The sequence below is a fragment of the Trichomycterus rosablanca genome, chromosome 12 (genome assembly GCF_030014385.1).
Source record: "Trichomycterus rosablanca isolate fTriRos1 chromosome 12, fTriRos1.hap1, whole genome shotgun sequence".
Taxonomy (NCBI): Eukaryota; Metazoa; Chordata; class Actinopteri; order Siluriformes; family Trichomycteridae; genus Trichomycterus; species Trichomycterus rosablanca.
Genome location: NC_085999.1, coordinates 3406616 through 3549946, shown reverse-complemented (window position 1 = coordinate 3549946; position 143331 = coordinate 3406616). Strand labels below are relative to the sequence as shown.

Genomic DNA, 143331 nt, shown 5'->3' with positions numbered 1-143331 from the left:
ACAACATTCTAATCACAAGTCCAGCACCTTAACCACTGAGCTACTGCTCTAGAGCAGGGTTTTTCAAACAAGTGCCCGACACAAACAATGCATCTTACTTTATCTGCTCTCACTGTGATTTACAAGATGTAACATAAAGCTTTCACAAGGGGGCGTTCATGTTCAATTTTATTTAATTATTATTATTTTTCTCTGCGACCCCTAGAGGACCATCTCTATCTAGGCTCGACCTCTGACTATAGTGCACTATAATGACTATTTTAGTTTTTACCTTAATGACGTGTAAACAAAATACACTACTTTACCCCCCCCCCCCCCCCACACACAGTTTTAAATAATAAGACTTATTAAGATTTTTTTACTTAAAGAAAACAAAGCATCACATACGTCCATGAGTCTGTAAAGTTGCTTTGAGACAATGTTCATTGTAAAAAGTGCTATATAAATAAATTTGACTTGACTTGACATACATACATGATGGACTCTGACACACACACAACTTAAATACATACAACTACTGTATTGTACTACTGTGACTGTATTACTTGCATCTTTGCACAAGATTGCAATTTGCACATTTTTTTTTGCATTTTTGCACTTTACTCTCTTATGTGCTGCTGCATATCAGAATATGCTTTTCTACCTCATGTACCATTTACTCAGTACCAGGTACTGACCAACACTCGTCTCTAGTCTTGTCTCCTTTAATTACTTTTTAGATTAGAAATGTCCTTTTGTATTAATATATGTCTTTTTGTAATATTAATATAAATAAATAAAGTATCTATCTATCTATCTTTTGTATTTATTGTACTGTTGTCTATCTTCACTGTGTACTGTACTGTCTTGCACTTTTTGTTCTGTGTTGTACCCTGGTCCTGGAGGAACGTTGTTTCGTTTCAATATGAACTTGTATATAGCTGAAATGACAATAAAGCCCCTCTTGACTTCTCTTGACTCACTTATCAAAGTCACTTATTGTCACTTGTCAGTAATGCACATATTTTAAAGGGATTTAGGTATAAGGAAGTGATTTTGTTGCAATAACTGATCCAGCAGTTCATTGATTTATGTGTGGTGCAGAATCCATAGCTGCCTAAAGTACCTGTGACCACCAGCGCCAGTTAATTCATCTTGATTTACACTACAATAAGGATACATAGTTAAAGCTATTTTTATGTTTTCCAGAAGAATGCACAGCAATCCCAACCACCATGCAATGTTGTGTTTACATTTACAAAGGACCTTGCTCTGGGACCTGACAGTGGCAACTTGGAAGTGGTGGGGCTTGAAACAGCAACCCTCTGATTATTAGACCAGTACTTTAATTTATTTCCTTTACAGTTTGCATGTCATTTAGGTGAAAAACTAAAAGGGTATTAGAGTGCACTATAGTAAAAGATAAAGCCTAGGTAGAGATGGTCCTCTAGGGCCCATACTAAAACAATTAATATTTTAAGAAATTAAAACACTTAAAACACTGTTTTACACATGTCCCTAAATTTTTTAAAACAGTTGCCATACCTCTCTATTATAAAACAGTTTAACTAATTGCTTTATCCTGCCCAGGGTCATGTTGGGTCCAGTGCTATTTGGAAACACTAGACACAAGGCATAAACACACCCTTGAAAGGGAACCATAGTACCTGTGAGAAATGAGAAGCCATAGCCTAGTGGTTAGGGTACTGGACTAGTAATCAGAAGGTCGCTGGTTCAAGCCCTACTGCCAGGTTGCTGCTGTTGGGCCCTTGAGCAAGGCCCTTAACCCTCAATTGCTCAGATTGTATACTGTAACTGTACTGTAAGTCACTTTGGATAAAGGCGTCTGCTAATTGCTGAAAATGTAAATGGACTAAGTTATGCTAAGAAAAGTTATGATCTGAATGCCCATGCTCCTGCCCCCTGACCATGTTCACCTTGCCCAATGTGGTGGTGTCAAAAGCTTAGCGAGACACTAAATAGAAGTTGGATGCTTTTCTCTTGATCTCAGATGAACAACAATTAACAATGAACACAGTGTAATAACCATCACGCAAATCAACACCCGAGCTGCAGCTGTATCAGCCTCCACTGTGGCAATCGCACTCATATAGTCATTGATGTTAAACAAGAAGACCTGCCATGCAACTGACATTCTAATTCATCCCAAAGCTTGTGTTGAGGTCAGGGATCTGTTTAGGTCACTTGTGTTCCTACACACCAAATCATATCTTTCTGGACTCGGGCAGCTGTAGCCTAGCGGTTAAGGTACTGGACTAGTAATCCATAGGTCACCGGTTCAAGCCCCACCACTGCCAAGTTGCCACTGTTGGGCCCTTAAGCAAGGCCCTTAACCCTCAACTGCTCAGACTGTATACTTTCATAGTACTGTAAGTCGCTTTGGATAAATGTAAATGTGCTGAAACAGGAATGCCAATCCCCCACATTGTTTACACAATGTTGGAAACATATATTTATTAGTTGGTTTTAAACCCCTGTAAGCAATAGATGTATAATGTAATATTAATTTATACAAATGTAAACATGTCCTAGTAGTTAGTACTCTTGATTTGAAATATTATTCGTGTCCTTAGATAGAAATAGAAGTCTTGAAGATAGAAAGGGTGGTCCAATCTAGTCACTTCAAACGGTTAATATTCGAGTTACAGTGCCACCCACCGTCCACATGTTGTAAGTGCATAATCTGTAAATAGGGCTACTACGTGCTAAACTAATAAAACGTTACAAAAAAATAAAAATAGACAAACAAGACATTGTCCCATACAGTACATCATGTTCCACACACTCTCCTTATTAAACAAAAGAGTTAAGACACTACCAACTACTGTGAGAAACACCACACCCATTTACAGGGGTTGGACAAAATAACTGAAACACCTGTCATTTTAGTGTGGGAGGTTTCATGGCTAAATTGGACCAGTCTGGTGGCCAATCTTCATTAATTGCACATTGCACCAGTAAGAGCAGAGTGTGAGGGTTCAATTAGCAGGGTAAGAGCACAGTTTTGCTCAAAATATTGCAATGCACACAACATTATGGGTGACATACCAGAGTTCAAAAGAGGACAAATTGTTGGTGCACGTCTTGCTGGCGCATCTGTGACCAAGACAGCAAGTCTTTGTGATGTATCAAGAGCCACGGTATCCAGGGTAATGTCAGCATACCACCAAGAAGGACAAACCACATCCAACAGGATTAACTGTGGACGCAAGAGGAAGCTGTCTGAAAGGGATGTTCGGGTGCTAACCCGGATTGTATCCAAAAAACATAAAACCACGGCTGCCCAAATCACGGCAGAATTAAATGTGCACCTCAACTCTCCTGTTTCCACCAGAACTGTCCGTCGGGAGCTCCACAGGGTCGATATACACGGCCGGGCTGCTATAGCCAAACCTTTGGTCACTCGTGCCAATGCCAAACATCGGTTTCAATGGTGCAAGGAGCGCAAATCTTGGGCTGTGGACAATGTGAAACATGTATTGTTCTCTGATGAGTCCACCTTTACTGTTTTCCCCACATCCGGGAGAGTTACGGTGTGGAGAAGCCCCAAAGAAGCGTACCACCCAGACTGTTGCATGCCCAGAGTGAAGCATGGGGGTGGATCAGTGATGGTTTGGGCTGCCATATCATGGCATTCCCTTGGCCCAATACTTGTGCTAGATGGGCGCGTCACTGCCAAGGACTACCGAACCATTCTGGAGGACCATGTGCATCCAATGGCGGTGCCGTGTATCAGGATGACAATGCACACAGCAAGACTGGTGAAAGATTGGTTTGATGAACATGAAAGTGAAGTTGAACATCTCCCATGGCCTGCACAGTCACCAGATCTAAATATTATTGAGCCACTTTGGGGTGTTTTGGAGAAGCGAGTCAGGAAACGTTTTCCTCCACCAGCATCACGTAGTGACCTGACCACTATCCTGCAAGAAGAATGGCTTAAAATCCCTCTGACCACTGTGCAGGACTTGTATATGTCATTTCCAAGACGAATTGACGCTGTATTGGCCGCAAGAGGAGGCCCTACACCATACTAATAAATTATTGTGGTCTAAAACCAGGTGTTTCAGTTATTTTGTCCAACCCCTGTATATAGATTTGTTTAGCATAAGTGAAATTAATTTTGATTTCCCTTAATCCTACAACACCTAGCAATTTAATAAAATACTATATATACAGTATATCAGTTTAATCCCTGCCTTCTGCCCATCTCCCCATTTTCAGATGTCTTCTTCCCCCTTGTGGAAGTCTGTATCAGCATGTTTGTGGGGTTGCCTGGGCAGCTGCTGGTTGTTTGTTGAAAGCCGACCTGCTGCAGTGCCACCCACGCCTTCCCCTAAACCCCTACCTATCTTAGGAGTCATATATCATAGCATTTCAATCCCACCGCCTTCCAGCAGTCACTTTCTCACATCCCCCACACTGGCACATGCTGGGCAGACCATGCCCTGATGACAGACCCATCTTGAGATAATGCTGCATTAGATGTTAAGCATTTCAAGAAAAATCTAAAAATAACAAATCAAAGTGCAGTAAAAATATTAACCCTACCTCTGTGATCTTGGTTTGTAACTGTTGGTCAGGGTACTGCATGGAATCTAGATTGGTTATGTAAAAAATGGATCTCACACTCTTCTCAAAACTCTTGGATCACATGTTAACATGCACCAAACTTTGGTCTAAAGCCAAACAAGATGTTCATCAACCCTCTATATAATACAGTATCTATTTTAGCTAATATTGCTTTCCTGACATATTTCCTTTGTTTCCATTTGTCTCCCACCTGTTCCCTGTAGTTCCACCCTGACAGTCAGCAGTCAGCAGCAGCTGAGCTTCATCCTGAGGGCCAAATGTTGGACTGCACGTCTCCGGGTCACTGCAGCACAAAATTAAAACCCAAATTACACTGAATAGGAAAAATAAGTCATTGTATACTAATGTAAAACCCTATTTTTCATTAAAAATATGTATGAAATATAAATAAATAAAAACTTTAACATTAAACTATCTTATTTTAAATGCAAAGAAAACTTTGAGCAGTAAAAAGTATTGGCTCCCCTGCAGAATATTCTATTTTTTGCCTGTAAGGCACATAATTGTTTACATTTAACCCAATTTAATGTAAGATAATAGAAGTGGGTGCATGAGTGGCACTGCGATAAATTACACTAGCCCACTACCGCTTGAATCCAGGGTTTGATTCCCCAGTGGTGCTACATGCAGACATGATTCAAAAAGAAATGACATAATTGAACTGTTGGTGATTTTATTACTTCCTTTTTATTAAGGAAACAGCAACTGGCCCAGTTACTTAACCAAACTGAATTGAATACTGCTAAATTATGCACTGAAGTAGGCTCAAGGTTCTCATTCTGAATCACTCTATGCACTTAACAAAGCAATTTTAGAAAACATAAAAATGAATTTCTTAGGTTATGGAACTCAGTAAACCACCCATAGCAAAGCTACATGTGGAAAACCATTGCTAAGCAGGAAGAACAAAAATAGGTTGTCTTGTTTGTTTATAAGGATTTTAACTTTATGTTTTACACTTTGGTTACATTCATGGCAGAAACAGTAGTTACTCATTACACACAAGGTTATATCGAACACAGTCATGTACAATTTTGTATCTCCAGTTGTATCACCTGCACGTCTTTGGACTGTGGGAGGAAACCGGAGCACCCAGAGGAAACCCACGCAGACACGGGGAGAACATGCAAACTCCATACAGAAAGGACCCGGACCGCCCCACCTAGGAATCAAACCCAGGACCTTCTTGCTGTGAGGCGACAGTGCTACCCACTTAGCCACCGTGCCACCCATAAGGTTGTCTTACATTTGCCAAAACACCCTGATGACCTCCAAGTCATTGGCACTAATGTTGTGTTGACTGAGTGGAAGGTGGAACATTTTGGAAAACATGGTTTTGTTCACATCTTCCCTCTGATCTCTACTTATCAAAACTTATCTAAATATGGCATTAATAATTATTAGTTTTAGAAGACTAATTACCTTTCACATTGCAAAACCTTTTTTCTATAGTAAAATAAATTATAATGTAAAAGTGTGTTTTATTATGTGACATTTTGTATGAGGAGCTGAAACGAGTGTATGTACAAATATGCCAAAACAGAGAAAATGATCAGCAGGGCAAATACTTTACTTACACTGGGATATCTGATACTTGATTTTAAATATGCAAATGAAAAATGCCATCATATCTTATTGCCATACTTTATATTTTAAGGACTAGATTGCTTATTGCTAATAAACTAGATTCACTTTCAAAGGAGACAAGCGTAAAATTGATGTATCAAAGTATCAGTTTGAATCTTATTAAAAGTGATTTATTGGGCCGCTCAGGTGGCGCAGCGGTAAAAACACACGCTGGAACAAGAGCTGGATCTCGAATACATCGTATCGAATCTCAGCTCTGCCTACCGGCTAAGGCTGAGCGGCCACATGAACAACGATTGGCCTGTTGTTCAGATATGGGCGGGACTAACCCGGATGGGGTCTCTCTCCTATGACTGGTGCAATTACGACCTCTGCTGGCTGATTGATGGCGCCTGCACAGAGATGAGAAAAGAGTGCTCTCAGGGTGTGTCTCTCCGTACACAACGCTGAGCTGCACTGCACTCATCAAAGTGCGGGTGATAAAATGCATACGGCTGCTGCCCACGTGTCGGAGGAGGCGTCATAACTGAAATTTTATGTGGGTAACATTAGCACACTGCTAACAGGCGATAGCTAGCAAACCTCCTAGCTAATTGCTCAACACCGACTAGCATTGCTCATGGTAAGAAACAAGTGTGATTTCAGTAACAGCATCTTTACATGTATTATTTATTTTCAGTGAATAATTTAACCTGGCACAGCTGGTAGAGTGGGCTCTCAGCAACATGAGTCCAGAGGACCTGGGTTTGATGTTTGCCATGTTCTCCCTATTTCCGTGTGGGACATTCAAACAGTCCATCCTGAGTATAAAGGCCTATTTATTGAGTACAGGTCTAAGCTGAGCTGTTTTTGTGGATACCAGGCAACAGTCATCTTGTGTGATCTGACCTTACATCGAAATATTTAACATACTAGTCAGTTCACCAGCAGGTACTTTCCCCTGGTGGTTCCCCAAACTGCTTAAATCTGATAAGATCATTAAATAATTACACATAATTTATATCGTCAATCATTTCATTTAAATACACTTATAGAATATTATTTAGTATAAGCAATCTTTTTGTGGCGCAATTCATCCTGCCATAGTCTACGTGGCTGATAAATAAATAACATTTAATTTAGAAATAGGACGTCCCTGTTACATGCCTGTTTCTAGAACACAGTTGCTATAAACATGAAGGCACACACGCCAACTCATTTACGACTGTGGAACAGAGCCCAGGTTTTCTGTGTCACAAGTGTGCCTGGATAAACGCTTACACTAGGGGGTGACCTGAATACGGTACATCACACCAGCTTTAACACAATGGCACATCAAGCAGTGTCACTCATAAAGGCTAATTTTATACGACTTTTATTCGAGACTAAACCCTGAAATCCGAGTGGTTGCTGTTCGGTCACTTTGCTTCTGCAACATTTTCTTGCTCATTAATATTTTATGGAACAGCTGCCTGTAGAAAGAGTCAAGGCCAAAACTCTGGAACACAACAGCAAACAACCACAACAATCTATTAGAGGATCAATCCCGAATCTGTAACGTACTGTAATTATGACTACTGATTCATACTACAGCAACAAAGAGGACCGCACAAAATCAATAGATAGTATGATTAATAATTGTTGTCTTTAACAATGTGGATGATCCAATTGCAACAAGGAAAAACACCCCTAAATATATCAAGTAAAATGTATGAGAGAGAGAGTTTGCTACCTAAGATGTGTTTTTTTTTTTTTTTTTACTAAATGAGCTAAAAACATGTAATTAGCTGTTGAATGAGGCATGTTAAATAAAGTAAGAATGCTAAACCATTCTACATTGGACCCCAACACTATTGACTTATTATTATGCATCTTATATCAGGTTTTCATTTTTTTTTTTATCACCATAAAGCTTATAAAAATGGCCTACAAGCCTTTCTATGTCTAACAGTAATCTATAAATATACAGATTTGTGAAAGGTAATTATACATATGCATTCTGTAAATACAATACATCATAAAGAACTAAAATGCTAGCTTCATTCAACAGAGAATTTCTAGCAGGCTGGCTTACTATTGTAACGCTTTATGGGCTATGACAAGACAAGAGAGGGCAGACACACACGCAGAGATGTTCCAGATAAAAATATTTGATAGTAACAAAAGACAAGACAAAGGTACACAAAACCAAACACAAACACACAACATATGCTAAATGCTAACTGCCAAACATGAATTCTGAACTAAACAAGCACTAGACTAAGACAAACAGAACATGAGGTGACGGGGCCTAACAGGAGCAAACAGGACTAAACAGGACTAAACAGGACTAAACAGGACTAAACAGGACTAAACAGGACTAAACAGGACTATCAGACAAAGGCAAAAGCAAGGCAAACCGACAGGACAAAGTCTAATCAAACAAATTCAAATAGACAGAAGAGTCACATCAAATAGTCTCCAAACACTGTTTCCCAGCTGCCTTCTTAAACTCCTTTAGCTCAGACGAGCTTCAGCTGTGGCTAATTAGCTATAGACCAATCACAAAAGGGGTGTTGGCTGAGAGAGGGGCGTGGCACATAGGCACTCTCCAGGAGTGAGCCAAGAAACAGAGGGGTTGAATTTGTGACAATTATTCTATAAAAATAATCCTGATATGAACTGTGATGTCTCATATTGGGGAGCTACAAGCGTCATAGTCAAATATCAAGTAGATAAAAATTCAAATACTCTTTATATTAATAGACAGTCATTCAGAAGGGTTAAATCATTTAAAAGGTACGTTTTCGAGTTAATTGGTACTTTAATTAAACGAATTGTCATGATTTGGAGTGAAACTACAACTATACGTGCTCTGTGACTTATATCACATGAGCAGTTTATCCCAGACACAAATGCGCTGTTACTCTGGTTAATAAAGTCTCTGCTGAAAATACACCACCAATCCACTTTCTAAAACTGACACATCGAGCTGTTTTAATTCTGCTGACTCACTAAGGTTGGCAGAATCATCAGGACCACAGTCATGTGCCACAACAACTGCACAACAGTCTAAAACATTTATGTTATTTGAGCAAAATTAGCACTCAGTGTAGATGTCAGAGCTCCCTTGTTCTGTCTTCTCTCATCGTTCTAGCCTGCTAACAGCTCTCAGATTAAATTTATGAGAAAAGCGTGTTGCATTAAGAAGGCGTTGTTTGAGTTTTCTGGGCACTTGTGACACCAGAGGAACAAACATGGAACCAATGAAGGGAAAGTAAAACGACATCTCTCCTTAAAAGGTGAAAATAAGACAGAGATAGGCTGTTCTGTAAAAGGCCACCTGAACTAAAGGCTTTGGTTTATATTAAATAAAATATGGACAGCTTTTATAAAAGGAAACATTCGCCGCTCAGGTGGCGCAGCGGTAAAATACGCTAGCACACCAGAGCTGGAATTTCGAATACATCGTATCGAATCTCTGGGCAGCTATATGAACAACGATTGGCTTGTTGTTAATACAGGGTGGGTAAGCCAGAGCTGGGAGCTAAAAGTCTCATGACTGATGCGGTTGCGACCTCTGCTGGCTGATTGATGGCGTCTGCGCAGAGTTTAGGAATGATGCGGTCAGGGTGTGGCTCTTCGTACACAAAGCTGATCCGCATATGAACGCGCCTTGTGCAAGTGAAAAGATGCAGTCGGCTGCTGCACACGTGTCGGAGGGGCGTGTGTCAGTTCGCTCTCCTCGGTCGGGACGGGGGTCGGCACCAGGGGAGAGGAGGCATGGCGCAGTTGGGTAAAAATTGGACGAGCTAAAAAATTGGGAGAAGAGAGAAATTGCATTAAAAAAAGATTAATTAATTAATTAATGAAAACATTCACATGTGGCTATTTTGCAAGAAGTGTCTGTATACTAGCAAAGAAAAACATCACTGTTTTACACTATCAAGCAAAATATAAACTCAACTCAACTACCTTTACACTGACAAATCTGCCTCCTTATTTATCACTACACTTGGAATTTGGGTGAAGGAGCATTTTTTCAGTGATGTGATTGGTTCAGTCCTGTTTTCCCAGGCTCTTCGTCCAAAAAGGTTTTTTCAAAGCTATTTTTAAAGAGCCAAAAATAAGTGTTCTCTTTAAAAAATGACATTACATGAGGTGGCAGGATTTGTCTGGCTGGGTGTGCCCCCCAAGCACTACTGAACAAACATGGTAAAATCCCAAGCTTGTTTTCCTGTTGTAATTCTTCTACATGGCAATTAGTCTATGGGACATATACATTAATACTGGTTTATTTAAGTTGTATGTATCTATATAATATACCATCATAGTTCTATGTGGTGGTGAGTTAGTGTGTGTTGTGCTGGTATGAATGGATCAGACACAGCAGCGCTGATGGAGATTTTAAATACCGTGTCCACTCACTGTCCACTCTATTAGACACTCCTACCTAGTTGGTCCACCTTGTAGATGTAAAGTCAGAGACGATCACCCATCTATTGCTGCTGTTTGAGTCGATCATCTTCTGGACCTTCATCAGTGGTCACAGGACGCTGCCCATGGGGCGCTGTTGGCTGGATATTTTTGGTTGGTGGACTCTTCTCAGTCCAGCAGTGACAGTGAGGTGTTTAAAAACTCCATCAGCGCTGCTGTGTCTGATCCACTCATACCAGCACAACACACACTAACACACCGCCACCATGTCAGTGTCACTGCAGTGCTGAGAATAATCCACCACCTAAATAATACCTGCTCTGTGGGGGTCCTGTGGGGGTCCTAACCATTGAAGAACAGCATAAAAGGGGGCTAACAAAGCATGCAGAGAAACAGATGGACTACAGTCAGTAATTGTAGAACTACAAAGTGCTTCTATATGGTAAGTGGAGCTGATAAAATGGACAGTGAGGGTAGATACAAGGAGGTGGTTTTAATGTTATGGCTGATCTGTGTATGTATGTGCATGTATGTGTAGTATATCTTAACCTGGTATCCACATAATCTTTTAATAAATTTCGATCGTTTACCCTGTTCTGATTCTTATGATGTTGCTTCAGCTGAATTGCTTTATTTAAGGTTTGTTTAATAATTGGCCCTTGTCAGGTCCAGATCCTCGTGCTTTTTGACAGGCCCTCCGGAGAGCATAAAGCGACAGGGTTCAAACCTAAAACCTTTTAACAGCAGTGACAGCAGCAGCTGTGGCGTAACACAGAGCATTCAACCAGACCAACAGTACTGCCGGCAAATGGGGAGTGGGTGGAGGGGTAAAGGGGGGTAGGAGGACATGCCAGCTCAGTTATTAGGTTTCAAATCTGTTTCATACAGAGAGGCAACATCTTCATTTCCCGAGTGTTACATACATTTTATAATTAGAAAACTGATCAGAACTACAAGACGTAATGAGGTGGTAGATGTTCTGAATGAGAAAAAACTGTGTTATGGTATAATATGACTCAGAAATATATATATATTTTAATTATTATACCTATTATCTGGCTAAAAGTATACAGAATTAATTATATGCAATAAATTATTCCCCTCCAACCTTGTAGAAAACATTTAGTGAGAGTCATTTTGCTTCAGAATGACTGTGCCTTGGTTAATTGAGAATGATTTATTTTGATTTTGGCACGAGGGAACTTAAGTTACCTTGACAGAGCCCTGACCTTAATCCTATTAAACACTTTCAAAATAAATTAGTCTGTTGATTGCTCACCAGATTTTCAAGTACAACATCAGTGCCTGAACTTTCAAATCTTGCTTTGATTGAATGGGCACACATTCCCATAGTTACACTCCAAAATCTTGTGGAAAATCTATTCAGAGTGGAGGTCATTACAGATGCAAAGAGACGGTAACAACTCCATATTAATGATAATGGTTTGAAATGTCCAACAAGCTTTAGAGCTACGCTGATCAGCCATAACATTAAAACCACCTCCTTGTTTCTACACTCTCTGTCCATTTTATCAGTTCCACTTTGTAGTTCTACAATTACTGACTGTAGTTTATCTATTTCTCTACATACCTTTTTAGCCTGCTTTCACCCTGTTCTTCAATGGTCAGGACCACCACAGGACCACCACAGAGCAGGTATTATTTAGGTGGTGAATGATTCTCAGCACTGCAGTGACACTGACATGGTGGTGGTGTGTTAGTGTGTGTTGTGCTGGTATGAGTGGATCAGACACAGCAGCGCTGCTGGAGTTTTTAAATACCGTGTCCACTCACTGTCCACTCTATAAGACACTCCTACCTAGTTGGTTCACCTTGTAGATGTAAAGTCAGAGGCGATCGCTCATCTATTGCTGCTGTTTGAGTCGGTCATCTTCTAGACCTTCATCAGTGGTCACAGGACGCCGCCCACGGGGCGCTGTTGGCTGGATATTTTTGGTTGGTGGACTATTCTCAGCCCAGCAGTGACAGTGAGGTGTTTAAAAACTCCATCAGCGCTGCTGTGTCTGATCCACTCATACCAGCACAACACCCACTAACACACCACCACCATGTCAGTGTCACTGCAGTGCTGAGAATGATCCACCACCCAAATAATATACAAAGTGCTTCTATATGGTAAGTGGAGCTGATAAAATGGACAGTGAGTGTAGAAACAAGGAGGGGGTTTAATGTTATGGCTGTTTGGTGTAGTGTCCACATACAAATAGCCATATATTTTACATTTTAAGATTATTTGGGGAATGTTAATTCTAAGCCTTCTTCCTAAAATTATCTACAACTTTAAGCCCATCCCATCTGATATTAGTAGAGGATGATGAGGCTTACAGACAAACATGAACGTGACACTGAATCACACGCAGCAGTATAAATATCTGGCGTCCCACCACACACAGAAAGTCTGAGCCGTGTATGATCTGGCACAACACATGCGTCATCACTGTGGTGATGCCACGCTCAAGCAGAACCAAAGTAAAAATGACCTTTTACATGCTGGCCTTTTGGGATTTGTCATACACTAAATAAAGAAAATGTTTAAGACATCAAATCTAAATAATAAAATAATATCAATGATAAAAGAATGCAGTGGTAAATTACGCTTGTCCAACGCTGGTCAGGCATCTAAATCCCAAGCTGTGCTTCTATGTCCAGACATGATTGGCTATGTCAAGGGTAGGTAGAAAGGAGAAGAAGGTTGAGGGCAGTTGTAACTTGACTGTAACCAGAAGCCTGTTGGTTCAAGCCCCACCACTGCCAGGTTGCCATTTTATTAGCTCCACTTACCATATAGAAGCACTTTGTAGTTCTACAATTACTGACTGTCCATCTGTATCTCTACATACTTTGTTAGCCCCCTTTCATGCTGTTCTTCAATGGTCAGGACCATCACAGGGCCACCACAGAGCAGGCATTATTTGGGTGGTGGATCATTCTCAGCACTGCAGTGACACTGACATGGTGGTGGTGTGTTAGTGTGTGTTGTGCTGGTATGAGTTTGTTGGTTGTGCTGGAGTTTTTAAATACCGTGTCCACTCACTGTCCACTCTATCAGTCACTCCTACCTAGTCGGTCCACCTTGTAGATGTAAAGTCAGAGACGATCGCTCATCTATTGCTGCTGTTTGAGTTGGTCATCTTCTAGACCTTCATCAGTGATCACAGGATGCTGCTTATGTGGCGCTGTTGTCTGGATATTTTTGGTTGGTGGACTATTCTCAGTCCAGCAGTGACAGTGAGGTGTTTAAAAACTTCATCAGCATTTCTGTGTCTGCAAAGAGAGTGAATCCTACAGACCTTGGTTCGAACCTTCCCAATAATTACATTAACAAGTGTAGCATGTTCTTTCTGTTTCTCTATTCTTTCTTCATGGGTGTCAAGTCAAGTCAAAATGGACATTGTCTCAAAGCAGCTTTACAGAATCCAGGACCAACAGACCAAAAACCCCTGTTGAGCAAGCCGAGGGCGACAGTGGAAAGGAAAAAAACCCTAAAAATACAGGAAGAAACCTTTAGAGGAACCAGACTCAGCAGGGACCCCCGTCCTCCTTGGGTGGCCTGGAGGATAATTTGAACATCCTCCAGCCCATTGGGGTACTAATGTTTCTTCCCATCTTTTGAAATTATTGATAGTCCTAAATTTCCTTAGATGTAAGCATTTGTGTAACTGTGTATTGCCCTGCAAGGCGTGTTTCTACCTTATGCCCAGTGTTTTCCATTGGTAACACTTGAACGATGACCCTGACAGTGTGAAGGAACCATTAAAAATAAATGAACCTGAGCTCATGTGTAAGGAATGGAAAGGTTAACATTCGCCTGCAATCAATTCCTTGAGTTTCCTGTAAAATATGAATAATTGATCATCTCATTCCCAGGAAACTGGCTGGCACGTAACCCATTCTAGGCCACTGTCAGCCCTAGCCAGGGTGTCCATGCTATCTGACATATTTTCTGGCATCTACTCCACCCAGCTACTGGAAAGCCCATGACAGCTGAGGCAAAAGTGAGGGCTGAAGTGGGGAGGGGGTAAAATGTGAGCAGGGCTACATATAGCAGCTTTTCCTGCAGCTGCCCCTCATTCTACTTAAGCCTTTCAACTCATACCAGCAAACACCCCACAGCTTTCCAACCATGAGCAAGTCCTACTCCTCCTCAGCTGAGACAGCCTCTTCCTACCGCCGAACCTTCGGCTCAGGCCTGAGCTCCACCATGCCCAGCTCCCTTTTCAGCAAGGGCTCCTCTGGTTCCTCGCGTGTTTCCTCCAGAGTTTATGAGATGACCAAGTCCTCGTCTTCCAACCCTATGCACTCCGGCCACCGCTCTGCATCCTCTTATGCCTACGGTGGACCAGCGGCCCGCTCCTACGCGGTCGAGAAGTTGGACTTCAGCCTGGCCGACGCCATGAACCAGGATTTCCTGCACACTCGCACCAACGAGAAGGCCGAGCTGCAGCACCTGAACGACCGCTTCGCCAGCTACATCGAGAAGGTGCGCTTCCTGGAACAGCAGAACCAAGCCCTGTCCGTCGAGATCGAGCGCATGAGGGGCCGTGAACCCACTCGCATTGCTGAGATATACGAGGAGGAGATGAGGGAGCTCCGTAGACAGGTGGATGCTTTGACCAATCAGAGAGCTCGTACCGAGGTGGAGCGCGACAACCTTGCCGACGACCTGCAGAAGCTTAAGCTCAGGTGAGAGAAACTTACACATGCATAGCAAAAATCCAGTTCAGTTCTCACTGTCTCTGTTGGTACTAGGTACTCTGGTATCTTCCCACCTGCTAGAACACATGCCAGTACGCATACTCTCTGCTTTAACATGCCACTAGTTGTAAGTGAATGTGAATGGATGAGTAAGTGACCTTGCACATTGTCAGCTTGTTCGTTTAGGGAAGAGAACATTGTCATGAAATAAATGCTTTCTGCACAGTTAAAACCAAGGTTTAATACAGCTTAAGGTACCGTTAAGAGTGTAAAAATGTCATGGTCTAATTAGGTACGTCTAGAGAGTTATTAATATACATTACATTTACTGGCTACGGGTATTTATAATACAAAAGACTTGAACCGTGACTTACCATTTTGTACCCTTAATAGTTTAGTGTACTATCTTTGTTGAGTGTGGATGAGAAGATGCACAGCTACTTAAAGTACAAACACAACAGGTTATGGTATCCTTATGCTATTTCTGATTTCATTCCAGTGTTAGTTATTTAACCAGCCTGTCCTATACTTGAAGGCGTCAGGCTGTCCCCATAACTCCTGCATGTGTGTTATTGAATTGACTGGAGGACACGGCGGTAAAAATGTCCAATTTGTTTGTTTATATTACAGTAATGGTTTATATTTAGTCATTTTCTGAAGTTACGTCATAAATGATTTACTATAGCAGCAGGAATGAAGTGATTTAGAGTTTAGGTTATATATATTTGGCAGTAACATTGCCTGCATATTAGCAAAGACCATGTTTAGATTTCTAGACCGCAGAAGTGAGTGGGTGCTAACAAGTGTATTATATTTCATAAAGCACCTCCAAAAAGTTTAAATATGTCGGTTATGAACAGATATTGTAGTAAAGCTCATTTTTAGCTCATTCATTTTGCCCTGCAGGTATTTTTCACAGTGAGTTCAATTAAGAGTGATTGATTTTGCAAAGGCCAAAGTTCTAGATGTATACAAGGGAATACAAAATCAAGACCCTACAAGATGTTAAGATATTAAAACAAGGCGATATCAGGAACCACAGAGACAGGCAACAGGTGGACACAGTGATTAAAATATAGAGGTCATTTAGGCTTTAAAAGGGGTAAAGTTTCACCAAAAGAACTGGAATAAAAGGCAGTATGTTAAATAGGTGAAAATCAACTCACTGCTTTTATATCTCTGGTTTACAATATACTGTCTAATGTTTCACTTATTACACAATTTTACAAAAGAAAGGCAATTATCTAGGGTTACAGGTGACAAGCTTATCATTTAATAAACACCTGAGATATAAGGTATAACCTTCAAACTCTACTGGGTAAAATACACCTCTGCTAAGTGAAGTTTTCTTTAATTATTATTACAATATGGGCAAAATACACCTACCTAATTATATTTAGGGCAAGCTGTAGCCTAGTGGTTAAGGTACTGGACAAAATTTCCTAAGGTTGCTGGTTCTTCCAGGTTGCTGCTGTTGGACTCTTGAGCAAGGCCCTTAACACTCAATTGCTCGGACTGCTAACTGTAATGTAAGTCGCTTTGGAAACAAAGTAAATGAATTTCTGATGGAAATTGTTAATCAAAAAGTGATTTTAATGGTGAACTGTTTAAATATTGTTCCCATATAAATTAGGGATGCCTTAGCAACAATAAAACAGTTACTGAAGCAAAGCCAGTCTATTAACTGCTAAAGAAAACAATTATGGAAGAAACTGCAGACTCAGGCTTGCTTGTTTAGATCTCCCAGTCATAATACTTCACAAGAAAAAACATAAACATGGCAGACTCCTATTATAAAATGTCTAGGTGGAAAAACATGATCTACTGTGTAGATGTGTAGGGATGCCAGCAAGAGTAGGGTAAAAGTCACCAAGGCAGCTGCTTTTCCAAGATTGTTCCAAGAAACGTACTGTGCCCAAAGGGGCTTGATTAGGCTGCCCAATTAGGTAACAACACACCTTTCATTATTCTATGTTAATTCCATGTGCTAGGAAGATTCTACCTGTAATATATATTTTATGAATTGAAAATGTTAAAAATCAAGACAAATTATAATTGATTGGAATGTAATCTCATGCTGTACAGTAACCCATGTAGTGATTAATCCTGCGGTTAACATTGGAAGTGCGTGTGTTATTGGAAGTGAGGTTAGACAGTTCTAGACTCGCGTTCCCAGCTGCAAGAGGATCTAGTCATGAAGCATGGCGCCCATATTAGAAAGCTATTATTATCTCCCCCAATATACTCACCCCCAGCACTGTGAAGAATTCTCATCTCCTAAAATACTCTTATCTCTCAGGCAGGCTCTCTCAGCACGGGGGGTGTCTGAGTGGGTATACGTGAGGGAGTGAGCGAATAGCACTCAAGGGACTGTAGGCATTAAAGTAGAACTGCTCCACATTAACAATAATGATTCACTATAACCATTTGTACGCTATTAGAAGGGCTATTTCTAGACGTTGCTCCTAACGCTCTGTGTTAAGACTTCCAAAAATGGAAGAACTAGGTCTAGCTTAAATAAACATACTATAGAGAGAGATTCAGGGCGGTGGTGCCATCTGATAAGATTTAACATGCCTCAGTGTGTATAGGGTTTGCAGTGCAGTGCAGTTTCCTATAGTGTGGCAAATAATTGACTGATCAGCAATAGCTCGGAGATACCGAAGATGTTATACACATGGTGTGACTCCTGCATCTGTCATCAAACATGATCGCACTGCCAACAATTGCACGCATGAAACTAGATCCGTACCACGTATACTAGACATGGCTACATCAAAGCATTAATGAGCAGAACATCCAAATGCTGATTCCAAATGTGCACAATCATGCTTGGCCTCTTTGCATTGGTGACTTACGGTAAGGTGACACCAGAACATTGTTCCTTCATCTTTTCTGCCTTTTCTATAAATGGAAAATTACTGCTTATGGAGAGGTTATTTCTCTGTATGTGGCCAAAAGTATTCGGACTAAGTAGTTTCAGACTCCACCATTGGGCTCCACCAGTTCCTATGTCAGCTACACTCATTACTTACATGTGCTAAAATGTAAGCTATACATACAGCTATTAAATATCTGTCATCAAACATTGTGAGTAGAATATCATAATGCAGAAGCTTTAATGCAGCCCCTTTCCAACAAGTGGGTTTGTTAATGTCTGCCCTGTATGTGCAGCAGCTCAGGCCAACTTCAAGTGCTGTTATTATTAAATGAAAACATCAATCAGCCAGACAAGCTTACAGAATGAGATAGATAAGAGCTAAAACATAAAAACAATCTGTTTTCAGCTGCAGCGCTTACTAATAAGTGTTTGTCTAGAGCTTTATGTAGATAGATAGATAGATAGATAGATAGATAGATAGATAGATGGATAGATGGATAGATGGATAGATGGATAGATGGATAGATAGATAGATAGATAGATAGATAGATAGATAGATAGATAGATAGATAGATAGATACTTTATTGATCCCGAAGTAAATTAAGTACTGAGTTTTCGTGTCTCAGGAGGTACACACACATGTCGTTTGGTCTGAAGAAACAGGAATACTGTTACTAACTGGCCGGCAAATAACCTTCACTTTAACCCTGTCTGACACCTTTAGGATTAAGTGGAGCACTGACTGTGAGCAGGTCTTATCAGTGACTGACCTTGCTAAAGCTCTTATAGCTGAATGGAAGTGAAGTCATATTCCAAAATTAAAAGTGAAATGTGTACAACAGTACACTTGGAGGCTTCTGGGGGCCAACTCTAAATTAACTCTCTTGGTTTTAAAGTGATGTTCTGGTTTCCACATACTGGTGTAGTATATGTGTTTGTTTGTTTATTAGGATTTTAATGTCATGTTTTACACTTTGGTTACATTCATGACAAAAATGGTAGTTATTCATTACACAAGATTCATCAGTTTCACAATCACAAGTTTGGTATCTCCAATTCACCTCACTTGCATGTTTTTGGACTGTGGGAGGAAACCGGAGCTCCCAGAGGAAACCCACACAGACACAGGGAGAACATGCAAACTCCACACAGAAAGGACCCAGACCGCCCCACCTGGGTATCAAACCCAGGACCTTCTTGCTGTGAGGCGACAGTGCTACCCACTTAGCCACCGTGCCGCCCCACTAGTATATGTGATTTAGATATACCTGACTGCACCATGTCTAGAAATATGGGGTATTTATTTAAATGATTCTGACCACTGTTTTTGTTCTTCTACAGACTTCAGGAGGAGATCCACCAGAAGGAGGAGGCTGAAAACAACCTCTCCGCTTTCAGAGCTGTGAGTTTACTATCAATATTACAAAACAAGAAAATGTTCATTCTGCAAAACCTTCCACAAAACAAAATTTCATTTGTCAAATAAACTGCTTCTGAACCTGGAGTGGGTGACAGAGCCTAGACAGTATATGATACATACTGTATCATGATATTGTTGACTTAGTTTTGCTTAGGTCTGACTAGTGGGTGCAAGGAAAACAGTTAAATTAGATTCTATTACTGACATGTCAAAGTTCAGTGTCAAAGTTCAATTATCTGTGTCAAAGCTGATCGGTAGGGAGTCCAATAAAGAAAGATTTGTTCTGCTCACTGGATGGAAAGGACAGCAGTCCTCTCTGACCTTATGACCAGAACTGTCACTAGAAAATCATAAGCAACAGTTAACTTATGTATACCAGCACTTAGCACCCCTTAAAGATGAGTTAAGCTTCCTTATGATGGTAAACAGTGTTCAGAAAGACTTGGGGGCTAGATTTTTGTGTCTTTAAACGACTGCATGCTAACTTTAACCCTTACAGGTTCATTAGGTGTTTGTAAAATCGACATTTTCTCTCTACCCTGTTTTGAAAACTGATTGAGCTGGAACTGCGCTGCTTCTAAACTTTATTTATGTGGCTTCCTGTGTAGGACGTTGATGCTGCTACTCTCGCCAGGCTGGACCTGGAGAGACGCATCGAGGGCCTTCAGGAGGAGATCGCCTTCCTCAAGAGGATCCATGAGGAGGTGCGTGCAGTCCCTTAATTATTCTTCTCAACACCACTCACACTCTCTTCCATCTTCATTTTAATTGCCAAGTCAACATAAATAGACTGTCAGAATTCCACATTCCAGACTACTATTTTAGTCCAAATGTAAATCCTGCAGCATATAAAAGGAACGAAGCACTCACAAACATCCAGCCACCCACCTACACAAATACCTACAGAGTCAGAGCTTTTAAAGGTTAGGTCCTTTTTGTCTGACATTTTAGGGGTCATAAGTTAACATGACATGTGTGCATTTGTCAGCTGTGCTCTAACAGAAGGGGGGCGGGGGGGCATAATGCTATGGAACAGATGCATTTCTATAATTAAAACCTAAGGGGGATTTAAACACGCAGCTGTGATAGAGAAGAAAATGTTAGAATGTCCCATGTCATCTTATATAGGACAGCCATATACAGATGGGAGACAGATTAAAGGACAAAAATTGTAGTAGTAAGGTTTTGGGCAACCACAAGATATCAGAACAGCTTTAGTGTGCTTTGACATGTACAAGTTACTACATTTACATTTTCTGCATTTAGCAGACGCTTTTATCCAAAGCGACTAGCAGTACAGACAGTATACTGCCTAAGCAATTGGGGGTTAAGGGCCTTGCTCAAGGGCCCAACAGTGGGAACCTGGCAGTGGTGGGGCTTGAACCAGCGACCTCTGGATTACTAGTCCAGTACTTTAACCACTAGGCTACAACTTTCCTAGAAATGCACTGGAGGGATGAAACAACAATGTTTATATTCCAGCGCTGGGATCCTGAACTCCACAAGGTTAAATCTCAGCTCTGCTAATGGTCAGCTGGGCGCCCCCTAGCAGGCAAAAATGGCAGTGCCTGCAGCAGACAAAAGATTGTCCACTGGTCTGCTGGGTGGGAAAGACCGGACTAATAAGTTGGTGGGGTCTTCAACGCTGTGTAAGGACCCTGGTTAGCAGCCCAAGGCACCTATACAGAAGTAGAGGAGCATGGGCAGGCGAATATACCCTCCTTAGACGCGATCAGGATCCCCAGCAGTGGAAGACTAATTGGCTACGCTACAATTAGGATAAAAAGGAAAATAATGCATTTAAAAAAGACTCTAATATCTCCCATAGATGTTCACTAAACTGAAATCCGGTGACTGTGACATCCATAGCCTATGATTGATATCATTTTCATACTCCTTAATCATTCAGTGACTCTTCATGTCCTCTGAATGGGGCATTATCATTCTGGAAGAGATCACTCCCATCAGGATTAATCAACCTAGTATTCATTTGTAAGGATCTCTCACAAAAGGGGGACAAGTAGAACCGAACCATGCCAGCAAAACACTCATAACTCATCAAAAACTACTTCTTTTTCACATCACTGCAGACCTGCATTTTCCATTCATTTATGTTCTTTTAAATCAGTGCATTTTTCATACAATATTGTTTAAACACATATAGAACACTTCATTCATATAGGCTAATGGTGTACAGTCTTTAAATGTCTGTATCTGTACCTTTATGTACACAGGAGATCCGTGAGCTGCAGAACCAGATGCAGGAGACCCAGGTCCAGATTCAGATGGACATGTCCAAACCCGACCTGACCGCTGCTCTGAGAGACATCCGTGGCCAGTACGAGGCCATCGCCGCCAAGAACGTTGCAGAGGCTGAGGAGTGGTACAAGTCCAAGGTCTGTCGAGTAAAAACTTCACTGTTAATATCATTATCTGTGTATACAGTCTACATTAAAGAAGGTTTCACATATATAGTATTTAGGGCGTTTATATAAATTGCTGGAGTACTTTTGTTGAACCATGGAATTATTATTTGAACTGGAGGAAGTGATTAGCATTAGACCTTTATTATCTTAATGCCATCTGTACTGTAGGTCCTGGACTTTGCCATCATGGGTCAGTAGAGCTAGTACTGTAAAACCTGATTTGAAGTCAGATATGGCATGTGGCTCATTACACTAAAACACTGATTGGCTGGTGGCACCATAATGTAAATAAATGATAAACTGGTTGTTTATAAGCCTTCAGGTTTTATACTGTCTGACCACTAGCTAGTGAATAGAGCCAACCAGCCCAACACAGCCCTTTAGTGTGAACACAGAAATAACACTTCATTGCATCCTTATGGCAGCACATACGGTTTGTTTCCCTCCAGACTTACTAATAACTCATTTTTAAAAATTTAATTCCATGCAAACTTGTGTAATTTAGTAATTTAGTATTCATGGAAAGTTCACACGTACCAGATATGTAAAAGGTAAATGTTACTTCACTTCATCTGACCTCTTTTTGGAGCATACGCCCCCAACCTAAAGAAAGCAACAAAATTATTAAGATAATAATAATAATTATTAAGATAATAATAATAATTATTAAGATAATAATAATAATAATAATAATAATAATAACTAGAGATGTGCATTTCAAGTCAATGGGGAAAAAGCGTATAAAAAGTGGCGTGGCGGGCGAACGGATCCAAAAGCAGTATACAAGCAGCCCATTCATCTATAAATGGTAAATCACACAACAATGGAGGTAAAATGAGTTTTTGCTAACCACTTTCATCATGTCTTATACATAATAACTGTGATTGTTCAGTTATAATGAAACAAGACTTCAGGAAGTGACCGTTGTATCAGTTGGGACAGTGGTAGCCTAGTGGGTAGAGCATTGGGCAGTCAATTGAAAGGTTGAGAGTTTGAATCCAGGCTCTGCCATTCTGCCACAGTTGGACCCTTGAGCAAGGCCCCTAACCCTCTTGGCTCCAAGGCCCCTAACTCTCCATACACTCATACATATCACCATCAAACTAATCAGACTAAATATAATACAACCAAATGTTTTCATTTCACAGGCAATAAAATCAATGTTACACGTGCTACTTGTTCAGCTGACGTTTGGATTATATCTAATTTCTTCTCTCTGCAGGTGTCCGATCTGAACCAAGCTGTGAACAAGAACAACGATGCTCTGAGAACCGCCAAGCAGGAGTGCATGGAGTTCCGCCACCAGATTCAGTCCTACACCTGTGAGATCGACTCCCTGAAGGGCACCGTAAGCCTCTTTTTTAGTCCTGTCTTCTACATAAACCCTACAGGAGCAATTACAACACCCACAGCAATCCAAACATGAGCTCAGCTTCTGTACACCTGCCAGCTATTAGCAGCTCTTTATTGTGTTTGCTCAGGTGTTTGCCAGCTATTTATATAATATCATAAAGTGAGTCAGACTGAGAAACGGTGTCTCGTATCTGTGTAATTATTCCACTATATTTCTATCCAGAACGAATCTCTGATGAGGCAAATGAGGGAGATGGAGGAGAGGATGGGCCACGAGGCTGGCGGCTACCAGGACACGATCGGTCATCTGGAGGCTGAGATCGCCAAGATGAAGGACGACATGGCCCGCCATCTACGCGAGTACCAGGACCTCCTGAATGTCAAGATGGCCCTGGATATAGAGATCGCCACCTACAGGAAGCTGCTGGAAGGAGAAGAAAGCAGGTGAAGAGGGAATAGTTCTTAGTCCTAGTATTTTTATTGTGGGTGGTACAGTGGCACAACTGGTAGAGTAAGTGTGGTACATGGTTTTTAAGGTCCTGTTTACAATATTGGATTATCCTCAAGACACTTAAGTTTTTTTTTTCAGCCGTCTAAGAAACATGCAAAAGACAACTGGCCAAGTGTGTGTGTGAGAGAGAGAGAGAGATACCCAACAATAGATGGTGCTTTGTACCCAGTGTTTTCAAGTGGTACAAGACAAGGCCGTAGCCATGAATTAAACATTTAGGGTGGTGGGGGTGGCATTTGAGCCTATCTGAATATTGAGCGATGTGTCCTCCCCCCAATATGTATTGTGAATATGGTTCTGGTGCAAGACCCACTGCAACCCTGATCAGCGCGGAGTAGTTGAAAAATAGAAAATGATAATATTTTTATGTTATGACTGGGTCATTTAACAACATTTATATTGAGGGCACCACTGTGGTAAGGCTGGTAAAGGGGCTCCAAACAACAACATGGGCCCTAGTGACCTGGGGTGGATTTTTGACTCTGACTCTTGACTGTAAGCAATTTTGCATGTTCTTCCCAGGTTATTCTTAAGACAGTATTTTCAGCCATCTAAGAAACATGCAGAAGACAACTGGTCAAGTGTGTGTGTGTGTGTGTGAGAGAGAGAGATACCCAACAATAGATGGTGCTTTGCTCCCAGTGTTTTTAAGTGGTACAAGACAAGGCCGTAGCCATGAATTTAGGGTGGTGGGGGTGGCATTTGAGCCTATTTAAATATTGGAAATATTTAAAAATACACAGCAATTAATTCCTTAAATATTAAGATCTAAAATGTATAAAAATATATATAAAAGTGTATAAAGTGTAGCAGTATTACACATTTACAAATAACAGTATTATTGCACGACTTGTATTTACAATTTACAATGATACTGAGGTAGGTGGGAGGGGTATGAGGGCATTATTTATTTAAAGCAACAATGGCACTGTCCTTAAATCTGGGCGTGTGTGTCCTTAGGACCATATAACGTCTTCCAGAAATGAGTTTCTTAGACTCACAGCATTTTTCTCCTCCTCAGGATTACTCTGCCTCCACAGGCATTCTCCTCACTGAACTACAGAGGTGATGTCAGAGGTAAGACCTTAAACTGTTTTTATGCACCTACTAATCCAAACATCTAGGTCAGCTTTATAGACATGACATGCCTAAATTAACCACCAGAGGGCGCAAAGTCATAACAGTTAGATAAACTGTTGTTAGGGCTCAAACATCACACAGGAGGGAACATCAGACTGTGGTAGTTCAATCTAAAGAAAGCGTGTCTGTGCAATTATTATCTTACAGAGACAAGCAACACAGAGCAATTCCAACAGCAGCGTCCGGCTGAGGTCCACTCCAAGAAAACAGTCCTGATCAAGACCATCGAGACACGTGATGGAGAGGTAACGCACACACAAACCCCTCTCTCCTAAATTCAGCATATTATTTCTGTCATAAAGTATTGTCCTTCCATTCAGTAAATCACCCACTTCATATCTTTATGTGCATCCAGACTAGAAAGTCTAGTTAAGCAATAAGTGCCATGAGCACTCAGTGTGTAAGTGAAGTTCCATCTTCACATCTCTCCTTCCCCACCTGCTTCCCCTCAGAGATTAATTACACTTCCTGTTAGGCACCAATGGATCACCCAAATGCTTCTGAGCTTCTGTAGGAGAATAGTGGCATTAAATACAAGTTACAGTATGATAAACCTAATCACTATCATGCAGTGTATGGATGTTAATGACTAAAAACAAGTCACATCAGAAACTTGACTTGGCATTTAAACTATGCCTAAATTCTAGTTTGGGAATTCTTTTTGATTTGTCCTAAGTGCAATCTACTGTCTTAAAATTAATTTGAGGGACCAAATGTGGTTTAGTTTACAAAGTTTTATTAATTGGGAGATTTAAAAGTAAAGTAGTTTTGTTTGGAGAATTTTGCATACAACAAAAACTGCAACAGGGCCTTAAAATTATTATATAAATAATTATATACATTCAGCCATAACATTAAATCCACCTTTTTGTTTCTACACTCACTGTCCATTTTATCAGCTCCACTTACCATATAGGAGCACTTTGTAGTTCTACAATTACTTCTCTACATACAGGACCACCACAGAGCAGGTATTATTTAGGTGGTGGATCATTCTCAGCACTGCAGTGACACTGACATGGTGGTGGTGTGTTAGTGTGTGTTGTGCTGGTATGAGTGGATTAGACACAGCAGCGCTGCTGGAGTTTTTAAATACCGTGTCCACTCACTGTCCACACTATTAGACACGCCTACCTACTTGGTCCACCTTGTAGATGTAAAGTCAGAGACGATCGCTCATCTATTGCTGCTGTTTGAGTCCGTCATCTTCTAGACCTTCATCAGTGGTCACAGGACGCTGCCCACTGGGCGCTGTTGGCTGGATGTTTTTGGTTGGTGGACTATTCTCAGTCCAGCAGTGACAGTGAGGTGTTTAAAAACTCCAGCAGCGCTGCTGTGTCTGATACATTCATACCAGCACAACACACACTAACACACCACCACCATGTCAGTGTCACTGCAGTGCTGAGAATGATCCACCACCTAAATAATACCTGTTCTGTAGTGGTCCTGTGGGGGTCCTGACCATTGAAGAACAGCATGAAAGGGGCTAACAAAGCATGCAGAGAAACAGATGGACTACAGTAAGTAATTGTAGAACTACAAAGAGCTTCTATATGGTAAGTGGAGCTGATAAAATGGACAGTGAGTGTAGAAACAAGGTGGTTTTAATCTTATGGCTGATCAGTGTAATTACTGTTTATTGTCCTTGCCCATACACTGCAAAAAAAAAGCCAAAAAATACTGTCATGATAGTTCATTTGGTTTTTATGCTGTGATTTTGGTTTTTCTAAGTGAAATTTAAACTCTTAAATGAATTTGGGGGACCAAATCTGGTTTAACTTACACATAGTTTTATTCATTGAAAGTTTTACCTCATGTTTTATGTTGTGCCTATTTATATTCTGCACATATTTGTCCTAAATTCACCTTGTGTCTGTTTCCCCAACTGCTTCACTCACCTTACACATCTCCATAATCATTTTGCATTTTGAGTTTTCATATAGATGTGTGACTGATCTCTTCTCTTGTGTCTCATTGAAGGTCGTCAGTGAATCCACACAGCACCAGCAGGACATCATGTAAAACAAGACAAGCAGAGCAACGTACAGAGAAAGTAGAAACCAAATTTTATCCAAATTTCAATAATTATCAAATAATAACATTTCCAAGCGATGCAGTCCTTCAGGTTTTGTTTTGTATGTATCCTTTAGTGATGCCTTTTTATTATGACCTATGATCTCAAGCAGCTTTGGGAGAAAAAAGGAAATGAAGCTGAACGTGGTAATGGACATGAGATTATGATTAAAGATGAATCTGTGGCAGGCATTGCTAACTGAAACGGCAAATGCTCAAACATTGAATTTTGTTGTACGATTGTTATGTGCGCTTGTGAGTGAACGGGTCCGGCTGGCATCGAAAGAAAATATCACTGCATACCATGTATTGATTTTGTGGTCTCATTAAAACGGAACTTGAAGCAGAACAATGTGACATGATGTCTGTCCTTCATTTGACTGGTAATGATAGAAATGTTCATTTCTCAACAACATGAAACCCAACACTTCAGAGAACCCATTCTGTAATATGATCATTAAGCCAGATATTGTTAGGGTTGAAACAGTGAGAAGTCATTATTCAGGGCTTGTTGGATTCAATATTTGAGCAATTTAAACCTAATTAGTATTTAGCACATCTACAGCATGAGTTATTACCATGAATCAGACTTTTCTGATCTGTTCCCAGTAAATAAAACAGCGTACAATCTGCTGACTCCAACTCATGTGCAGTAACATCAAAGAACCTTTATTTATTTTCTTTTTGCATTTGACGTCAGTCTAATTTCCCTACATAATACATAATACTTACTGTCACCTTTTGACACACAAACAACTGCTTATTATTAGTTTAAAACATATACAGTATCTCTAGCTGTACATGTTCTTTCATGAGCAGAGACAGCACTCACCTACTGTTGTAGCTAACAATGCTATCCATAAAACCATCTTAATTTAAACACATTAGTGAAAACTACTGGCTACCTAATAATAAAAGTAGTGTAAATAAAAATACTTTGTATAGGGTATTGATATAACCTATAAACTGGTCAGTTTAAACAAATCTTTAAAGAAAAAAAACACTTTATAACATGAAGAAAGAAAATAAAACACTTATATGAACATCTTAATTGTATCATGTATTAACAATAAGTAAAACAGTAAGTAGGCTACTGCAAAGAAGTACGAATCAATAACCATAACTCAACCCCAAACTCACCCCCTAGGACTAGACACCGAAGTAAAAAAAATCTAATAACAAAACCCAGTCAGACCTGAACATCCCTTAATTTACACGATGATGAAACTCCCACTCAGTATTAAAACGGCCTCCTCTGATGCAGAAATGTCATTTTTCAGTGTGAAAACACCCACTCGTTTTCTTCAGAGACTCTAGAGACGATACCAGAAACTATAAATCTTCACGAATACCCAAATTAAAACCTTTCCTATATAGAACAGAATTGAATGCCTTTATTTGTCAAATATACATACAGATGTACATTACAACGAAATTCTTTCTTCACGCATCCCAGCTCGTTTGGACGCTGGGGTTGGAATGCAGGGTCAGCCATCGTACGGCAAGATTACAGGGTTAAGGGCCTTGCTCGAGGACCCAACAGTGGCTGCATAGCAGAGCCGAAACTGACAACCCAAAGCTCTACCCACTAGGCTACCAATGTCCTTATGTCATCTGATATTTGCAGAAAAATTGGACTCCAGATTGGACTCCAAAGTTGATTATTATGTAATTTAGAAATTTCTGTTCACTTAATAGAGGTTAGAAATGTAAAATATACCTCACTTGCTAGTGGGTAGAGCTTCGGGCTTTCAACTGGAAGATTGGCGGTTCAAATCCAGGCTCTGCTACGCAGCCACTGTTGGGTCCCTGAGCAAGGCCCTTAACCCTCTCGGCTCCAGGGGCGCTGTACGTTGGCTGACCCTGAGCTCTGACCCCAGCTTCCAAACAAGCTGGGATATGCGAGGAACGAATTTCATTGTACTGTACACCTGTATATGTATATATGACAAATAAAATATATCTTCTCTTATAGCTTAATACTAATGCTGTTGTAGACAGAAGCCAAAGTTCCTATTTCCAACATCTAACTTAAAGGTTTTTTTATACTTTAGAAAAGCTTAATGAGTCAATGATTTTTCTGTTTGCTTGCTTGGTGTTTCCTTGTCAAAGGAATTTCAGTTATTCAATGCCAGACAAAGAAGAGCCGCAGTGAACGTTTGTGAGTTAGTACTGAGTGATGGGTCTGCACACATGATGACTGTGACCACGACAAATCAGACACTAAATACGAATTAAGTCATTCATGTTCATGTATGAGCACAAACATGTAGAGACACAAACTTATACACACACAAAAAAACGTCAAGATAGTTAGAAGTATTTTATAATACCTAGATTTATACAAATACATGCATCAGCAATAATAATAATAATAAGGTCTCAAAGTCGCCTTCTTCTTACACCATTCTTATGACTTCAAGCTGCCAAACAGTTAATTTTAGATGCACCAACTAAAATGTTATAATAAGTTAGAAATAAATAACCCTGACAGACACATAATGACACTGAATCAGCATTCGGATGTAATTAAGTAAGAATTAAAGTACAAATTTGACAGGTGAAAACACTAGTAATAATACAGTACAGTATGCACAAATATGTTCAGCCTTCAGTTAAATGTACAAACATTTCCAAGAGAGGAAGATCTCCTGATACATGCCGTCATGATAAAAGACAGTAGACAAAAAAAGGGAGAGACAGAGAGAGAGAGAGACAGTTCAGTTCACTTCCAAAATTAGTCCAAACATCTCTCACTCCTTCTACGGTGAGAAACAAGTGGGAAGAGGAGTGTAAACAATTCCATTTAACACAAATTAGATCGGACTAGGACACAGTTTTCACTCATGCACACATACAGACATACATTTCTCAGCTCTCACAACACACACCCACACACACACGCACACGCGCACACACACCCACACACACACGCACACACACAATCCCTGTTTAACGTGGTTGGTCCACTTTTATAAATCTCCACTCATTACCAATCAATACCTTAGTCGCGTTCAAAACCTTCACAGTAGACAAGGACACTTTAAATCATCTGTACAAAAACTTGCTTAGTGTTCACAGTGGTACCTGCATCATTAGGGCTCCGGTAACGCCTCGTCCCCCTGCAGGTCTAATAAGAGTCACTGCACAAAGCCTCAAGGATTTTAAATGAAGTCTGAAATAATGAGGAGCTGAATTCAGTTTTAAAAGAACGACAGCTTGTTCAACCCAATCTCTATTCACTGAACTGTAGCACATGTGCAATTACCACAGACAATAATTTCAACATACTGAAAGAGGAAAGCAAGTTACTTAAAACTATAAGTAGAACAAAAGGACAGACAGGACATGTTTCCGTCAGTGGCGATTTCTCTAAGACTGCAAGGGAAGCTCAGCTTCCCCTAAAATGTCAAAAATTAAATGGTCAAATATGTACCGTTGTGTTAACATTTCATTGACTACAAATGCGTTAGAACACGTTCATCTGGAAGACGAGTTCGTTCAGAATCAGCTACTTATCACAAATCGACTGACTCGAACTTCTCATACATTCCCGTAGCGTCAATGCATTTGCCCTCAGAAGCTGAGCGTCTATTCACTTCAACGGAACTGCATGGGAGGGTTTTTTTCAGTGCTTCAAAACTCGCCGGTCATTGGATAAATGTCACGATTTTGTCCCGCCCCCGGACGCTGAGCGTCTCTGGGGGTGAATGGAGCTGTGGGCGGGTCTGGACGCTGAGCTTCTGCAAGATGATTGGAGGATCAGTCGAAAGGCAGAATCTCGTTTAGATTTACAGCTATTTTGAGATCTACACCTTCACTTAATCACTGGGAGCTTCAGTCCCATCGCTGATTTTGCGAGTGAAGTCGAAAGACAAACTGCAACCCATTTCTTGGTATTTGCTTGAAAAGGAACGGAGGGCAGAATTTATGTATAAATAAATTGACAAATTTTATGATGTAAGCCGACAATGAGCTTCCCCTCTTTGAAAGACCAGCAGCCGCCACTGGTTTCCGTCATACACAAAAATGAGTCCATCAATATGAATGCCTTATTGTTTAATGTAGATTGCACACGTGGATAAATGTTGCATAAAATCAGATGGTCAGTTGTTGTCCAGACTCTTAAATGTGTCAAAAACATGTAAAGTGAAGAGAAGAATCACCAGAGATATAAAGATAGAGCTGTGTAAAATGGGTAAAATAAAATGTCACAGTAAGGAGCAAAAGCGTGTTGTGGTATTTGGTACAACCAAAGTACATGCTGTTGGAATTTGTTCTATGGTCGAATGTCACAACAAACATTTTAATGTTCATAAACAGAACCGCTGTTTATTGTAAGGTCTCACTATTGCATTTTATATAGTGACTGGAAACTTATTCTAAACAGGGCAGGATTTACTGTAAACAGTCAATAAAGAACTGCTAAGACCTAATTCTGTTTCAACTCATTCCAGAAAAAAACATCTCAAGAAGAGACAGGCAGAAGAGACGCCTGTGCAAAATGCAGGGGCGAGAAGAGGCGTGGGCAGCTACATGCTCTCCTCGGATGCAATCGGGTATCCTTCGGCCGTGGAAAACAAATTGACTGCGCAATTGACTGCGGAGAAAGTGCATAAAAACCTCTCTAATTCAGATGATACATTTAATGACGCTTATAGAAGACATGTAGTGTGCTGTCACCTATGTTTGTTTGTTTGTTTATTAGGATTTTAACGTCATGTTTCACACTTTGGTTACATTCATGACAGGAACGGTAGTTACTCATTACACAAGATTCATCATTTCACAAGGTTATATTGAACACAGTCGTGGACAATTTAGTGTCTCCAATTCACCTCACTTGCATGTCTTTGGACTGTGGGAGGAAGCCAGAGCACCCGGAGGAAACCCACTGCGGACACGGGGAGAACATGCAAACTCCATACAGAAAGGACCCGGACCGCTCCATCTGGGGATCGAACTCAGGACCTTCTTGCTGTGAGGAGACAGTGCTACCCACTTAGCCACCGTGCCGCCGCTGTCACCTATGTAAAAAGTGTACTAATGGACTGAAAACATCCAAGAGAACTAAATTAAACAATTGCACATAGTCTTTTCCAAATGTGTATTTTAGTTATAAGATTATGATCAGCCCTGCAAGACCAAGACCAAATCGCTTTGGTTAAATTCTGCTCATCTTGTTCACATTGTTGGCCCTAAACACATAACTCTGCTTTATTATACTGTAAACTGCCATTGTTCTTTAAACATAAATGAGTTCTGGCTGTTTTGATGCACTAAGTAGCTGCTAGTGTAAACGTCTTAATTATTGGACTGTAGATTATCGAAAACCTAATGAGCTCTCTACATAGACGCATTTTACGTCATCCTACACGCTCCCGAGACGTAGGCTGTTCGAAATCCTAGATGCCTTAATATCCTCACTAGTAAGGTATCTTAAAATTTCAACGCTATTTTGACTCAAGAACGAGTGAGCATCCGATGCTGCCTTAGCGGTGGAGGCAATCCCAGCATTCAATGCGGCACAACTTTTCTCACAGAAAAATCAAAAACATGGCGGACGGTGCGGAGAAACAAACGTAGTTATTTTCAAACGTAAATAAATTATTATTGATTCTTAACTTGTATAAATTGCACAAGTGTCTTTATTTGCAATTCGGGCTCGTCAGCGAATTTAATCCTTTTCGGTACACGGAGGGAGATGTTAGTTGACATGCTTGCGCTTTGTGGCACTCCATCCCATTGGTTTGAATGGCATGATCCTAACTGTGTTAGCTTAGTTAGTGAAAACTGATGTTATCGCTGTCCGATTAGCGTGTTCGAATAACCTGCCTTATAAGTCAATTACTTATTAGAATCCACTCTACTTAGGCAGCTGCCCATGTAGGCAGTAAGACAGCAAGGTAGCTCACTAGGTTTTCGAACACACCCAATATTTAACGTGGGTCAATTTAAATATTACAGTTTAAAATGTGCTAATTGAAAGTGCTGATTACACCAGGAACTATAATCCAGTATTAGAAACACACAATGTTTTTTTTAAGGTTGGTGTTTGTCGGTAACCTCTCGGCTGGATGTAAGCAAGCTAAGCTAAATATGCACTTATAGTGATAATAAAAAGCAAACACATTAAAAAATAAACATAATTTAACCCAGCTGGACTCCTACAAATAAGCCATAGTCTCTTTCTTATTAAATAATTTAAAGTCAGGTATTGATAACTTCTATTTTGGACGGACTGTATTGCAGTGTGAGGCTTCATCCCTTCAGATGCTGACAAAGCTAAGCAGGTTGGCTATTAACTGATAGCACAAATGTGCAGTTGGACAGATTTTAAGTGTAGTTTCACTTGCATTCCTCACTGGATATTTCTGATGTAATGTCTGGACGTTTGGTGCCAGTTTTGGAGCCTTTTCTTTTTTAAAATACATAGAAGCATGTTAACATTGTTGTGCAGGGTAATTACACTTGTGGTGAACAGAGATTAGGTTAACAAAAATGGTGTATTTTTAAAATTAAATACAAACTTAATCACCTGATTGAGGTAAACCAAGAGCATTTAGTGTACACGCTTGGCAGTGGAAGTTACAGAAACGGCCCTTCAGCGTACAGAGGGGCCCGTCAGGTTTTCCTTATACGAGTGCAGAGAAATGAGCTGAAGTTTGTCCTTAAGTTCACCATTATCTGCTGCTTTAGTCAGTACCTGTGGGCACCATCTGTGCTGTAAACATCAAGGATCCATCAACAGAGTGCATCCTTAAAGTGTTCATTTTCCTCCCCGTCCATATGGAGCAGGTATAAAATCTGTAGCTGCTAATTAAAAACGCTGCTCGTGTCAGTGTAAACGTGCATGATTTATGGATGGAACTGTTACAGAATCGTGCCATATTTGGTCCCAGTTCTGTCTGAATGATGTTCCCTGTTTAAATGACTGTCACAGCGATGCGAGTAATCTGGCTGCCAAGAGAGAGCTGCTGTCTAATAATGGATCGAGAAACCACAACGTGTCTTAGCAGCAACAGTACACAAACTGTTCACCAGGACGAGGAGCTGTTTCCCGCTCGCAGCCCTGATGAATTAAGTGGTTTGCAAAAACAACCTTCCATTGTTATTACACAACAGATAACAGCCATAGCAAGTGGTCTGCGGGGTCCAAGCCTCTTCACCTTTTAGATTTAAGGCCATGGACTGGGCGGAGCAGATGTGGTCAGGATGCCATTGCTGAATACAAGGGGGCACGATTACACCCTCACTGCAGGTCCCGTATGGGCCGTCAGAGGCACCTGAGAGCCACAGTCATAGTCCATATCCACCCTATGAGAGCTGCTAATCAATCTTCCGTGGGAGTAACCCCGTCTATCCGTGTGTCTGTCTCGAAAATGCTGTATATAACTCTAAAGGAGAGTAAAGAGAGACAAAAAATATTAGACAAGTTAGAAAATTAAAAAAGCAAACAAGCGACTTCAAAAGAACGTATTTAGTGCATCTTGTGTCTAAATTAGTCATAATATGCCAGAATAAACAGAATTAATAGTAGATTATAAAGTAATGACAGCTAAAACATTTACATTTACAGCATTTAGCAGACGCTTTTATCCAAAGCGACTTACAGTACTGTGACAGTATACAGTCTAAGCCAGCGGTTCTCAAACTGTGGTACGCGTACCACTGGTGGTACGTGAAGCAGCACGAGGGGGTACGCCAGATAATCTCGGAAAAGTAATTACATGCACCGAAAAAATAAATAATTTAATAATTATAAATAAATAAAATATGAAACAAAATGTGTAAATTACTAATAAAAATCTATTTCACAGTTCTTATAATTCTGTTTTAATAAAATCAGTTTAATTGTATTAAAACGAATGTGAAATATTCGGGGCTACGCAGCCACCGTACTTCATTACTTCTATACTTCACGTTTGCGGTTTCCATCTCGAAATTTCCAAACATCATCAGTAACGTTATCAGTAGCTCTCTCGCTTTTGTCAGAGCCAGATCTGCGTTTGAAGCTCACTGATCTCGTTCCTGACATCACCAGGCTGGTCCGCTAAACACGCGCACCCCTCTCACTGTAATGGTCAGTGGTGACTGCATATATACAGTACTAGTGATGGGTCCTTCGCGAACGACCCGATTCTATTGAACGGATCTTTGAAATGAACGAAAGGAACCAAGTCTTTTATTTCTGCGCAGTTCTTAAAGACTGTAATCCACCCATTCATCGTAAATTGTAATGAGAGCTGTTTATTATCGATATTCAAATCCGAAAACACTTTCAGTATCACAGAGAGCGAGCGACACACACACACACACACACAGAGAGAGAGAGCGCTAGTAGTATAATGACAAATAATTGAGAAATAAACTATAAACTTGTTTAATTGTGTTAAATCTGGTTCTTTCATGGCGTGTATGTTTTAAAGCAGAAACAAACACAGGCACATCTCTGCACAAGAGAGGATTGTTCTGAAACATAATGCAATGCAACCACAGTGTGTCTCTAACCTGTAGTTTTTTTTTCCTTTTGAAATAAATCTTTTTTTCTCGTTTAAGTGTTGTTTGAATTAGGCCTACATGTAAGGCAAGGTAGCAACATTTGATATTAATATCGGGGGTGTCGTATAGTTTACCTAATATATACTGTATATACACACACACACCTAATTAATGTGTGCCATATGTGGTTCTGTGATGAGAAACACAGGTGGTACTTGGAAGTTTTGGTTTGATAATGGGTGGTACTTGGTCTAAAAAGTTTGAGAACCACTGGTCTAAGCAATTGGAGTTAAGGGTTTTGCTCAAGGGCCCAACAGTGACAAACTGGCAGTGGTGGAGCTTGAACCAGTAACCTTTTGATTACTAGTCCAGTGCCTAAACCGCTAGACTACAAGAACCCAAAAAGTATTAAACGAGGTCAGAACCAGGACTACTGGAGATCCTCTACACCAACCATGTCTATACAGTAGATTTATATAATTGAATGTATATAATAATATACGTACACTGATCAGTCATAACATTAAAACCACCTCCTTGTTTCTACACTTACTGTCCATTTTATCAGCTCCACTGACCATATAGGAGCACTTTGTATTTTTACAATTACTGACTGTAGTCCATTTAATTCTCAGACACAGCAGCGCTACTGGAGTTTTTAAATACCGTGCCACTCTATTAGACACTCCTACCTAGTTGGTCCACCTCGTAGATGTAAAGTCAGCGACGATCGCTCATCTATTGCTGCTGTTTGAGTCGGTCATCTTCTAAATAATACCTACTGCAGTGTTGGCAATGTTGGTAATTTTTTTTTAGATTAAAGGGGTAATTTAAAAGAAGTATGTAAAACCCCAAGAAATGGGATAAAAGCTTTAGATTTGTTGTTAAGGTCGCCTTTAAATAGCTAGACAGATAATCTTATGTGTAACCAGGAAAAATTATACTAATCATTGTGTGAAACAGATAGGTGGAGTTTACCGGGGAGAGCACGTCACCGTCACAGCGGCGTATGGGGTTGGGTTTCCTGCGATATGTGGGTTCTTGGGGCTGGGTTTTGACAGACTGGGTGGTAGAATGAGTGGTAGACTGAGGTGGATGGTGGTACTTCTGTTTCTGCTTATGCTGCTGCTGCTGTTGTTGCTGTTGCTGCTGCTGCTGAGGTTTCGGCTGTTGCTTCTTCTTCTTCTGCCTGATCTCTCTTCTCTCCTCCTTCTGTCGGATCTTCATCAGCTGCAGCCGCCTCTGCTGATGACTGATGAATACTGTACAGACAAGTGGGAGAAAAAGCCACAGAGGAACGTTTAAAGGGAGCATGAGGAGGTCTTATTTATAATCATACAGACAAGCTAAATGAATTCTGAGCATAAACCTTGCTTATAAGCAGTATGTGAACATATATTATTTCAAAGTACAGTGGTTCCTAAGTCAGTTGGTTCTGGGAGTGGCATCAAGTTTAAAAGACGTTGAGTTTCAAGGTATTTTTTTCCATACGGATGTTTGGGAAACTTGTAAATGTGTTCCTTCCTGTGGAAGTGCAAATATTTTAGGCTAACGTAGAGTAATAGTGTTGTTGACACTAATACACTGGAATTAACACAAATATAATATAAAAACACAATTTTTACCTCTCTACTGGTGCTGACCACCGCCATGATTGAGGAGAGCGAACTCATAGGCGAGTTCATACGTGGATCAGCTTTGTGCACAGAGAGCCACACCCTGATTAACACATTATCCCTCAACTCTGTGCAGGCACCATCAATCAGCCAGCAGAGGTCGTAATTGCACAAGTTATGAGGTCCCGTCCGGCCCCCAATCGTTGTTCATGTAGCCGCCCAGCCCAGCCGGATGGCAGAGCTGAGTTTCTCACAGACGAGTTAGAAATGTCAGCTCTGGTGTGCTAGCGTGTTTTTTACGGCCATATTCTTATTTTTAAAATACTATAAATTGTAATTTGTAGGAAAGATGATGTAACACAATGGTGAACATGCCCCAATCCCAGCTTGCTTTGAGTGTGTTGCAGACATCAAATTCCAAATGTGTTTTAAAATTTAGTCGGTAAAAACACTAGAAGAGGCCGCTCAGGTGGCGCAGCAGTCAGAACTCATGCTGGAACACCAGAGCTGGGATCTCGAATACTTCGTATCGAGTCTCGGCTCTGCCTGCCGGCTGGGCTGAGCAGCCACATGAACAACGATTGGCCTGTTGTTCAGATAGGGGTGGGTGGGATATTAAAAGCCGGATAGAGTCTCTCTCTCATAACTGATGCAATTATGGGACAGTGGTGGCCTAGTGGGTAGAGCTTTGGGCTATTAACCGGAAGATTGGTGGTTCAAATCCAGGCTCTGCTATGCAGCCACTGTTGGGTCCTTGAGCAAGGCCTTTTACCCTGTCTGCTCCAGGGGCGCCGTACGATGGCTGACCCCAGCTCCCAAAACAAGCTGGGATATGCGAAGAAATAATTTAATTGTACTGTACACCTGTATATGTATATATGACAAATAAAGGATATCTTATCTTATTACAACCTCTGCTGAATGATTGATGGCGCCTGCACAGAAACAGAAAAAGAGTCCTGTCAGGGTGTGTCTCTCCGTACACAGTGCTAATCTGCACTGCATTCGTCAAAGTGTAGGTGACAAAATGCATACAGCTGCTGGGTTAGCTTTGTTCTCCTCAATCAGAGCGGAGATCGGCATTGGTAGAGAGGAAGCATAATGCAATCGGGCAACTGGATGCGCGAAAGGGGAGAAAGGACTTATTTAAGGACTTACTATAGCTGATTTGTTAATTGTTGTGGATTAAACTGATGCAGTATGGAGTCAAGACAAACAAACAGAATGTTCATTTTCCACATCCATTTATATTCATCTTATTTCAACTAAGCAAAAATAAATAAGCTAAGCCGCCCATAAAAGCCGGACAGCTCTCCCAGTGATCTGCCAATGCAATGCCAGACAAACCACTGAGTGTTTTGACACATTCTGCCATTCCACATGACTAAAATCAACATTCACATTCTGTTCCTTGCCATTAAAGGCGGCAGCAGGACTATTTCGGTCCTTTTAGTCACTCTGTTGTGCCTCAACAGCTACGGGCCCCATCTGTCAGGGTATCACATAATGAGCTCCCTCTTCTTGACGCTGCACACACACACACACCCTCCTATCTCATGCTCATATTCATACACCCTAATCATGGTCCCTTCTGCCCCCCTACACAGGGGCCCCAGCTCGTCTCTATGGTAACGTCCCCCAGCACCGCTAGCGTCCTCCCCTCTCACACACACACTATAATTCAGAGGTCTCATGTGTCAGCTTGTGTCAACTCGTGTTTTGTTTCAACGCATTTTCATGCCCGCTATCTTTAAAAAAAAGATGCACCGGGTGCAGTGCAGACATCTGATGATAATGTGCATTAGATTCTATCCCATTGATTTATCTCACATAGCTCATTAGGCTCGAGGTCTTTCACACACTCACTGAATTGATCAGACGACGGCTGCTGCACACAAACCAACCACAAACAAAACCTCATACATACAGTGTATTTTACCTGTCCTGTAAAGTAGTTATTTATTAGGATTTTAACATCATCTTTTACACACTTTGGTTCCATTCATGACAGGATATCACATTAAATTCATCAGTTTAAGTTTTAATGTCAAACACCATCACAGACAATTTTGTGTCTCCAGTTCACCTCACTTGCACGTCTTTGGACTGTGGGAGGAAACCGAAGCTCCCGGAGGAAACCCACGCAGACACGGACATGCAAACTCCACACAGAAAGGACCCGGGCCGCTCCACCTGGGATTTGAATCCAGGACCTTCTTGCTGTGAGGCGACAGTGCTACCCACCGAGCCAGTACTTTACTGTACAATTTCTTCTGGATTGGAATCATTACCCCTAAGAAGTCGCTTCATGATTCCTTGTTCTCGATACTATTTAGAAGAATTTGTCCTTCATACAGATACATGTGTACAGAACAACAAAACTCTTTTACTGCATATTCCAGCCTGTTTGGAAGCTGGGGTCAGAGTGCAGGGTCAGCCACTGTACGGCACCCCTGGAGCAGACAGCCCAACCATGGCTGCATAGCAGAACCTGGATTTGAACCAACAATCTTCCAAATGATAGCCCAAAGCTCTACCCACTAGGCTACCACTTTGTTAGCCCCCTTTCATGATGTTCTTCAATGGTCAGGACTCTCTCAGGACTACCACAGAGCAGGTATTATTTAGGTGGTACACTAGGCTACCACTGTCCTATTTATATAATGTCTGAAAACCTAGTGAGCTGCCTGGCTGCCTACTGCCTCCCTAGGCAGCTGCCTAAGTAGAGAGGATTCTAACTGACATCAAACTTTAGAAGGCAGATTATTTAGACAGCAATCATCTGTCCACACTTACCGCCACGGTGTTAGCTTACTAAGACCATGCAAACCAATGGGCTAAGGCGACACGACCCACTAGGATGCCAGCTAACATCTCCCACTGAGAATTAAAAACTGTTAAATTGTCCCTGATGAATCCAAAATTGCAAATATATGACACTTGTACATATTAATAAAGATTAAAAATGACAGAGAACTACTTGCATTTAAAATAACTTCACTCGCTGTTCCATTTCCATCCCCCTTATTAGAATTTTTTGTGAGAAACGTTGTGCCGCACTGAATACTGGGATTGCCTTCGCAGGTGAGGAAGCACACTGAGCTCCCTCATTATTCAGTCAGAATATTGTTCAGAATACGGCATCTCAGTAGGCAGCATTTTAAGGCATCTAAGAATTCAGACAGCTTCTTCACAACAGCACGTAGGATGCTATAAAATGCGTCCATGTAGAGAGATCACTAGGTTTTCAGACAGACTCATAATGTTACGTTCTTAAATACAATATGGCTTTTAAAGGTGTACTTATACTGTGCATTTACAGTTATAGCCTAGCTTGAAGACCAGAGTGCAAGCGTCAGCAATGCCACCAGCCTCACCAAACACAACTGGCCATGTCTGAGGGAGGGAAAGATAGATGGGGATTTACAACACAAACATCCACACATTTTTAACTGAATGCATAAAAATTCCACTAACGATTATGGCAAATATGGTTTTAGAACAGGACATCCAACAAGATAGTGGTCAGGTGTACACATACTTTTGCCCATACAGTGTATATATATATGAGATACTAAACAACATTAGGTTTGTGACTATAAACTTAAACATTTCACACCAAACATGTCTTGGCTGAATGACCATATTTATGGTCGGGAATATTGTGTTCATTAAAAAAAAGTGAGTAAGTGTAGTTTTTTAGAAAGCTTGCTAAAAGTATCCTACCTTCAGTGTGGGAGTATCCATCTGCTGTCACCTTCCACTGAATGAGAACCCCCAGCACGGCGAGGACGGGCCATACGGCCATCACCACCCACGTATACCAGCACACGGGCCGCGCCGGCGACACCTTCACCCTCTCGTAGATGTAACGCGTGAGTGCAAACAACTCCACGAAATAATCCACCGTGACCGTGACGACGGCCGAGCCGAAGACGGCCGTGGAGAGGGTGGTGAAGCAGCGCTGCCACTGCAGAGTCAGAACTGCGAACAGCATGCCCGAGCCGAGCAGCATGCCCAACGGCAGCCACACCGAGCGCGGGTGGTAATATTCCTCCAGCACCACCAGCGAGGCCAGCGCCACCAGCAAACCCAGCAGTAAGCCCACCATGAAGAGACCTACACTGCGCACCATCATGGTGACCAGGCCACACAGCGTTCCGATGCCCAGGCCGATCCCCACGCTGGCCTCCACGCTCAGCTGTGTGTCCATCACTCTCTCCTTATAGCAGAGCATGAAGATGACGATGGAGCCAAACATCAGGCCGGTGAGGAACATCACAGCCTTAAAGCAGCGGTAACCTGAAAGAGGTAAAGAATCAGTTTCTTTATTAAAGGAATACTCCAGAATTTAGAATCCACCATTATTTATATCTAATTAATCTACTTTATATCTCATATTTATTTATTTACAAAAGTAAATGAGCAGATGCCGGCTCTGTTTACAAGCTGTATTTAGAGAATCTAATCTGAACAGCTGGAAGGAGGGTGGGTTTGGGACTGACATCTAAGGCTCCTGATGGACTGGTATCCTGCGTTACTGCATTGCACCTAGTGATTCTTGGCAAACTGGACCCACTGTGCGCTGAACTGGTTTTGCTCAGTGTGTTTATGTATGCCACAAACAATATGTTACACTGTTTAGTAATCAGTGAAGCATGTAGGACTTGTTTATATGAACATACACCGATCAGCCTTAACATTAAAACCACCTCCTTGTTTCTACACTCACTGTCCATTTTATCAGCTCCACTTACCATAAGAAGCACTTTGTAGTTCTACAATTACTGACTGTAGTCCATCTGTTTATCTACATACTTTGTTAGCCTCCTTTCACCCTGTTTTACAATGGTCAGGACCCCCACAGGACCACCACAGAGCAGGTATTATTTAGGTGGTGGATCATTCTCAGCACTGCAGTGTCACTGACATGGTGGTGGTGTGTTAGTGTGTGTTGTGCTGGTATGAGTGGATCAGACACAGCAGCGCTGCTGGAGTTTTAAAATACCGTGTCCACTCACTGTCCACTCTATTAGACACTCCTACCTAGCTGGTCCACCTTGTAGATGTAAAGTCAGAGACGATCGCTCATCTATTGCTGCTGTTTGAGTCGGTCATCTTCTAGACCTTCATCAGTGGTCACAGGACGCTGCCCACGGGGCGCTGTTGGCTGGATATATTTGGTTGGTGGGCTATTCTCAGTCCAGCAGTGACAGTGAGGAAGCTTAATGATGAGTTTTATATTTTGATGGGACATTATGTGCTTGTTGCTTATCAGTTAAAAGAAATTGACAAAATTTGTAAGCTTAATGTAAGTGTAAACGTTTCTCTATCCCAAGTTTTATTTTATTCACAAAATACAATTAAGCTGGTCAGTTAAAACCTTTGAAATCTATTCTTTGTATTTTTGCCACTTAAATAAAGGTTCAGTTGAATAAACAAATCACAGATTCTTCTCTTTATTCTGGTAATTAGGTTTGTTAATGGACTATAGCTGTCCAGGATAGCAAAGCTCTTCTGTATTATTTCCTTCACTTGTGTGTTTGACAGTTTGCTCAGTGTTAAATGTTTTAGATCGACTCAGCGTGGTTTTCTATTTGTCACAGTCTGAGTGGCCTTGACTGCCCCTCGTCCTCGTCTTCACTCACTCTGACTTGAAAAGTGTCAGAGTGAAAAGTGAAGATGAATTTCACAGTCAAGTGTAAGTGTTGACGTTTATCTAATAAAAAGAGACAGGCACTGGAACTCAATATCCAACCATCAGATTCAACTTATTTCAAGTGAACAGAACTGAAATGCTGTGCAGATCATTTTCTGCATATTTGGATGCCATTCCTGATGCAACCTTTCTTTTAATCCGGGCTTGGGACCAGCACTAAGGGTTAGGTCCACGTTACACCATGCACCTTATGTATTTGTGGGCCTAGCCTAGGATTTGAATCCCTGGAACTCAGACAGTAATGTTACCAGCAGCATGGCTCTTACCATTGACACACACACACAGAGAAATGACCTACTTGACTTAATGCTAATTCCAATAACCAAGCTTAACCAATTTGTTCACTCAAAAAGGTCTACTCCAGTTCACCTACCAAAGAAGCAATAAATGATGCCGAAGAGACAGCACATGGAACAGACGACAGATGGGACAACTTCATATTGCCTTTCAATCTCCTCATCACAGCTGAATGGATGATCTCCGTCCCCATCCAGCAATGGCGGCTCGAGTTTAAAAGCCAGCAGCTGCACCGTGGATGTCATGATGATTAAGTGAGGGCTGACGTCTGAAGGTGAAGAGGAGACTGGGGTCAGGAAAGTTAGACGAGGTCAAGAAAAGAAGTTTTCCATCCAGGAAGATTCACCTGTGGGGAAATAAAGCAGAAATCACAGTTCGTTTGACAAAAAGTACTAAAATCCAAGCATATTCCATCAAGTATATACAAACTTATATTAATATTGATGCCACACATATTAATTTATTACAATTTCTGTCTGAAGCACTTTTGCGACATTATGAACGCTTGAATATGATTTAATACAACAGTCACATACATAAATTGTTGTATAAAAATGTTGTAAATTAAAATTAAAATAAAGAAATAAAGAAAACACTAACAACAATAAATAAATACTAGTAATTTTCCTTGCATTCACTAGTGGTGCCTTTATGTAAGGTAGCACAGCAATTAAGGTACTGGACTATTGATCAGAAAGTCAAGGTCCCTAACCCTCAACTGCTTGCGGTGTCAAGTCAAGTCAAGTCAAGTCAACTTTATTTATATAGCGCTTTTTACAATATACATTGTCTCAAAGCAACTTTACAAAATCCAGGACCAACAGATACAAAAACCCCTGTTGAGCAAGCCGAGGGCGACTGTGGCAAGGAAAAACTCCCTGAAAATTACAGGAAGAAACCTTGAGAGGAACCAGACTCAACAGGGCCCATCCTTCTTGGGTGGTCTGGAGGATACTTTAAATAAATACACGATTTACACAAATCATACAAACACAGAATTGAATGATCTAAAAGTCATACAGTGGTAATAAATAGATAAATAAACAATTAAATAATAATAGAGTTGTTATCCGCTCTAGTCTTCAATAAAGTCTGTAGTGATTTCTTGTCGTTGCAATTACTCCAGACCCGTCACATCTGACAGGAGCAGCATCGTTGTCCCGGCAGTCTCGACTTTAATCCTTAACCTCGGCGGGTAAACAGGTTTCCATCAGAATGCCCTCGGGGTAAAACAACAGAGAATGTAGTTAATAATGTACAATGCTAGTTGACAAACAGTTTTACAGAGAGTTTTAGACTCCGGCAGCCCTAATTATTACAGCATAACTAAAAGGGAGAGCGAGCAGGTAACAAGGTCATGAAGGCTTTCACAGGACATCAGCGCCCACCTCTCCTACCCAAACCAGAGTGATTGGACAAGAGAGGCAGAACGACAGCGACCCAACATCCCTGATCACCACAAGTTTCTATGACCAAGAACCCCCAAGCTCTGCGCCTTTGTCTATACTAATCAAAAGCCTGAGAAAATAAATATGTTTTCAGTTTAGACTTAAACATTGAGACTGTGTCCGAATACCGAACAGAGGCAGGAAGATTATTCCAGAGTTGTGGAGCTTTGTAAGAAAATGCTCTTCCACCAGCTTTGGTCTTTTTAATTTTAGGAACTATAAGTAACCCTGCATCTTGTGAACGAAGTGGACGTGCTGGGTTGTAGTAATTAATAAGCTCACTCAGATACTGTGGAGCCAGACCATGTAGCGCTTTATAGGTTAGTAAAAGTATTTTGTAATCAATGCGAAATTTAACTGGCAGCCAGTGTAGAGATGATAGAACAGGAGTGATATGATCAAATTTTTTAGTTCTAGTTAGCACTCGAGCTGCTGCATTTTGAACTAACTGGAGTTTGTTTAAGGATCTACCAGAGCATCCAGTTAGAAGAGCATTACAATAATCTAACCGAGAAGTTATAAACGCATGGATCAGTTTTTCGGCGTCATTAACAGATAGTATATTTCTTATTTTAGAGATATTACGCAAATGATAGAAAGCAACTCTAGTAATATTATTAATGTGTGTATCAAAGGAGAGATCTGAATCTATTGTGACACCTAAGTTTTTTACATCTGGGCTGGGAGTAACAGAGAACGTGTTTAAGTTTAGCACCAGGTTAGACAACTTGTCTCTTGCAGCTTTAGAGCCAACAAGTAAAACCTCAGTTTTATCTGAATTAAGTAAAAGAAAATTACACGACATCCAGTTTTTTATGTCGTTTACACAATCTTCTATCTTACTGATTGTGTCAGTATCATTTGGTTTGGCTGATATATACAGCTGTGTGTCATCTGCATAGCAGTGAAAGTTTATGCCATGTTTATGAATAATTTCACCTAGTGGAAGCATATAGAGTGTAAATAATAGCGGTCCAAGTACCGACCCCTGTGGAACACCACACTTTACTTTTGTAGTTTCTGAGCATTTATTATTTACATAAACGAATTGAGAGCGGTCAGTCAAATATGATTGAAACCAAGAGAGTGCGAGTCCTTTAACACCTACTGTATTTTCTAGCCTCTCCAGTAAAATGTTATGATCGACCGTATCAAACGCTGCACTAAGATCTAATAGAACAAGAAAAGAGACACATCCATTATCAGAAGACATTAACAACTCGTTAACTACTCTAATTAATGCGGTTTCGGTACTATGGTTGGGTCTAAATCCTGATTGAAATTTTTCATGAATACAATTTTCATTCAAATAAGAACATAGCTGTTTGGAAACGACTTTTTCTAATATCTTTGAGACAAAAGGAAGGTTTGAAATTGGCCTATAATTAGATAAAACATGTGGATCAAGATTAGGTTTTTTAATCAGGGGTTTAATAACAGCACTTTTAAACAATTTAGGTACATACCCAAGGCTAAGGGATGCATTGATTAATGTAAGCAGGGGCTCTACAATAGCTGGGAGTAAATCTTTAAGTAAACGAGTTGGAACAGGATCGAGTATACACGATGATGACTTCGATGATTTAATCAACACAGTTAGTTCATTTTGGGAGATTGGATTAAAGGAATTTAGTTGGATTAACTCGTTACTATTATCACCAATGCTGCTCGGAGTGAGTCCATACTTAACATTGGCAAGTGACACACTCTGACTCTGAAGTCGTATTTTTTCTATCTTGTCATTAAAGAATTTTAAAAAATCATCACTGGTACAGTCGGGCGGTATATTAGATTCAGTTTCATTGACGTTTTTAGTTAATTTGGACACTGTCTCAAAAAGGAATCTAGGATTGTTTTTATTTTTCTCTATTAGGGATGAATAATATAAAGATTTAGCTTTTATAAGTGCATGTTTATACTCAGTTAGAGCATCTTTCCAAGCAATCTTATACACCTCCAGTGTAGTGTGACGCCACTTACGTTCTAATTTCCGTGCTGCTTGTTTAAGTGCGCATGTGTGGTCATTGTACCAAGGAGCAAGTTTTTTCTCCCTAATCAGTTTAGTTTTGAGTGGGGCTACGTTATCTAAGGTTGTGCGCAGTACGGTCTCTAGGTTTTGAGTTGCCTGATCTAGTTCTTTAGGTTCTGATGCTGATATATTTGGTAATTCTGGTAGGCAGTTTATGAACGCTGCTGCAGTTGCAGATGTAATAGTGCGCTTACATTTAAAACGATTTGGTTGCTGTATATTATTGGACAGGGACACTTCATATATTAGTAGGGAGTGATCAGAGATTAAGTCATTCTGTGGTATAATTTCCAGGTTGTCTATGTTTATACCATAAGTAAGTATTAAATCTAAGGTATGTTTACAGCGGTGAGTGGGTCCTGTTACATTTTGGGTGATGCCTAAGGATTCTAAAATAGAATCAAACGCAATTTTGAGTGGATTACACTTATCCTCATAATGAATATTAAAGTCACCAACAATTAAAGCTTTCTTAGTTGATAAGACTAATTTAGAAAGAAAATCGGCAAATTCGTTAAGAAATTCTGAGTAAGGACCAGGGGGTCGATAAACAGTAACCAGTTTAAACATACTATTTTTATCAGATGAACATTTATTGGTTATGTCAGAGATAAGAACTTCAAACGAGTTTGTTATGGGAGATGATTTTACAGTAAGACCTATGTCTTTATCATAAATTGCGGCTATTCCTCCACCACGACCGCTAAGACGTGGCTTATGTTCATAACTGTAACCCGGAGGAGATGCTTCATTTAAACCTAGATACTCATCAGGTCTAGCCCAGGTCTCGGTTAAACACAGGGCACTAAGACAATTATCTGTAATTATTTCATTTACAATTACTGTTTTGCATGCAAGTGACCTGATGTTTAGAAGTCCTAACTTTAGTTTAACTTTACTAGGGTTTTCATGATGCTCATTTAGATTAATTTTAATTAAGTTATTATGACATACTTTTTGATTTTGTTTTGGCTTACACCTGCCACGGTAAACAGACACAGTCTCAATGGTTTGTGACCTAAGGATTCCGGGTGACGTCCGATGGCGACTCGCAGACAGTCGGTTAGGCCTGTTAGTCTGCTGCCTGGTCTTGGCTCTGGATAGTCATTTAACACTATCTGCCGCTACACTAACGCGGTGGTAAAGCCTGTCACCTATGCTGCAAGAAATGCGAGCAGCACCCTCCCACGTGGGGTGGACACCATCCCGCTTCAAAAGACCAGGCCTTCCCTCAAAGGTGGACCAGTTATCTACAAAATCGATGCAGTTTTCTGAGCACCATTTAGACATCCAGCGGTTCAGCGACAACAACCTGCTGTAGGTTTCGCCACTGGGTCGAATCGGTAAGGGGCCAGAGCACACTACTGCCTCAGACATCGACCTAGCTAACTCACACACCTCTTTAACATTACTCTTAGTAACCTCAGACTGCCGTAAACGAACATCATTAGTGCCGACGTGGATAACAATCTTCGAAAATCTACGATTAGCATTAGCCAGCACTTTCAGGTTTGCTCTGATGTCAGGCGCCCTGGCCCCCGGAATACAGGTGACTATGGTTGCTGGTGTCTCTATGGGGGTTGCAATACGCACGTGTCGGAGCTGAGAATCTCCTATAACCAGAGCACTTACATTAACAGGCTTCTCAGCGGGTGGCTCACTGAGTGGGGAAAACCTGTTGGACACGTGCAACTGAGATGGTCGGTGCTTTTCCCTACGACTATGTCGCCGAGACGTCACCCAGTCGCCCCGCTGTGAGGGCTCTAATGCCGGAGTCTGGGGTTCTGTACCTGAACTGCTGGCATTCGGGACTGCTACAGCTGAATCTAAGCCCTCACTAGTAGTAGTCTGTTCTAACGCCCGAATGCGCCCTTCTAACACTGAGATCTTCTCCGTTAGACTAACCACTAATCTACACTTATCACATGTAAAGTTATCACTAAACACGGAGAAGGAATAACTGAACATATTACACTCGGAACATGGATACAGCGCTCCTGCTGGGGCCATAACAACAAAGAAATATACTTAGCTTTACAAGATGAGTTGGAGATGATGTTTATGTTGGATTCACCGGCGCTTCTGCTGGTAGTCACAGAAGAACGGCTTTAATTCCGGATGAAACAGGCGATGATGAGCTGGAATACAAAAACCACCAACCAAACCAACACAAACGTGCTTCGTTCGGACAAAAGCGGCTGTAATTCTAAAGGAAAACGGTGTTATGCGCTGGTGTACAAAACAAATAAACGCGCTTCCTACGAACAGAAACGGTTATAACTCCTCACAAAACAGAGGTGTTTTAAGAGCTGAAATACAGAACACAACCAAACACAAACGCGCTTCGTGCGGACCGAAAACGGTTTTAATTCTGGATAATTATGATGTTTATGCGCTGAAGTACAAAAACAAACAAAACCGGGCTTCGTTCGGATGCCGGTAGCAGAAGTGTATTTGGTTTCTAAGCTCCTTTAAATAAAAACATCCACTAAATGCTGTAAACATAAATATTTATACTGTTACTTTTAAAATGATGCTACACTGTTTGGATGGAAGTGTTAACCAGGATTTATGCTACAGAGATGTATTTAAATCCTCTTGTATCTGAGGAGGTATCTGTGTTTGGTAGCTGTGTCATCTTGATTGTAGTTTATTCTAAAGTGACCATAGTTATGTCCTAAATCCTCTGATGACAACACCAAACAAAACATGAATATAAAATGTTATTTTTGACCACTGAACTGCATTAATAATGTTTTTTTTTTTGTATAACAATGCAATTAACTTTAAGAAGTGAAGAAGAAGACACTTTAGAAGAAGAAAAAGTCTAAAGTGTATAAATTGTTCTTTTTAAAGGGTTATTTGAAGTAATTGCTTTTTCTCACTTTAATTCAGACTTAGTTTTAATTTAGGAGCCATTATTTCCATGAGGAAGACAGTCTAACACATTGATTTAGAGAGGTGAATGTGATTATGCTAACTCGTCACTTCGTCTGATGCACCTGGCAAGATTTAAAACAGGTTCTCAGACTAACGCTACCAGTGAATGGAAAAGACCTGAAACCAGTTGGAACAAGAGTTTTACACAGAGCTAAAGGCAATAAAATTTGTTTATCAACTCATGCAAAACTTCTAAAACAAACAAGTAAAATCTAGAATTATGTAGCACAAATCAAAATAAAAATCAGATAAAACTACAATTCAAATCATTGGCAATAATTTGGCTTGTAGTGTTTGGAGAAACAGGGTTGTGTTTAATAACACACCTACGGTGAAGCTGCTTCTCAACAAGAAGTACTTATCTATTACTAAGGAATGGAGCAATGAATCGGGACATATCAGGGAAGAACTGAAACTCAATGACCGTAAAAGAAAAGTCGTCAAGACAACAACACCAATCACAAAGCCAAAAAACCCTGTGATTTGCAAAAAAGAATTTAATGGTGCTTACTTACATGGGATAGTCAATTAAAACTATATACTGTTATATAGTCCATATTGTTGTCTACAACAACTATAACAACAATGCTGCAAAAATTACATTAAATTATTATTCATTATTTCTTACTGTAGGCATCATAAAGCTGTACATGCTTAATAAATACCCTAATAATTAGTTAGTTGTGCATATTTTGGTTTAGATATTATAATATATCAGGGCTCTAGAGTGCGACCAATTTGGTCGCACATGCGACCTAATTTCTCAATGGTGCGACTAAAAAAAATCTCAGGTCGCACCGGTGCGACCAGGCTTCCGAGGGAAAAAAAAAACAACAGACACACATTAGGCCAATATCATGGTCTAAACCAATCAGAGATAGTGAAGGGCGGGACAATATTCTAGCGGCGATATGTAAGCAACATTCAGCTCAGCCAATCAGAATGCAGCACCCGGTTTATACATGTGCGTTCGGATGTTCTGCAGTTAGTTTAGTTTTGTATATGAGACTCGCTGGATGTCCCCAGAATGGAAGTTCGGGTTCTGGAGCTAGGCAGTCTAAAGTGTTGTAATGCTCACCGAAGCCTTAATTCCCACACCTCCACCACCGCACAGCAAAAGACCCGTTACATCCCCACCGGACAGCGGCTAGGTGAGACGACCCTCTAGTAGCAAGGGGCTAATGCTAGCGATAAAGTGCGATGATAGCGAAAGTAAAAACACGACAATATTTTCGTTAATAAAATATAAAAATAACTAAAAGACCAAAATATATTACAATACATGTAGTCAAAATACACAGTGAGTGCACCGCAAGCGATTTTGGGAATCTGTGTAAAAGATTCAGTAAAGCAGATAATATAATGCACTGCATTTAAGATTACACTCTAACACTCTAGAGCCCCATACACACACACACACACACAAACCCACACATATATATATATACATATAATTTTAAATATACACACACATATAAATAGATATACACACATACATACACATTTACTCTATTATTATTATAATTTTTATAAAAAAGAATTGCTATAATTAGACTATAATACTATAATTAACTGTAAAGAGCATGGGAAGACCATGGCCGGCAATAGTGTATTTGTGACTGGTTCTAATACATTTTGAATTGAAAGGCTGAAAAAGCACAATGCATCTATAAAACACATTACATGTGGCGATAAATGCACTGCCCAAGTGTCCCCCTCTCCCCGCTGCCTTTCAGTGGCAGGCAGTAGCAAACAGATCATCAGACGAGGCCATGTTGACCAGATTGTTAGTTAATTACAAGTCAATATTGCCTGTATGGACAGTGAGTAAAAAAAAAAAAAAAAAGTGAACCTGTAAAACTGCGGTGTTAAATGCGATGCAGTCGAACATTTGGGTGCACCTAACTTTTGTGCTGGTGCACCTAAGAAAAAAAGTTAGGCGCACCAGTGCAACCAGTGCAAAAAGTTAGTCTAGAGCCCTGTATATATGTTCTGTTTATACTTCACTAATCCAAAGAGTACACAATATGTGAACTGAAACTATACACCAACTAGGCATAACATTACAACCACTGACAGGTGAATATATTAGGCAGCAAGTGAACATTTTATCCTCAAAGCTGATGTTAGAAGCAGGAAAAATGGGCGAGCGTGAGGATCTGAGCGAGTTTGACGAGGGCCAAATTGTGATGGCTAGACAACTGGGTCAGAGCATCTCCAAAACTGCAGCTCTTGTGGGGTGTGTCCCGGTCTGCAGTGGTCAGCATTTATCAAAAGTGGTCCAAGGAAGGAACAGTGGTAAACCGGCGACAGGGTCATGGGCGGCCAAGGCTCATTGATGCACATGGGGAGCGAAGGCTGGCCCGTGTGGTCCTATCCAAAAAACATGCTACTGTAGCTCAAATTGCTGAAGAAGTTCATGCTGGTTCTGATAGAAAGGTGTCAGAATACACAGAGCAGCGCAGTTTGTTGCGTATGGGGCAGCAAAAGGGGGACCAACACAATATTAGGAAGGTGGTCATAATGTTATGTCTGATCTGTGTATTAAAAAACATCAATAGTGGTTAAATACTGGTTGCCCCTCACTGCCATATGGGCACAGTGGTTAAAGTTGTAAACAAGAATTCTAATGGCTGGGAGTTTAAATCCCATGACTGGCTAAAACATACGTATTTGTGGGTCCTGAACTGATCAGTTTTATAATTTGACTGCATCCGTGCATCATTTCCATGGCACATTGGATGTAAGAATCTGCCAAAAAAATACATTTCATATTTATCAGCCGCTTTATCCAGGTCAGGGTGGCAGAAGGTCTGGGAAATACAAGGCTGGGCACAAGGCTGGAATAACCTTGACATGGCTCAAATCCATCACAAGTCTTTGATTAACCTCTGCCCAGACGTGGTCCATCATGTCTGTGTAGACGCACGGCCAGCAGATATATACCGCTGCGCCACCCGAGCGCCAAATAAAAGCATAAATTGCATCAAAAATGCCTTGTGTGAGATTCATTTATTCCAATTTCACTTGTGAGCCATCCATGAAATGAATTATAAATGATCACAGAGCTAAACCGGTCTGTCTGGTGGATTCTCTTCTTGGGTGAAAACAAGCATAAAGGATAAATTTAAACCTCACTGATATTTTGAATCAGATAACACGTTACAGCTCTCGGCTTTTTAGAAATCAGTGTGAATAAAAATGTGTAAATTGGGTGTGTGTGCAATTTAGAGCCAGACATGAAACGTACTGTACGATGCCTTTAAAAAGAGAGTTAAATGTCTTTTGAGTAACGAAATGTGAGCATCAATGAGAAAAAAGGGTCTTACGTAACCATCACAATGTCTCACTTCCTGTCTGTTGTCATAACAACTGTGGGATTCTGGGATGCCCCAGGTTAGACAGCACTTTGCAAATGAGAGAATGGCCCAGCACCATAGCAACAGGTCCTGAACCAATCATTGCTTTAGCCCCTGTTGCATTTCTCTAACCTACCAATCCTCTGATCTTCTTCAAGAGCTAAGACATGTAAACAAGCCCGGCAGAATAAAGAGTCTGAGTAAGTAGTGACTATTTACTAAGCCTTGTGTTCTCTGCTGTGAACACAACATGGGAGCAGAGCATCAGGTTCAGGATGTAAAAAAGTGAAATATGTTGGGCAATTCACTTATAAATATGTGATTTACCACTAAGGCCATTTTAATTTACAAAAGAAACACATAGAAAAGCAAACCAATGACAGAATGGCTTCTGCTTCATAGCTGCTTCATTCTTACTTTTCCAGAATGCCTTTGCCAACTAATCCACCCACCCAAAGCTATCCTGTCTCTATACCGTCTGTTAATGTCTAGACAGTACCAGAGATTTCTTTCTATTTTATATATATTTTTTTCCTTTTCCTTCCAATTTAGCATAGCCAATTAGTCTTCCGCTGCTGGGGACCTAAGGTCTGCTCCCTCCAACACGTGTATGGTCCACCAACCACTTCTTTACTACTCTCTTTACTACTCCATGTCTGCGTTCTATCACTTCTGTACAGGTGCCTCGGGCTACCAACCAGGGTCCTTACAGTGTTCAAGACCCCACCCCCTTTTTTTAGTCCGGTTCTTTTCCTACCCAGCAGACTAGTGGCCAATTGTGCCTGCTAGGGGGCGCCCAGCCGACTTAACTCTGGAGTTAAGATCCCCAGCGCTGGTGTGCTAGTGAAATATCCCGAGATCTAATAATCCAGAGATTTTTAACACGTACAGCTGACAACTTTAAATAGCTAAGGACGAGTAAGCCTCTCAACCTGCGTTCTAGATAAACAAAGATTAGATTCAGATTAATAAGCTGCCATGTGCCAACTGTTAAGTACAATACATGCATCATCACTTTATCAATTGTATTTATATAGCACCTTTTTCATGCTCAAGGATGCTTACAGCTCAAGGACACTTACGCTATTACTGTAAACGTATATGAATTAGCGTAGTGCTGAGGTTCTGTCCATAATGCCCTCCTATTCCGCATTTTTGTCAAATTTAATATCGTTTTCCATTACAAATACTAAATATCGTCGCTGTCTGATGAAAAACACATATCTCCACTTTTTGCGGTTTTCACTTTTTTTTTTACGTGTTGATTGTGGGCATAAATAAATCTCTGTCTGTCCATAGCAGCGAATATCAAAATGACTAATGAAAAGATGAAAAATCACGCAATCTCTTTAACGAGTATCTCCACTGGCTGCTAGACCTGTCCATCAAAACCGCGTATCTCCTCCTCCTTCCCCTCCGGTACTGTTTGAGAAATGCGTAATGTTTGATCTATACAGTTTATTCAGGTTATTCAATTGCATGGCTGTAAACATGATTTATATTTGCACACATAAGTCCATTTTACATATGAAACCAACTGACGACCTGATAAAGATACACTTTTATTTCTGTGCTGAATTGTATCTGAATGTCGCCATCTGTGGTTTGTTTGCACCGTTACTGTCAGGGGAAAAGTTGAGTTTTTTTGGAGATACGTGTTTTTCATCGGACAGAGATGATTAGACTTTATTTAGGGGGAAAGTTAAATCTTTATTGAATGTGCTTCAATAAAAAGGAAGACTTAAAGAAATCCGAACTATGTACAAAGGACTGAACACTTACATCAATGTTTTTCCCCATCAATTGTTATGCTGATTTTTTGATTTGTAATAAAATACACTGCATTACATTTAAAAGTGGTCTCAGACCCCACTGTATATATTTGAGACAGCATTCTGGAACTACTATGAGGTTCAGAGGGCTACATTCTTCATCAAGGCCCTATAACGATGGTAACTCCTGTAGCCAAGTGTGTCATAACTACCACATACTATGGACACTAATCAACTCAGTGGTGTGTTTTAGCTTATTCGTTTCAGTTCTTTTGTTCAGTTTCAGGGCGCTGCTAGTGAGAACGGTGGTCTCATCTGCAGCATGATTACATGTCAGTCATGATAAAGCACAACAGGCCCTATCGAGCGTGCAAACGCCACATGAATTTTTTATACAGGGCACCGAGAGGCCTGCAGAGAGAATGTCAGCACAATGAGGCCAGACGCGTGTGTATGTGCACCGCAATAAGAAACGGTGTGTATGCGTGTTATATTCGTGCCAAATAAAAGAAAGCTTGAGTAAATTTGTCAGGCCGTCTGCTACACACTCACTGCGTGAGTGTCGCTCGATAGCGGGGCCACAGCTGGAGAAGCCATGTAGCTAATTATCTCATTCTGTAATGCTGCACTTATCCTCAGTAAGTCATTTAACGAGACACTAAAACTGACATTAAAATACTAATTCGGGGGTAAACCATCCAGACTAAAGCCCTGTAACCAGATCTGAGACATGTGCACTGCAATAAAGTCTGTATCAAATCTAAAGCCTCATTAATTATGCACAGTAAAATGAGATCGGTTCAGTGTTAGATGCGATATCGAACCAGAACAAGACAAAACTACACTTTATTCTGTAACCCTATATCTGGTATGTACGCTCATTGATTATTTTATAAGCTGCCTTCCATACAGATTACTTTTGTGGGTATTGTTATGGAAAAATGAGATATTATGTTTGATATCACCTGAATATTAGTATTAGTAATACTTATAGTTGTTAAATCCTCATGTAGCTGCTTGAGATGTGGCTGCGAGTCTAAAGTACAGAGATAAGCAACATGTTTGTTGTTAAGCTGTTGTAAGCAGATAAGAAACAACAGTTAGCACAGAATTCCAAGTTGGAATTTTTCAAAGTCCAACAGCCAGTGTGATGTGACTAGATCAATATAAAGAGAGGCCTACAGTTCTGCTTTCTGTTCTTCAGCTATTCCACTGCTGTAAGAACCCACAATCGTGCTAATAAATTCTCCAATCCAGTTAACTGTAATCTTTGTTTTCATTCATCATCTGACCTTATTTTTCCACAACAGTATACAATTACTGACTGCAGTCCATCTGTACACTTTGTTACCCCATGTGTAGTCTATTTATCAATGAAAAGGCAACCTCATACAGCCGAGGACCATTCTCAGCACCGCAATGACAAAAACTTACAACCAGGTGAAACAAAGCAGTTGACTACACACATGTCAGAGGGGGTATGTTTTAGGTACGACGCTCCTCAGGTCAGGGTAGGGCTCCGCTGCGGTCGAGGAGATAAAACACAGTAATCGGATATGACTACATTTAGTGGGAAAAGGGAATACAATTTGAGACACACCCTTTCCTGCTCCAGCATGTCCACTGCGAGCCAGGCTTTGTAATCAAGCATCTTTTGATGAGCCTGACCTTACAAACGCACTTTTAACGTTCTGGTCACACAGTTTCATGTGGAAGGAAATTCTACAATAATGGAGGCTCTTACAGGCAAAAAGGATTTTCGTATTAATAGCTGTGTTTTCAGAACAGGATGTCTGGGAACATGTCAACATTACAGCATGTTCGAACATTTCTAATAATATCTAAATTTTATTATAAAGAGTTAAAGTCCTAATTGGTATGCTGGAAAATTGAACATCTTTCAAACACAGAAGCAAAAAACGTCCCAAAAGTTTTTCAGTTTTGGGTGTCTTTGGGGGGCGGCACCCATGTGGCACATCAGGATATTCCGCTAGCACACCAGCGCCGAGATTCTGAACACCCCTGTTCGAATCTCGGATCTGCTACCAGTCGGCTGGGCGCCATCTAGTGGCAGTGCCTGCAGCAGACACAAATTGGCCACTGTGTCTGCTGGGTGAGGAAATGACCGGACCAAGTGGGTGGTCTTCAAACGCTGTGCAAGGACCCTGGTAAGCAGACCGAGGCGTCTGTGCAGAAGCCTGGGTGTAAAAAGGGGTACATGAGCAGAAATATACCCTCCTCGCAGCAGCGAAGAACAAATTGACTACGCTACATCGGGAGAAAAATAGAGAACATTCAAAAATAAATAGAAAAAAAAGAATGTATTTGGATAACACAAACTTCCTGAGGAATCTGCTCATAATATCATGTTCATATAAAGGATTGTTTGATCTCTAAGTAGCTCAAAAGCATGTTCAGTGTAAACAAAACCAAGTAAAATGTACCCAAAAAAGTGTTATACCTAAATGTAACCCTTTGTCTAAATAAAAAATAAAACAGTCTCTAATGTATCCCCAAAAAGTTACAACAGCTCTGTCTGCAGCCGAGTCCTGGACTCAGTCAAAGCAGAATAACAGCGCTCTATTCATTCCTATTCATTTACAAAGCACGTATCCACAAAGCAATGTCTGACACGCAAAATTAACTGCGACACTTAAGAAAAACACAAAGTCACTGCAGTTATTTAAGCACAACCACAGGCAGGCTTGAAAAGGAAAATGTATAGTTTTCTTTCAATCACAATATTTACTTCTTTATTTTGCAGAACTTCTTGTTGATATTTATAGTTGCATCTCCACTTCAATTTTTCATCTAAACTTTAACTTAGAAATGTGATCAAAACTGCATTTATTTGTTCATCATGAATAATAATAATAATTGCCATTCATTCCGTTTATTTCTTTTGGCCACCTGATCCACTATAAATTACTGAATGAGATTCAGAAGGTAAAAGGGATAATCACTGCAAATAAATTAATACATCTCATACATTTCTACACTGATCAGCCATAACATTAAAACACCTCCTTGTTTCTACTCTCACTGTCCATTTTATCAGCTCCACTTAGAAGCACTTTGTAGTTCTACAATTACTGACTGTAGTCCATCTGTTTCTCTGCATGCTTTGTTAGCTCCCTTTCACCCTGTTCTTCAATGGTCAGGACCCCCACAGGACCACTACAGAGCAGGTATTATTTAGGTGGTGGATCATTCTCAGCACTGCAGTGACACTGACATGGTGGTGGTATGTTAGTGTGTGTTGTGCTGGTATGAGTGGATCAGACACAGCAATGCTGCTGGAGTTTTTAAACACCTCACTGTCACTGCTGGACTGAGAATAGTCCACCAACCAAAAATATCCAGCCAACAGCGCCCCGTGGGCAGCGTCCTGTGAACACTGATGAGGGTCTAGAAGATGACCAACTCAAACAGCAGCAATAGATGAGTGATCGTCTCTGACTTTACATCTACAAGGTGGAACAACTAGGTAGGAGTGTCTAACAGAGTGGACAGTGAGTGGACACGGTATTTAAAAACTCCAGCAGCGCTGCTGTGTCTGATCTACTCATACCAGCACAACACACACTAACACACAACCACCATGTCAGTGTCACTGCAGTGCTGAGAATCATACACCACCTACTCTGTGGCGGTCCTGACCATTGAAGAACAGGGTGAAAGCAGGTTAAAAAAGTATGTAGAGAAATAGATGGACTACAGTCAGTAATTGTAGAACTACAAAGTGCTTCTATATGATAAGTGGAGCTGATAAAATGGACAGTGAGTGTAGAAACAAGGAGGTGGTTTTAATGTTATGGCTGATCGGTGTAAATTTTATATATATATAATTATTCAAACCCCCCAAAGAAAGTAAGGATTTATATTTCTGAACTTTTCTCCAGAGCAAGATTTTGCTTTAAATAAAGTCTTGTATCAGTTGAATGAAGCAGCAAATAAACAAAGAAAATAATAATGTATTTTAAAGTACCAGGACTTGCTGTTAATATTGCAACACAGTTACGCAACACCTACATAATATTGTAACTGTGAAGGTGTCTAAATAAGCTCAATATTTTTTTCTTTATTTAGAAATATTGTTTATTCATTCGTTGACTTATCACTGCTTTTTCCTGATCAGGGTCGGGTGGGTCTGACACACACACACACACACACACACACGCACACACACACACACACACACACACACACAATTTTATTAGCTCCAATTGGTCTGACTAATTGGAGTTACTCTTTGGACTGAAGCACCAAAAGAAGGCCGCACGAAAACATGGAGAATATGCCAACTCCACATGAACAGGACCTTGGTCTCCCGTGCCCTTCTTACTGCGCGGAAACAGCTCAACTCACTGTGCCACTGTGCCGCCATTTGTTTATGCATTTAATAAATGCACACTTGTATGAATTTTGTACGTATAAATAAACAGACATAGAACAATGAATCTGGATATATGATACCCAAAAGTGCAAAAATGGTAGGACATTTTTTTCCAGTCACTGTCAAACTATTTGTGTGTGTGTGTGTGTGTGTGTGTGTGTGTGTGTCTCTATTAAACCTCATTTATCTTGTTAAGAGCTTCTACTTTAAATTCCATTAGCAACAGACCAGCTTTCCTTTCTCCTGACCTGCATGAGATAAGAACTTTAACTAATGCATCTACAGTTGAATTTGAACTCTTACATACACTTGTAAGGGACACATACAGTGTATCACAAAAGTGAGTACACCCCTCACATTTCTGCAGATATTTAAGTATATCTTTTCATGGGACAACACTGACAAAATGACACTTTGACACAATGAAAAGTAGTCTGTGTGCAGCTTATATAACAGTGTAAATTTATTCTTCCCTCAAAATAACTCAATATACAGCCATTAATGTCTAAACCACCGGCAACAAAAGTGAGTACACCCCTAAGAGACTACACCCCTAAATGTCCAAATTGAGCACTGCTTGTCATTTTCCCTCCAAAATGTCATGTGACTCGTTAGTGTTACTAGGTCTCAGGTGTGCATAGGGAGCAGGTGTGTTCAATTTAGTAGTACAGCTCTCACACTCTCTCATACTGGTCACTGAAAGTTCCAACATGGCACCTCATGGCAAAGAACTCTCTGAGGATCTTAAAAGACGAATTGTTGCGCTACATGAAGATGGCCAAGGCTACAAGAAGATTGCCAACACCCTGAAACTGAGCTGCAGCACAGTGGCCAAGATCATCCAGCGTTTTAAAAGAGCAGGGTCCACTCAGAACAGACCTCGCGTTGGTCGTCCAAAGAAGCTGAGTGCACGTGCTCAGTGTCACATCCAACTGCTGTCTTTGAAAGATAGGCGCAGGAGTGCTGTCAGCATTGCTGCAGAGATTGAAAAGGTGGGGGGTCAGCCTGTCAGTGCTCAGACCATACGCCGCACACTACATCAAATTGGTCTGCATGGCTGTCACCCCAGAAGGAAGTCTCTTCTGAAGTCTCTACACAGGAAAGCCCGCAAACAGTTTGCTGAAGACATGGCAACAAAGGACATGGATTACTGGAACCATGTCCTATGGTCTGATGAGACCAAGATTAATTTGTTTGGTTCAGATGGTCTCAAGCATGTGTGGCGGCAATCAGGTGAGGAGTACAAAGATAAGTGTGTCATGCCTACAGTCAAGCATGGTGGTGGGAATGCCATGGTCTGGGGCTGCATGAGTGCAGCAGGTGTTGGGGAGTTACATATCATTGAGGGACACATGAACTCCAATATGTACTGTGAAATACTGAAGCAGAGCATGATCCCCTCCCTCCGGAAACTGGGTCGCAGGGCAGTGTTCCAGCATGATAATGACCCCAAACACACCTCTAAGACGACCACTGCTTTATTGAAGAGGCTGAGGGTAAAGGTGATGGACTGGCCAAGCATGTCTCCAGACCTAAACCCAATAGAACATCTTTGGGGCATCCTCAAGCGGAAGGTGGAGGAGCGCAAAGTCTCGAATATCCGCCAGCTCCGTGATGTCGTCATGGAGGAGTGGAAAAGCATTCCAGTGGCAACCTGTGAAGCTCTGGTAAACTCCATGCCCAGGAGAGTTAAGGCAGTTCTGGGAAATAATGGTGGCCACACAAAATATTGACACTTCAGGAACTTTCACTAAGGGGTGTACTCATTTTTGTTGCCGGTGGTTTAGACATTAATGGCTGTATATTGAGTTATTTTGAGGGAAGAATAAATTTACACTGTTATATAAGCTGCACACAGACTACTTTTTATTGTGTCAATGTGTCATTTTGTCAGTGTTGTCCCATGAAAAGATATACTTAAATATCTGCAGAAATGTGAGGGGTGTACTCACTTTTGTGATACACTGTACACATGAGCAGTTTGGGGATTTTAGTCATTCCCAAATCTATACTCCACTTTCTGAAATCTGTATAAAGCTTTCAGGACTTTTCTATCTTTAATCAGTGCAGTCAAAGAAGTCCTATTGGGCTGAATGAATGGTGGTGTGTTAATGTGCTCCTGAGCCAATTACAAGCTAAACACTTTGAAATAGGACTGAAATTAATAAGAAGCCAAAGGTAAAACAATCAGACATTTAAAACATCTGTCACATCAGAACTGTTTGTACTTCTGTTTGTATTGAGGTGTATTTATAGTAAATATGTGAATAGGTTGACTTTTTGAAGGCTGAATGTACGCATAATGAAAAGCCGGAACAGTACCAGTATTTTCCTGGTTTTGAATGAGAACATGATTAACGCTACTAAACGCTAAACATCAAATCTGCAGCATTTGGTGGTGGGTAAACACGTCTATCTTCAAATCAAATCATAGTATAGATTGCCAAATAAAGACACTACTGCTGCTGCAAAGAATCAGTTCACAAGCACATAATGATTAAAATCTGTATTTAATTCTGAAATTACACCAAGCCAAGACGTCACTGTGAAATATCCTATTCAAAATGATTGTTTACGTCTAGCTAAATTCATTTGAACACCCATCAGCTACTTTGACACTATAGCTACTATATATTCTTTTTTCCCCCCCAATTTTCTCCCCTAATCTAGTCGTATCCAATTACTCAGATTGCGTTACGCTTCACCTCCACTGATACAACCCTCCACTGCTGACTGAGATGCTTTGCAACTGACACAAGCCCCCTCCGACACGTGAGCAGTACCGACTGCATCTTTTCACCTGCATGAGTCGAGTTCATATGCGGATCAGCCTTGTGCACGGAGAGCCACACCCTGATCAGCATTATTCCCCAACTCATTGATGCGCAGGAGGAATCAATCAGCCAGCAGAGGTTGGCTTACCCACCCTGTGCGCAACAGCTAATCGTTGTTCGTGTGGCCACCCAGCCCAGTCGGTTGGCAGAGCTGAGATTCAATACGATGTATTCGTAATCCCAGCTCTAGTGTGCTAGCGTGTTTTATAGCTGCGCCATCTGAGCGGCCTGCTATATATTCTTTTGACTAGTATAACCTATGATAGACCAGTGATGTCAAACTTACATCATATGACAATATGGCGAAAACTATCTGGAGGCCTGACCATAAGCTTGTCGGACATCCTATTTTTGAAACAACTGGTATGAAATGGAGTGACCTCTGTATGATCTTTTCAGCTATAACAACAACCACTTTTCTAAGGAGGCTTCTCACAAGACTTTTAAGTATGTCTGTGGGAATCTGTGCCCATTCAGTCAAAAGAGCATTTGTATAGTTGGGCACTGATGTTGGTCAAAAAGCCTCAGTTGATGAGCTGTTCAATGGGGCTGAGGTCAGGGCTCTGTGCAGGACACTGGAGTTTCTTTAAACCGAGCACTTCTTAGTGTCTTTAAAGACCTTGCTTTGTCATGCCCTCCCAAAACTGCTGCTAAAAAATTGGAAGCATATCATTTCCTTTATATAACAAATGAATTCAAAATAAGAAGCATGTCACAATACTTTTGTCCATAGAGTGTATATGAGTTGCATGTTAAACATCACATTCCAACACCATGTGAAAACTGGACTATGCCTAAGGTAAATGTATGGCTATTCAACAAGTACAACACTGATGTTAACGTGCAGTCTTTGTTCTAATTCATCTTAAACATACTCAGTGGTGTTGAGGTCAGGACTCAACACCACTGAGCTCCATTCCAAAGTTGTCAAACCATGATCTTTATGGACCTGTCACAAGTAAACTGTCATGTTAAAACATAAAAATGATCTGGTGCTACTAAACTAGAAGCATATACCTGTCTAAAATGCATTTGAGTGCTGCAACATTACCATAACCCTTTAAAGGAATCAAGGGGCCTAGACCGAACCCTAAAAAACAGCCACATATGACTTTCCTTTCTCCACCGAACTGCACTGAGTATGAGTGTTTCTGGGACAGATTCTGGATTCACCGCAATGAGTATCAAGATAAAAAAGTTTGCTTAAATATTAATGATAGCATAACAATGTATGTAAGACAAGCAAGCATGACTAAGAATAAACATGGAGAAATAATCCTTTTTAATACCCAGCATGCTAACAGGCTGTCTTCAGGAGGTGATCTCTAATGCCCCAGTGCCACAAACTGTTACGTTTTGGAAGGCTTCCTGGATCCTCAATGGATTTCTGCGCTTACAATCAGAGCTTTCCATACTTCTGTAAACGCTGCAGACGGTGCACTGCCTGACTCATCAGCCGTTTGATGACTGACTGAGTGCAATCAACATTAGCGTGGTAATCATGATCAAGCAGGTGGATCTGTTCTGTTCCCTGTGAGAAAATCATAATGTGATCCGAATCCCTGAAGTCCTGAAGCCAAGCTGCTCCAGAACTCCCTGGCTCACGCTCTGCCCGGCAGTACGTCTGTGGGAGAGGAAACGGAGAGCGCTTAATGACGCGCTTGGCACCAATTCTAACTCTGAAGGCCTTTGAGGCCATTCTTTAACTTCTGTAGGCTTGGAGCCGTGGTATCTGCACGTCATGCACTAATGGATTACTTCTATTATTAAATTTATCAATGCTGGCACTGATGATTATTGTTTCATTGCATCATTAGCTTTTTCCATCATCCGCTCACAGTTCTGAGGCGTGGACACATCAACAAGCAATGAGCCAGGAGTCCAACCATTTATCTCTTTCTAAGTTTCAGCAAACAAACAAGGAGGGTATAAAATGCTTTTCTAGCTGAGACATAGGAGTGAACTACATTCTTTTAAAGGTTAGAACTGGCAATATTACAATATTTATTAAACATATAGAAAAAAACACCTTTTTTGTCATATATCTACACATGTACTGTACAATGAAATTCATTTTCCGTATATTTGTTTGGAAGTTGAAATCAGAGTGCAGGGTCGGACATTGTACGGCGCCCCTGGAGCAGACAGGGTTAAGGGCCTTTCTCAAGGGCCCAACAGTGGCTGCATAGCAGAGGCTGGATTTGAACCTACAATCTTCTGATTGATAGCCTTAAGTTCAACCCACTAGGCTACAACTGTCCCAAAAATATGCCGATCAGCCATAACATTAAAACCTTTTTATCTTTGTTTCTACACTCACTGTCCATTTTATCAGCTCCACTTACCATATACAAGCACTTTGTAGTTCTACAATTACTGACTGTAGTCCATCTGTTTCTCTGCATGCTTTGTTAGCCCGCTTTCATGCTGTTCTTTAATGGTCAGGACCCCCACGGGACCACTACAGAGTAGGTATTATTTGGGTGGTGGATCATTCTCAGCACTGCATTGACACTGACATGGTGGTGGTGTGTTAGTGTGTGTTGTGCTGGTATGAGTGGATCAGACACAGCAGTGCTGATGGAGTTTTTAAACACCTCACTGTCACTGCTGGACTGAGAATAGTCCACCAACCAAAATATATCCGGCCAACAGCGCCTTGTGGGCAGCGTCCTGTGACCACTGATGAAGGTCTAGAAGATGACCGACTCAAACAGCAGCAATAGATGAGCGATCGTCTCTGACTTTACATCTACAAGGTGGACCAACTAGGTAGGAGTGTCTAATAGGTATTTAAAAACTCTGTTCCACTCATACCAGCACAACACACACTAACACACCACCACCATGTCAGTGTCACTGTAGTGCTGAGAATCATCCACCACCTAAATAATACCTGCTCTGTGGTGGCCCTGTGGGGGTCCTGACCATTTAAAAACAGCATGAAAGCAGGCTCAAACAGTATGTAGAGAAATAGATGGACTATAGTCAGTAATTGTTGAACTACAAAGTGCTTCTATATGGTAAGTGGAGATATATAGATATTCACCAATAATGTTGTGAGCAGCTGTGCACCCCACAAGACAAACGTTTAGTGACATGTTGTAGTTACTTTTACAGAAGCGACAAGGCATCACTTCCTACATTTTGTAGACTGAGGCGAGACAGAGGTGCAGCAACACCTGGGTTCAGTTCTATCCTCCGCTCATTGTTTGTGTGACGTTTTGCATATTCAGAACAAGCCGAAAGTGGATTGGTTGCTGTTAAATGCCCCTAGGTGTAAGTAGGAGATGTGTGAATGTATAAATGTATGTTGAATGACGAGGGATTGGCCCTGTCAAGGGTGTGTTCACAGCTTGCATGCACTGCACTGCATCTATGCATGACTGAATCAAGCTCTGGCTTAATAGAACATTTTCTGCTTCTAAGAAGTGACCTCTCTCTCATTCATCACACAGTTTGGGCATATTTAAAACCAGCAGAATGGCGTTTATCACAAACTTTGCAGCTAAATCAAATGGTTTATTGCTTTGCCAAGCTACTTGGGCATTTTACAGAGCCTCTATTGAGCTATTCTTGGCACGGCAATGAGACGAGTCTCTCAGACCCACTGGAGCAGAAGGGAATAGAGTAGGAAAAAAAAGCAAGCCATAGAGTCTGGACTGAAAAGAATAAGAAGCTAATAAATAAGCAACAGCAAGGAAAGAGAGCAGAGTCAAACAGAAGGAGGCCCAACACACCATATAAGTATGTATATGCTGATATCTGTCCAAGATCAATAATGCTCTGCATTTTCTCTAAAATCCAGCTGCGTAAATACTCTTATACTGCATGAATTAAGACAAAAAATAAAACAGAATAAAAACATAAAATATTCTGCTCATGTTTTAAATGTTACATGAGGAAATGCAGCAAGCCGAAACAAGAATGGTCTCTTACTCCCACAGAGTAAATTATTTTTGGGTTGGCTGATGTAACAACAAAATCTGTACTGCAAAAAATCATGCAAATAAGCAACCCACAGTAAAAGCATGATCCAGGTCCCACAAACACACACACAAACACACACACTGTAACATTAAAAAGTGTTATAACACTGCTGCTGCCAAAATCCTGTGGAAAGTCCTTCCAGAAGTGTGAAGGTTGCTATAGGTGCAAATGGCGAATGGGGACTTAATAATAATGCCTAGGGTTTGGTAATGGAATGTCTAACATGCCCAACATGCTCATGGTCAGGTGTCCAAATACTTTTCACCTAGTGAAAAGTCTATGAGAATGAAAAGAGCAAACTATGACTGTCTGAAAACGACTCTATTATTAAAGCTATACACCGATCAGGTACATTAACATTATGACCACCTTCCTAATATTGGGTTGGCCCCCTTTTTGCTGGCAAAACAGCCCAGACCCGTCAAGGCATGTACTCCACTAGACCCCTGAAAGTGTGCTTTGGTATCTGGCACCAAGATGTGAGCAGCAGATCCTTTAACCCCTGTAAGTTGTGAGGTGGGGCCTCCATCGGATCGGACTTGTTTGTTCAGTACATCCCGCAGATGCTCGACTGGATTGAGATCTGGGGAATTTGGAGGCCAAGTCAACACCTCAAACTCATTGTTGTGCTCCTCAAACCGTTCCATTTTTGCTTCGTGGCAGGGCGCATCATCCTGCTGAAAGAGGCCATAGACACACCCTGACTGGTCTGTGGCTATGCAGCTCCATACGCAACAAACTGTGATGCACTGTAGCTCGTCTGTTGGATCGGACCACACGGGCCAGCCTTCGCTCCTCACGTGCATCAATGAGCCTTGGCTGCCCATGACCCTGTCTCCGGTTTATCGCTGTTCCTTCCTTGGACCACTTTAATAGATACTGGCCACTACAGTCCGGGAACACCCCACAAGAGCTGCAGTTTTGGAGATGCTCTGACCCAGTCGTCTAGCCGTCACAATTTGGCCCATTTTTCCTGCTTCTAACATCAACTTTGAGAATCAAATGTTCACCTGCTGCCTAATATATCCCCCCACTAACAGGTGCCGTGATGAAGAGATAATCAGTGTTATTCACTTCACCTGTTAGTGGTCATAATGTTATGCCTCGTCGGTGTAGTCAGACAATGGTAAATGTTGGAAGAAACAAACATTTAGTAGAATAATAAATATTGTTTAAGGTTGGGATGGGTAACTGCTTCAAGCAGTATAATACTGACAGTTGAAAAGCATCATTACATCTAAACTATATTAATAAATCTAAACCAGATCATGGGTACAGAGAAGTGTGAAGAACTGTTTGTTTAGTTTCTCACTAAGGAACAGTTGGAGCCATCGTCTCAGTCAATATGAATGCCAAGAGGAAGACAGCAAGCCAAAAAGCCTTTTATCAGATTAGGGCTTCAATCTATGGCCAAGTCCAGCATAAAGAATACAAACCATGGGGGCAGGGTCTGGCTGTCTGGCTGAACACAGCTAGCTCTAGCAGTCAAACAGTGTAAAACCCATCCTTTGTTTCCCAGAGACTTACATTTAAAATCGTGTGCTTTAATACATGAACAGAAGGTTGTGGTATTTCATACAGCTTTAGTGTTCCAAACAACCAACCTGTAAAATTAAATCAATATTACATTTATGTAGGTCTAAAACAGTCCAGTGGAAAAAGTCTATTACTGCATCTGTATCACACTCATGGAGAATGATCCACCACCCAAATAATACATGCTCTGTGGGGGTCCTGACCATTGAAGAACAGCATGAAAGGGGGCTAACAAAGTATGTCGAGAAACGGATGGACTACAGTCAGTAATTGTAGAACTACAAAGTGCTTCTATATGTTAGGTGGAGCTGATAACAGGACAGTGAGTCCTTGTTCTCCCGACCTTTTAGCACGTCCAATTTTAACTCAATTGCGTTATGCTTCCTCTCTGCTAGTGCTGACCCCTGTCCCGATGGAGGAGAATGAACTGACACACGCCTCTTCCAACACGTGTGCAGTAGCCGACTGCATCTTTTCACCTGCTCAAGGTGAGTTCATATGCGGATCAACCTTGTGTACAGAGAGCCACACCCTGACTGTATTATTCCTCAACTCTGTGCAGACGCCATCAATCAGCCAGCAGAGGTCGTAAATGCATCAGTTATGAGGTCCCCATCCGGTTCCCACCCTGTATGAACAACAAGCCAATCATTGTTCATATAGCCGCCCAGCCCAGCCGGATGGCAGAGCTGAGTTTCGAACCGACAAGTTTGAAATGTCAGCTCTGGTGTGCTAGTGTGTTTTACAGCTGCGCCACCTGAGCGGCCTAGATTTATATTCTGATATATTTACGTTTATGTAAGAGTAATGTGGGGCTGATCTAGCCCTAAAAATATTACGATTTCTACAAACCAGGATTAGTTTTCATTTTCAAATACTTACAGATTGATAAAGTGACAACATCTAAACACCGAGCTGAAAACAAACACTGATGGAGTCTCTATATCTTAGGGTAGTGTTGCTGGTAGGGAGGGTGGTACTGAAAGTGATAATGGGATTATCATTGACTTTCTTTCTCCTCTCCTCGATCTCTTTCTCGCCCCTGTTTTCCTTGGCTCATGTGTGGCTTTCTTTATCTGTCCTCATCTCTTATCTGTTTCATTTCTCATTTCACTCCTCGTTTTCAGCTCCGTCTCTCACTTTCACCTTGTTTTTTTTACTCAAATCTCTTTCATCTCTTGTACTTACCCAAAAATGGCAGGGAAGCTGTAATTTAACTGACTGTGATACATCCCTCTGAAGAACCCTGAAGCTGCCTTCATCTCTGCATTATTACATAACCACTTTAATTAAACCAGATACTCACTGAATTTCATAAACACTTATTCACGTTTCTTTTGGTTCACTAGTATGGCTGTATTAAGGCTGAGATCTTTTAACATCAGCAGGCCCCTTTTGCACACCTTCTATCAGTCTGTGGTGGCCTGTGCTCTTCTTTGGAGTGGTTTGCTGGGGTGAGAGTGCTGGAACAACGGACACAAACCGAAGCAAGAAGGCCAGCTCCATAGTGGGGTCCGAACGGGACTCAGTTCAGCAGACAGCAGAGTTAGGAATGCTCACAAAGCTTAACTCAATAGTCCAAAACCATTCACACTCACTTCATACCCTGGAGGTGTTTCGACAAAGCATCTTCAGTCACAGACTGATTCCTCGTAAATGCAGGACTGAGCGCTACAGGAAATCTTTCCTTACAACTGCAAAAAGACTGTTCAACAACTCATAATAATTCAAAATAATTCATAATAATTTATAATAAATACCTACATTGTGTAGGCTATGCATGCACCATAAGACCAATATTTACATACCTAATACCTAATATATACCTACATTTTGTATGCTATGCATGCACTATAAAAATAGTGTTTACATATAGAATCTTACTGTGAATTTTTATTGCTTGTTTTATACTGTTAGTGAATGTTGTATGTATGCAAGAAGTTGTTTGTTGTCTGATGTGAGCTGCTGTAACAAAAAATCTTGGTTGGCCATGGAGACCCATTCCATAAAGCTCTACACACTGTTCCTGAACTAATCTGAAGGCCACATGAAGTTTGGAGGTCTGTAGTGATCGACTCTGCAGAAAGTTGGTGACCTCTGCGCACTATGTTCCTCAGCATCCGCTGACCCGCTCTATCATTTAACGTGGCTACGACTTGGTGGCCGAGTTGCTGTCGTTCCCAATCACGTCCACTTTGTTATAATAGCACTGACAGCCAACTGTGGAATATTTAGTAGTGAGGATATTTCACGACTGAGCTCCTGAGAGCGACCCATTCTTTCACTAATGTGTGTAGAAGCAGTCTGCATGCCGATGTGCTTGGTTTTATACACCTGTGGCCATGGAAGTGATTTGAACACCTGAATTCAATGATTTGGATGGGTGAGTGAATACTTTTGGCAATATAGTGTATTACTGAGATTCTGTCAGGTACTAAATTACAACGGAATTTAAACACTGCAGGTCACACAACGTGTTCCTCGTTCTAATACTGGAAAACATTTTTATTACACATTCTTAAAGAGAAATATTTCCGTATTCATTTCCTAACACTATTTGCAGAATTTCCATTTCATACACCTAAAGCCTTGTGCTTATAATTTGATCACAGTGACGATGTTGAACCTCTGAAGCATTATCCTGCCCACGTTCCCCCAGGCCATTTACTGGTCAATAAATATAAGTCACCCAAAAGCTTTTAAACCTTTTAAGCACAGTTGTGCCTCCATTGTAATTTCATTTGTGTTTTCTACCAAGAAATAATCTGCAGACAAAGTAGATTGTATTTAATTATTGATTCCTGGGTCTGATTCTTTTAACAGTGACAAGATTGTGGAAACCAGACCGCACCGCTTATGCCTAGTTCACACTACATGACTTAATTTTTGCTTGCCGACTGGTCAGCGCTAGATTTGCCGGCAATCGAAACTGGGCTCTCAATCGCTATGTGTGAACTACTCAACAACTAAAAATATATCTAGCATGTCAAATATCTGGATCTGAGTTGCCCAACTGGCAATGAATGCTATGTCGAACAGCCAATGAGAACGCAAGATACAATGTGAGGGAAAACGCAGGGGAGGAGTGTAAAAAGGTGGGACATTTAGTTTATATCAGAATACATCCACACACAAGTTTTACAGTATTTCTGACCTTAATGTTCTCTACAGAACACAACACCAATGTTGCTTCACAAAAAAATATTTATTAACCTCCAACTCACTATAGAACAATCCCTGCTGTTCACGTTGCCAAATCCACTCAGATTCATTAATTTTTCCTCTTTGCTTTTACGCTGCACATCAGCGCACAAACTTTGATCGCTCGCTACTTGTTGACGTGCATTTTTGGACGTGGTATCATTAAACCCCTCGTCACTTCTCACGTTTGTTTTCGTGACAAAACGTAGTTTTGGAGACCAGAGAAGCTCGCCTGCGATTCCAGTTGGTGATAGATGGTGTAGTGTGTGACCCCCTATCGCCGATCAGTCGTGTAGTGTGAAATACACACCGGCCTGAAAGACTCCCGATTACAAGAGATCCAGTCATGTAGTGTGAACTGTACAGCGACCTGACGACTTGGGAAGTCGTGTAGTGTGAACTGTACAGCGACCTGATCACTTGGAAAGTCGTGTAGTGTGAACTTGGCATTACTTACTCCCCTCAGACTCAAGCTACTAGACTGGATCCTATCATCCATACCACCCTGCTGTCACTGCTATGAGAAACCATAGATGTAAAACATGTATTTGACATTTAAATCTACTTCCTATTATTTCTCCCTTATTAACACTTGATCACCAGAATGAACACACTATTTTTCCTTTTTATCCAGTTTGCGTTAATTAGCTGTTAAAGAAAAGATGTGAAATGATAAAGTACTGGGAAAGCACAGGATTAACACAATTTAGTTCATCACTGACTCACTCTTCTGCAATTTGGGTAAGAGTTACACTCTTTTCCTAATTACTGGGATTCTTGCATGAAAACAACTTTTTACATTAAGTTTTTTTCTCAAACTGGTTTGTTCTTTTTGCAGCCTCGACCTTTAAATCTGTCGGAACACCCAGTACAAATTATGCACTCTGCTGGTACTTCGATTGGGCAGCGACCCAATATAGGACATTATACACTCACTCGCTAAAGCTCAAATGCACTTAGGGGCAATTTAGAGCAGTTGAACCACCTTTGGCCTACTGCCCACCTGTACCTATGGTTTTTAAGAGGTAAGGGAAACCAAAGTGCCCATATGAAACTCAAACACAGGGTAAACAAGTCAATCAACACTGACGTTAACTAGAACTCACATAATGTACACAAAGATCAAATATCACGACCTACATGATCATATTGTAACAGACAGTTTAAAGAGCATCACTGGTATCATCAGTATCTTTATATATATTTAGATATATAACCCACTTCTTTAGAACTAACCCTAATGAGTGAGGATGCAAGATGTGAAAAATATATAGACTGATATACTGATACGGATATATAGACTAATACAGCGGTACCCTGTAACTTAACATCCCCTAAACTCAAAATATTTAAAAATCGACACACTTCGGGGAGAAATTTGTATCCTTAAACTCGACGTTCCCTTAAATTCCCTTAAATGTTCAGCCACCTAAAAATTTTATTATTTCATTTCAAATTAACAATGAACAGCCGCTTTGTTCAGCGCTCGGCTTAACAACGAATAACATCAAATTCACTCTGTGTTTAGCTGTACTTTCCTCACTGTATCGTTTATAAACTTGTGTTATAACTGAGGGTTCTGAGAAATTGTGAGAATCAGCTTTTCCGGGTCTAAAACGCTTACCATTAAAAAATGAAGTGCCGGTTTTATTGTATTTTAATATTAACTTTAACTGTTTTAATTGTATTTCAGTGTTTTATATTATACTTGTGTTGTTTTCAGTGTACAAGTGTCAGAAACTACCTCATTATTTTAGATTAGCCCAAAATATATACAGTTCCACGGGACCATGGAACGCATTAACAGGTTTCCCATACATTCTTATTGGAAAAAATACCTTGAAACTCAACGTCTCTTAAACCACTCCCAGAACCAATTATCGTCGAGTTTCAAGGTACCGCTGTATTTAGATAAATTAACTGATAAATTCAGGACAGGAGAAAGTAACAGGAGACAAAATAAGGTGAAAAGATTTACTTTATACACACCAATGCAAGGACAAAGGAGTTTTTTATTTATTTTGGTGATTATATTTGACTTCTTGTCCATAAAATTTATTTTTTGGACAACACTACATACTCAGCTGTTGTAGCCTAGCGGTTAAGGTACTGGACTAGTAAGCAGAAGGTTGCTGGTTCAAACCCCACCACTGCCAGGTTGCCACTGTTGGGCCCTTGAGCAAGGCCTTTAACTCTAAATTGCTTAGACTGTAAACTCTCGCTTTAGATTAAAGCGTATGCTGAAAATGTAAATGCCTGGTACGATTGTTGTGGTAAAATTTACATTTACATTTTTGCCATTTAGCAGACGCCTTTATCCAAAGCGACTTACGTTACAGTTACACTATACAGTCTGAGCAATTGAGGGTTAAGGGCCTTGCTCAAGGGCCCAACAGCAGCAACCTGGCAGTGGTGGGGCTTGAACCAGTGACCTTCTGGACCATCAGCTTGCCTAGTAAAATAATAGACATCAGTTTTAAATTTGTTTAAAGCATTAGATTTGTATAAAACTGTATTTTTATCATTTTATTTTATACTTACACGTATTAATCAGGCAGTCAATTTTACTTTATCATGATATTAAAAAATATCTATTTTTAATACATTTGCAGAATTTTATAGACCTTGAAGATTCCCCAACAAAGTAGGTGTGGTGTGTTTTAGTGTCACTGAAGGGAAATGTTTCGTCTTTAATTCTAAGAAGTATGGGTATCTTTAAATTTAACAATACGTCAGGTGTCACGATTTCCACTGTAAAATACGGTGGTGGGTGCATCATACCCAGACATTAAATGTAAATCCAATCAAATCAATAATATGTGTAACTTTTAAATACTTTTTCGTGCCATCAGACTTGCACTTTGATTTCATGTTTTTTCTACAGCATTTTTACCATCAATCACTGTAAACGTTTACTCTGAGACCTTGTACCAATTCGTTTTTGACATGCCGTTCAATATAAACAAAACAACTCAATCCTAAAAAATAGTGAACCTCACCGAGAATGCACTGCTTTGCTTTGTTTAGGCCCAATCCTAAATCTCTCCAATGTGTCCACTGGAAAAAATGTAAACAAGTCCCCGGCTCTGTGATTTAAAGGTAGCCTACTCTGATTCGCTTAATCTGATCACATTGTTTCAGCCATCCTCTGTAACCATGCTCTACAAATATACTGACTGTATTTATAATAGTAGGATCAATTAAATATTGATCTGGGCACTTTTTAAATAAATGAAACATGAATAATCCAGTTCGAACATGAAGACTGTCAACACAATACAGAGCAAAAGAGCAGCAGAGTGTTTACAGGGCTCTGAAACAAAAGAATAGAAGCAATGGGCTTTAGGACAATAGTGTCACATATTTAGGTGCTTCAGGGTTATTATTACACACCAGATGTCAAAACAGTTCATGTGTAATCATGCATATTGAATAGATGCCATATAAAGAGGTCTCCACAATAACCAATCATTGTTATTGTGTTGAATTGGTCAATGATGGACAAATGAGAAACAAATCAATACCATTCCCATTGTCTATTCAACACAGAAGGATTCCCATTTAAGATGCCTAAAGCAACACCACATAGTATATAAGTATATGTTCTTTAACCTTTTTAAAACCTAAAATAATCAGTCTTTTAAATGATGTATGTCTGGAAACTGGAGAACAAAATCTATCTTACCTCCTTTCTTCACGGTTCATTCAGGAGCTGTAATTTTCACAGTAAATCGAGTAAACGCTTCCATTAAAGATCAACACCGTGTAAACGATCCAACCCAAACACCGTTCAGCTCTCCAGCATTTTCATCCAGCACAACCATAACAGGTGAATTTCTCCCCATCACCAGTCTGTCTCACAATGCAGGACAAAACCAGCACCGCGACCATGTGTACACACAAACCAACACACCTTCCGCACTCCTCTGCGTCCTAATCAGGTTCAACACCGGGTTCCACCGTCCCGACACCTTCCGGACTCGGGTTCGAATCTGATTCTGTTAAATCCAGCGGTTCCAGCCCGATTCAGTCCCGCACACGCTCGGGCTTTGTTTGGAGTGAACCATTAACAGTATTCTGACCAAACCGAGAGGTGGCGCACTGGGCACACATCAACACATCAACATCTCCAGCTACAGTTACGCGTGGGATCAAGGGAGGCATGGGAAAAATACAAGCAATGGGTTTTTAAATACATTTAAATAAGAAATCAGTCATGTATGGCACTTTCGATACAAATGAACATTTCTTTTGGTATGTTATATGATTAGTTAAAGCTAAATAATGGAAAACAAAATCCAAAATGATTTTATTAACCAACTATTTATTTCCAAAGATCATGTCTGCAAATCCATCAAAACAAAGCTGAAAAGAGTAAGAACAAATTAGTCACCGTTTAAAGACTTTATTTTATGGGACTGTATTATACTTTTAAAAGTAGAAAGCCAAAGGTCGCTGGTTCAAGCCCCACCACTGACAGGTTGCCACTGTTGGGCCCTTAACCCTCAATTGCTTACGCAATATACTATCACAGTATTGTAAGTCGCTTTGGATCAAAGCGTCTGCTAAATTCTGAAAATCTAAATGTACACTGGACCCTGGAGTTACCAAAGGTTTACCATACGAACATTTCGGGTTACGAACGATCTTTTTCAACTTAACGTACAACTAAATTTCGGATTACGAACTGAAATCCACGAAACACGTGACGTCACGAACAAGATGACTCCAACCGTCTCTCTCTTTACATATATACAGTGAGCGAACATTCGGACAGCGGACGGTGTTTTTCCTGTGTTTTGTTTATATTTTGTAAAATTCAATATTAAAATGTCCCCAAACAATGTGCAGAGAAAGCGTAGTGTTGAGAAAATGAAAAAATGTATTACTATTTGTTGTTGTATAATTACTCCTGCCAGTAGGTGTCACTGTGTATCAGACAGAGGGGACAGTGAGTGAGTTTAAGTTTGAGAGAAAAGAAGGAAGTCGGCTCAGTAAAGTATCCTTTCTTTTGTGCAATTACACCTACGAAATACAACACTACTGAAATAAAGAAGGAAATAATAGAGAAATATGAGAGTTATTGTTGTTTCTGGTAGATACATTTTATATAAAAAAGAAGGAAATGTATTATGGTGTATGGTACAGCACACGTACTGTACTGAAATGTGATGTGTGTGTTTTTATGTACAGTACTACTGTGTATTGTTGTTTATTATTGTTTATTACAGGAATGTCTATTCTATAATTTAAGATTTAAGGGTAAATATACTTGTATTTATAGCAAAAAAGAGCATTTAAGACATTAGAAAGGTTAGGGGTAAGGGGGCGTTTGAAAGGTCTGGCACGGATTAATTCTATTTACATTATTTCTTATGGGAAAAATAGGTTTAACTAACGAACATTTTGACTTAAGAACAGCCCCTCGGAACCAATTAAATTCGTAAGTCAAGGGTCCACTGTATTTTGATGAATTGTTAAATGATGTATTTAAACGATGATGTGTGCTTCTTTTAAAGCTATTTAAAAGAAGAGCCTTTAAAGCTCTGTCCTTTTCATTAAAAAAATAATTTAATTCATTTAACTGAACCTGGTAAATAACAATGAACACACACACACACACACACACACACTCTAATCTATAAAGACTCTGTTTGCTCAGGTTTATGCAATAATCTAATCATAGGGTGTGGTCGCTCATCTGGGAAGTCTTCGATAGTATTATTACGTCACGACATCATCACGTCAGTTCATAACATCAGGAAAAAATGATTCATAATTTTGTACAATGTAAAGCTTAGTTGACTCTGGACTGTGTCACTCATCCTCCAGCACATTTTAATTCGATGCAAATGGATACTAGTTTTTTGTTTGTTTGAATTAAGAGCTGTCTGAGCTGAACAGAACAGAACTAACCACTAAAAGCTTCATCTAATGTGGATGATTTTGTTGCCCTCATGTGGTATAATGATATCAGTACCTCAAGTTACAGCCTACATCACAGGGATAGATTTGAGAAAGAAAAAAATTATATCAATTGCAGAAATTGTTGCATTTTGTATAAACGTAAAGTGAATTATTATTTTAGTCCAATTTAAAGCAATAAATATAGCAAATATAGTAATAATAGTAAAAAATTATAAAATATGTTAGTAATAGATAGACAGACAGACAGACAGACAGACAGACAGACAGACAGACAGACAGACAGACAGACAGACAGACAGACAGACAGACAGACAGACAGATAGATAGATAGATAGATAGATAGATAGATAGATAGATAGATAGATAGATAGATAGATAGATAGATAGATAGATAAAATTCAACTTTATTGTCATTGCTCAGTACAGGTACAAGGCAATGAAATGTAGTTAGCATCTACCAGAAGTGCAAATAGTAGCACTGTGCAAAGAAAACAGAGAATATCAGTAACATATATCTATGATTAATATGAATATAAAGTTATAACTATAGCTATTTACATATATGAAATTATATCTATGTACATAGTACTATATACATAATAGCAATAATAACAATAAGCATATGAATAAAAATGGGTATATATTATAATAATAACAGTAATAATAATAAAGATTAGTTAGGTATATATTATAATAATAATAGCAATAATAATAAAGATTAGTTAGGTATATATTATAATAATAACAGTAATAATAATAAAGATTAGTTAGGTATATATTATAATAATAACAGTAATAATAATAAAGATTAGTTAGGTATATATTATAATAATAACAGTAATAATAATACAAATTAGTTAGGTATATATTAGTAATAACAGTAATAGTAATAAAAGATGTGTAAATAATAACTAAACAGCTGTAACTATAACTATATAAGGATGGTGAAAAATAACTATAACTATACGTATATATGTATGACAGTCGTGTAAAGTGCAGGTGCAAATGATAAATAATAATTATACCAGAAAATAAATAAATATAGCAGCATGTGTACTTAATGAACATAACGTCCAGCAGGAAAAGTTGTGAGTGGGTGGGTAAAGTGCTGATAAAATAAAATGTGGTATTTGGGAAGTTTTTTTTAGGTGGGGTATTAGGATGCTAAGAAGCTTGAAGGCCCAGGAAAAAAAAGTTATAACAGACGACCCTTGTATTTTTTTACCTTTGGAAACAGTATGTACGTAAAGTGACCTGATTTCTTCCCAATCTGGTGTACTGATGTGATCAAGACAAGTTTCAGCTAATTTCATTGTAGTAGTGTATACTACTTTGCAGTTTTAGTGGGATGCAGCTGCTCATGATGCTTAACACCAAGCTTAATGATGTTCAATAGAGGAGTATCCCAGTAGTCATGTTGTGACGGATAGAATTGCATATCACCATTAGCCACCTGCTTAGGATGCTCTCTATTGTCCCTATAGAATGTGAGTATGGCACAGAGGTCAGCGTTTTCAGTCCCTGCAGGAAATTGAGACACTGCTTGTGAAAACATAAAATAGTGCAAATCCCTTAAAATGTATTTATATCTACTGGTTTTAATCTCTGTTTTCAATGCATTACGCTCAGCCTTCACTCAGGGTTAGTGTTAACATAAGCTACCGTTGATGGATGATTTGGTTCTCAGTTGCTGGCCTGCACACTGCATTGTGGAAGGTGTGGTTTTTTACACACCTTTGGTGTTCTTGGGCTTTGGTTTCTTGGTGTTCTTGGGTTTTGATGGCCTAAACAGGTAGAATGATGTAGACTCTTGGCACTAGTGGTTGCAAGGTAAACTGCTTAAGCAGATCATGTTTTCCCACCATGTACTATTTTGAGTATCGTTAAACTAATATGACATTGGACACCCTATATATATATATATATGTATATATATATATATATATATATATATATATATATATATATATATATATATATATATACAGTATATATATATATATATATTAGTACCTACCTACCTATCCGGCTACACGTCTAGATTTAAATGTGTGCTGCCCCTTTAAGACGCGCATGTCAGATTCGCGTGAACGCGCCTGCAGGTTTCCCTATAATAAAGGACATTATTATTGACCGCACACAGAACGCGTATTCGCTGTTATTGTCGTCGTTTGTGTCGATTGTTCAATGCAATAGGTGTTTTTAGCTATCTGAAATATTAAGAGATACAAAATCGAGACGAAATGGCAGATTTAACAATGGGAAAAGGGGTTTCCGCAGGAAAAATAGCCAGTAATGTGCAGAAGAAAATAACCAGGGCTCAAGAAAAGGTAAGAAATTCATACCATGTTATATCATTACTGCCATCATTATGCTTATCATTCATTATTTATTATTCATTATTATTTGCCTTAGTGTTAAATGATGGGGCTTTAGCAGTGATCCCGTTGTGATGAACGTAATAAATAATATCACATTAAACCCAATACAGTCGCCTGCTTATGGAAAATCCTTTATAATGCACTTTAATATAACCACAAACTGTTATATCTGTCATATTTGGTATTTCAGGTCAATGCAAAATGAGACTAAGAAAACCCCCATCTCCATCTCAGGGCTCAGGCCTAAAATCGAATATCTGATCCTTCAGTCTCCTGAGCTGAGCTGAGCTGAGCTGCCCCCGTTTTATTCTTACTGCAGTGAGATGTGTTTACTACCACACAGACCAAGAGCTTCTCAAACTGAGTCATTTTCTGCATTTTACATGCACTGAAATACACCAGGGTCCTTTCTTTCTTTCTTTCTTTCTTTCTTTCTTTCTTTCTTTCTTTCTTTCTTTCTTTCTTTCTTTCTTTCTTTCTTTCTTTCTTTATTTATTTATTAGGATTTTAACGTCATGTTTTACACATTTTGGTTACAATTATGACAGAAACAGTAGTTACTCGTCAGGATGGCACAGTGGCTCGGTGGGTAGCACTGTCGCCTCACAGCAAGAAGGTCCTGGGTTCGATCCCCGGGTGGGGTGGTCTGGGTCCTTTCTGTGCGGAGTTTGCATGTTCTCCCCGTGTCTGCGTGGGTTTCCTCCGGGTGCTCCGGTTTCCTCCCACAGTCCAAAGACGTGCCGGTAGGCTGATTGGAGACACTGAATTGTCCCATAGTTACCTAGCCGCTGGGATGCACAGACCAGTGCATTGTAGTGCTGGTCCCAAGCCCAGATAAATAGGGAGAATCGTGTCAGGAAGGGCATCCGGCGTAAAACTGTGCCAGATCTCGCTAACGGGAAGAATGCCGACTCTGTAACCGAAAAACGAGACAAAGGCTGAGGAACAAGAAGAAGACAAGAAGAGGTAGTTACTCTTACACAAGTTTAATTTCAAACACAGTCATGGACAATTTTGTATCTCTAATTCACCTCACTTGCATGTTTCTGGACTGTGGGAGGAAACCGGAGCTCCTGGAGGAAACCCACGCAGACACGGGGAGAACATGCAAACTCCACACAGAAAGGACCCAGGACCTTCTTGCTGTGAGGCGACAGTGCCACCCAGCCGCCGTGCCACCCTCAGTGTCCTTTACTTAGTCTTTATAAGGCATCTGAGGTCTGTGAGTAACTACCATAGACAAGAAATTCAATGCACAAATGTAAAAAGAACTGGAACCCTGTTTAAATCTCACTTAGAACAGGAGTCCAAGGGAAGACGTTGGATTCAGTTACTGAAGGTTCAGTTATTATATCCTTATAAAAGGTAATACCTTTACCTCAGGCAGAGACACAGAACAGTAATGGTGTTTCCTCTGCGGAGTCTTATATCGGGCCAGGGGGCCCATTACTGACAGGATAAAATGACAGTAAATATAAATGGGTATGCTGTTTAAATTAATTAAAAAGTAGTTAATGTTAGGGGAGACATTTATCATTTACAATTCTTTCCACAATTATTAGCACCCCTGGTAAGGATGAGTAAAAATGTTTACAATATATACACCGACCAGGCATAACATTATGACCACTGACAGGTGAAGTGAATAACTGATTATCTCTTCATCATAGCACCTGTTAGTAGGTGGGATATATTAGGCAGCAAGTGAACATTTCATCCTCAAAGTTGATGTAAGAAGCAGGAAAAATGGGCGAGCGTGAGGATTTAAGTGAGTTTGACGAGGGCCAAATTGTGATGGCTACACGACTGGGTCAGAGCATCTCAAAAACTGCTGCTCTTGTGGGGTGTTCCTGGTCTGCAGTGGTCAGTATCTATCAAAAGTGGTCCAAGGAAGGAACAGTGGTAAACCGGTGACAGGGTCATGGGCGGCCAAGGCTCACTGATGCACGTAAGGAGCGAAGGCTGGCCCGTGTGGTCCGATCCAACAGACGAGCTACTGTAGCTCAAATTGCTGAAGAAGTTAATGCTGGTTCTGATGAAATGGTGTCAATACAACCTCTCTTTGCCATTAAAACAGCACTTAGTCCTCTCCGATTACACCTCGTAAGGTTGGAAAATACACAGCAATTTAAGGCCATTCCTCTTTACAGTATCTCTCAAGATCGTTCATGGTCCTAGGTCTTTTGGTATGCACTTTTCTCTTTAACTCAACTCGCAGTTTTTATAGTGTTTAGATCAGAGGACTGAGATGGTCATTGCAGAAGCTTGATTTTGTGTTCAGTAAACCATTTTTTGTTGATATGGATGTTTTGGATCATTGTTCTTCTGTCAAATCGAATGATAAGAAAATCTTTCAGCTACTTGGCGGAGGCAGATAGATTTTAATTTAATGTATCCTGGTATTTTATGAAGTCCATGATGCCATGTGCCATAACAGGGCTCTTTGAAGGCGCTGAAGGAAAAACAGGCCCACATTATCACAGATTCTTTACCATGCTTAACAGTAAGCCTCAGGTTGTTTTTAGTATAGTCAGCCTTACTTTTGCTGCAAACCCACCTAGAGTGTGTGTTGCCAAAATGCTGTAATTTCTAAACGTCTGTCCATGGTTGCAGTCACAGTTTCAGTAATGTTTAGCACATTTTAGGTAGGTACGTGTATGGTTAGGTAGCAGGAGAGATTTTTTCTGGCAAGTTTTTCAAATTTTCCAAGGTTTTTTTCTGCAACTCTCCAACACTCATTCTTGGGGATTTTGCCTTTAATACCATCAACCTTGGTGCTCATCCAGGCATAACTGTCACAGTTCCAGTTGATTGGAACTCTTTAACGATTGCCGTAACTGTAGACATGATTTGCACCCTTATTTCCAGGCTAGAATCTGGACCCACCCTGACCCTTAATAGGGTAAAGAAGTTTCTAAAGATGAATGCATTTTTTACTATTATAAATCTCTCACTTCCATACATATCATAGTTAAGAAGTAAATGCTTCTGTATTCTCTCAGGTTATGCAGAAACTTGGCAAGGCAGATGAGACTAAAGATCTTGCGTTTGAAGAAGGAGTGATTAACTTTAACAAACAACTGGTGAGTGTGAACTCAGCTTTACTTTTTTTACCACATATAGCAGTGTGTGTTTTATCTTCCTTCCTCTGAATTTACTCTGTATTTCTTATTCATGGCTGTGTGGGATTATTTCCTTTTGTAGGCTGAGGGCACTAAGCTTCAGAGAGATCTACGGGCCTATTTGGCTGCTGTGAAAGGTATATTTATTTTCATGAGACCCCTGGTAAATACAGCGGCTTATTCTAAATGACGTGTGTCTTTTCTGTTTCTGTTCATATTTCTTTGTTATAACAGCAATGCACGAGTCCTCCAATCATCTGCAAGAGTGCTTGGCTGATATGTACGAACCTGAGTGGTATGGCAAAGATGAAATGGACTCTATTGTGGAGGTACTTGCTCTTCTTATTATCACTAAATTAAAATCTATGTATATATCTTTATATATATCTTTATACATTCCACAGCATTTTCTGTTCACTTTAATTTTTGCTTTTTATTTGAAGTTGATAGTATAATACCTTGTGATCCAGGTTAATTGTGGTTTGTTTGTTCATTGTTTTATCTGATATCTGTTCTTCTTAAGGCACTATTAGAAAAGCAGTGCGATGGCACAACAGGAGGGAAGTCATTAAGCTTCAGGCTTTAAAACCACGGTACAGCAGGCTGTTGGGATTAGCTCAAGCCAACACTTGTCAATGCCAGTAAAACTAACTGAGCATATTAACATGCGCCTCAGTTCTGTGGTTGCCTAACAAATCAGTTAATTAGAAAATAAAAAACTAAAAGATCAAAACTTCTGCTTATCAGGTCAATATTGCTCAACATCTGCTCACCTTCTGCGACTAGCTACAGCCAATGGCAAATGTTTACATACACTAGTAAAGGACATGTCATGGTGTTCTTTCTTGTATGGCATCTGTCAAGTCTGTGGTTCTTTTCTATATTTATACCAGGTGAAAAATATCAAATTGAAGGAATAGTAATAGAGTAGTAAATGAGTCTTAAGTTATCTTAATTTGAATGATCTTAGCAGCGAAATCCGTTCTCCACGTGCCCTTATTAATAAATAATAGCTAAGAAAATGATTTTCTGTCCCAAAAACTATTGTACAAAGATGATTGTCTGTTCTAAAGCATTTAGCCAGTTATAGTACATGTAAATGCAGTGAATCTCAGAAGTAACAAGTCTGAAGTGGACAGTCACCCTATTGAAGTGTGATCATTTTGAAGCACCTCTTGTGGATCCTGTTTTTCTCCTTAAGTTAGGAGCGAGGGCGGCACGGTGGCTCAGTGGGTAGCACTGTTACCTCAAAGCAAGAAGGTCCTGGGTTTGATTCCCAGGTGAAGCAGTCCGGGTCCTTTCTGTTTGGAGTTTGCTTCTTCTTCCTGTGTCTGAGTTACGATTTCCTCCCACAGTCCAAAGACGTGCAAATGAGGTGAATTGGAGATACAAAAATGGTCCGTGACTGTTTGACATTAAAGACTTGAACTGATGAATCTTGTGTAACCAGTAACTACCCACCCTGTCTTGACTGTAACCAAAGTGTAGAACATGACGTTAAAATCCTAATAAATAAATAAATAGTTAGGAGTGACCAAATTTCAGTTAGAAATTATGCAAACTGTTGGCACTGACAGTCTTGCTTTAAAGTTTGTTTGTTTGTTTATTAGGATTTTAATGTCATGTTTTACACTTTGGTTACATTCATGACAGAAACAGTAGTTATTTGTTACACAATATTCATCAGTCCACAAGGTTATATCGAACACAGTCATGGACAATTTTGTATCTCCAGTTCACCTCACTTGGATGTCTTTGGACTGTGGGAGGAAACCGGAGCACCCGGAGTAAACCCACACAGGCACAGGGAGAACATTCAAACTCCACACAAAAAGGACCCGGACCGCCCCACCTGGAGATCGAACCCAGGACCTTCTTGCTGTGAGGTGACAGTGCTACCCACTTAGCCACTGTGCCGCCCTGCTTTAAAGTAAAACGGTCTTATTCTGTTATATGACTTAATTTTTAATAGACTGGAACCCAGGTGTGTTAAATTTGCAGAGAACCAGTATAGAGTGGTTTAGTTCTTAATTTAGTTCTTTATAATATGGTTGTGGTTGGGATTATCCATACACGTACATACAAGCCTGTTGACTGCACTAAATGATGTGTATATTGCAGGACTCAGACCTCTTATGGACGGACTTTCACCAGAAGCTGGTGGATCATGCTTTGATCTCCATGGACACGTACTTGGGCCAGTTTCCTGACATTAGGGTAGGGACATGCTGTTGACATTAGGAGTTTTTTTAAATCATTTGTGCATGTACTGCTATGGAGTTGGCTTAGATACTGTATTTCTGCTTCATTTTAGGCCCGTATAGCCAAGCGAGACAGGAAGCTGGTGGATTTCGACAGTGCCCGGCACAACTATGCTGCTGTAAACAAGGGCAAGAAGAAAGAAGGAGGGGTTAAGATCTCTAAGGTAACTGCACTAAGAAAATCCGCTGTATGGTGCCTGGTATGTTTAAAAATGGATTGATATTTATTTCTTTGTCTTTTTGTGTTGTCATTTCAAGCCAGCATCTTTGTTAGAGAGGGCCGCTCCTGGGTGGGCACAGGGAATTTTGTCTGCTCATAATGTTGCTCAGACCAGCCTGTCCAGAAATCAGGTAACAAAATCTATTAACAACACTTACTAGTCAGTCAGTTCCGGATGTATATGTTCCGGACATTACCCCCCTTTCTTACTGCCTTTATGTTTCATGGGGTAGTGAGCACCTCGAGAGGGAGGAAGGGAGATGTAACCCAGCACTTGTGATGTTACAAGGTGTACAACCCTAATGCAGGATACTTTGGCTAGGCAGAACAAAACTGTGGCCAAACAGGAGTTAAACTAGCAAAATACACAAGAACCAGACCAAACCAAATCTGCACTGCAATCTGCAGAACTGCCCCACAGGAGCATAACCACTAAACTCTCAGTGATCATCAGAAAACACAAAAAACAAAGAAATAGGTAGGATAAGAAATAACAGAGAGCTAAGTTTCTTTTGTGCCAGCTACTCAATCCACCAGCAAGTGTCATTCCAAGCTTTTAAAAGAGTTTGTTTGTTTGTTTATTAGGATTTTAATGTCATGTTTTTACGCTTTTGGTTACATTCATGACAGGAACGGTAGTTACTCATTACACAAGGTTCATCACTTCTCAAGGTTATGTCGAACACAGTCATGGACAATTTAGTGTCTACAATTCACCTCACTTGCATGTCTTTGGACTGTGGGAGGAAACCGGAGCACCCGGAGTAAACCCACACAGGACCGCCCCACCTGGGGATCGAACCCAGGACCTTCTTGCTGTGAAGCGACAGTGCTACCCACTTAGCCACCGTGCCGCCCCTTTTAAAAGAGAAACTCAGTAAACCAGCAGAGGCACACTCACAAAAACATTGTCAGTTCATAGCACTGTATAGTGTTGGGTTTGGTCAGTACTGGGAGGGATTAGATACTGGTATTAATCTGCAGTTTTAATTAGATGTATCTGAAATTTGTCGGTAATACCTGTTCCTAAAGTAAATCCGTTTTATAACTGTGTCCTAGCAGATTAAAATGTACTGACTGTGTAACGCTATGACAAGACAAAAGGGGGCGGACACACACGCAGAGATGTTCAAAATAAAGACACGACCTATGCTAAATGCTAATTTAAACATGCATAAACAAAGCTAAGCTAAATGCTAATGTTAACAAGAACTAGAGTAAACAGAAACAAGACCAAACAAGACATGAACATTAACAAACAGACAGGAGCTAACATGACAAACAAAACAAAACAAAACAGGGCAAAGGCAAACAAACTAAGACAAACAAAACACGAGCTAACAGGGGCTAACAGGAACAAACAGGGCTAAACAGGACGGAACAGAGCTAAACAGGCTAAGGCTAACAAACAAACCAAACTGATAGAACAGAGTCACATCAAAATAACATGAGCAAGGAGCAAACCGACGAAAGCAAAGTCAGATTCTAATCAAAATAGTCTCCACCGACTTGTCCCCAGCTCGCCTCTTAAATGTCCTTAGATGAGGGGCAGGTGGGGCTAATTAGCAGAGGAAACCAATCATAGAAGGGGCGCTGGCTCAGGACTGAGAGTGAGAGAGGGGCGTGGCACCTCTACACTGGAGCACAGAGGGCTGAATCCATGACAGACTGCTTATAATGTTGCTCAGACTAACTTATACTGTTGTCAGATTATTAGCATTTTTAATTTTCTTTTTAATGTTTATTAATATTAGCAATATTTGTAATGTCTTAAGCATTGTTTTTTCATGTGTTGTCACCTGTGTGTAGGCGGAGGAAGAATTTGAAAGGGCCCAGAAGGTCTTTGAGGAAATCAACATAGATCTTCAGGAAGAGCTGCCATCACTCTGGAATAGGTACGCAATTCATTTCTTGCTTTCTCTTTTTACTTTTACTTTTTTACTTATATATAGTATTATTTTATGGAATATACCTGTATTATTGAGTAATTACATTTCAGAAATCATCATCAAAGCCCTCCTACTGCTGTTTCTTTCCTACAGCAGCTGCTGGTTATTCATTCAGCCAGATGAGCTTGTTTGTTATTCCACCCTTTGAATCATTAAAAGCTCAGAGCACAACAAGAGCTCGAACCCGTTTCATTCCTGAATAAACCCACTCACAGTCATTATGTGTTTGTGTGAGTGAGGATAGTGTAATAAGTAAACAAAGACAACACGTTTCTAGAGATTTAAAACAAAATAGTTGATATTTAAGCCATGTCGTATAAAGAATGTAATATTTATTAATATAAAAATAATGATACCTTTATTATAATTGGCTTGAGAAAAAGTTTAACTAACTTGTGAGGATTTACATACAAATATCCTAAACTAATTGTTTAAGAAAGAAATATTTTAAATACAGTTGTAGACTTTTAGTTATTATTGTTATTGTTGTTGAAAGTAGTAGTAGTTTAGTAACATTTATGAATCTTTATAACAATAAACAAATTGTACAAAATCTTGCAATAATAAAAATTCAGCAGCTTTCTTGCTATCTGCATATAAAAGGTTCAGTGTGCATTATCTTTTTGTCATGCAGCAATACCAACATATAGTAATAAAATACACTATATTAGATACACTCCTATTAAAATAAAACCATGTTCAAGTTTATTTCTTTATTGTCTGTATTAAACTTTAATACAATAATAAAATAACCCCCATACAAAATTAAGTCCAATAACAAAGTATTTATTACCATACACCTCTTAATTTAGGGTTTATAAAAAGTGTATAGATATACAAGTAAAACAACATGGAAGTAAAGCATGGAAGTTATTTTATTTACAAAAACATATTAGCTCAGCCAACATGGTGTGTTTTTCTGTCTAGCCGGGTTGGTTTCTACGTGAACACCTTCCAGAGCGTGGCTGGCCTTGAGGAGAAGTTTCACAGAGAAAAAGGAAAGGTAACGTCTTATTATATTACTTCTAGTTCTGGTAAATACATATATGAATATTTGCGTATATGTTACTGATTTATGCTGACTGGTTTTTACAGCTAAGCCAAAATATACATGATACGCTGGTGAAACTGGAGAATCAGGACATGTCCAGGTTAGACATTTATTATTTGTCTAGTTTTGGTCTGATGTTGAGAATAATAATGAATACACTAAGAACCAGTCTTATAATTAAACATACTTTGGTGTAACTATATACTGTAGAATAAAACAACTAATTGTGACATTGTGAACTCGTTGGTTTGAAACTCGGCTCTGCCATCCGGCTGGGCTGGGCGGCTACATGACATCTGATGCAATTATGACCTCTGCTGGCTGATCGATGGCGCCTGCACAGAATTTAGGAATAATGCGATCAGGGTGTGGCTCTTCATGCACAAAGCTGATCCGCATATGCACTCGCCTCGTGCAGGTGAAAAAATGCAGTCGGCTACTGCACACGTGTCGGAGGGGACGTGTGTCAGTTCGCTCTCCTCAATCAGGGCTGGGGTCAGCACCAGTACAGAGGAAGCATAACGCAATTGGGTAATAATTGGACGCGCTAAAGATCGGGAGAAAATGGGAAAATGCATTAAAAAACATTACACACCTGATCTAAATTATAATAGTGAGGAATATATAAAAGTAAGTAATAACTAAAGTTGAAGAATACAACTTTTGAGATGAACATGTTGGAATGGAAAGACTGATGAAACACACCTTACCTACTCAGACGTCAGGTAATTAAAGACTGAGACACTGTTATTCACGTCACTGAAGGATATGAAGCAGAAACAAGTCGTGGTTGTAAGCTCTCATTTAAAAATTCTGTCACCTGGCGCCCAGGTGGCGCAGCAGGATTTTCCGATAGCACACCAGCGCCGAGATTCCGTACTCCTCGGTTTGAAACTCGGCGTTGCCACCAGTCGAGTGGGCGTCATCTAGCGGGTGTAATTGCCAGTTCCTGCAGCAGACACTACTTGGCGGGATGACCGGACTAAGTGAGTGTAGTCTTCTAACGCTGTGCAAGGCGCCTGTGCAGAGTGCATGGGTGAAAAAGAAAGGGTCCGCTAATGACTGCGCACCGCTCAGAGGAGGCATGAGCAGGAAATATACCCTCCTCTAATGCCATCAGGGATCCCCAGCAGCGGAAGACAAATTGATTACGCTAAATTGGGAGAAAATGGGAGAAAATGCGTAAATAAATAGAAAAATTCCGACACCAATGCATTTTGTGATGCACGTCTAAATTGTCCATGTGAATGTGCCCTTACTTTGACCTCCCACCAACCAGTAATCTCTAACATGACCGTGGTGATCTGGATAAAGTGTTCACTAATGAAAACTGTGGTTCAAATTGTTCTGTGGGTCAAGTTTATATTTTTACTTTGTAGTGGTGTGTCATAGATAAAAGCGTATTAAAGAATGAATGAGTATGCAATCAATGAAAGCCACCACCGCTCTTACAGAAAAGCAGGTACCCGAGTGGGGAAGACACCAACAGTCCAGCGGAGGTAACACTGGCAGCCCTGCAGTGTGTGTCTGAATGTGTATGTGTGTGGTGTTGTTTTTTTTTTCGATGGAGGAGTTTGCGTGCTGCTTTTTGCCGCCCGCTGAAACTGCAGTTTGTCTTGTCTGACGTAGTACCTGTGTAGACACTGACACAGTACGTGCTGATTCAGTCTGAATTCACGCTCTGCTCTGTCTGAGACCGTCTGGATTCATGCATGTGAGCGATGAACAGAAGAACCGAACGTGTCCGAGGCTCTTTGCATGAATGAGTTTCATGTTTGTCTGCATATAGATTGTATGTAGTTCTGTCTTGATAAAGCTCCACCTTGCGATGCAGAGCTTGAATGTGAGCATGAGTGGTTCTGCGCGACCAAGACGTAGAGTTTAAATATCTGTTGTTCATCTTTCAGTGACAGACCTCAAGATGCCAATCATACTCTGAGCCCGGCAGTACCCGCTATTCCAAAATCTCCATCTAAGGTAATAATAATGCACTTATAAATGCACTTTTAAGACATTAGTGAGGTACCATGTTGTTCTGAATTGCCCGTTGGTTAAAAGCTATAGCACTTGATTTTACTTTGTAGTTATAAAATTTTTATACAATTGTGAACTCTTGTGCCAACATTTTTTGAGTGTAGTCATTTTAAGAGAACTACTCGGAATGCGATCTGCCTTAAGATGGGGCATGGTGGCATATCCTGCATGCAGCTGTCATGAGAGACCCATTATGGACATAAGTGGTGTCCACTAGTGGCATGACACCAGTGTTTTTTTGTTGAGAGCTTGGGTTGTAACTCTTTGGTGGATTGAGTAGCTGGCACTAGTGGTTTGGTTTGGTCATGTTCTGTGTTTATCTTGAGGTTTAGTATGCAGTTTATTCATTCATTATTTCCCTTCTTTTATTGTGTGGCTCTTTAGCCACAGTTTTGATCTGCCTTGATTAAGTATACTGCAAATGGGTTTCATTCTTTAACATCTTGCAGGTACGGGTTACCTGCTTTTGCAATTCTCTCACCAATTCGTGACAAATTTAACACACTGTTTATCTATTTCTATCTACATCCTGTACAGTAAGAGCAACTCCTGTATGTCTGTGAGCTCATGTACTGTTTATGAACTTTATGATTGATTTTTTTAAATTAACAGCAAACCAGGAGTTTGACTAAAATGTCCAGTTACCGTGCTTAATAATGTTTTTGTACATGCATTAAAGTCTGCATTTGTGTGTGTGCGTGCATAAACAGTTGAGACCTGCTGTTCCTCCCCCACCGAAAGTCACTCCATCCAAGGATCTGAAGCAGGAGAACATCATTAACTTTTTTGATGAGGCTGTAGGAGTCAGCGCTTCGTCTCCAGCACCAGTGAGTACAACGTTTTATCTCCAGCCAGTTGGCATTGTCACTCTCTTGGCAGTAACTTTATTGTTGTATGAATTATCAATTAACATCAATTTTATCCACCCTAATAGTATGATGCCCCAGCCACTAGTAATCTTTTGGACATGGACTTTGATGCACTGCAGGTGGCTACTACACCAGTTGCCACCACCCCAGCACCACAGGTTTGTCACACCTACGACATACTTCTACAGTAACTATGCAAATCAACCCCATTTTACAAGACAAATATATTTTCTAGTGGACGTATCTACAGCATGTAAGGTTGCTCTGATGAACTAACTTGGTTTAATATCTGTATAAGATATATGAGAGGAGCAGGGATAAGCAGACATAATACTCCACCCACACCTATTCAAACATCTTCACTAACAAATCAATGCAGACGTAGGCATACATTTCAGATTTTGGTTTTTAAGAGTAAATTTTCACAGCAGCTTTGACCCCACTGTCTGAAGCACTTTTTTGACCATCCAGAGATGTTGGACATTGCAAATGGCAGACAAAAAAGCAGCTTTTTGGGATGAATTGGAACACCAACTGCAAGGTGATTAATACTAATGCCTGTGAATTCCAAAAGCCATTATCTAAACCACCATCACCATAATGCACATTTACTGTGATGTTTAGAGACTCACATTAATAATCACATGAGTTGTATACACACCGATCAGCCACAACATTAAAACCACATTAAGGGAGTATCTAATAGAGTGGACAGTGAGTGGACACTGTATTTAAAAGCTCCAGCAGCTCTGCTGTGTCTGATCCACTCATACCAGCACAACACACACTAACACACCACCACCATGTCAGTGTCACTGCAGTGCTGAGAATGATCCACCACCTAAATAATACCTGCTCTGTGGTGGTCCTGTGGGGGTCCTGACCATTAAAGAACAGGGTGAAAGCAGGCTAAAAAGTATGTAGAGAAACAGATGGACTACAGTCAGTAATTGTAGAACTACAACGTGCTTCTATATGGTAAGTGGAGCTGATAAAATGGACAGTGAGTGTAGAAAAAAGGAGGTGGTTTTAATGTTATGACTGATCGGTGTATATGTAATGTTTTTATTTCATTTGCTTAATCATATGTTGTGTCTTCTGTACATTTCTGAAAATTGCTGCTCACTATGCTGTACTGAAGACCTGGGATTCATGGGTGTCCTAATTTTAGATATTTTTTAATATCTTTGACCTGTTTGTTTAATTCATGTGTCTCATACACAAACTACGTCTTTGTACATTTCTCTCTGTTCCTTACAGTCTGTCTTTATTAATAAATAAAAGTCTGTCTTCATTAATAAGTTATAAATCTCAACAAAATGTACTGTACAACAAAATTCATGCTTTAATTTATTGTATTATGTCTTAAAAAGTATCCTCATTAAGCCCCAGTTGATATAATTATAATAATTATAATAATAATAGGGCGGCATGGTGACTTAGTGGGTAGCGCTGTCACCTCACAGAGGGAAGGTCCTGGGTTCGATCCCCAGGTGGGGCGGTCCGGGTCCTTTCTGTGCAGAGTTTGCATGTTCTCCCCATGTCTGCGTGGGTTTCCTCCAGGAGTTTCGGTTTCCTCCCACAGTCCACAAACACTGAATTGCCCTATAAGTGAATGTGTGTGTGTGTGTGTGTGTGTCCGCCCTGCGATGGACTGGCGTCCCATCCAGGGTGTTACTGTGTGCCTTGCGCCCATTGAAAAGCTGGGATAGGCTCCAGCACCCCCTCCCGCGTGACCCTAATTGGATAAGCGGATAAGAAAATGAATGAATAATAATAATATGAGGTTTGTATTTATTTAACTAAAAACTGAAACTAATAAATCAGACAATAGTTTTCTTTGGACAAACAACATAAGCCACCTTAGTTAGTGTTGTGTAAAATACTGGAGTAATTTTGGGTCTTTTCTTTTTACAAAATGTTTCAAGTGGTTGTTAGTTCTCGTCACGAATGTTTAATATGGGTACGGCTGGTTTTTGACTAAAGCCACTTCACTTTAAACAGTTCCAACTATGTTTAAATATGTAATGTCAACAAACTTTGTTAAGAAACTGTAGTATGTTTTAGACAGTACTGTAATCTGTGACTCTACAGTTATAGCCATACTTCTTTCACATTTTTCTGGCTTTGACTCCATCGCCACTGCTTCCTGTGCTTGGTCATGGCTCCACCTGGTGGCCATATGCCCTTTATCCACTGCCCTCTACCCCCTTTACCCACCCTCGCCCTCCTACAGCCAGATGAAAGCCAGGAGGCAGCCCAGTCATGGGATGATGATGGTAGTCAGCCTGTGGGTACCGCTGCGCCTGCTTATCCTACCTGGGATGACGATGACAGTCAGCCTGTGCATGCTCCGGCTGCAGCACCCATTTGGGACGATGATGGGTCCCAGCCAGTGCGGGCTGAGAGTTGGAGCAGTGATGGGGCTCAGGTATTGTTCTAGACGCTGTGCCTATGCCTTCACTGGCTGATGATAAGCCAGACTGAAAGCATGATTCTGCGGGCACCACAGATAAGGCATGAGGTTGCTTGGCATGGCATTTAGGGATGTGTTGGTAGAGGTAGTTATACTAGTAGTATTAGTAGTTTGAGCTAGGCAATACTGATATTTATTCTGCTTTAGTTTTTTCATCCTTCTCTTTGTTCTTTACACGTTTTTCTTTTTGCTCCATGTGTTTTGTAGGCATCAGAAAATGCAGCTGGAACAGAGGATGCAGCAGCAGTGAGTCTTTCAACACCAACACACAAAATCATAATATTTTTGGACCGAATGATGCTAGATCTAGATGCTGTGTTGTGTGGGGCAAATAAACATAAATACTTGTTGTATTTACTGTAGTAAATTGTAGTTAATTAAATATTTACAGTGCAGAGGTTTATGTCTACAGATGTTTATACACATTTTTGCTGTTTTTTTTTTTTATTATTCCTTTTCACCTCTGAGTTTAGTGTTCTTTTGGTGTGATTTTTGCAGAATCCTTTGCTTAAGTGAGTGGCAACAATATTTTTTGGTCTTTTTCATTCATTTGAACTCTGCATTTTTAAATTTTTTACATGAACAAATCTTTTTATAAGAGAAAGATCATCTCTGGGGGTGCCCAGGTGGCACAGCTGGATATTCTGCTACCACACCAGCACCAAAATTCTGAATACAACAGTTTGGCCATCATGTCTGCTGGGTGGGATGACTGTACTATGTGTGTGGGGTCTTTAATTGCTGTGTAAGGACCCTGGCAAAAAGAAGGGGTCCGCAAGGGCTGTGTACAGATCGGAGGAGGCGTAAGCAGCAATATACCCTCCTATAATGCAATCAGGGATTCCCAGCAGCGGAAGTCAAATTGACTACGCTAAAAATTGGGAGAAGATGCACAAATAAATAGTTTCATCTTTTATCACAAGCTCAGCAGTTTACAGACCTTGTCCAGCCTGGGCTGTAAATATTTAGTCAGTGTATCTAATAGTGACATTAAAATGGATTTTGTCTTATATCTATGATTAAGATAATGCAAATTGTTTACAACAATACAGGAAATGTAAGGATTTTGCAGACTTTTTATATTGATGCAGCCTATCCAATAAAGCAACATATATAGAGAGATTATTAATTGTTAATGTTTTACAATAACTTTTCCTATACTAACACAAATAACTACAATAATTAGCATTAGTTCAGTACTTAGGTCGCATTAGTTCTAAATAAAAAAACATGGCATACAGCGTTAATAAACCTGTGTATAAACCTGTATTGACAGTGTTAACAGGTAATACACCTCTGTCCAGCTGTACAAACTTCCTATTGCAGAATACAATAGGATCAAAGCACATGTGTACTGTGGTTTGCAAAAACGTTTACTGTTTACGCGGCATGAGAGAGATCCAGCAATCCAGTTGTACTGTTAATATTGTCTTTGGTTCATTAATGATAAACCTTAATTTTTAATAATGTTAATTAACGCTTAATAAGCACTTAATGTTTAATAATGTAAAGATTTAGCAATTCGTTTAAGGACTTTGAAGCCAACTTTTATAAAAACATAGTAATTAATGACTGTTAATTTGCTGTATATATCTAGACAGCAGAGAAGACTAATGAAGGCACAGACGTAGAGATGCCACCAGGCTTCCTTTACAAAGTGAGTCCACCATTACATTACATTCTTGCAGCTTTTTTAAAATTATTGAACTTAAAATAATTGAAATAACAGAACTACCTCCAGAATGTCTGATTTGACCTTGTTCATGTCCTGTTCATTTGCTGTAGGTTCAAACAATGCATGACTACGCTGCCACCGACTCAGATGAGCTGGAGATGAAGGCAGGAGACGTGGTGCTTGTGGTGACTTATGAAAACCCAGACGATCAGGTCAGAATTCCAGAATTCTTTTTTCTTATTTTTATCTTTTTCTCCTAGCATAGTAGGACCAAGTGAGTATGTGTGTCATTCTGACGGCATTTACAGTGTCAACCATTCGGTGCAACATCTGAATAGATAAAGATCTGATAGTTAAGGGCTTGATGGCCCAACAGTGGCAGCTTGGTGATAGTGTTTCTAGAACCCCTTACTGAACCGTCTTTACTGCTAAGGCACTACTGCCCAGCTCAGACAGTTTAGTGTTTAGTGTTCTTTTATGCCTAGTTCACTCTACACGACTGGTTGACGGGTTGGGAGCAACTTGGCTGTCAATCGCTATGTGTGAACTGCTCAACAACTCAATCCAAACAGCTCGCCGAGCGCTCGGCAACTGAAGATAAAAACCTAGCTTGCTAGATATCTGGATATGAGTCGGCCGACTGGCAATGAGTGCGGTGTCGAACAGCCAATGAGAACACAAGATACGGTGTGAGGGGAAACGCAGGGGAGGAGTGTGAAAAGGTGGGACAGGGGCGTAATATAGTTTATATCAGAATACATCAGCACACACACGAGTTTTACAGTATTTCTGACCTTATCGTTCTCTACAAAACATAACACCAACTTTGCATTGCAATAGGAGACCAGAGAAGCTCGCCTGCGATTCCAGTTGGTGATAGATGGTGTAGTGTGAAACCCCCTATCGCCGATCAGTCGTGTAGTGTGAAAGCCACACCGACTTGACACCGACTCCCGATTACAAGAGATCCAGTCGTGTAGTGTGAACTGTACAATGACCTGACGTTTTGGAAAGTCGTGTAGTGTGAACTTGGCATTAGACAATACAGTTCGGTCAAAACCAAATTTTACTCAAATGCAGTTCATCAACATAGAAAATGTAATAAGGAAATGTGATACAGACACTCCTCACTGCCCCTACTACTATGCTGTTAAGCAAACTGGTCGATAAGCAAGAAGCCACCCGGTATTGATATTTTAAACGTGCTGTACTGGTAGTGGTTTGTCAGCCATCTATAGATCTTGTTTTAATGTCACCTTTGCAGCATTTATACATTTTTCTGTATATTTTTTATTCAAAACAGTATTTATTTATTATAATTAGACACTTTCTTTCCAGCATTAGCAAAAAGGAAAAAACTACTGAGGTTTTATATTTTGGAAAAATGATTTTCCATTCCTGTAGCAAAGTTACAGATATTTGTAGAGTCAATATTAAGTTACATTAATGCTTTTCAGGCAGCTCATGGTGGCCAGACAACTTATTAAGACATTTATTGGGTTTATTTTGAAATGTGAAATACCTGAAATGTGTGTTTTTGCAGGATGATGGCTGGTTGATGGGAATTAAAGAGACTGACTGGATTCAGGCAAAAAAACTCAGCAAAAAAGGAGTATTCCCTGAAAACTTTACACAGGCGATGTGAGCATCGGGTTACGGCGCTGACACCAGATCTTTATCCTGCTCTTCTTTTCTAATCAGCATTTTAAAACGTCCATGTTAGGTGAGAGGTGAGATTATTTGTTTTAACACCAGAGCAGCACAGGTAGCCAGATTAAACACACGAGAGGGTGGTTGTATTATTATTGGATTGTTATTTACAGTGTTTGGGTTGTTCTTTGAATAACTTTGTCAGTCTGTGACTTTTCATTTGGTCAGATGTTCGATCAGATGAAATTTCTTTCGGATGTTTTTTGATACAGTTCTGGAGTGGGAGGCATATGTTATACAGTGTATCACAAAAGTGAGTACACCCCTCACATTTCTGCAGATATTTAAGTATATCTTTTCATGGGACAACACTGACAAAATGACACTTTGACACAATGAAAAGTAGTCTGTGTGCAGCTTATATAACAGTGTAAATTTATTCTTCCCTCAAAATAACTCAATATACAGCCATTAATGTCTAAACCACCGGCAACAAAAGTGAGTACACCCCTTAGTGAAAGTTCCTGAAGTGTCAATATTTTGTGTGGCCACCATTATTTCCCAGAACTGCCTTAACTCTCCTGGGCATGGAGTTTACCAGAGCTTCACAGGTTGCCACTGGAATGCTTTTCCACTCCTCCATGACGACATCACGGAGCTGGCGGATATTCGAGACTTTGCGCTCCTCCACCTTCCGCTTGAGGATGCCCCAAAGATGTTCCATTTTGTTTAGGTCTGGAGACATGCTTGGCCAGTCCATCACCTTTACCCTCAGCCTCTTCAATAAAGCAGTGGTCGTCTTAGAGGTGTGTTTGGGGTCATTATCATGCTGGAACATTGCCCTGCGACCCAGTTTCCGGAGGGAGGGGATCATGCTCTGCTTCAGTATTTCACAGTACATATTGGAGTTCATGTGTCCCTCAATGAAATGTAACTCCCCAACACCTGCTGCACTCATGCAGCCCCAGACCATGGCATTCCCACCACCATGCTTGACTGTAGGCATGACACACTTATCTTTGTACTCCTCACCTGATTGCCGCCACACATGCTTGAGACCATCTGAACCAAACAAATTAATCTTGGTCTCATCAGACCATAGGACATGGTTCCAGTAATCCATGTCCTTTGTTGACATGTCTTCAGCAAACTGTTTGCGGGCTTTCTTGTGTAGAGACTTCAGAAGAGGCTTCCTTCTGGGGTGACAGCCATGCAGACCAATTTGATGTAGTGTGCAGCGTATGGTCTGAGCACTGACAGGCTGACCCCCCACCTTTTCAATCTCTGCAGCAATGCTGACAGCACTCCTGCGCCTATCTTTCAAAGACAGCAGTTGGATGTGACGCTGAGCACGTGCACTCAGCTTCTTTGGACGACCAACGCGAGGTCTGTTCTGAGTGGACCCTGCTCTTTTAAAACGCTGGATGATCTTGGCCACTGTGCTGCAGCTCAGTTTCAGGGTGTTGGCAATCTTCTTGTAGCCTTGGCCATCTTCATGTAGCGCAACAATTCGTCTTTTAAGATCCTCAGAGAGTTCTTTGCCATGAGGTGCCATGTTGGAACTTTCAGTGACCAGTATGAGAGAGTGTGAGAGCTGTACTACTAAATTGAACACACCTGCTCCCTATGCACACCTGAGACCTAGTAACACTAACAAATCACATGACATTTTGGAGGGAAAATGACAAGCAGTGCTCAATTTGGACATTTAGGGGTGTAGTCTCTTAGGGGTGTACTCACTTTTGTTGCCGGTGGTTTAGACATTAATGGCTGTATATTGAGTTATTTTGAGGGAAGAATAAATTTACACTGTTATATAAGCTGCTCACAGACTACTTTTCATTGTGTCAAAGTGTCATTTTGTCAGTGTTGTCCCATGAAAAGATATACTTAAATATCTGCAGAAATGTGAGGGGTGTACTCACTTTTGTGATACACTGTATGTGCCAGCATGTTGGGCATATAGATTTTACACATCTTCTTTTACCAATAGATTTAAATTTGTCTTCCCTTAGACAGACTATTTAAACATTCAGTGCAAGTAGTGAAGCCTATAAAGATAAAGGTACCTGTCTCAGCCGAGACAAATAACAATCAGAAGGGTTTAGGAGTACCACACCCACAGAGAACCTAAAGCCATGTTGTCATTCACAGTATATAAGAGTTAGATAGGTAACTTAAAATCATAACTCATAAGTGAGAATGGAGTTTGTCTAAGCATTAAACATTTTACAAGATGCTAAAAGAAGCAAGGTATAGAGAATTTGCTTAAGATAAAAGCTAGAAAATGAGCGTAAACACTGTGCCCTTTCTAATGCTCAACTTTCCATTTATTTTATTCCTTTTTATTCCTTTTTTAATCTGTGTGGTGATACACCACTTGTCCATGTCCTATTTTTCCCTCGTGTGTATTTATGCAATAATGTCTTAAATAATCATTATTTTTTTCTGCCACCACATGCATGGAAATATTGACTTTTGTTGTGACTGGAAGGGAGCGTTTCAGTTTCTGCTCTGATTTGTAATTACTCCGCTGTGGTGCAGTTCTGAGCCACAACCAGAAATATGCATAATATTTATTCAACCCTCTTACTCTGTATTTATAGGTTTATTTTTGTACATTGTGCGTAAAAGAGATACTGACGAGTGTTTAAAGTGCCATGGACTGGACTGACCGAATTTCTAATAGTATACTGTGCTTTGGTTCTTGCTTGATGTTCTTTATGTGTTTAGTCCTTCATTTGAAAGTAAAGTATAACTTCCCTGGTGTATTACCGTGTCTGCTGACACGATCTTAAACTTTGTGTGAGAACATGGTTCAGACAGAGGGAGAGACGAGACCAATTCACATATCTGGAATCTGGTGTATGATAAATATATTATAATACACTGATCAGCCATAACATTAAAACCACCTCCTTGTTTCTACACTCACTGTCCATTTTATTAGCTCCACTTACCATATAGAAGCACTTTGTAGTTCTACAATTACTGACTGTAGTCCATCTGTTTCTCTGCATGCTTTGTTAGCCCCTTTCACCCTGTTCTTCAATGGTCAGGACCCCCTCAGGACCACCACAGAGCAGGTATTATTTAGGTGGTGGATCATTCTCAGCACTGCAGTGACACTGACATGGTGGTGGTGTGTTAGTGTGTGTTGTGCTGGTATGAGTGGATCAGACACAGCAGCCCTGATGGAGTTTTTAAACACCTCACTGTCACTGCTGGACTGAGAATAGTCCACCAATCAAAAATATCCAGCCAACAGCGGCCCGTGGGCAGCGTCCTGTGACCACTGATGAAGGTCTAGAAGATGACCAACTCAAACAGCAGCAATAGATGAGCGATCGTCTCTGACTTTACATCTACAAGGTGGACCAACTAGGTAGGAGTGTCTAATAGAGTGGACAGTGAGTGGACACGGTATTTAAAAACTCCAGCAGCGCTGCTGTGTCTGATCCACTCATACCAGCACAACACACACTAACACACCACCACCATGTCAGTGTCACTGCAGTGCTGAGAATGATCCACCACCTAAATAATACCTGCTTCTGTGGTGGTCCTGTGGGGGTCCTGACCATTGAAGAACAGCGTGAAAGGGGGCTAACAAAGCATGCAGAGAAACAGATGGACTACAGTCAGTAATTGTAGAACTACAAAGTGCTTCTATATGGTAAGTGGAGCTGATAAAATGGACAGTGAGTGTAGAAACAAGGAGGTTTTAATGTTATGGCTGATCAGTGTATTTTGCAGACTTTCAAAGTTTAGCAACAAAGTATTTCAGTTCACAAAATTGAATAAATGAGTAAAAAATTTTATTCAATTGGTTAAAATAGAGCAAAATAGGTGTTTAAAAAGCACCTTGCCCACTTTAATCTTCTTTCAGCTGTTAGTATGGTTGATGTATTGCCACTTTCCAAAAAAAGACTTACTGAAAGGTCACAAAAATCAACACTGACTTTGTTAGTATGATGGACAGTCTGTGAAACACCAGAGATTGGAACTGGACCATGAACAAGAACCACTGCAGCTTGATTCACTTTACACGTTTTCTGTTTCTTAATTCTAATAAACAATTACAGACAAGCTTCATTCAATCAACCGCACTTCTATTTTTCTGTCTGTGTGAATATAAATACATATCCTGTACAAATATAACATTTTACCTCCTTATTGGAGGATAACTGAGTTCTTAATAGCAAAGCCTTTAATAGAGTTCTAGTCAAGAGGATTGGATTAGATTTAATAGATAACACACTAACCCCTATCCCTGATCCATTCTACCCTGACGTCATTATGAGAGTGTATTTGCTTCTGTTTTTTGTGCCAGTGCATTTGTAAATGTGAAATAGTGACATTTTTGTTGTGCCTCGTCAACGAAGACACACGATTTTCAGAGCATATCTGCAGTATACATGAGTACATGTGTGAATGTGACCAAAGCATGCTGACCACCACGTGTAGTCTATAGAGGTATTTATGTTTTCGTCATTCAAGTCAAGGTCCACTTTACACCTCTATAAGCCATGAATATTCAACTTCTCCTTCTTCATCTGTGTACTGTATTGTTCAATCAGTGCTAATAAAATAAAATGTATTCAGTCCTGCGACCCGGATTGTCTCCTCGTTTTTCAGATGCTTTGGTCAGTGGACAGATTCAAAACAAGCTGATGTTATATCAGGTGTCCATGTTAATATGAAAATAGCAGCCCGTGTCCTGAGAGGCGGCAGTGGTATAGATTGTGTGTTAGGGCACCGGATCAAGAACAACAACGTTCTTGCTCGAATCCTTGGTGCAGCATGAACAGATGTTGATTCAGTACAGCAGGGCTGCAATTTTAATGTCTCTGCTTCCACCAACCCTAACATTGTGTACTCAAGCAACCACTTTAACAAATGCTGCTCCAGCGCTGCAGCAGTACGGTCTAGAAAAAGAGCAGATGCAGAGCGATGTGATTTAAAAACAGGTTTTATGTTCTGCATGTATAGGTCACGTGTATTTTTGCACCCTGAAATCCTCCTTAAATTGGAGGGACGATCCATGGCTTTGTGCTTACATTCGTATTTATACTGCTATAGAGGGCAGTTGTAGCTTAGTGGTTAGGGTACTGGACTAGTAATCAGAAAGTCACTTGAGCAAGGCCCTTAACCCTCAATTGCTTAGACTGTATACTGTCACAACTGTAAGTCGCTTTGGATAAAAGTGTCTGCTAAATGCTGAAGATGTAAATGTAATGTGTTCACAGGGAAAGAAAAAACAGAGTCTTACAAAGTATTTCGATAAAGTACTACCATAGTAAAACACACTAACCCACCAGTACTGAGATCTCAAGCTGTGAAGTTTGAATCTCAGCTTTGCTATCAGCCAGCTTGACACCCACACAGACACACGATTGGCTGTGTGCCTGTAGGGGGGAGGTTATTGGCTGAAACAGGGTTCACTGGGGCAAGTGTGGCCTCTGCTGACCTCCACTGAGGTGCCTGCACGGGCGGCGGCTGATCACATGATTCTGCGCTCTGTTAGGCCCAACCTAGCACGAAAAAAGGGATCATTTATGGGTGTGTGTTAGTTCAGGAGGACTTTTAATCACAGTGCATCACACACTCACAGCTAGGTGCAGCTTAAAGTAGCCAGTCTCTTTTACTGGAATGTTTAAGGACCATTAAAGGACTGGAGAACCCACACAGGCGCTGGGAGAACGTACCAAACATCACAGACTTACATACTAAATAATGGGCTCAGGAGCTATACAAATTCTTACAATGTTTGGTAACTCACTTTGTGAGGTTGATTATAAAATGCATGTAGCACTTAGGTTAAAAAAGCATTTGTTACAATTTCTAAATGTATTAGTAGGTATATTTTGACTTAAATGCACATACTATATGCCAATCAGGCATAACATTATGACCACCTTGTTTCTACACTCTCTGTCCATTTTATCAGCTCCACTTACTATATAGAAACACTTTGTAGTTCTACAATTACTGACCAGACCACCACAGAGCAGGTATTATTTAGGTGGTGGATCATTCTCAGCACTGCAGTGACACTGACATGGTGGTTGTGTGTTAGTGTGTGTTGTGCTGGTATGAGTGGATCAAACACAACAGTGCTGACACCTCACTGTCACTGCTGGACTGAGAACAGTCCACCAACCAAAAAAATATCCAGCCAACCGCCCCGTGGGCAGCGTCCTGTGACCACTGATGAAGGTCTAGAAGATGACCGACTCAAACAGCAGCAATAGATGAGCAGTCGTCTCTGACTTTACATCTACAAGGTGGACCAACCAGGTAGGAGTGTCTAATAGAGTGGACAGTGAGTGGACACGGTATTTAAAAACTCCAGCAGCGCTGCTGTGTCTGATCCACTCATACCAGCACAACACACACTAACACACCACCACCATGTCAGTGTCACTGCAGTGCTGAGAATGATCCACCACCTAAATAATACCGGCTCTGTGGTGGTCCTGTGGGGGTCCTGACCGTTGAAGAACAGCATGAAAGCATGAAAGTGCACCTATATGGTGAAGTGAAGTGAAGCTGATAAAATGGACAGTGAGTGTATAAACAAGAAGGTGGTCATAATGGTATGCCTGATCAGTGTATATATAAAATATGTCTTTGTTGTGCAGCAAACTACATGTAGTTAAATGATTGCAGTAGCAGAATGCCAGCCAGAACATTTGCATTAACAGCAGGCTAACAGCTACTGTCATTATGTAATCTCTCACTGCTATTGTTAGTCAGTGACAGGATAATGATTAAATGGAAAATGCAGCTAGTTATCACAAACACTTGTGCTTTCACAATCAGGTCAAAGGTCATCATATGATTTAAAATGGAACATAGAGTAAATGTGTGAGAGACTTTAACTGAATAGATAAAGTTGCTCAAATGTAAGCAAGCGCCGAAGGACGAGCAGGATTTACCCCACGTTCACCTGAGACGAGCCGTGGAGGAGACATGGGAACGTGGAGGACGTCGTGTACTCAGCCGGACTCCAATGCAAAATCCAATGAAACTGAAACCTTGAAGAGGCTTAGAGTGGATCACAGCCCTCCGCTAATGCTCAATATAGCCCTGGCACTGCAGGTATGCCAAGTTTCACTATCTATAACTGTCTTTCACTGTCTATAAGTGATAAGTAGATCAAGGTCCTTCTAGGAGAGACCTGCCAAAATATCACTCTGTTCAATTAGGTTCTGGCCTTTATGTCATTCCAGCGCAGGAATAAAAGATGATCTAAACACTGCCGTCCTTTTGTTTTGAATGTTATGTACTAGCTGTTCTGAAAAATGGCTGCTTTTGTTTTCTTTTGGCACAGCTGTACGTTTTTTGATACACAGATCTATTGAATATGCTTTAATACAGAGTTTTGTCAGCATTTCACAAAATAGGATTTTTGGATAAATTCATGGCCAATTTATGTGGATTCAGACCACTGGGTTTGATTTTAAATTGACATTCATAATTGACATTTGTACCAATCAATCTAAAAACACAATTCCTGTTGTTGTTGTTGTTGTTCAAATCCTAATGCCATGTCAGCTGCTATGGCTATTACCATGGGTAGGTAATAGATTCAGTCTTTAAACGTCAGTGTTGAGTCGATTTGCTTTCTTTACTTGTGTGTATGGTCGTTAGAGTGTTTGTGTAACTATAAGGGTGTAGAGTTTTACTTTTTTTTGCTTTTTCCTAACATACATGGTGGTTTTAAGTGCAAGTGCTTCCAAGAAATTAAGCAGTTTTTGGGGGGTGTACTGAGGTGTCCATCAGTTCTCGGTCACCATTTCTGTAAAGTTGGGATACTTTAATTTGTTAAAAGTGCAAAGACATTACTTGTATTATGTAAATATTAACATTTGAAGCCTGGAACAAACTCAATAAAATGTTGAGTCTGTTAAAATGTGGGTGGCACGGTGGCTAAGTGGGTAGCACTGTCGCCTCACAGCAAGAAGGTCCTGGGTTCGATTCCCAGGTGGGGCGGTCCGAGTCCTTTCTGTGTGGAGTTTGCATGTTCTCCCCGTGTCTGCGTGGGTTTCCTCCGGGTGCTCTGGTTTCCTCCCACAGTCCAAATACATGCGAGTGAGGTGAACTGGAGATACTAAATTGTCCATGACTGTGTTTGATCTAAACATGTGAACTGATGAACCTTATGTAATGAGTAACTACCGTTTCTTTCATGAATGTAACCAAAGAGTGGGTACCACATTACGAAACTACGCTCTCTGTGCCAGGTGATGATGTGGTGGTTGTGCTCATATCTTTCTGTCCCCGGCTCATTTTAGGGATCCCTATCTCAATTTGTCCTCTTTTTCAGAGAACTGAGTTGCAGTTGGCCGGAATAGCCTGTTTTATTGAGACAGGCAGTTCTCAGTTCCTTGCTATCTCTTTTCTATCCACATCATCCACAAAGCATCAACAAAGAAGGAAAATATTTCACAACTGTACACAGACAATAACCAACCTTGTCTTTTTCTTCGTCTCTGCAGCATGTTATGGTTCAGACCTCGCTGTGTACACTACTGGTTGGTGTTTTAGTAAAGGAGGATGAGAAGAATAGGATAGCTGCTTCTATCTTCTTTTACTCTGGTGTTTCTACCCTCCTGCAGACTTGTTTTGGGTCACGGTAAGAACGCAAGTCCAAGTCTCAAAGCCATGATACAGATTTGACTAAAACCCCCTAATGAGCAAACCAAAGACCTACAAACCTTGAGAGAAATCTGACTCAGTAGGGACTTCCATTCTCGCTGGGTGACCTAGAGTAAATTTGGAATAATTTTAATTAGATATATAAAAAAAGAGATACTAAATAAAGGTAAAAATATTTACAACAAAAGGGATTTCAAATAAGATGCATAAAGAAAGTAATTAAATTCATCATCCTTCACTGCAGTGTGTGGTAGAATAGACTTAGATAGTGAGTTTCTGAACATTGTAAGTGCAGTCGCTGCAGTGTCCCATCACGTCCAGCAGGAACGTCATGTGGACGTCTGGCCTCAGGTGGGTGAAAACGTTCACCTCAGAACCACTGCAGGGTAAAAAGCAAAATATGTAGTTAATTATTAGTAATACAATGTCCAATGTGCAGCCTATAGCATAAGTATTAGAGCACATCTTCTCCAACATAAACATTTATCAAATGCTGCACTAAGCTCAACATAAAAGGCTGCGTTTATTATTAGAGGACATTAATATTTCATTAACTATCAAAATCAATTCAGTTTCAGTACTTTGGTGACGTCTAAATCCTGATTGTAAAGTCATCAATACTGTTTCTATGCAGATAAAATCATAATTGTTGGAAAGAGGCTTTTTTTTTTAGAATCATTGAGCTATAACTGGCCTATAATTATATTATTATACAGCATCTATGGATCAAGATCAAGTTTCTTAATTAAATAATTTTAATAATTGCACATTTATAAGATTTGGGTACATATCCAAGGCTAAGGGATGTAGTTATTATACTAAACAGAGGTTCTGTGATGGCAGAAAGTGAATCTTTAACTAAGCATGATGATGACTTTGATGATTTAATCAATAAAGTTAGCTTAATTAGGGAGATTGGATTAATTGCATTAAATAACATTGCTAGATAAGAAGACCATGTCAGTACTAGTGCTGCTTCAGGTGTATTGCTGCTTAATAGGGCACTTTAAATTAGAAGTCACATTTTTTCCAATATTATTTATATTATATTATTGAAGAATAGTAGATAGTCGTCACTAGTACAGTCGGATGTAAAACTAAATTCAGTTTCTGTAATATTTCTTGTAAGTCTGAATCCTGCACTAAAAAGAAATTCATAATTTTACTTATTACTTTTTATTAAAGTTTGGCTTAGTAAGGGCATGTTTATACTTTCCATGCTCTGTCACACTTTTAATTTGGTGTTTTATTACCATCACAATAACCTATTTTCTCTCTCTTACTCCTGTTACACTCTCTGCTTTCTGTCTACAGTTTGCCATTAATCCAGGCTCCATCCATAGACTTCATGCTCCCAGCTCTTTTCCTGAACTCTGTCCAGACAGGTCAGTCTTCAAAACCTCATTTGTCTCACTAAAATCAAGTCCCTAATAATACAACAGTCCTGCACTGTTAGGGTGGCTCGGTGGGTAGCACTGTCGCCTCACAGCAAGAAGGTCCTGGGTTCGATCCCCAGGTGAGGTGGTCCGGGTCCTTTCTGTGTGGAGTTTGCATGTTCTCCCCGTGTCTGCGTGGGTTTACTTCGGGTGCTCCGGTTTCCTCGCACAGTCCAAAGACGTGCAAGTGAGGTGAACTGGAGATACTGGAGACTGAGTTAGATATAACCTTGTGAACTGATGAGCCTTGTGTAATGAGTAACTACCGTTTCTGTAAAGAATGTAACCAAAAGTGTAAAACATGACGTTAAAATCCTAATAATCCTAATCCTGCACTGTTACTTACAGGAATCGGCACAGCGGCCTGCAGGGGGCAGTGTCATAAATCAGAAGAGTTTGAGGGCCCAACACACCAGCTGAGAGAGGTAAAGCACTGCTGTCCTTGGTTCTGAACACTTAGACCACCCTGTTCCCATCACATTCACCACTATCACTATCTCACAGCTCACTCTCATCACTATTACTTTCATACTACTTCCACTACAGACCACCTTCATCATTATCACTCCCTCACCTCCCACTCTCTCACTGATATAACTCTCTCAGCATTCACTATTTCACTAACACTTTCTTACTACTATCACTCTACTAACATACTGTTAGTAGAGTGATACTGTATATGTATGCATGTGTTTGTGTATGAATGCATCTGTGTGTGTGTAGTTGCAGGGCATGGCTGTAGTAGCAGGTCTGGTGCAGATATCAGTGGGTTTGTGTGGTGTCGGTGGAGCAGTGATGATTCGGTGTGGTCCACTCATACTCACTCCAGTGCTTTGCATGCTGGGTTTCTCCATCTACAGAGAGGCAGCTCTGCTCTCCTCAGACCACTGGGGCATCGCCATGCTGTGAGCATCTATATGTGGGGACTTGACCTTCGCTGGGTTACAGTTTACAGTTCCTTCATACTTATATAGTGTTTAATTTGTGTTTTATGACATTGATGTGATACACAAAATTCATAAAGCAACATTTTCAATTCTTGTGGCATGTCTTATACCTACTTATGTACGGTTTGAGATGCAACCGGGACTAGTGTCATTATCATCAACATCATTATCATAATTTTAGGAACCTTGGTCAGGATTGCTGTGGGTCTTAAGCATATTCTCAAAACTCTAGATCACAGTCCATCACAGGGCATTACAACGGATCTTACTTGCTTAAGCACTCATAAGAGATTTTTTATAGCTAATAAACCGACTGGGGTGGCACGGTGACGCAGTGGGTACCACTGTGGCCTTACAGTAAGAAGGGTCCGGGTTTGATTCCTTTCTGTGTAGTTTGCATGTTCTTCCTGTGTCCACATGGGTTTCCTTCGGGTGCTCCGGCTTTCTCCCACGAGTCCAAAGACTTGCATGTTCTTGGGTAGTGAGAAGAAACTGGAATACCTGGACAAAACCCACAGGGACGTAAGAAGAACATGACAAAGTCCACACAGACTAACGCTAATGAATTAGAAATTATAAGATATCATTTAACATGTTGAGGCTTTTTAAGGTTTTTAGTGTCTTTATGCTATTATAGATGAGTATAATTGCATTCGCATATTTATATTCTAATTATTAATAAGTTAGTTTATACAATTATATTTAAGTAATTTCTTTACAACTATTGCACCCCTTATTTACTTGTCTAACACAATTCCTTCTGTTTTTAGGACTGTGTTACTGCTGGTGTTTATGTCTCAGCACCTGAGATACTGGTCCTTCTCTGCCAGTGGGAAGCTCTGCCCTGCCATCAGCATGCTCTCAGTAAGTACAATCCACAATTAAAGTCTACAATCAAATTAAACAAAATTAAAAACATTATTTTATACATTCACAAATCAACCCCAGGTGACCAATAAACAGGTTTACAGCAAATACTATCTGTTAAAAGAATGGGTCAGTCTGTGAACTGGACAGACAGTTTTCAAAGGGTACATGAGACAAAGCCAAAAATGTTGTAGAATGTAGAAATGTCTATAATGCCATTTAACTTAAATGCATAACCTCCTCGACATCCTTGATTACAGCTTTGAATACAAATAGGGGTAGTTTGCCTGCACCTGTTAGACTGAGCCAGAAACCTTACAGAGCTTGGTAAATATTTCAGACAGTCAGGAATGCTACTTAAAGCCATCTTAATGCCCAGGTGGCGCAGCGGGATATTCCGCTAGCACACCAGCATCGAGATTCTGAACTCCACGGTTTGAAACTCGGCGTTGCCACCGGTCGACTGGGAGCCATCTAGAAGGCATAATTGCCAGTGCCTGCAGCAGACACGTTTCTGCTAGGGCGGGGTGACCGGACTATGTGGGTGGGGTCTTCAAACACTATGTAGGGACCCTTATTAGCAGATAGAGAGGCGCCTGTGCAGAATGCATGGGTGAAAAAGGGTTCCGCTAAGGTCGGAGGAGGCGTGAGCAGCAATATACCCACCTCGACTGCAATCAGGGATCCCCCAGCAGCGGAAGACAAATTGACTACACTAAATTGGGAGAAAAGCAGCAACCTGGCAGTGGTGGGGCTTGAACCAGTGACATTCTGAGATTACTAGTCCAGTACCTTAACCACTAGGCTATGGCTCGCCTGTAGCCTGCATTACCTGTAAGAATAAAGTACATGAAGATGCTATCTTACCTAAAAAGTTGTTAAAAACAGGTCTGCCTGGTCTAAACATGTCTAAACAAATTAGTAGCTCCTGGAACACAGACATCACTGTCCACAGTCAAGTACACTTTTTTACATTGCTATTGGCTTAGTGGTTTCTGTGCTATAAACTGGAATCAGATGTTTTCTGAAGTTTCTAATATAATAGTGGAACCTAATAGATTCATTCATTCATGCATTCATTCATTGTCTGTTTTATTGTGGCTTCTTCATATTCAGGGTCGCAGTGGGTCCAGTTCTCTGGGTGAAATAATAGACTATTTATCTATGTGAATGTATCCAGGTGATGCTGTCTATGCTGCTGGTGTGGGTGTTGTGCACCACTTTACACCTGTACAGAGACGTCCGATTCCATTCTGTGCCTGAACTGTTTTTGAAGAAGAATCACATAAATACAACTCTAATTCAGGACAGGAGTTCTCCCAACTCCTCTGTCTGGGTTTCTCCAAATACCAGCATGCTGTGGTTTAGATTACCTCTACCAGGTAAGCTCAGAGATCATTTACAGCACATCATTCTTATATGGGAATAGTGAAGTCTGGCAAATATACTAGAACTAACTTTGATGACATTTTAGGAAACTGTGTGTATTGATATCTTATCATTTTTGCATACTACCCGAACCCTTGTAACACAAATTCCTTCAGCCTGTGGAACAAATTTTATTATTTTTGCTTAATAACTGTGACAAACCAAGATTTTTTGTCCAAGCACACGTCACCTTTTCAACACAAGCTATATAGAAGTAAATAAAACGTTGAGCCAGGCTTGGGCTCCAGAACAGCTTGTATTTTTTGCTTTTAATTCTGTTTGCATCATGAAGTGTGCCTGGTCAGGTAAAACTGTGTTATATAGTTATACAACCATGCACAAAAATTACTGTACAGGGCACCCAGGTGGTGGAGCGGGATATTCCGACAGCACACCAGTGCCGAGATTCTGAACTCCTCGGTTCAAAACTCGGCATTGCCATCGGTCGGCTGGGCGCCATCTAGTGGGCATAATTGGCAGTGCCTGCAGGGAGGGATAAACGGACTATGTGTGGGATTTTCATGTGCTGTGTAAGGACCCTGACTGGCGGATAGAGGAGCCTGTGCAGAGTGCATGGGTGGAAAAGGGTTCGGTTAAGGGCTGTGCGCAGGTCGGAAAAGGCGTGAGCACCAATATACCCACCTCAACTGCAAAAAATCGGGGATCCCCAGCAGCGGAAGATGAATTGACTATGCTAAATTGGGGGAAAAACTGAACATCATGATTTCTGCCTATACTATTATGGATGTCGTACTTAACAGTTGGCAGTGGACAGTCATGGCTTTATCCAGAAATAAATCCATTCACGAGTTCGAATCTCAGCTGTGCTGTTGGCTGACCAGGCGCCTACACTGACACAATTGGCCTGGTCTATCAGGAGGAATGATGGAAAGGATGGTGAATAATGGAGAACAGTGTGTGACTCTCCGTACACAATACTGCTACCCATCTCTGGCAAGTTTAAAAGAAGTGGTTGGCAGCTTCAGGAAGGGAGCATGTGTTATGTATAGCCTACTTGGTCAGGGAGAGGTCTGCAGCAGTGGACAACTGGGTGACTGGATATGACTAGACTGAGAAAAACATGAATATAATAATTATTATAATAATAAAATCAATCCATCCAGATGTGGAAATTATGCTAAAACTTAGCCCGATTGGAGCGCCCAGGTGGCGCAGCGGGATATTCCTCGGTATAAAACTCGGCGTTGCCACTGGTCGGCTGGGCGCCATCTGGCGGGCATAGTTGGCAGTGCCTGCAGCAGATACTAATCGGCCACCGTATCTGCTAGGACGGGACGACCGGACTATGTGTGGGTGGGATCTTCATACGCTGTATAAGGTCCCTGATTGGAAGAAGAGACGCCTGTCCAGAGTGCACGTGTCGGAAGAGGCGTGGGCAGCGACGTGCTCTCTTCGGATGCAATCGGGTATCCCTCAGCAGCGGAAGACGAATCGACTGCGCTAAATTGGGAGGAGAATGGTGAGATTGTTGGCCTGATTGTTAGTAGCCTTAAGTTGCTTTGTAATCTCACATGTGAAAGTGCTAATTAAGTTCTCGGTTGGTATCTAATATTAATTAAGCTATTACAACTTAACTAAGTGGATGCGTTTGCAATTGTCAAACTCCTGTTGTGATGTGCTGTTTAATACGTACAACCTTTATGTATTTAATTACACTATTATTTATATTTTTTGATGCACACGTTATGTTTATCTTCATCTGGGCTTTTAATTATGGTCAGTTTCTGACCACAGGAAGCTCTTGGCTGAACATTTTTGGTTGGTAGATACCCAGGAATGCTGCTGTATTTAATTGACTGGGATTCTTATTTAAAAGCAGGTGGCTTGACCGGCTGTCAACCAGTCTTAGCTGCTCATACTGGATTTCATTGTTTTAGAAGGCTTTTGGATGCTGGTCAAGTTGGTCAGCAACTATCAGTACCAATATAGAGGTTGTGAGACCAGCAGACCAGACAGCTATTTTAAACTGGTTTCAGATGTTTTGCAGCATGGCTGTTTATGCACCACATTTTCTCCCTGTGTAGGTCTCGGGCTCCCTCTCCTGACCGGATACACTATTGCAGCAGGAGTGGCAGCAGGATTGTCCTGTAGTCTGAGCTCCCTGGCAGTGTATGTGCTAACAGCCAGACTCCTGAAGGCTCCTGCACCTCCCGCACAGGCCTGTAACAGGGGGCTGAGTGTGGAGGGGGTAGGCACTGTGCTTGCTGGCCTGATGGGGGCGCCAGTGGGTCTCTGCAGCAGTGTGTCTAATGCCTGTACGGCCGGCCTCAGTCAGGTACAGCAGTGCCACACCTCACCAAGTTTTAAGCTGTCCACACTGCCAGGGTTCATCCTTATTATTTGGCTTATTTAGTTATGTTGCTTGACAAAATCAAAAACAAATAAATAAACAAACAAAAGGAGGTATATAATGCACCTGACATGAGGGATGAATCAACACTACTTTGACTTCAGTATGTGTAAATTATATTACTTGATTGTAGCCTTAAAATAGTATTTGTAAATGTATATAACATTACTTTGTAAACTGGAGATCATTTTATACCCACCTGTTTTAAACATATCTACTGTAATTGTTTCACTTAATTATGTAATAATGTATTTTATTTACAGCTAACCTTGGTTGCATTACCTCAGACGAGTTAGAATAGTTATTATAGCGAAAGAGGTACATTTGGCTTTATTTAAATAGCATAAAATGCCACATTATAGCACATTAATGCATTATTTTCCCTCAAAACCATTAACAGATTAATACAAAAGGAAGTAGACATTGCTTTTATACCAGGCAGGATGAGCTGTGTTCATTGGACTGCCTTTTTAGTGACAAATTCTACTTCTCATAGTTCATTCCAATAACTCAGATTCATATGAGCGTAGTTGTTCATCTGTGTGATACAGCCACAATAAAATAAAATGCAGGGACTTTTAGGGTAGGTATACACCGATCAGCCATAACATTAAAACCATCTCCTTGTTTCTATACACACTGTCCATTTTATTAGCTTCACTTACCTTTGTAGTTCTACAATTACTGACTGTAGTCCATCTTTTTCTCTGCATACTTTGTTACCCCCCTTTCATGCTCTTCTTCAATGGTCAGGACCCCCACATGACCACTAGGAATTATTTAGGTGGTGGATGATTCTCAGCACTGCAGTGACACTGACATGGTGGTGGTGTGTTAGTGTGTGTTGTGCTGGTATGAATGGATCAGACACAGCAGCGCTGCTGGAGTTTTTAAACACCTCACTGTCACTGCTGGACTGAGAATAGTCCACCAACCAAAAATATACGGCCAACAGCTCCCCGTGGGCAGCGTCCTGTGACCACTGATGAAGGTCTAGAAGATGACCAACTCAAACAGCAGCAATAGATGAGCGATCGTCTCTGACTTTACATCTACAAGGTGGACCAACTAGGTAGGAGTGTCTAATAGAGTGGACAGTGAGTGGACACGGTATTTAAAAACTCCAGCAGCGCTGCTGTGTCTGATCCACTCATACCAGCACAACACACACTAACACACCACCACCATGTCAGTGTCACTGCAGTGCTGAGAATGATCCACCACCTAAATAATACCTGCTCTGTGGTGGTCCTGTTGAGGTCCTGACTATTGAAGAACAGGGTGAAAGCAGGTTAAAAAAAAAGCATGCAGAGAAACAGATGGACTACAGTCAGTAATTGTAGAACTACAAAGTGCTTCTATATGGTAAGTGGAGCTGATAAAATGGACAGTGAGTGTAGAAACATGGAGGTTTGGTTGTTGCATTAAAATAGTATTTGTAAACTGGAGAGTCTTTTATAAATCCCTTTTATATCGACCTGTTTTAAACATATTTACTGTCATTGTTGCACTTTTATTATGTAATCCATCTCTTGACTGATCTTATGTTTTGTTTTCTCTTTCTCTATCCATGTCTTTCTGTTTTAGTGTGGTTCCCGGGCCACGGTGCAGCTTGCTGGTGTGATGCTGCTGTTTTTGGGTGTGTTTCCACCCCTGACTCAGTTACTGATTTCAGTCCCTCTGGCTATCCATGGTAACCCATCTCCCATACGCTAATCTACTTTGTTTTAGTCCCAGAGCCGAGCAGAGCCTGATAAGATTCATATCTGTGTCTGGTTTTGTTCATTTCTCTCTGTACTAGGTGCTGTTCTCAGTGTGACCCACACTGTGGCTGTGGGGACTGGTATAACGTACCTGCAGTACACCGATGTGGACTCGGGGCGTAACATTTTTAACACAGGATTCACCGTGTTCATGTCTTTGGTGCTGACTCGCTGGTTCAGAAACCAGTCAGGCTTTATCTGCACTGGTATGAGAATATGTTCAGATTTACTCCACGTATTGATGTAATGTTTTTATTGTCAGATGACTAAGTGCTTATGGTAATAATCTTTGTGTATTTAGGAGTTCCCGGTCTTGATATATTTCTCCAGTCTTGTTTGATGCTGCCTGGGCTTTTAGTCAGCATCCTGGCTTTTTTTCTAGATCACACAGTTTCAGGTACAGTACAGTTTCATTTTGATAATGCAGTAAAGTCTATCAATCATAAATTGTCTGTAGAATAAACAGTGATGTAAAAAAGTAATCACCACCGTCCTGAACGCCTCTGTTATTGCTATTAATTAAGCTGTCACACTGAACCAAACAAAACAGATTACAGAATGAGAACTTGATTAAAACTCACCACATAACTTGATTCTTTTGAATGACAATAGCTCAGCACTTTCAATAATCTGGATTTTAATATATATAATATATTATAATTATATATAAAAAAAAACCTCCTTGTATCTACACTCACTGTCCATTTTATCAGCTCCACTTACCATATAGAAGCACTTTGTAGTTCTACAATTATTGACTGTAGCCAATCTGTTTCTCTACATACTTTGTTAGCCCCTTTTCATGCTGTTCTTCAATGGTCAGGACCCCCACAGGACCACCACAGAGCAGGTATTATTTAGGTGGTGGATCATTCTCAGCACTGCAGTGACACTGACATGGTGGTGGTGTGTTAGTGTGTGTTGTGCTGGTATGAGTGGATCAGACACAGCAGCGCTGCTGGAGTTTTTAAATACCGTGTCCACTCACTGTCCACTCTATTAGACACTCCTACCTAGTTGGTCCACCTTGTAGATGTAAAGTCAGAGACGATCGCTCATCTTTTGCTGCTGTTTGAGTCGTTCATCTTCTAGACCTTCATCAGTGGTCACAGGACGCTGCCCATGGGGCGCTGTTGGCCGGATATTTTTGGTTGGTTGACTATTCTCAGTCCAGCAGTGACAGTGAGGTGTTTAAAAACTCCATCAGCACTGCTGTGTCTGATCCACTCATACCAGCACAACACACACTAACACACCACCACCATGTCAGTGTCACTGCAGTGCTGAGAATGATCCACCACCTAAATAATACCTGCTCTGTGGGGGTCCTGTGGGGGTCCTGACCATTGAAGAACAGCATGAAAGGGGGCTAACAAAGCATGCAGAGAAAGAGATGGACTACAATCAGTAATTGTAGAACTACAAAGTGCTTTTATATGGTGAGTGGAGCTGATAAAATGAAGAGTGAGTGTAGAAATAAGGAGGTGGTTTTAATGTTATGGCTGATCGGTGTGTGTATATATATATATATATATACAGTATATATATATATATATATATATATATATATATATACAGTGTATCACGAAAGTGAGTACACCCCTCACATTTCTGCAAATATTTCATTATATCTTTTCATGGAACAACACTATAGACATGAAACTTGGATTTAACTTAGAGTAGTCAGTGTACATCTTGTATAGCAGTGTAGATTTACTGTCTTCTGAAAATAACTCAACACACAGCCATTAATGTCTAAATAGCTGGCAACATAAGTGAGTACACCCCACAGTGAACATGTCCAAATTGTGCCCAAATGTGTCATTGTCCCTCCCTGGTGTCATGTGTCAAGGTCCCAGGTGTAAATGGGGAGCAGGGCTGTTAAATTTGGTGTTTTGGGTACAATTCTCTCATACTGGCCACTGGATATTCAACATGGCACCTCATGGCAAAGAACTCTCTGAGGATGTGAGAAATAGAATTGTTGCTCTCCACAAAGATGGCCTGGGCTATAAGAAGATTGCTAACACCCTGAAACTGAGCTACAGCATGGTGGCCAAGGTCATACAGCGGTTTTCCAGGACAGGTTCCACTCGGAACAGGCTTCGCCAGGGTCGACCAAAGAAGTTGAGTCCACGTGTTCGGCGTCATATCCAGAGGTTGGCTTTAAAAAATAGACACATGAGTGCTGCCAGCATTGCTGCAGAGGTTGAAGACGTGGGAGGTCAGCCTGTCAGTGCTCAGACCATACGCCGCACACTGCATCAACTCGGTCTGCATGGTCGTCATCCCAGAAGGAAGCTGACGCACAAGAAAGCCCGCAAACAGTTTGCTGAAGACAAGCAGTCCAACAACATGGATTACTGGAATGCCCTGTGGTCTGACGAGACCAAGATAAACTTGTTTGGCTCAGATGGTGTCCAGCATGTGTGGCGGCGCCCTGGTGAGAAGTACCAAGACAACTGTATCTTGCCTACAGTCAAGTATGGTGGTGGTAGCATCATGGTCTTGGGCTGCATGAGTGTTGCTGGCACTGGGGAGCTGCAGTTCATTGAGGGAAACATGAATTCCAACATGTACTGTGACATTCTGAAACAGAGCATGATCCCCTCCCTTCGAAAACTGGGCCTCAGGGCAGTTTTCCAACAGGATAACGACCCCAAACACAACCTCCAAGATGACAACTGCCTTGCTGAGGAAGGTAAAGGTGATGGACTAAACCCAATTGAGCACCTGTGGCGCATCCTCAAGTGGAAGGTGGAGGAGTTCAAGGTGTCTAACATCCACCAGCTCCGTGATGTCATCATGGAGGAGTGGAAGAGGATTCCAGTAGCAACCTGTGCAGCTCTGGTGAATTCCATGCCCAGGAGGGTTAAGGCAGTGATAATAATGGTGGTCACACAAAATATTGACACTTTAGGCACAATTTGGACATGTTCACTGTGGGGTGTACTCACTTATGTTGCCAGCCATTTAGACATTAATGGCTGTGTGTTGAGTTATTTTCAGAAGACAGTAAATCTACACTGCTATACAAGTTGTACACTGACTACTCTAAGTTATATCCAAGTTTCATGTCTATAGTGTTGTCCCATGAAAAGATACAATGAAATATTTGCAGAAATGTGAGGGGTGTACTCACTTTTGTGATACACTGTATGTGTGTGTGTGTGTGTGTGTATACCATCTATACTATAGATATGGTAAACAAACATTAGATTGACACCATACTCGTATATTAAAATAAATCTCTCACTGTGTAATCTAGGAACTCTATCTGAAAGAGGACTTGAACATGATCACAGCACTGGGAAAATACATTCACTGGCTGATAAACAAAAGGAAACTGACCAAAGCCCAGTGGCAGTGTACAAGCCCCCTGAACTTGTAAAGCGACTGCTGGACTTACCCTGGCTCCGGTACTTCCCTTTCTGTGCCTGCAGAAGTTCGGACATGGAGGAATTCAAAGAGACGACCATAGAGATGACTGGATTACTGCCTCATTAGAGTGAGAAATATTTATACATGGTGGGTATGACTGAATACTGAGGCCTAGTCCACAGTAAAGCCCCGGTCACATTCTCACAGCTTTGTACAGTGACCAGGGCTTAACACTGATTGTAAAGGAAGACAATCCAAGAGGGTGAGGACTCAACAGCACAACTGTGACCACTTGGTGGGGCTTGAACCAGTAACCTTCTGAGCACTGGTCCAGAACCTACTACAGTGGACCCTTGACTTACGAATTTAATTGGTTCTTAGGGGCTGTTCTTAAGTCAAAATGTTCGTTAGTTAAACCTTTTTTTCCCATAAAAAATAATGTAAATAGAATTAATCCGTGCCAGACCTCCCAAACCCCCCCTTACCCCTAACCTTTCTAATGTCTTAAATGCTCTTTTTTTGTTATAAATACAAGTATATTTTCACTTAAATCTTAAAGTATAGAATAGACATTCCTGTAATAAACAATAATAAACAACAATACACAGTAGTACTGTACATAAACACACATCACATTTCAGTACAGTACGTGTTCTGTACCATACACCATAATACATTTCCTTCTTTTTTTAAATAAAATTTATCTACCAGAAACAACAATAACTCTCATTTTTCTCTATTATTTCCTTCTTTATTTCAATAGTGTTGTATTTTATAGGTGTAATTGCGCGAAAGAAAGAATAGTTTACTGAGCCGATTTCCTTCTTCTCTCACTCACTGTCCCCTCTGTCTGATACACAGTAACACCTACTGGCAGGAGTAATTATACAACAACAAATAGTAATAGATTTTTTCATTTTCTCACCACTACGCTTCCACTGCACCTTCTTTGGGGCCATTTTGAAATAGAATTTTACAAAATATAAAGAAAACACCGAAAAAACACCATACGCTGTCCGCTGTTCGCTCACTGTATACAGAGAGACTTGTTCGTGATGTCACGTGTTTCGCGAATTTCGGTTCGTAATCTGAAATTTGTTCGTACGTTAAGTTGAAAAAGACATTTTTCGTAACCCAAAATGTTCGTATGGCCTTACTACAATGAACAATGAAATTGATCAGCATGTGTAAACATCAGAAAATACAGAAACACCCACTTATTTCTATATAGTTTAATTTTGAAAAATAGATCTTTAAATATTTATATGAACATATAATTTTGACATCTTTTTGGAAACAAAAACAAAAAAAACTTTATAATGCCACAATAAATCGTAAATACAGCAAGCCAGACGGCGAGTATCACTCCATAAAGCATACATAAGGAATTTAACAAGCTGATCTCTGGGAATATAATATCTGTTTTTGACACGAGTGTATTTAATAAATAGTAAATAAAACAGTATAGCTTAACTGGTATGACTATATAATAACTGTGATTTTTTACCCCTTGTGTATGCTATATGTAGAAATACAGTGTACAATGTGACTATTAAATACTCAATAAACTTATAAAGAACATTTCCAGCATGAAACCAAAAACTTGAAACTCGACAGCACTGATGAGGATGAATTTGAAATTGTGAGACTACGGGAAGGACATAAGCACGATACGAAACATAAAAACAGAACATACAGAATGGAAGGGCACTGAAAAATAAACACACCTGATATCGGGTAGATTTTCTGAGCTGCTTTTCTTTACCTACACCTACGTTATCAGTAAGGTTAAGCCCGACTGCCTACGCCTGAGCGACTGCTTACCTGAGCTATTTTATTTACAGCTAACCTTGGTTGCATTACCTCAGACGAGTTAGAATAGTTATTATAGTGAAAGAGGTACATTTGGCTTTATTTAAATAGCATAAAATGCCACATTATAGCACATTAATGCATTATTTTCCCTCAAAACCATTAATAGATAAATTTGAAAAGAAGAAGACATTGCTTTTATACCAGGCAGGATGAGCTGTGTTCACTGGACTGCCTTTTTACTGACAAATTCTACTTCTCATAGTTCATTCCAGAAACTCTGATTCATATGAGCGTAGTTGTTCATCTGCGTGATACAGCCACAAGGATGTAATTTGTCAAATTTTTTCCACTCAGAAACGGTTTTAAGTTAAAATAATGTCATTATTTTCCAACAAGCGTTGACATTAAACAGACTGCTTTTAAAAATAGTCAAATGTGATTCTTCCTCTTTTGAATCATGTTTGCTTCCTGTATGCGTAGAAATGTGCGTGTTTATGTGTTTGCGAGGATGATCCAGTGTAGCGTTTAAATGGTTTTGCATTGAATATGTTTACATGTGGGTCTGAATTAGTTCCGTCGACATCCCTGAAGATGATTTTTCGAACGAGTGAACACGCCCGGAGAATTACAGCAACCTTCAAGCCTTTGAAGGATATAGTCTGTTTTGGGTCAAACGTTTTCTGTTCTTCATTTTAGAATTTCTTTCACTCCTGCATAATGAGAAAATGATGCCCGTTTAGTGTCCTATTTTCAGTTTGAGTGCTATTCTGTCCATTTGTTTCTCTATTGCATTGGACATTTTTGGGGCGTTTTGCTGTTACATACATCAGCCTGTTTATCTCATCTGTAATTTGCTAAAACACCCCATGGGTGGAAATGTTTTGGGTTGAGAATGTGTCTTCCAATCCAGTGCAACAGCGAGGAGTACCAGTGTAACCCCTCAGCCTGATGGCCCATTGGACCTCCCCAACGATGAAGTGCTCTTAATGGTCCAAAAGCAGCATGAGCCAGTGAGTGTTCATCCACCTCTGCATAGCAGGAGGACAAAATGTCATTAACCACCACTGTTCCATGCTGGGTAAGAGGAGCAAACACTCCCATGTCCTCCCGGATTCGGACCCTGAGTACCCGGGAAAGATGTCCTTCTCGATCCTGAGCCAGAACCACACACTGACCGGGCTTCACCTCACTGGCGAACACAGTCCGGAGTGTTCCGGTCAGCGCTGAACCTGAGCAGTTCCCCTCAGAAACGAACACGAGGTGAGCGGTGGTGAGGCTTAAAGTAGCACCCCGTTCTGTCTCCAATGTGTAAAATAGTGTACGGACGGTGGACTGGCGATCTAGGAAGGCGATGACCTCACTAAAAGCGAGCTGCCCGGTTCTCTCTGACGATGACAACACTCGGTCACCGAGCTGCAGGTCCTGCATGGTCTTCCTGCTCCCATCCTCCATCGTGACCAGAGCTCCTCCGGGAAAACAGCCGCCCGTCTTAGCAGCCACGGAGTGTTCTTAAATGGACAGACAAAAGCAGAAACATTAAAATTCTTTGAGATTTGGCTTAAACATCTGTAACTTAACAAGCCAATAGAATATATAACAATATATCACAATTCCTATGCCCCAATATACACAATATGCCATATTTAGTTCTGCAGAGGTAAAGAATTGCAAAAAGACATAGTTTAAGGGTGAATCAGTGACCAGATAATTGTTATCAGGGACATCAAATCAAGCAGACAGCAGGAGCAGTGTCATTTCTACACACATACACTGGCAGTAAAATGCATCGTACTGTACATTCAATGAGGCGCTGTCGCAGGATACCCCTTTCAAATAAGTCAGTTCATCAGACAGCTGCCCAATTTACGCAATACCAACAACCCACTGCATCGCACTTTGACAATGAACCCTAGAGCTGCGTAAACACATTCTTTGTGCACATGAGGGGGCCGAAATGTATACACACGTCAACAAAAGATAAACCTGTATAAAATATATTTGGAATGAATTTAAGTCACATTTAAACATCATGCTACATAATGGATGGAAAAGCTCCATAGATAACTATTAAGGTGTGTACACATTTTTTGGCCGTCTCTATATATCACACTTTACTATCTGGCAATCAGATGCATTTAGACACGTAATAATGATTATCTTTTATCTTATTTATATAGCACCTTTCATACAACAGTAGTTTAAAGTGCTCTACAGGACAGAAAATGGCACAATACAACAATTAAAAAAAAAGGAATTAATCAAATAAAAAGAAATGCTTACTTAAAATCGAATAAATAAATGACTGAATGAATACACTATAAATCATCAAGTCAATTTAACAAATATCTGTTTACTGTATTTGTGTTATTATGGGAGATTTAACCCCATACACAGAAATACCTCAGTGAGATGCTGTATTCTCACGGATGACCTGTATTGGAGCTGTGATGGGGATTTAACACCATACCCAAAATAAAAAGGGTCTAGTAATTGCCACAAAAATACAAAAGTTGGCTACCAATTATTTTCTTAAGAAATTGCATTTAATTTTCTACATCATTTTGGACCATGACACACACACACCCACAAAATCAATGTAGTGGCCTAAACTAGGGGGTTTAAGGTTTCTCAGTAAAACAATCCGTGAAATATGGCTCAGTCATTTATCCTATTATATCCAATAAATAAATGGTTTTGAGAAAAATCTAATCAGACGTAAATCACAGTCTCTCCTTGCGTCTGTTTCTCTCCGTTTCATTGCGAACACATAAACCACCAATAAAACTGAAAGTCTGCTACAGTGGCAAAACAACTTTGTGTGCAAGCAAACATTTTAAACGCCGTTCTAAAAGCTAATGAGTTTTCTCTTTTCACTTCACTTTAGTTTGCACGTAAAAAAATACAATCTAAGCTAATAAATAACCACCGGCCTGAAGGTGAGACCTGATTCCCTCCTGCAGGAGGGATTGGGTCAGACTCTACAGGATGCCACAGGCCTGCAAGGAGAGTCTTAAGTCTCTGCTGAGCCAAACACAAATATTTGGAAAAGGTGAGGACCAAGGCCAAGTGATAAGACATGGCTAAGATAAGAGATCTGAGAAAAGGAACAACGGAATAACCATCTAGAAAACAAAGGCGCGAGTTAATCATCTAAAAGCACTTTGGTAACCTGCTCTACTTCTGAGCAATCGGCCTCGCTCTTTCTCATTCTTTCTCTCTCGCTGTGTTTTCTGCCCTTTCCACACCCACATTCTAGTGCCCAAAGGTACACACTATTAAACTGAGTTTTAGCAAGTACAAAGGAACTTCAGGGCAATGTGCTTTTACTAAATGGATAGTTATAGTTCATATTTTTATTACAGAAATACCACATCACATTTTGCCCGAAGTATAAATTCCTTGTGGATCAAAAAATGATCCAGGAAAGCTATCAAATATACACAGTTACTGGGATTATTTTTTGTCACATCACTCAACAATAGACAGTTGATGGAGGATATTTAATCACTGTTAAAGTTCAGATTAATGATCACATTGTTGAATATTCAATTCTATACAATATTAATCAAGCATACCCACTTCTCATGTGTGCAGCAGTACTTTTGTATGAGTAGCAGAACACACCTATAGAGGACTTTGATAAGGCAAACGCAGACAAGAGGGCTTGCCGGTGTTTGCTCTCTCTATCAGAGCGATAACACAAGTTCTTCATAAACATCCACACAGAGAAGTCTCATTCCTCACCAGGGGCCCAGAAGTGACACTTTTTTTAGACTCAAGTGTTGCGCTAAGACAAGAAAAGGTAAAAGACTCCACTGATGCAACACTGGAGCTGAATGAATGAGATAAATCAACATTCCAGAGTGACAGAAATACACAGATTATACAGATTATTGAGAATACAGCAAGACAACATTTTGCAACCAATTAATATGCAATGCATTACTCATGGAGTTCATAAAACCATGAGGATTTATTTTAATCCCAGACGACAGTAGAGCTCTAACCAGAAAAAAAAATCCAGTTCTTCCTGATGGCGGCCAATAATTTGTTCCCCGATGACATGACTAGAGGTTGGTGTTTATGTCCTAATGATGTGGTCTGTTACCTGGTATTGACCTCCAGACCAAGTCTAGCACTTATCTCATCTGCTAATGAGAATAGACAACAATCCGAAATCGGATACACCTGAGCACTGCTAGATGATTCCAGAACCAGTTACACCTAGTCATATAAATCGGCTGTGTTTCAACATACTGAAACTGACTAGATCCTTTAGTTTTGCACTGGCGATACAAAGCTTATGTAGTTAAGTCCTAATTTTACAAAAAGAAATAGCTAGAAATTGTATATAACAACAAACCCATATAAAAAACAAACCCCTAAAGAATATCTTGCCTGGAATAATTCAGATTTTTCGAACACAGGTAGGTGATGTAATCCCTAATCTAACTGGTTGGCCATTCAATCATAACATCTATTTTTAGATAAAGGAAAGATAGAAAATATACAGCAGCAGAACCTTATTGGCTGTGTTCAAAGTCTGCATGTGTTTAAGGTATTTTACTGGGTTCAACTCTGGTAAATATAAAGACCTTAGGCAATGATTTACATCATTTTATTCTCATTAAACCATTCAGTAATCCCTTGTGCCCTGTTCATGGGGGTACTGTCAAACTGGAAGAGACCATGACTTTTTGGCTAGAAATGTTCCATCATGCTGATCAGGTAATCATTCAGAATAATATTGTATTACTTTGCAGTAGCTGCTTTATCTAAGGGGACGGGTGAGGCATGCACATGTTTACTTTATCCTCTTTATGCAACCTCTATTATGTCTACATATCATTGGTTTGTGTTTGTTTAATGGCAACAATTTCTTCCATGCCTACATCCAGATTTGTGTGAAATTCAACTGAAATAACCTGACCTAAGATGAACTAAACGTAACTAAGCTGATTTGTATCATGGGGTCTCATCTCTGTCTGTAAGGAGTTTGGCATTTTCTCCATGTGTCTATGTAATTCCCTGAGCTCTCTGCTTTCCTTCACTTCTCAAAAGCAAGCCGAAGGTGTGTTGGCTGTTTTTAATTTCCCTTAGATAAAAGTGTGTGAGTAAATGTGTGAGTGTGTGATGCCCTGCGATGGTTTGGACTCCAGAATGTATCCTTGCTTTGTGTTTCTGAGTTGAGCCAGATAGAAAAAGCATTTTTTTAAGGTGACTCTGATTACTTGTTATGAACGGCAGCCTTTTAGCTCCAGTGCAACACAAAAGAAGGTCCTTACAGACAAAGAAAATGTGAATTTAAACTGTTAAAACTTGTGTATCCTGTGGTATTTAAACTTTAGCAAACAATTTGTTCCTACCTGATTTTACACTGCAGTGGACGTGTGCTTTGGACTCGTAGTAAACCCAGTCAAAGCCGGCCTCCACCGCCAGCCGGGCCAGCATGCCGTATTTATTACGGTCCCGGTCAGACGTGGTGATATCCACTGCTCTGCCCTCATAGTGCAGAGATTCCTCGGGGTGATTGCCATCTTCATCCCAGCCCTCAGTGACCCTCAGCTTCACACCCGGCCACAAGTTCATCACAGAGATAGCCAGCGAGTTCAGCTTGTCCTTACAACGCTGCAAAATGGAGACATTTATATTAGCATTATTCACACAGAATGGAGAGTACAGTTCTCTTTTATATTAGCATTATCCACACAGGGTGGAGAGTACAGTTCCCTGTTTCCTCAGAAATTAGAGCACTGCAGTTCTGTTTCATCACTACTTAGACTAAGCTTTGGCCTAATTCTGTCCAGAAAAAGTGCAGGGAATGGTGCAGAGCCAGGTTTATCTCACATTAGAGAAGTGTTTTCCGTTTTTCCACTGGCATAGACAGCAATTTCAGCATGTCTCTTTATTTTTGGCCTCACATAATACTGAAGTTGAGTAATATTTAAATAATCACGTCATGTATGGGTACAAGTAAGGTACACAGAGACAAAAAGGAAGGAGTTGTGGAAATAATAGACGGGCCAAATATGTAGGCACGCAATCTGCAGGTGAACAGCAAAGCACGATAGTGTCAAAGTTCATCAAACTGTGATTATAGCAACACATACAGTGTATCACAAAAGTGAGTACACCCCTCACATTTCTGCAAATATATCATTATATCTTTTCATGGGACAACACTATAGACATGAAACATGGATATAACTTAGAGTAGTCAGTGTACAACTTGTATAGCAGTGTAGATTTACTGTCTTCTGAAAATAACTCAACACACAGCCATTAATGTCTAAATAGCTGGCAACATAAGTGAGTACACCCCACAGTGAACATGTCCAAATTGTGCCCAAATGTGTCGTTGTCCCTCCCTGGTGTCATGTGTCAAGGTCCCAGGTGTAAATGGGGAGCAGGGCTGTTAAATTTGGTGTTTTGGGTACAATTCTCTCATACTGGCCACTGGATATTCAACATGGCACCTCATAGCAAAGAACTCTCTGAGGATGTGAGAAATAGAATTGTTGCTCTCCACAAAGATGGCCTGGGCTATAAGAAGATTGCTAACACCCTGAAACTGAGCTACAGCATGGTGGCCAAGGTCATACAGCGGTTTTCCAGGACAGGTTCCACTCGGAACAGGCTTCGCCAGGGTCGACCAAAGAAGTTGAGTCCACGTGTTCGGCGTCATATCCAGAGGTTGGCTTTAAAAAATAGACACATGAGTGCTGCCAGCATTGCTGCAGAGGTTGAAGACGTGGGAGGTCAGCCTGTCAGTGCTCAGACCATACGCCGCACACTGCATCAACTCGGTCTGCATGGTCATCATCCCAGAAGGAAGCTGACGCACAAGAAAGCCCGCAAACAGTTTGCTGAAGACAAGCAGTCCAAGAACATGGATTACTGGAATGCCCTGTGGTCTGACGAGACCAAGATAAACTTGTTTGGCTCAGATGGTGTCCAGCATGTGTGGCGGCGCCCTGGTGAGAAGTACCAAGACAACTGTATCTTGCCTACAGTCAAGCATGGTGGTGGTAGCATCATGGTCTTGGGCTGCATGAGTGTTGCTGGCACTGGGGAGCTGCAGTTCATTGAGGGAAACATGAATTCCAACATGTACTGTGACATTCTGAAACAGAGCATGATCCCCTCCCTTCGAAAACTGGGCCTCATGGCAGTTTTCCAACAGGATAACGACCCCAAACATAACCTCCAAGATGACAACTGCCTTGCTGAGGAAGCTGAAGGTAAAGGTGATGGACTGTGGCGCATCCTCAAGTGGAAGGTGGAGGAGTTCAAGGTGTCTAACATCCACCAGCTCCGTGATGTCATCATGGAGGAGTGGAAGAGGATTCCAGTAGCAACCTGTGCAGCTCTGGTGAATTCCATGCCCAGGAGGGTTAAGGCAGTGCTGGATAATAATGGTGGTCACACAAAATATTGACACTTTGGGCACAATTTGGACATGTTCACTGTGGGGTGTACTCACTTATGTTGCCAGCCATTTAGACATTAATGGCTGTGTGTTGAGTTATTTTCAGAAGACAGTAAATCTACACTGCTATACAAGTTGTACACTGACTACTCTAAGTTATATCCAAGTTTTATTTCTATAGTGTTGTCCCATGAAAAGATATAATGAAATATTTGCAGAAATGTGAGGGGTGTACTCACTTTTGTGATACACTGTACATGCAATACAGCCTTTACCCTAAAAAGAAGAATGTTTGGCATTTAAAGAAAATTAATGATAAAATACACTTGTAATTAATGCATCTAACATAATTATATTTATATCTATTTGATACAAATAATATGTATTGTATATTACAAATGCACAATTTTATGGACACTGTATAACACAGGTCATCGTGTAATTCTATTGAATTTGATACATGTAGAACTGTATCATAAAAAATATAGCTTTTCCATACTGTGTCCTATTGTTCAGAGACATTTGCTTTTGTTTATGTACACATACCTACATATATTTAATCCTCATAGCATTTAGTGTGTTTCGAGCCACTGAAGTCATAGACTCATTTTATTGTAATTTTGAACTGGGAAAACTACATAAATAAATTAAAAACTGCAATAACTGAATATAATACAACTGTATTAAGCTGAATTTAATATTTAAACATTAAATATTGATCAAATGGCTTATGTTCTCGAAATAGGAATTATATGATGTATTTACTAGTGTAACATGATGGTATTTTTGCAGAGTTTCGAGTGTCTGGAGGAAATTATAATATGGTTTTATAACGACGTTGTATCAGTATGCTTCTTACCATAATACAATAAAACGCAATAAACCCAGTGTTCAGTTAGCCATACGCTGTGAGGTTTTATTATGTGCATATTTACTGCTTTATACCAGGTTCAGACTCATACCACTGTCATTAGTAACACATTAGTAACTCTGTGACAGAGGTCACACATCGTCCACATCCTGTGACCGCTCAAAGTGAGGCTGCTGCATCAATGGAGCGCTCACAGTAAACATATTCATTCAATAAAGTGCTGAATTAACACCGTGCTAAATCAACTTAATATGTGCTGAAAAAAGTTTCACAGTACTGAATAAAGATCTAAACTAGTGAATATATATCCTGACTAAACCCTTCCAGTTCTGCATGAACACACCCTGATTATGTAAACACGTTAAATCCTAAATGAACACCGTAAACACTGTACCCAGTGTGTACAAAGACATGAAAGGGCGACTTTTCAAGCTTGAACTTATTAATTGGACAATTTTAGTTTTGGCCTGAGTCAGATTTAAAAAATCTATGCTGTTCTATTCAATAAAATAGTGCCAGATGTGTTTGCGTAGTCTTCAGAATCTGTCATCCTAAAGGGTTCTTCAGTAGCACTTTAGGAGAACCCATGAAGTTTGATCTAGTAATGAAAACTTCCCTTTTAAAGTTGTGAAGCAGGAAACAAATCTATTTATTCTATTTATTTTAGATGGTTCTATCAGTTTTTAGCTATTAGATTAGTCAAAATGTAGAAACCATAAAAGTCGTAGGAGCAGGACTGATCAAATATAGACCAGCATGGTTAATTGATGGGAAGTTTTAAGCCAAGGTTGACGTATTTGACCAAACAGTCTCTGTTGCTTTATTCTATGTTCTACCTAAAATTTAAAGGGTCAGCTCAAGGATGCCAAGGACCAAAAATGGGCTGATAATATTTTTCTTAATCTAATTTTGTACTGATTATTTATAACCTATTTTATTATCCTTAATACATCAAAAACAACCTTTAACAAATCTTAAACTGTTTTTTTAAACCCCAAAGATACTTTTTATTGTAAACAGCATTTTAAAATGCCAAATAATTATTTTTGAGAAAGCAGCTTTAGTGGGAAATAGGTCCTGGATCCATACTTATCTACCCAGGATTCATGAGGTGCTTTATTTGTGCATAGCTGGAACTGAAAATTAAGTGTGGCTCATATTTGTGGTACATGCGAGGAAGTTATTCAAACTTTTGTTGACCTAGCTGGCAGAATGGTAGGAGTTTGTGATTTCTGTTAATAATTGATTGCCGCCTACACATTGTTTTTCTTTCTTGTTTGTTTCTCTAAAATGTGTATAAATCAATGAAAACAGCAGTATGTAAAAGAAATCTAGGCTGTCAGGTCAGTAATTGTAATTTTATACAGGATTTTTAGACAGTAACCTGATTTAGAGTTGTTTTCTGTAATAACGACTTGAAATAAGTGATTTTGTTTATATAAGGTTTACTTTAAGTATTCATAAGTTAAAATATTTAAACAATGTTAGTAGTGGTATACAGAGTACAGAGGACTGTTGATGGTCAGGCCAAGGAATCATTTGTGGTGTTAGGTACATTTATTAAAAGTGCAGCTGTTCATTTTATTCTGTCTAGACACAAGAGAGTGTGAGAGAGGTTTTAACAGCACAGGCTTGGTTGTGCAGAAGAAGAAATCAATCCCGCTGGAACACGGGACAGATGAAAGCAGCGGCGATCGATAGTGGTGCTTTGCTAAGGCCTTAAACGCGAAGGAGCAAAGGGCGAGAGAGAAAGACAGACAGAGAGAGAGAGAAAGAGAGAGAGAGAGGTTCGTGGAGCTCAGTGCGTAACCGGATCCCCGACCGGCGCCCTGCGCCTTTTCCTAATAGCCCCGTAATCGAATCGCTCACCTGTGTCATGAGCCGGTCCGCGCCCGTGTTCTCCTCATCCTTGAAGATGATGTCGGGGTTGTAGTTGGGCGTGAGCTCCTTGAAGCGCTCCGAGTTCCTGGTGATCTTGCCCTCGAGTCTGCCGCTGGCACCAAGAGTCTTCTCGGCTACGTACGGACTGAACTGCTTGTAGTTGAGCGGCGTGAGTTTTTTGGGAGGCCGCCGCTTACCGTAACCCCTGCCCGGGCCGCACGCTTCACTTACCGGTGCGCAGATGAGCGCGCAGGCGACCAGAAGCCCCAGCACCGCGGGGACACGCATTACCCCCCCTCTGACAAATATAGTGCGGAGTCTACGGGCGACACAGGTAAAGGAAACTTAAGGTGCCCCCCTTCCCCACGTAGTCCTCTTTGAGCCAGTTAAAGATGCAGGGTATTCAGTTGCGCATGGCCTTTATCCTTGTCATTGTCAGTGCGTAAAACGGACGCGCGGTCAACTGTGCGCGCTGTCATGCGTCGCAAAGTCGAGACAAACAAGATCCAGCGGTGCCAACAGGCACTCTCCATATGCACCGAGGAGAAACTGAGTCCAGTCAGGTGCGTCCAGCCTAGTGAGGTTATTTAACCAGCGCAGACGGACATCTGGAGAGTCGCGGCGCGCACCGACACCCTGATACACTGAGGCAGACTGATGGTGAAAGCCGGCTGCTGGCTGTTAGAGGGAATCCTCATGTTCCGTACGCACTGGGTCCAGTCGCTAGCAGAGTTGCAGTAATCTGATCTGAAAGAGCAGTGAAGACCGCGCCCTGGCTCTCATGCACTTCTACCCCAATCTTGCCCGCCTGCGCCACTCCCCCGCTGTACACACACCGAGCGATCTTACTGCTACCGACCGCACACACAAACACACACACGCGGGCTGATGCGCCACTCTTCAGCACTGTTCCTGCTCCCTAACACACACTAGCGCACCAGAGCCCAGGCTGCCAGGTTTTTTCCGACCTCTGCATTGATTACTGAAGCGCTTTAGTGGCCCCGAGTTACCTCAAACCTCAGACTAACAGCAGCCTCCGCTTCCTCCGCTTCCTCCTCTTCAGCCCAGCCGATGAGTACACGTGAGTGGATATACAATATAAACCAGCGCACACGCACACATGCGCCCCGACGCTCGCACACGCGTGCGCGCACACGCACGTATATCTCATAATCTTTAAATTTCTATATTTTTTCTGTAATACATAGTCCCTTTTTTTTCTAGAAAACAATCATACAACAAGTACACAACTGAGACAAAGCCTGTTAATTTCTTTTTTTTTTATGATAATAATTCATTGTACCTGGTGACTTCTTAGAACCCAATACAAAGTATATGGAACAGTTGTCTCCAGATGTGTCCAGAAACATATTATTGTGTCACATTATGCAGAGAGGAGATTTGTAAGTTACTGAAGCTTTGCATTCGTCCAGTATAATCCAAGAACCACCAAAATGCTGTGAATTAAAAGCTTCTGGAACACAAGTTCTAGAACACAGTTAAGATACTGGACTAGTAATCGAAAGGTTGCTAGTTCAAGCCCCACCACTGCCAGGTTGCCACTGTTGGGCCCTTGAGCAAGGCCCTTAACCATCAATTGCTTAGACAATATACTGTCACAGTACTTTAAGTCGCTTTGGATGAAACTGTCTGCTAAATGCTGAAAATTTATTTAAACAATATCTGTTTCAACAGCTTCTAATTCATGACCATTGATGGTGCTTGGATCTGGTCATCGGGACAAATTTTCTGTCATCATAATGTGCCTGTTTTTATTTTTATTATTTTTTACATTTTTTTTTACTTCAATATAGTTGGTTTTAATTCCTCTCCTTCAATAACTCCATTGCTTGCACCAAGAGCCGCAAACTATCACATGACCCTTCTGACAAGCACCCTCATCCGTCTCTGCCAGAGCTGTACTGCATACAGAGAGAATGCTTTGCTGCTCAGTGATTTCCTCACTCTTTGTGAAAGCCTAACAGCCAGCAGCAACGAGGACCTCAGTCGATGCCCCTCTCACAGACACAGCTAATTGTGTCTGTTGGACACCTAGCCAGGTCAATAGCACAGCTCAGAGTCAATCTTGAGAGCTCAAGATCTCTGCAGTGGTTTTCTTCGTCAGCTTGGTACAATCACTACTGTCCCATGTAAGTAGTGCAAACTTGCCCCGAACTATCTTAGGTGGAATTAAGATGTCATGCCACACAATTTAATGGCAATATAAAATGCCAAATTAATAATTTAATAACTTGCTGTGTGTATTTTTGACAAGGTTAATTTAGTCTTTTTTTTATTTTATTTTTTTTAAAGAAAATCCACAATAAACAAATGAAAAAAAACTTTTTTTTAATTTTTTTTTTTTTACTAATAATTAAATTCATTAATTTAAAATTAAAATGTATAATAAACAGTCTTTATTGGGGAACAAGTCATTGACTAACAACTTACAGCTGTTCAGCAGCAATGCATAGAAACTAAGCTTTGAATGGTTTAAGTGGTTTGTGCTGGATTTAGAGTCAACGGCTCGCAGAAAGCGCCTGAAATTCAGACCCAAGAAGGCTACAAAGCATTTTGCTGATTTACATCTAGCTGGTCAGGAAGACAATATACCTTTAGACTATACGGGAACATTCTCAAGAGACAAAAACAAGGCGGTAAACTTCAAATCACAGAATGGGCAGAACAGTATACTTAAAATACTTAAAACCCATTAAGCCAATTTGGAATGAACTGGGGAAAAAAATCTAAAAGCAAAGCAAACTACAAATACAACACATTTCTGATGTAGAAAATAGTCCAAATAATCATGATTCAATTAACAAAACAGTTCCACAATTTGCTTTAATTTTAGTGTACATTGAAATAATAATGTTAACAGTAGTGCAAATATTTATACAAACTGGTAAACTGGGTGTGTTCTAAAACTTTTGACAGCTCTAATCATTTAGACAAAAATTTTATTTGGGTCTCCTTCTGTAATAGCTTCACCTCCTCACCTTTATAGCTTTAATAAAGTAATAATAGTCGGCATTCGGCATACATTAGTGTTTTAGTGGTTTATATACAGTGGTGTGAAAACTTGCCCCTTTTTAAATTTCTTCTGTTATTTTATATTCGTCTCATTGAATGATTTTACATCATTAAAGTTTGTTTGTTTATTTATTTGGATTTTAACGTCATGTCTTACACTGTGGTTACATTCATGACAGGAACGGTAGTTACTCATCACACAAGATTCATCTGTTCACAAGATTATATCGAACACAGTCATGGACAATTTTGTATCTCCAGTTCACCTCACTTGCACGTCTTTGGACTGTGGAAGGAAACCGGAGCACCCGGAGGAAACCCACGCAGACAGGGGAGAACATGCAAACTCCACACAGAAAGGACCCAGACCGCCCCACCTGGGGATCGAACCCAGGACCTTCTTGCTGTGAGGCGACAGTGCCACCCACTTAGCCACCGAGCCAGCCACAGCATTAAAGAAAGTTATCACCCCTGTACATTTCTGCAGCTCAAAACTTTATACAAATTTCTAGTCTGTCATATTGCTGTAGAGGAATTTTTGCTAAATTGCTTTTAATAAAACAAAATGCTAGGTTTCTTAACATAAACTGCTTATTTTTATGCTCGTCACAGCATCCCTTTGGGGTTCCAGTGCAGTAAAATGCAAAAAAGAGGCAAAGTTTACACCACTAAGAAACTTACATTTTCAGTGTTTAGCAGACACCTTTATCCAAAGCGACTTACAATTATGACTGAACACAGTTTTGAGCAATTGAGGGTTAAGGGCTTTGCTCAGGGGCCTAACAGTGGCAACTTGGCAGCGGTGGGGTTTGAACCAGCAACCTTCTGACTACTAGTCCAGTACCTTAACCACTGAGCTATCACTTGATGCTGCTTGATGAAAAATTTTTTATTCCTTCATCTCTCATGTTGCACTTTATTAGCAGTCACCTTGAAAATAATGGACAACCTTTGTAATAACAGTGGAAAAGATTTTTGACTTTAATTACCCTTATTTCACACTAATGAACTTATTCAAAACAATTTTAACTACATTGACAATTAAACATAATTGTTTGAACACGTCACAATGATAGCACTATGTTTACAATTAAATAGAATTACTGTTACTGTACAAGTACAATAGGAATAGGATTGTGACGCTTATACTATACTAAACATGCGTAGCATATAAGCATAAAATCAAAAAATGGCAAAAATAGACAGGTAGTAAAATATAAAAATAAAAATTATATACATAAATATATAGAAATCTACCTCTATCAATATAACAACACAGTATTATGTTCTATTATAATACTTTAGTTGAGTATTAAAAAAGACAAGTTTAGATCTTCATAGAGACCATTAAGCCATGTAATCTTACAAGGTTCCCTGGGACTTTAAAGTCAAAAACTTACAACCTGGTTCCAAGTTGCATAGTGGAATATAGTGAATCTATTTGTGATGAGGAAAATCTGGCACCACTTATGTGTCAATTTTGAGATTACTGAAAACCCTGTGGAAATGTTTGCCTTCCTAACCATCCTCTTTCCTATATAGGGTTTTTTTAATCAATAGTGGCTAATAACACCACAGACCCCTCTCCAAAGACAACAGCACTATTATTATTATTATTATTATTATTATATACAGTTTATACAGTATTTAAGCATAATTCCATTGTAACATCCTTGCTTAAACATGGAAACATAATATATCCAACATACGGTATACTATATAGAAAAAGTACTGAGACAAGAGCTTATGGAGGGTGTCCAAATGAAATGTATTTTTTAATATAAACATACATAAAGGATTTTTTTGCTGAGTTACTACAAGGACAAAAAAGTGTGACAGTGGGTCAGGTACTTTTAAAGATGTGGGTCCTTGTAAAAAGGAAAACTCTTCAAATCTCAATTTTAAAATGGACAGTATGTGAAATAATAATAAAAAAACTAATGGATTTGTAATAATTCTCTTTGACCTGTATTAAATTATAAACAATATTTGTGAATGTACAGATCACAGCACCTCCTTAGATTTACAGCCTTTCATCAGGAATTAAATATATTTTTGGGAAAAGAATATATGCATCGAATCTAACATCACTTGCTTTCCTACAACCTATAACTATTTCATCAGTGGCAGCAAAAGGGCAGCAATCCGTTTTTCAAAGCTAATGAATGCAGAACAGATCTGTTATTTTTGAGTTTATGGGAATTATCTGACAGCTCTGGTACACACATAGCCTATTTTTATCTTTATCCAGCGATAAAAAAGACAGGGCTGCAGTCTTTGCCAGGCTGCCCTCAGGTGAGGGGCAGTGGTGTGACTCTCCTGAGGCAGTCACTGTTCTAATTGCAGATGGAGCAGGTAAGGGGAAGAGGGCAGCGTATAATTAGGAACGAGCTTTCAAAGGCGCAGCTCTTATTTTACCGCACTGTGAGAGTGAGGGAATAAGGATGCTCCACTTACACAGATGGAGGACTGTACGCCTCAGTCGATGAGTCTGCCTGTCGGTTAGCTAGCGGCACAAGCCGAGAGAAAAGCTCGATCTGTGAGACTTGCTCTCTGTTAGCTCTGTCTTAAATGAGAAAGAAAAACAGCCCGGACGTCGTCTAAATTAGCTTCACAAATATTTGCTAAAAAGAAGCTTGTGGTTTTGTGTCCATTTCAAAAGCAAATTTTACTGACATTTGTGGCCTGGCATTGATTTATATTTTTTTATTATTTGTGGGGATGATGTATTTTGGTTCTGGAGAATATTTAAGAATGGACTATTTTGGTTGTGGAGAGGTCAGTCTGTCCTCCTTTGGGACAGTGAGGTAAAGCAGGTAAGAGACGGGCTGCTTTCTAAATTAGGCTCGCTCAGCCACTCAGTCACCCTGTGGTCATGCTTTTAGTCACTTTAAATTCAGCTAGCTGAAGGTTATACCAGAAGGTTAGTCAAATGATAGGAACAATGGAAAATTACTAAATAAAGGATGAGAATAAGAATGAGAATAATAGGGTGTTGTAGTGTTACAGCAGCTAATGTGGGTGCCACACAGCTCAAGGGTCCCGGAAGATCTAAATTTAAAACTTGATAGCACTTAACAGAGTCCTTTTTTAGAGGCTGGGGGCAAAAATATTGCACATGGACAATTCACAAGTGAACTAAATGTCTTTAATTTAATTTAATTTAACTAAAAAAAGTCAAAGTATACGATCAAAAGTGCATGTACGTATCGGTTTAAATTAACTTATTAGATTTATACACATCACTGTATTTCATTATAAGGGGTGGCGGGGTGGTGGGTGTCTAAATATTACTTATTGCAACTCTATCAAACATTTTCATTTCTTATCCAAAATCTAAAAGAGCTTTAAAGAAAATTATTTTTAAAATTACACAACATATATTTCATGTAAGGCCTGATATTAAAATAGCTAATTAACTGAATATTTATGTCTTTCTCTGTCTATTTCCTCAGCTGCTCCCGTTAGGGGTCGCCGGCGGATCGTGATCTGCATTATTGATTTGGCACAGTTTTTACGCCGGATGCCCTTCCTGACACGACCCTCCCTATTTATCCGGGCTTGGGACCGGCACTACAATGCACTGGTTTATGCATCCTAGCACCCAGGTACCTATAGGACAAGTCAGTGTCTCCAATTAGCCTGGCTGCATGTTTTTGGACTGTGGGAGGAAACCGTCTGTGAGGCGACAGTGCTAGCCACTTAGCCACTGAATTGTGCATTTAATTAATTCTGGTAGATGCTAACTGCATTTCGTTGCCTTGTACCTGTACTGAGCGTCTGTCTGTCTGTCTGTCTGTCTGTCTGTCTGTCTGTCTGTCTGTCTGTCTGTCTGTCTGTCTGTCTGTCTGTCTGTCTGTCTGTCTATCTATCTATCTATCTATCTATCTATCTATCTATCTATCTATCTATCTATCTATCTATCTATCTATCTATCTATCTATCTATCTATCTATCTATCTATCTATCTATCTATCTATCTATCTATCTATCTATCTATCTATCTATCTATCTATCTATCTATCTATCTATCTATCTATCTATCTATCTATCTATCTATCTATCTATTAGTAAGCACTATGAACTAGCCAGGGTGAATAAGTACATTTTTAATCTTAAGTTAAATAGTTTTATTCTTATTGACATTCCAGAATTTATGGGGCAGAATACGACAAATATATTCCACAGCAAATGTTCCTTGGGAGTAATAGAACATGCATGCATGGAATGCGTCAATAGATTTTTTTGCAGGTTGGATAACAAAGTCAAGTCAAAGTCCCAAAAGAGTATTTTGCTGCCACAGAGTGCATTCTCTTTTTTTTTACTTGTAGGGATGTGAATAAAGATGTCTGACTGTTGACACTTTAAAAGTGGTCCCATCCAGTCTAAATTTATTCTGCCCTCAAAAGAACAGCCCATGGGTTTAAAGCACCACCGTTTAGCCCATGAGCTGTTGGGCAATGCCAGCAGCCCATACACCAACACACACTACTTAAAAACAATCCCTGTGATGTGTCAGAGTTATTCATTTGCTCCTGTTGACGAGGGTGAAATAGGATTTCCACATAACAACAGACATACAGACATACAACTTTTATCTGTCTGGTGACTTAATCTGCATTACGCTTGCTTGCGTACCCATGGAACTAACCACCAAAATGAATTAGGGTGGGGGGAAAAAGTAGAGGGAGCAGGAGAGAGGAGAGAGAGCATAGGCAAATTGGTGTTTTCCTGGTATTAACTGGTAAACAACTCTGTTTTTAGTTGTTTTTATACTGCAGGACTGGCGTTCTTGTGGACTGCGGTGGGATTCGATGTTTGAGTCGGCCTTTTGCTCTCCTCTAGGTAATAGATGCTTTTTTTCCCCACCACTTCCTGCTGTCCCCAATAGCCCCCAAACAGCAGAAGAGGGCCAGACTGTGCTAAACCTTCTCTCTGGAATCCTAAACGTTTAGTTTATTCTCATTCTGCTTTGTGCCTGTGGTACATACAAGAGATGTCATGAAATGTACACATACAGGAAGCTTCATGTTGTCGGTGACTGATCACTTGGTTCCTTTTGCAAGCGTCTAAGCAGCTGAAACCATCACAGCTGAAGCGGACAGAGAAAAAAGAATACCAGAGATGTCTAAAAGCAGAGGCTAAAATCATTCCGAGCTAGTGGCCTACTAAAAAAACAAAACACTGCCCAGGGGACAAGCGAAGGGTCGGGCAGCATGGACTGGACTTGCCGCAGCCGCGTCTCTCTGTTAGTGCTCCTGCCAAAACGACTGTAATTAAGGTCCAATGCCCAGAGCCCTGAATAACTCAATGCATCAATGGCAGCCTGTGGAAGCTGCCCCCTCTTGCTCTCTTTTTGTCAATTTACCTTCAGCACCACCTTCATTTTTTCCTGTCATATACCAGAAGCTCTGATCTTAAATGGCCGTTATGTTGTGTCGTCTCAGCTAAATGTAACACAGTTTCAGGTCAGACGTAGTATTAAAATCTGTTAATACCGTACGTCTCTTTAAAAATACAGTATTTTTAAAACCAAAACATTTCTGTGGTTGGTACAGTGAAAGAAATTCCATGATATGGAATGGATAAAAATAGATTAATTTAAGGGCAGTTTACCTTGTCTATATGCTATTTAAAAATACATCCTGACTTCTAAATTAAATATGAAGCACATGCTAGACATTTCTGCCTGTTTCTTGCACTGGTTGGCTTTCTCTCTTAGGCTTTAAAGGTCTGGACTGATTTTTTTTTTTTCTTTACTGCACGTATGCCACAGCTGTGGTCATTGTGGTGATGTTTCACTGCTCAGAATGGATACACCAGCTCAAAAACGTTCTTATTATATTTATATTTTACTACACCGCCAATGGCCTTGCCAAGTGCGCCCTGGCTAACAGCCTGTTTCCTTCAGCTAAGCTGTGACAATATGGTTAAGATGGCTAAAACCTAAACTAATGAAAACAGTTGGCTGATGTTGACATAAACAAACAATAATTGACTAAGATGTAAAAAATAAGTGCTTGATAATGATTAAAAAGAAGAAAGAGAATGATTTGTTACAGAGGTCACAGTGATTATGAAATTTTCAGACAGTGGTTGTTTTTTTACTTGGTTTTTGGTTTTTGGCAGTATGTCACACTTCACGTCAGTCTCCACAGCAGCTGTCTAAGTTACGTCAGAAGGTATAACATGAAAATGACCAGCATTCATACTTTTTATTCTTACCAAACCAAGGCCGCAGTTCCCTGTGCCCCAAACTGTCTTTGCCTGGTAAAAGAAAGGAAAAAACACAGGAAAAAGAGAAAGAATAACACCGGAAGTCTGGACGCACGAAAAAGAAGTGTGTACATAAAGAGACAAAAAAAGAGGAATCATTGGGCAGATTTGATGAGGTTGCTACTCCTCCCTTTATCTGTGGCCCATGTCGGCTCACGGCTAGAGAAGCATGGTGTGTGCACTTGCGCACACTTTCCACTAGCTGGTCCCCAGCTCCAGGCAGGGACCCTCTAATTAGGACTGTGGGCAGACTTGCACTCTTTTGAAGCCTGCAGCAGTAGCGGAGCAGCTAGCCACAGCCGGGGTGACAGCGGCATCCCGCAGTGGATCATGAGTCAAAACCATACGACATGGACACGCAGGACCCGTTCTCTCGCGCGTGCCCTGATTCGTACATTCTTGCATATCAATTAGCACATCATAGTTAATCCATCGCAGGACTCACACACTTCACTGTTCACTTAATCACTAAAACTTTTTTTTGCATTTTGGATATGGTGTAAAAAACCTAAATCAAGTAGGATGCAAGTAGTACAACTATCTATAGACTTAGCTGTTGACTTGAATATATACTTGAATATACAGTATGTTTTCTAAACATGCACTATTTTTACAGTTGTTTATTTTTACATCCACTTATGTCATATCCATGTATGCCATGACATGGGATTTCAATAATTTCTGTAACTTTTTTCTGTAACTAAATAATGAAAACCTTAAAAACACAGATTTGAGCTTTTTACAGGCCTTTTATAGACCTTCTGACTGCATGTTTTGGACTGTGGGAGGAAACCGGAGCTCCAGAAAGGACCCGGACCGCTCCGCCTGGGGATCGAACCCAGCACCTTCTTGCTGTGAGGCGACAGTGCTACCCACCGAGCCACCACAATACCACGCCACCCACATCCTAAACAGTTATTAGTACTTACAGTTGATTACAGCTTGTAACTTCTCTGTCCCTATATAAACACATTTACATTTTAAGCATTTAGCAGACGCATTATTTACAGTACAGCGACTTACAGTACTGAGACAGTTCACTGTCTAAGCAATTGAGGTTTAAGGGCTTCGCTCAAGGGCCCAACAGTGGCAATCTGGCAGTGGTGGAGCTTGAACCAGCAACCTTTCAAATACTAGTCCAGTACCTACAACTGGCCTACACATCCACCTCATCTGAATGCACATATTAGACACACAACTGGTAAAATATAATTTATTTGTGTTTAAATGTGCTTTGTACAGATCTTAGCAAGTTGATCATAAATTGTAATGTCTGGGAAATCACTTAAGGGCATTTTAATCAGAATCAAGTCTCTAAACAATCAGTACAATTGATAAGTTTCTGCATTTACATTGACACCCTAAAGCTTGACTGTTTTTGGAATGGCCAAACTTTACTTGGTTCATTTAGTCACAGAAAATAAAGCATACAGAAGTAACTTTGGTCCCATGACCACAATAATGTACATATGTGTAAAGTCAGTGATTGTTTACACCTTTAGCGCTAGCCTTGGTTTAGCCAGCCGCCAGCGCTAGTACAGTACAATGTTTACCGAATCGTTTGAGTCTGTGAGTCGGATGCAAAGAGTCGATTCTTCTATTCTTCACGTTGAGAACCTGAAGTCGAACACAAAGCTCGGGAGTCGATTCCTCACTCTGATTCATCTCGCATCGTTAGCTCCAAAAATTGTAAATGTTTTACACGATTATTAGTTACGACTGTAGATAAATTAAATTACCGTCATAAGTCAACTTACTTTCAACAAACACCCGTATCACCCTAGTTAATATTGGTAAATGTTCATTGCATTTGAATATGAATGTGTGCAATGGTGGGTATTAGAATTTCATACAGATTATTTGACAAATTTAATTAATATAAGTTATTTTGCTTAAAAAAGTTGTGTAACAGTATTAGCATGCTTTTCTGGTGTAATTATTCTTAATACACTAATTTACTGTAGTAATGTCAGTTCTTTGGTTAGCAAATTATACTAAGCACAATACATACAGTGTATCACAAAAGTGAGTACACCCCTCACATTTCTGCAAATATTTCATTATATCTTTTCATGGGACAACACTATAGACATGAAACTTGGATATAACTTAGAGTAGTCAGTGTACAGCTTGTATAGCAGTGTAGATTTACTGTCTTCTGAAAATAACTCAACACACAGCCATTAATGTCTAAATAGCTGGCAACATAAGTGAGTACACCCCACAGTGAACATGTCCAAATTGTGCCCAAATGTGTCGTTGTCCCTCCCTGGTGTCATGTGTCAAGGTCCCAGGTGTAAATGGGGAGCAGGGCTGTTAAATTTGGTGTTTTGGGTACAATTTTCTCATACTGGCCACTGGATATTCAACATGGCACCTCATGGCAAAGAACTCTCTGAGGATGTGAGAAATAGAATTGTTGCTCTCCACAAAGATGGCCTGGGCTATAAGAAGATTGCTAACACCCTGAAACTGAGCTACAGCATGGTGGCCAAGGTCATACAGCGGTTTTCCAGGACAGGTTCCACTTGGATCAGGCTTCGCCAGGGTCGACCAAAGAAGTTGAGTCCACGTGTTCGGCGTCATATCCAGAGGTTGGCTTTAAAAAATAGACACATGAGTGCTGCCAGCATTGCTGCAGAGGTTGAAGACGTGGGAGGTCAGCCTGTCAGTGCTCAGACCATACGCCGCACACTGCATCGACTCGGTCTGCATGGTCGTCATCCCAGAAGGAAGCTGACGCACAAGAAAGCCCGCAAACAGTTTGCTGAAGACAAGCAGTCCAAGAACATGGATTACTGGAATGCCCTGTGGTCTGACGAGACCAAGATAAACTTGTTTGGCTCAGATGGTGTCCAGCATGTGTGGCGGCGCCCTGGTAAGAAGTACCAAGACAACTGTATCTTGCCTACAGTCAAGCATGGTGGTGGTAGCATCATGGTCTTGGGCTGCATGAGTGTTGCTGGCACTGGGGAGCTGCAGTTCATTGAGGGAAACATGAATTCCAACATGTACTGTGACATTCTGAAACAGAGCATGATCCCCTCCCTTCGAAAACTGGGCCTCATGGCAGTTTTCCAACAGGATAACGACCCCAAACACAACCTCCAAGATGACAACTGCCTTGCTGAGGAAGCTGAAGGTAAAGGTGATGGACTAAACCCAATCGAGCACCTGTGGCGCATCCTCAAGTGGAAGGTGGAGGAGTTCAAGGTGTCTAACATCCACCAGCTCCGTGATGTCATCATGAAGGAGTGGAAGAGGATTCCAGTAGCAACCTGTGCAGCTCTGGTGAATTCCATGCCCAGGAGGGTTAAGGCAGTGCTGGATAATAATGGTGGTCACACAAAATATTGACACTTTGGGCACAATTTGGACATGTTCACTGTGGGGTGTACTCACTTATGTTGCCAGCTATTTAGACATTAATGGCTGTGTGTTGAGTTATTTTCAGAAGACAGTAAATCTACACTGCTATACAAGCTGTACACTGACTACTCTAAGTTATATCCAAGTTTCATGTCTATAGTGTTGTCCCATGAAAATATATAATAAAATATTTGCAGAAATGTGAGGGGTGTACTCACTTTTGTGATACACTGTACCAATACATACACTTCATTTGTTTGTATTGTTATTATTAATACTATTCTAAATATCAATATGATGATGGTGATGATGTTGATGGTAATTATGATGTTATTTATTAGGATTTTAATGCCATGTTTTACACTTTGGTTACGTTCATGACAGAAATGGTAGTTACTCATTACACAAGATTAATCAGTTCACAAGTTTGTAATATCAAACACAGTCATGGACAATTTTGTATCTCCAATTCACCTCACTTGCACGCCTTTGGACTGTGGGTAAAAAAAAACAGAGCTCCCGGAAGAAACCCACGCAGACACAGGGAGAACATGCAAACTCCACACAAAAAGGACCCGGACCGCCCCACCTGGGGATCGAAACCAGGACCTTCTTGATGTGAGGCGACAGTGCTACCCACCGTGCCGCCCCGTGGTTATGATGAATGTGGCTGGGTTTGATCTTTGGTCAGTTTGTCAGTTTTTGCATTGGTTTGCTCTGAGTACACTGGGATTCTCCCACTTCTTAAAAACATACAGAATTAAATTTTAACCTTGGCGAGTAGCTGGTAAGTACATGATGCCCTGCGATGGATTAGTACTTGCTCCAGGACGTCTTCCTGCCCTGCGTCCATTGTTTCATTGTTTGTCCAATGTCTAAATTATTATTTGAATAGAATAATAGATAGAATGCCTTTATTTGTCATATATACATATACAGGTGAACAGTACAATGCATATCCCAGCTTGTTTTGGAAACTGGGGTCAGAGCGCAGGGTCAGCTACTGTACAGCACCCCTGGAGACGAGAGGGTTGAGGGCCTTGCTGAAGAGCCCAACAGTGGCTGCATGGCAGAGCTTGGATTCGATCTCTCAACCCTTCAATTGATAGCCCAAAGCTCTACCCACTACCTGATATAATAGCAGACCACCAGACATCCTGTTTACTTAATCATGTAATAAAGGATACGAATCAGTATTGGTCAGTACTTAAGATGTGCTCTGGTGGTGTAGCTACCGCTGAGATCCAGGGCTCAACTGGTCAGGTGTCTGGACAGACATAATTGGCCAGTGTCACAGGAACAGGGATGGTTGAAACAGCCCAGCTATTGAGAGGTGAATTTGTCAGTGCGCTTTCAGTGCAGTCCCAAGTCTCAGAAGGGCACAGTATTTAACAATACATACCGTCTGGTGAAATAATAATAAGTCCTGTATTTAAATAAGTAAAT

The 143331-nt window shown here is 40.5% G+C and overlaps 5 protein-coding genes across 5 annotated transcripts; 3 read left to right on the top strand and 2 right to left on the bottom strand.

Annotated features, from left to right (window-relative positions):
- Nucleotides 1–14681: 14681 nt before the first annotated feature.
- On the top strand, nt 14682–27456 carry desma (desmin a). The gene is made up of 9 exons (XM_063005475.1): nt 14682–15279; nt 19515–19575; nt 20202–20297; nt 21828–21989; nt 23242–23367; nt 23596–23816; nt 24905–24960; nt 25171–25268; nt 27007–27456. The coding sequence occupies exons 1-9, from the start codon at nt 14720–14722 to the stop codon at nt 27046–27048; spliced, it is 1422 nt and encodes a 473-aa protein (XP_062861545.1). The 5' UTR covers nt 14682–14719; the 3' UTR covers nt 27049–27456.
- A 6887-nt stretch (nt 27457–34343) lies between these two features.
- Nucleotides 34344–74457, bottom strand: tmem198a (transmembrane protein 198a). The gene is made up of 6 exons (XM_063006448.1): nt 74424–74457; nt 43310–43579; nt 40944–41519; nt 36778–36863; nt 36580–36696; nt 34344–34496 (listed from the first exon to the last, which is right to left on the bottom strand). The coding sequence occupies exons 2-6, from the start codon at nt 43476–43478 to the stop codon at nt 34344–34346; spliced, it is 1101 nt and encodes a 366-aa protein (XP_062862518.1). The 5' UTR covers nt 43479–43579; nt 74424–74457.
- Nucleotides 74458–78900: 4443 nt separating this feature from the next.
- Nucleotides 78901–96415, top strand: LOC134324099 (myc box-dependent-interacting protein 1). Its single transcript, XM_063005754.1, has 19 exons — nt 78901–78996; nt 82050–82130; nt 82252–82306; nt 82404–82498; nt 84291–84386; nt 84484–84594; nt 84689–84781; nt 86460–86545; nt 87527–87602; nt 87695–87750; nt 89105–89149; nt 89558–89627; nt 90395–90511; nt 90619–90711; nt 92790–92984; nt 93237–93275; nt 94627–94686; nt 94815–94916; nt 96248–96415. The coding sequence occupies exons 1-19, from the start codon at nt 78910–78912 to the stop codon at nt 96347–96349; spliced, it is 1659 nt and encodes a 552-aa protein (XP_062861824.1). The 5' UTR covers nt 78901–78909; the 3' UTR covers nt 96350–96415.
- Nucleotides 96416–103329: 6914 nt separating this feature from the next.
- Nucleotides 103330–117337, top strand: slc23a3 (solute carrier family 23 member 3). Its single transcript, XM_063006651.1, has 12 exons — nt 103330–103458; nt 104859–104995; nt 106333–106403; nt 106803–106879; nt 107178–107359; nt 108172–108265; nt 109449–109650; nt 111742–111992; nt 113655–113760; nt 113869–114036; nt 114132–114227; nt 117099–117337. The coding sequence occupies exons 1-12, from the start codon at nt 103330–103332 to the stop codon at nt 117335–117337; spliced, it is 1752 nt and encodes a 583-aa protein (XP_062862721.1).
- Nucleotides 117338–118469: 1132 nt separating this feature from the next.
- On the bottom strand, nt 118470–129495 carry ihha (Indian hedgehog signaling molecule a). The gene is made up of 3 exons (XM_063005741.1): nt 129196–129495; nt 124393–124654; nt 118470–120534 (listed from the first exon to the last, which is right to left on the bottom strand). Exons 1-3 carry the CDS (start codon nt 129493–129495, stop codon nt 119867–119869), a joined length of 1230 nt encoding a protein of 409 aa, XP_062861811.1. The 3' UTR covers nt 118470–119866.
- Nucleotides 129496–143331: the final 13836 nt, after the last annotated feature.

Bases quoted from the DNA above. Each gene is read 5' to 3' on its own strand.
- desma (XM_063005475.1), top strand. From the start codon at position 14,720: ATGAGCAAGTCCTACTCCTCCTCAGCTGAGACAGCCTCTTCCTACCGC. The intron at 19,576-20,201 runs GTGAGTTTACTA...CTTCCTGTGTAG, and splicing joins ACCTCTCCGCTTTCAGAGCT to GACGTTGATGCTGCTACTCT. The intron at 25,269-27,006 runs GTAACGCACACA...GTCTCATTGAAG, and splicing joins TCGAGACACGTGATGGAGAG to GTCGTCAGTGAATCCACACA.
- tmem198a (XM_063006448.1), bottom strand. From the start codon at position 43,478: ATGACATCCACGGTGCAGCTGCTGGCTTTTAAACTCGAGCCGCCATTG. The intron at 41,520-43,309 runs GTAGGTGAACTG...TACCTCTTTCAG, and splicing joins CATCATTTATTGCTTCTTTG to GTTACCGCTGCTTTAAGGCT. The intron at 34,497-36,579 runs GTAAACTCCACC...ACTCTCCTTTAG, and splicing joins ACGGTGACGTGCTCTCCCCG to AGTTATATACAGCATTTTCG.
- LOC134324099 (XM_063005754.1), top strand. From the start codon at position 78,910: ATGGCAGATTTAACAATGGGAAAAGGGGTTTCCGCAGGAAAAATAGCC. The intron at 87,751-89,104 runs GTTAGACATTTA...CCGCTCTTACAG, and splicing joins GAGAATCAGGACATGTCCAG to AAAAGCAGGTACCCGAGTGG. The intron at 94,917-96,247 runs GTCAGAATTCCA...GTGTTTTTGCAG, and splicing joins ATGAAAACCCAGACGATCAG to GATGATGGCTGGTTGATGGG.
- slc23a3 (XM_063006651.1), top strand. From the start codon at position 103,330: ATGGGAACGTGGAGGACGTCGTGTACTCAGCCGGACTCCAATGCAAAA. The intron at 108,266-109,448 runs GTAAGTACAATC...GAATGTATCCAG, and splicing joins CTGCCATCAGCATGCTCTCA to GTGATGCTGTCTATGCTGCT. The intron at 109,651-111,741 runs GTAAGCTCAGAG...CTCCCTGTGTAG, and splicing joins GTTTAGATTACCTCTACCAG to GTCTCGGGCTCCCTCTCCTG.
- ihha (XM_063005741.1), bottom strand. From the start codon at position 129,495: ATGCGTGTCCCCGCGGTGCTGGGGCTTCTGGTCGCCTGCGCGCTCATC. The intron at 124,655-129,195 runs GTGAGCGATTCG...TCCATTTTGCAG, and splicing joins CGGACCGGCTCATGACACAG to CGTTGTAAGGACAAGCTGAA. The intron at 120,535-124,392 runs GTAGGAACAAAT...TGTCCATTTAAG, and splicing joins CCACTGCAGTGTAAAATCAG to AACACTCCGTGGCTGCTAAG.